At 35.3% G+C, this 144,179-nt stretch overlaps 1 protein-coding gene and 1 non-coding gene across 2 annotated transcripts; one reads left to right on the top strand and one right to left on the bottom strand.

Moving 5' to 3' along the window:
* The first annotated feature begins 57,914 nt into the window (after positions 1-57,914).
* On the top strand, positions 57,915-119,329 carry LOC140758022 (lachesin). The gene is made up of 8 exons (XM_073093968.1): positions 57,915-58,136; positions 97,498-97,595; positions 98,071-98,278; positions 107,468-107,632; positions 109,730-109,858; positions 111,272-111,406; positions 117,485-117,637; positions 119,132-119,329. Exons 1-8 carry the CDS (start codon positions 58,058-58,060, stop codon positions 119,281-119,283), a joined length of 1,119 nt encoding a protein of 372 aa, XP_072950069.1. The 5' UTR covers positions 57,915-58,057; the 3' UTR covers positions 119,284-119,329.
* On the bottom strand, positions 60,517-60,588 carry TRNAQ-UUG (transfer RNA glutamine (anticodon UUG)). The gene has a single exon. It is a non-coding gene; the product is annotated as a tRNA-Gln (tRNA).
* Positions 119,330-144,179: the final 24,850 nt, after the last annotated feature.

The following is a 144,179-nucleotide window of genomic DNA, read 5'->3' as shown; positions in this document are numbered from 1 at the left end:
AAGCCTAATAGATAGACAGTTTAACAGATGTATGTAACATTTAAAAAAATAAAAAGAAAATGTATAACCTAATTATTTTATATTGGTGCGTTTACGGGACCATCCTTATGCAAGTTTGACTAGTACACGCCGACGTATATTGCTAAATTTGAAGTTTATTTAAGTGTGTGTTGTTTCAGTGTTTCGAACCAGAGTCTCGGGAATCCGGTGGCGGAACCAGGACATGATGCGGTTGGTAATAGCGCTCCGGATTCCTACATTCAAAATACATTCCCCGAAGATACTTTGGGGTGTGAGCAGTCGAAATACGATGTGTAGAACGCGTGTGGTACGAAAGCTTGTACGGAGTCTACCTTTTGTTGCAAAATCCACGCGCTATGCAAATAATAAGAACTTACAACTTAATTTTGTAAACTGAGATACAAGTTGGCTTAGTTGTTAAGATTTGATTTCGGAAATTAATTTCATTGGTTATTTTCAAAATCAATTTAAGTTACGTTACAATTTTTAGGAATCGAATTGCGGCCAATCCCTGCTATGAAACAAACTGTCGTTGTTATCTACTGTCCATTACAGTAATTGAGCATAGGTGCCCTCTCTAAGTGAGAGGGTTTAGTACATAGTTCGTAGGTCTGGCGGTATTTTTATACGATTGAAATAACAAACGAGCAATCCACTTGATAGTATATGGTAACTAGTGAACTGAACATGGACATTTATAATCAATCCTTGATAGGGTTAGAGTCCTATATGAGGTGGACGACTGATAGGTTGCTACTGCAGAGGACTAAGTTGGAACGCTTTGTATAAATATTTTTCCTTAAACACACACTTCAAGCCAGGACACAACAGAGAATAATTTGTTATTAGGCAAAACAAGGTACCACCCACCTCCTGAGTTGAACCTCGAAGGTTTTCTACAGTTCATTCATTAATGTTTCCGTAAAGAGTTGTTAAACAAAAACATTGAAGTGGTTAGTCTAGAATTTCATTAGTTGCAGAGGCATTATAAGAATGTAACTGTTAAAGGAAAAACCTCAATTGAGAGCTTGCAAGGGAAAATGCAGGGAATTTAAATACCCCTAGTTTAATGCAACGATTAAAATACTAGATACTGTGTGAATTAATTGGTGTTAGCATGCAAATGGAGAAACAAAGTTGAAAAATATTAACATGTTTTTAGTATTATGTACTTGAAGGTGGTAGATCTGTTGTTTTCTGCTTTGAAGGGCGCGGTAATACTCTTACATGAATAATTTTAACGTAGTCCTCAGTGGTAAAACTGACTTTGCAGTCAACCTCAAGTGGTACTGTAATTCTATCTGTGGTGGATTACAAATATTCATAGGCGGCAGTGGTGATTTACCATCAGAGGTCGTCATGTCCATTTCCTACTTTTTTTTATACAACTACTAGCTGACCCGGCAAACGTTGTGTTGTGTTAAATAAAAAAAATGTTAAGGGTGAACAACCCTTATCACTTAGGGGTATGAAAAATAGATAGTAGCCGATTCTCAGACATTCTAGTGAACTTGCATATAAAATTTTGGTGAAAATCTGTAAAGCCGTTTCGGAAGAGTATGGAACTAACATTGTGATACGAGAATTTTATATATATAAGATAAAGACTCTATTGGAGGCACATTATGCACTGGTATACGTATAGTGGGCAACCTCACTTTAAATAAATTTTGTATCAGATATCTTTAAGCTGATCGTCTAATAAGACTAAACAATTGACGTAACATGATATATCTAACCTATTTTCTCCAATTGTTATTTCATTGCGAAACTTCGATATTTATTCGAATTCATTCTGAGACTATCTATTTAACATTTTAGGTTCAAAGACTGAAACTGAGAAACTGTTATGTCTCTCAGTCAGAGGCTTTACCAACAAGTAATTTAAAATAAGATAAAAAAATGTTTATTTTTGATGTAAAAACGAAGTGTTAACCTCGCGTAGGGACACGTGGCCTGTTCGAAAATTCGTAAGACGGTAAAGCAAACTGCAAAAGTCAAGGTGTCATCTGGTGTCAGCATAGATAAAATATGTCATTTGTGTCAGTTTAATTTGTTTTCATTTATTAATTTTATTATTCAGGTTAGGTTTCCAAAGTTTTTACTTCTGCGGGCACTCCCGAAGTACAACCCGTTGATTTTTATTTTGACTTAACTCAAAATGCGTTTCGAAATAGATTAGCCTCTTATCTTATCTCTGATTCAAGAGCAAAGGAAATGAATGTGAAATTTGATTTGATGCCAATCTTCAAATTACCTGAATTAAGTCATTATGTACAGTAAATAAATAAATTAAAGATAACAATATCCATACAATTTGTGGGCAAGATTTAATTTAGAAGTAATCAAACTAACTGACCTGATGTTAGAATAATTAAGTTGTTAACTCTTAACTCGGCTCCGAAGTTAGTGCATATGTACCTAAAGTACAGGCTTTATTATAATTTTATATGGAGGTACATTTTCAAACATGACAAACAATTTCGAAAACAAATTATTTCCAATATTTACTATTAAATTTTACATATGAACTATTATATACCTACATATTATAAATACACAATATGTATTTAAAACATTAGATGAGTAATACGTTTTATAATTCGATCCAGACCATTCTCAATTTAAAACAGTTGTTTTATCAGAATAATGCAAGGAAATTAAATAATACACCCTAATATAGAATGTGATAAATTTCGGGAAAATGCAGGTATATAATTAACTCATTGGTAATGGCAACGATAGATACCTAAATGATACAAATTAGCAACTATAATGCGAAACTATAAACTTCCATGGAGTATATACAATACAACAAAATACGTTAAACTTTTATTATTATTTTTTATTATTTAAATTATTTCATCAGTCATAAACACATACGTGTTGCGTCCTCCAGTAAACATATTCATTTTATTACAATGCTTTTATTAGCTTGACCTGTGTGTATATATGTAACGGAATCTTTGAACTCGATTTTTACTCACTTTGAACGGTCCGATTAATTGAAAATTTTAAATACTTATCAAGAACTGATGACATTACATTATTTTAATAATTTTGTCCAGTTTTCCTCATCAGGATCGTCAGGATTAACGATTTTCCTTGTACGAATTTAGCGTGGTTTTTATTTTTATATAGGCTACTATAATTTATATAGGCATTCGATACACCTAACATACAACCCCTAACCAAGGAAATCGATTTTCAAAGTATAAAGTTCAAGAAAATTAAATTATATCAAAACAAAATACAATTTGCGAGATACGTATTAAGGTAATTAACAAGCTTGAATTTACAACGGCATGTACCCTAACAATAACCTTGAATTTCTGAATAAACAACTCTACACTAATTGTAACTATAGATGACATATTCACGTTTAAAAACAACACACTTCTTAATCAAGGAAACAATTTTATTAGTACTACGTACTAGTACGGGAGGAAAATTTAATAACATCAGAACGTGACGAATTCCACGTAAAACGCACGTAGGCAATTAACTCGCTTATATTTGCAACGGTACGTAAACGAAGCCCGCAGACGTAGCGATGTTCCGAATAAACAAGCTCTATATTCATCGTTGATTAAACTTCTATGCAATTGTCTATCGCCGTTCAATTGTTACTGTATTCATAGTCTGTATGGCGAATACTGTACCCTTAGTATGAGTTTTTACGTTTTTACAAAAATGACTGTTTTTGTATTTGTTTACGTATTTCGTATTCGTTTTGGTAAATACCTAAACAAATACAAAAACAGTAATTTTTGTAAAAACGTAAAAACTCATACTAAGGATACCGGTATTGATTTCAGGCTTTACAAAAACAGTAGATAAAAGGGCTAATTTAATGGACAGATGAATTGTATAGATTCATTAATAGGTAAAATTGGTATCTATTAGAAAAGCACACGACAAATTGTTCTAAAAATTTAAGAATATTATTTTTTAGGACTCGAATAAGATAGCTTTTAATTTTGTCTTACTTTGTCTTATACGAGATAAAGCATATAATTCAAGCCAATCGCCTCATAATTATATATATAAAAAAACTGGTTTTTTCTTAATTGCAACCATTTTAATAAACACTTTTGTAACTGTTGTTACACGAAAGTGTGTTCCAACCTAAAATTCCTTTCTATTTAGTTAAAAAATAATATGGACGCTGGCGAACACGTGTCGCTAATAAAAAATGAAAATTCCTTAAATGTCATTACATAAATCTCCCCAGAGTCTAATTACATGGATTCAGCTCTTTCCTTGCTCTTCTAGCCAAACTTATTGCGGCCATGTGTCACGCCGTTTTTATGAAAGCATTTCTTAAAATGGCCCGTTGGAATTACCTGCCAAATATTTAGAATTCACGAACGAACATTTTTAAAAGGCGGGAAGCAAGAACATAATTTTTCCCGCTTGATTGCGTTACTAAATAGGGAAAAGCCATAATTTATGCAAATAATCGCTTATATAGAAATAAGTTTTTAAATGTAAAATTTCATGCCTGGAAAAGTATGGAAATACCAACCGTCACACACAATTTTATATTAGCTTTGGCGTGCGGAGGCTGCGCAGCGAAGCGGTTCACTTGAACACAGACTGTGTGTTCAACTCGAGAGCTCTCATACTCGGAGAAAAATAAACTGAGCAAATACTGGCCGAGAGCAAGGGGGAAAAAAATATTACGAGTGCACAGTTTCAAATATAACTTCACCGAACACAAATTACAATAGAGCCAACATCAACACAAATTTAAAAAAAGAACTGGAAGACAATGCCGCGGTTAAATATGACGAAAGCGCACACACAAAAGGGCATTTGAGGCTTTCGCTTTATTATTGAAGCGTTGCCGGTGTATAAAATTCTGACCTTTTGTTATTTCTTTTTGATTTTTACTTGTGTTGAAATGTATTTTTTATACGTTATATAATATACGTATTAACAGCAATCCCAACAATTTAACATTTTGTATCCTTTTATTAAGATATTTTAGATATTTAGAAAATTTATTGCAATGACAGAAACGTTTTATGATCATTTTATTCGTTATGAATGACATTGATATGATGACATGGTTTATATTATTTCGTTTACATCTCTATCTATCGATTATCAAAGGACTGTGTTTTTTCTAAAATCAAATATTTTACCTATCGTCTACCATACGAGTAGTGGAATTCTCAACGTCAGTTCAGAATTTACCCCTCTGTAAAATGCATTACGACAAGTGCCAAGAAGAGTAGGTATAAGATTTCACTAAGGGTTGACAGATTAAGAGGGAAGGATACCTAATCCGTCAATTGACAGGGGAAAATGAAAGTCGAGCGAGTGTGAAACGACACCTGCTTCGGTACGAGTATATATTTTGTAAGCAAAATTCGATGGTCCAATATAAGGCATCTAGCTGTGTGTTATGTGTTCTTATGTATATTCCTCATATCAGAAGAAAATAATTATAAACAAAGTTTTATTTTTAAAATATAGAATAGTGAGTGAAAATTTTATAATAATTTGTAACAAATTGCCATTTAAAGTGATCTTTTTGAATAATAATATTTAATACGAATAGAACACAGTGAATCCCACTACAATAAAGTTAAGAGAGAAAATGACACTATTTTGGATTGCAGTTCTACGGAAACAAATTATAATGATCCATCAAAAAAATTGATACTAACAAACATACAAGCACACTTAGCTTCAGTTTCTTTGACAAACGAAAGAAAAAATATGGAAAAGAAAAGGAAAGAAAAAAATAGTTCATCGCTTGAGTCTTATCCGTTTTCGATCTGACAAGAGACCGAAGCAGCCAATTGGCAGAGTGGAGAAGCGCAGCAACAGAGTGGCTGTGAAACGACGCCCTCCTTTGTACGCTACACTTTTGTTAGTTCCGCGTTGGTGTAATTCAGTCTCTTTACTATGAAAATATTAGTTAATACTACTTGCTGGGGTGAAGCACTAGTTATTATATTTTTTACAGCTTTTAACGTTTTTTTGTAAATAATAAATTATATATTAAATAAATTATAAAATTATATATAATTTGTTTCAATAAAGTATATTTATGTAATTATATTATCTCGCTTACATAACATAGAAAACATGTGAGAGGAGCAAAATTATGCAATTTTGGATTGCATTTTTATTGAAACAATTTTTAAAGAATCATTAGAAAAATTGCAAAGTAACAAAATTATAAGTACACTTGGCTTCAGTTTCTTTGACGAAAGAAATAAAAACATCCGTTTATCCGTTTTTGATCGGACAAGGGAGCGAGGCAGCCAATTGGCAGAGTGGAGAAGCGCAGCAACAGAGTGGCTGTGAAACGACGCCCTCCTTTGTACGCTACGCTTTTGTTAGTTCCGCGTTGGTGAAATTCAGTCTCTTTACTGTGAAAATATTAGTTAATACTACTTGATGGGGTGAACATCAAGTCCTTATTATGTTTACTTTTAACGACAAATTCTTGTATTATAATTCCATGTTTGTGATTGATTTATAGAAAATGGTTCTAACGATTTGGATTTTTTGTTTTGTAGCAATATTCCAAAAATATATTATCACGTTGGACTTTTACTGACCGATTGAGGCAGCGCCAACATTTTCAGATTTATTAACGCAAAGTTTGGCGCTGCTATGTTCTGGGTTAAAGGGTGTAATGACAGATAGACTTTCATACAAGGCGTTACAATGACCTTAAGGGCAGCAACTGTAGCCGAACTCAGCTAAGACTCGAATCCTATTTGAGATCGATTTGTCAGATATCCACTATAAAGACTATTTACTAGAACGATAGCAATTAGCATGCTTTGCTACTTAATACTAGAAATGTATTATTTAAAAAATACAACAGCTTAAAATATACCCCATGTTAATCCCACAACTTAGACTAATCGAATGAAACTCATATATTAAAATTCTAGGAATTTGTTAGGATACAAAGCCAAAGAATGAGAAATACATAATTTCATACATTCGAGTACACTTGAAAAAAAATTACCCTCCGGACAACTCATATATGAAATAGTTACATTCGAAATTAAATAAACCCATACTGAGTAAACTAATAAAGCATATTTGACTACACTGAGTTTCAGTAAAATTAGTTTTGTTTAAGTAAGTTTAAAATGGGTTTTTCACAAACTAAAAAAGGAATGCAGAATGTCAGTGATATAGCTACCAATTGGCAGATTGAAGGGGGAAAGTAGTGTCTACAAAGGACGGTTCGTTCTTCGTTTGTGCTTTGTGTGTTCTTCATTTTGAAGAATTTATCTTTTATTTTACAAGGATTTAAGATTAAAGATAAATTCAATAAATATAAGCAGTGATAGCCTAGTGGTTAAGAAACTCGGCCTCTCGATCGAGGGGTCCGAGGTTCAAATCCCAGGCACGCCTGATTTTTCAAAGTTATGTGCGTATTAGAAATTAATTATCCCTTGCTAAATGGTGAAGAAAAACATCGTGAGGAAACCTGCGTACCTGAGAGATTTATATAAAAAAAAATCTAACAGGTATGTGAAGTCTACCAATACGTACTAGGCCAGCGCGGTGGACTATGGCCTAATCCTTCTCATTCTGAGAGGAGACCCGTGCCCAGCAGTTGGTTAGTAATGGGTTGATGATGATGATGATGTTACATATAGCGTCGTAATTATTTGTTTATAATATTTGTGTACAGGTATACGTATTAAGGTATATGTAAGAGCTTTAGCAAACATTTGATTTTTTTTGTTGTACAGAGCATGCTACAATTTATTGACTTTGAAAGGTATAGTGTGTAGACTTAGCTTTAGTGTACCTATATAGTCTTTACTCTTCATAATATAAAGATCTATACGTCAAATTTAACTATTTCACAAAAATATAAAGAGAAAAGTCGGTGATATCAAACTAGCCGTATTGTAGTGTCGATAGAGTTACTACAAACGTTTTTACTTTGTACATTTACTCTTTGCTCTTCATAAGGTCTAAACGTGAAATTTAACGATCTCACAACTGAAATATAAAGAGAAAAGTCAATCATATCGAACTAGCCGTTTCGTATTAGATAGATAGATAGCGTTACTCCAATCGTTTATATTTCGTATGTTATCGTAGGATATCGTTTTTCTGAGAATCTTTCAACGTTTCGTAATATCATACTATTATTTGATCCCTGTATACACAGATCAGCCTACGCACTGTTAAATTGTCTTCTGGTTATTTCCGTCCTGTTCAGTAAATTTCTGGAAAGAAGATTCCGCAATTCCAATAATTTTCGGAAGGGAATAAAGAATTTTTGGTACAAAATGAAATAATACATAAGCTCGCCATCTACGAGTACAATAATTGCTGGCATTTATAATTAATTCTATTAATTTGTTGGTATTCTGAACATAAGCACTTCTGAACATTGGCCGTGTGGTTCCGGCGGCGAATAGACCACCCCATGTCTGCCCGTGGGTGTCGTAGAAGCCGACTAAGGGTATCTACCGGGTAGATGGGCAGCAGCGTCCACTCGGGCATTTAACATCTTACTGCGACGGTCCCACTGGTCGCTGGGTCTGACACTGCCTGGCGTAATTCCCAAAGGTGTCACGCTTGGTGGTAAGATCTCTTCGTGGGATCTGCCTGGCTAGCTACCACCCTCAGGCCGGAGTCTACCGTTGATAACGACTCGTCGTGTTTCGGTAGTGCGCCTGGGAGCCAGTTCATCCCCTTAACCCCCCCTGCCCATCCTCTTGTGGTGTTTCCGACGGCGTAACCTTCGGGTCCGGTGGGTCTCTTTAAGCATCGTTGCTCTCGGAGGCGTGGTGCGTTGGCGCGGGGGCCAGGGAGACCCGGTGAAACGGTTGTCCGCTGGCCGCCCGCCGGTTAGTTGGGGACCCGAACCCGGGCAACACCGTCAACCTCTGGCCCGGGAGGCTGTCCCGCCAACCGGCGAAAAGTCCCGTTGCACGATTACCCTGCCGGAGTAAGAGACCGGAGTGGAGCCGGGTAGTCGTGCACGGGGGGGACCGGGGGCCCTTCCGTCCCCCGCGCCAGCATCCCACATTACCACTGTAAGCACGGCGCTACGAGACCCGCACTTTGTCCCGTGGAGTGTCGGCGGAGCACCGCAAATCCTTTCTAGCCCTTCATCTCTTTGGACCACCAATGAAAAGGCAGAAAAAAAAGGAAAAGTTATTCACAGCGGCGACCTCCTCCACACTTACTGTGGATATGTGCAACATCAGGGGGCTCCATTCCAATCTGGATGCTGTCCACCACCACCTTGAGACAGCAAAGCCGGCTTTCCTCTTTTTGACGGAGACGCAGATATCGCCCTCGGGCGATACATCGTACTTAGATTACCCCGGCTACAGTTTACAACATGCTTTTAGGCGTCGAGCCGGGGTATGTGTGTATGTTCGGGGTGATATCTGCTGCCGCCGTCTCAGCTGCCTTGAAGACAAGGACCTATCTTTGTTGTGGGTGCGCGCAGATATTGGGGGGCAGACCCATGTCTACGCGTGCCTATATAGGTCCTATAGCGGAGATGTCGAGACAACTCGATTATTCGAGCACGTCCAGTGGGCAATTGACAGGATGCTGCAGCAGTGTCCTTCGGCGGAGTTGGTGATTCTGGGTGACTTTAATGCCCACCATATTGAGTGGCTGGGCTCCCGAACCACTGACTTTGCCGGAAGAACTGCGTATGACTTCTCTTTGGCATATGGGCTCTCCCAGGTCGTACCCGGCCCTACAAGGGTACCTGATGTAGAGACCCATACTGCCTCTTTGCTGGATCTTCTGCTGACCAACCGTCCTGAAGACTACCAAGTAATGGTCAAGGCTCCTCTTGGATCTTCTGACCATTGCTTGGTAAGTTCTTCTGTGCCCTTGTCGCGTCCCATGGGGGCTCGACCCCCTGGGAAGCGACAAGTTTGGCACTACAGGTCAGCAGATTGGGACGGGTTACGGGAATTCCTGGCATCATACCCGTGGAGGCAGCTGTGTTTCGTCTCGAGTGATCCTAGCACGTGCGCTGACTCTGTGGCCGACGTGATTCGGCAGGGCATGGAATGCTTTATTCCAAACTCTGTCGTATCCGTCGGTGGGCGGAGTCAGCCCTGGTTTGATGGGTCTTGCGCTAAGACATCACGTCATAAGCAAGAGATCTACCAAGCCTGGGCGTCAGCGCACGCGTGCAAGGATCCGAAGACCGCCGAGCTTCGAACGGCTTTCAACGCTGCCTCCCGTTCAGCAAAGAAGCATATGGCTAAGGCGAAGTCTAGGCACATCGGCAGAATTGGCGAGCGGCTACTTGGTTACCCCTCCGGGAGTAGAGCCTTCTGGTCGCTGGCCAAAGCTGTCGAGGGTAATTTCTGTCAATCTTCACTACCGCCCCTGCGGAAACCAGATGATTCTCTGGCCCATACGGCAAAGGGGAAAGCCGACCTTCTGGGTACCCTCTTTGCCTCAAACTCGACTCTCGACGACCGAGGGGCCACACCGCCTACCATCCCGCGGTGTGAGAGCTCTATGCCTAACATACGGTTTACACAGAAAGCTGTCAGGCGAGCTCTATTGTCTCTTGATGTCAAGAAGTCGAGTGGGCCGGACGAAATCCCCGCGGTGGTGCTGAGGACGTGTGCTCCCGAGTTGACTCCCATCTTAACGCGCTTATTCTCGCTTTCCTACACCACAGGACAAGTACCGTCTTCGTGGAAGGTTGCTCTTGTACATCCGATCCCTAAAAAGGGTGATCGCAGTGACCCGGCCAACTACAGGCCTATAGCGATAACCTCCCTGCTCTCAAAGGTGATGGAGCGTGTTATAAACACACAGCTCCTGAGGTACCTCGAGGATCACCAGCTGATCAGCGATCATCAATATGGTTTTCGCAAGGGCCGTTCAGCTGGTGACCTTCTAGTCTATCTCACACACCGATGGGCGCAAGCCATTGAGAGCAATGGTGAGGCATTGGCGGTTAGCCTGGATATCGCGAAGGCCTTTGACCGGGTCTGGCATAGAGCCCTTCTCGCGAAGCTTCCATCTTACGGTCTTCCTGAGAGGTTATGCGCATGGGTAACCAGCTTTCTGTCGGAGCGGCACATCAAAGTCGTCGTCGACGGATGCTGCTCTGATACGAAACCTGTAAACGCTGGCGTGCCCCAGGGCTCAGTCCTATCTCCCACACTATTCATTCTGCATATCAATGATATGTTGCAACAAGTAGGCAACATACATTGCTATGCAGATGATAGTACGGGAGACGCTACGTATACAGGCCGCGCAAATACCTCTCGGACTCTCGTGGAAGAAAGCAGAATCCGACTTGTGTCTGAAATCGAGGACTCTCTGGAGCAGGTCTCGATATGGGGTCGACTTAACCTTGTTGAGTTTAACCCCACGAAGACACAAGTCTGCGCGTTTACCGCTAAAAAAACCCCATTCGTCATAGCGCCAAGGTTCCAAGGTATCCCGCTCACCATTGGTAGAAGTGTGGGGATCCTGGGAGTTGACATATCGTGTGACGTGCAGTACCGGGGTCATTTGGATGTTAAGGCGAAGTTGGCATCAAGAAAACTGGGCGTCTTGAACAGAGCGAAGCGGTACTTCAGCGCGGGGCAACTCCTTCTGCTTTATAAGGCGCAAGTGAGACCCCACATGGAGTACTGCTCACATCTCTGGGCAGGGGCGCCCCAATACCAACTTAACCCACTTGACTCCGTGCAGAAACGCGCGGTCCGAATCGTCAACGACCCGGTGATCTCCGATCGGTTAGAACCTTTGAGTTTGCGGAGGGACATAGGTTCCCTCTGTGTGTTCTACCGGCTTTACAATGGTGGGTGTTCCGAGGAACTATTTGACCTGGTGCCTACGTCACCATTCCTCCATCGCACCACTCGCCGAAGGATGAAGTTCCATCCACACCAACTGGACTCGTGGCGGTCCTCCACGGTTCGGTTTGCACGGACGTTCTTGCCGCGGACGTGTAAGATGTGGAATGAACTTCCTCCTGAGGTATTCCCGGAGCGCTATGACATGGGGCTCTTCAAAAAAGGTGCAAAAAGAGCTCTCATACAAAGCCGGCGATGCATTGGCGACTCCTCTGGTGTTGCAAATGTCCATAGGCGGCGTTGACTACTTTCCATCAGGTAGCACGTCTGCCTAATCGTTAGGTTAAACGATAAAAAAAAAAAAAAAAAAAAAAAAAGCAGTTTTGAATCAAATAGTTTAAAATGTTACATTGACGCTAATGTTATTTATTGCCCGCGACGAAACAGAGACGGTACATGCGTTTGGGGCGAGAGGATGTTTGTACAAACCTATGTTACCATTTATCTCCAAAACCACGGGTACCATTTTTATGCGGTTTTCAATGATGGGTTTCTATTTGATTGGTACATGTTCTTAGATAAGTGTTACGGTAACAACACACAAGGGGGCGCTGCATTAAACATGTTTTGTGCAAACCATTCTTAGCATTTATCTTCAAAACCACTAGTCGGATTTTTATGCAATTCTCAGTGATGGGTTTCGAATTTCGATTTGATTGGTACATGTTCTTAGATAGGTGTTACGGTAACATCTCACCGGTGGGCCGGTGGGCGCTTCAGTAAACATTTTTTGTGCAAACCATTGTTAGCATTTATCTCCAAAACCCCTAGTCGGATTTTAATGCGTTTTACGGTTATGGATTTTATATAAATAATTAATTAAATTAATCCGTTGGTATTCTGCAAATAAGCAAGTTTGAATAACATCGTTTTAAATCGTAGACCAACGCTTATATTATTTATTACTACTACAGATGATCCGTAAAACTAAAGCCAAATATAATAGAACCGACGAATAATTTTTCTCTTGAGCGAGCAAAAGGGATAAAGCAATCGAAATGTCGGTAACAATTCCTATTGTCACATTCAATCAAACCATTCAGATGTGTACTCACGAGAAGAGCAGTGAGAGTAGTGGTTTGAAATTCCCTCTCGATCTAGGGACCCCAAGTTCGAACAAGTTGGCACCTTTGATTTTTCGAAGTTATGTGCGTATTAAAAATATTATCACGTGAACGTGGTAGAAACCTTTGTGTTTCGACTACGGCGGCACCCTGCCACACCTATTTCTGCCAATTAACATCAGTGGTTAGCGCTGCTGTTTTCAGGTTTGAAGATTGTGGTAAGGGAGACATACTTTTTCAAGGCATTCCAGCTTAGTCCTCAAGAGTAGCGGCGCATCTGTGCCTGACCTCAGGTAGGAATATAATCCTATCTAGGGTTGATTACAGATGTCCATGGGCGACAGTAGCCACTCACCATCAGGTAGAAAGTATGATTGTCTGCTACTCTTATAAAAAAATGTTTTAAAATTAGCGTTCGGCAACTCGCTACCCATTCCTTGCGGCCCGTGGGTCTCTCTAGAACCTCTCTTTGTGGCCCGCAGACCTTCCTTCTCATTTTTTTGCCTTCAAACATTTCAAACTATTTATGTCTATTTTACGACCATTCTTTTTTCAAATTTCAGAGCCTACTTCCGAGTGCGGTCCGCCAACTACCTCGTATAGCTACTATGTGACCCGTATTTCCAAAAAGGTTGCCGACGGCTCCTTTAGATTAAAAGATAACATGTAATGAAACCGGAACGTCTGAGACTTCCTTGAAAAATGTTTTCATAGGTGTGTGAATTTTACCAACGGTGCAGCGTAATGGACTAGGACCTTAACTTTGAGGAACCTGTGCCCAGTAATATTAAGCAAGTCATTGATTATAATAACTGGATGAGAGGTTAACGACCTCCGGAAATCATCTATAGTCCGATTCATAATTAGGTGTCCAAAATGTAAACAAAGGTGTTGACCTATCAAGAAAATATGTGTCAAATGGCAGTTTCTTATTTTTGACAATATTAAATTAATACATAATAAAATAATAATCTAAATAAATTAAAATCAATTCACATTTTCCAATATTTATCTCATTCAATTTCATTTCATACAGTAATAATAATAAAAAAACAAGATTTATGAGAGAAAATTAAATTGTGATAATGGTCACACAATCGGCATCCAACACATTTTTTGTGCCGCCATTTTTAAGTTTCGTAGTTGATATTATTCATTTTTGTGATCGTGATCGAGCTCGAATTTATTCCGGTTTCATTAGCGTGTTTTTTTTTAATTGTGTGCATTTATAAAGATTTTGTTTTATGTTGAATTATTCATTTTTGTGATCGTGATCGAGCTCGAATTTATTCTGGTTTCATTAGCGTGTTTTTTTTTAATTGTGTACATTTATAAAGATTTTGTTTTATGTTGAATTTTGTGAAATTTTTCGTTTCTTGTTAATTTGTTAAGGTTTACAATACCTGTAATCAAATTTTGACAATGACATTTCTTTGTTTACATTTTGGACACCTAATTATGAATCAGACTATAGTAATAATTGGCCAAGTGCAAGTTGAACTCACACATGGACGGTTCCATACGTCAGAAATTTTCATTTTTTTATTATTTGTTATTATAGCAGCCATTAAAGTAAATTCGTTGTGAAAATTTGACATGTCTACCTATTACGATTTACCACTCCCATTTATGTTCAATTTTCTTTAAGTGTTAGTAATTGTTGTTATAGCGACCGCCGTCCTACATACTATATAAAAAACCATTTGTCTATCTACGAGTACTACGGTTCAGGAGATAGAGCCTTGTGACAAACGGACAGGGTACGGAACCCTAAAAACAGTAGAACAATTCAAATTTTGCATTCAATCTTAGACCGCGAAAATTGCTTCTCCGAGATGACCGCTTCTTTCACTGCGCGTGAAACGATGACCTGTTTATTTGATTTGGTCCCTTATTTCAACCGGCTTTCAGTATTTGTGGACATATTGACAGTTTATTTTTAGACAAATAGTATTGAAAGTAACCATTCTTGCACGTATACATATAAAATCCTAAGAAATATGGGAAAGTCACTTTGATTGTTTTTTTTTTTTTTTATTATTATTTTTTTTATAATATAGGCGTAGCAGACGAGCATGCAGTCCACGTGTAAGTGGCTAGTGCCGCCCATGGACATTTGTAATCAATCCCAGATAGGATTAGATATTCCTACCTGAGGTCGGCCACAGATGCGCCGCTACCCCTGAGGACTAAGCTGGAACGCCTCCAAAAAGTCTGTCTCCCTTACCACACCCTTCAAACCGGAACACAGCAGCACCTAACACTGCTGTTATTAGGTAGAAATAGGTGTGGCGGTGGTGCCGCCGGAGTCGAACCGCAAAGAGTTCTACCACCTTTTAACGCCTTTTTACGCTTTCACGCCTTATCTACCAAAGCGATTATTACGAAATATTGTACACACGTTGTGAAGGTTCCAGAAAAGGATATAGGGTAACTTTTATTTCGAAAAAAAAACACTGTTCCTGACGATAAGTAAAAAAAACTATTATCATCGATCAAAAGCGATTAAATCGAGCGCGAGCAAAGCCGTGGGTAAAAGCTAGTTAAAAATAAATTACGATGAATATTCAGTCTCCTAGACTCCTGTAGTAAAAATAGTTATACTTCAAAAGAATACACATTTAACTTAAGTACGTAGTCAACGATAAAACATTAACTAGGTAAATTATATTACCGCTCCTACTTCAGAAGTTGAGAGTTTATTTATAAAGGAAATAAATATGTATAAGTCAAAATTCTATTAAGAGTTAATGGGAGAGCAGAAAGCGATGCTGGTCCTTTGATTCATTTGTAAAAACACTTTGCGACCGCGAATAGCCTCAGAAAGTTTGTTTAAGTAAAAACCCAGAGTTCGTAGATAATAAAGTGAATTATTATAATGGCCTCCAAAATAGAACTTTTGTAAGACTGTCTAGTTACGGACTCATTTTCATATTTTCATGAGCTCCAACTAATCGTTTCGATTTGCTAGACAATTTTTTTGCAATGATTGGAGTTTAATTAAATGTAGTAGAACTATACTTGGATCGAGTGGAATATTACCACCACCACAAAGATTACTGCTTGCAGTAACAGCCTTCTGTAGCATTACCATGAGTTGGCATAGAAACGCCACTATAGAAATGGTAAATAGAAAACTATTGTCATTTTGCTAGTGAATAACATAACTACTATCGTTACGGTATTTCTTGACAACGTCTGTCAAATTAATGACCCATGGGACCGAATTTGTATGGCAATAGATCATAATGACATTCGCTAGCGATTTGATTTCGATAGGTTTTTTACGTATCGAGTTACGTCACTACAAATTTTAGTTCTACGAGTAACCACCAGAGGCGCTGTACAATTTTTCATACATTTATTTTACGCAGTCGCTAGCGAGTAATACTTTTGTAAACTCATGGTAGTCCTACTGATATGAAGAGTGTAGTGAGAGTGGTAAGACTAATCTGCTTATGTTTTACATTTTAAACTAGTTAATAAGGAACCTACAGCATATCCATAAAGTTCTTTTTTGTATAGTACCTTATTTTATTTTATTTGATTCTGTACATATGAGATAAAGACCACTTAACATTACATGGACATTACACTTTACACTGTACATTTGAACGATTAGTTGAATTAATATTATTTAATCCAAACTATAACTTACTAAAGTTTGCAATTTAGAATTCTCATCAACACCACGACTCTATATGATTGATTACTTAGATTTAAAATCCAAATTTATTTAGATATCTGACCGAGAATCAAACCTGGTACTCTTTGCATGTCCAACCACTTGTGTCCGTTGCACCCCACAATTCGTAGATACTTTAGTTTATAAGATCAAAAGTCACTAATATACCGTTAAAAAGACGGTTAGAGGCAGCTATCCAGTTAATAGGATAGCAGGAAGCGAAGTCCTTTGATTAATTTGTAAAAACACTTTGCAACCGCAAATGGCTTGTCGGGTTTATCGCAAGAGGCCGAGCTACTCGTAGTAAAGAATGAGGAGCCTTATTTTAATGGTATTTAAACTGCAGTCCATTAAAATGAATCTACGTGTAAAAAGATACCGTGGAATTACTTTTTTGGGTTTAAGTATAAACAGCCTACTTGATTTTTATTGTTTCCAAAATTAGTCCTCATATAAAATATAACATGTTAGTTAGTTATAAGTTAGTATTAGGTACCAGAATAAGACCTAATATAATAAAAGGATAATAAAATAAATCGTGAATGAAATATATAATTTCCTCAAAAAACTAGATTGCATTAATTTCAGTTAAGTTACGCCTTACCTGATATATGATACATTCTATGTATAACTAACTGCGTTTTAATATTTCGTAATAATAAAAATAAAAACTTTAAATTACGTGTGAAATGATTTTGTATTTATAAACACTTTTAAATAAAACTTATTTCAATACAATAAAACTTTATTTTTATTTAAACTTATATAAGAATAATACGATTTTACGTCTCTTATGTGATGTTAAGGACCAGAAATCGAGCTATTGGGTTTTCTTTTATAACGTAAGAAAATCTATAGAAAATCAATCTCAAAAACTACAAGCATAGTAATCTCATTTTAAATTTATTATTAAAATACATAATGTTAGAGGAAAAATACAATCATATTTAGTAAATTGATTTGTAACATACCGAATCCGATATCAAAAATAAACCGAACTATCTGGATCGGTGGACACCGGCTTGTTTGCGTTTAATTATTTCGCGTGATAGAAACAGATCTAACTCCATTACTACACAATGTGACGTTACCCACGCTTTGTTTATTCAAATATTGGTTATCATTCCCGTAAAATATACATGGTTACATAAATATAAATGGTTACGAAATTGAATCTAAAAGTTACTACAATGTTTTAAAAGAAACGTAACTTTAATATATTGCATTTCAAAGTTTTTTTAACACTATGAAATTATTATTTCGTTTATACTTAAGCTGTTTTTTTCTGTTAGTAGATTAAAGTTAAAAATTTACACTTATAACGGTATTAATAGACTTTCCAAAAGGTCTCGTCAAGAGTTGTCAAATTATCGTATATGTACCTATATTTTTAGGTACTTGACGATTACTCAACTATGTCTTATTATTCTAAGTAATACATTAATAAATTTGTAAAGTTTACTAAAGCACTAGAATGATGGAATGAGTTTTAATTTACTTAATTAGAAAGTACCTACGATAAACAGTACCAGTGGTGAGTAAAGGCTTGATAATGATACATTTAGTTCTAACCCTTTCATCTCTTTTACTCATATCCACACATAATTGTATACAGTACATCACACATAATTATGTACGGGTCAATTCTCTCAGCCGAGATAATTATTATTAACTTTCCTGTTACATAGTTTGTTATTGTGCACGACTATATTATGCCGTGTTAGGTATTCATGAAGCTACAACATTAGGATCTCACGTCAAGGTGAGATGTGGATATCTGTACATCTGTTATAATAATACAAGATTTTAAGAATTTTGTTCCATTCTCCTCATCATGATCGTCGGGTTTTCTGTTGCCAATTCACCGTGGTTTTACGTTTTTCAATTACGAGTATACGAAATATAAATTATTCTAGTCTTTTTATTTTAAGGCATAGATTAGTAAGGATACTTTGCCGCCTTGAAATTGAATGAAGCCACAAACGGCTTATTAGTAAGTTCTTTTTTTGAATTCTTGACAAATAAAAACATTTTTAGAGAAAATTTACGAATAAATAACTAATATTGCGTAATTTACACAATAAATAAGTAATTATTTCAAATATTTTAGGGACATTTTAGCACGGAGACGGGGCAAAACTTTTTTACGCAACTATTTAAATTCTCAAAACTGGGTACATTTTCTTGTTAGGAGTGAGTAATCTTTACTAATCTATGTTCTAAGGTCTTAACTTACTTCATTATATTTATCGAAAAGTTCTGTGATTAATGTCCGAAAGTATATAAATAATCAATAGAATAATTAACGTCGATCAAAATAACTCAGAATGACCTTCATATTTATAATATTCCGTATAGCGCTACGGATTTTATAAAGGAATCATACGAAACGATACGAAATATGTGAATTGGCATTTTATATATTAAAAAAAAAACACTTAGAAAATCTAGTGTAGGATTAGTAGAATTGTATTTAACTATATAATTGCGTACACAGATATTTTGTAGACAAATTATCTTACACAATATCTGTATCTACTGATTATGTAGTACAGAGTTCATGTAGAGAAATAATTAAGATCAGTCTAGTAGTTCAGTGAAGATTTAAAAAAATAAATCTACTGCAAGCAAATTAGATTTCAAATATCCACCTCCAATATCCTTTGTAGGGCATTTATTAATTTAGAATATCAAATACACACTTCAGACCTTCTGCCCTGCATTATATATTTTGGTCCGATAACGATATTTCCTCCTTAGTACCGTTATTCGTTTAACCCGAACCCAATATCTCGGGTCGACCGGTCCTACGATATTTCGTTTGTTTAGTTAAATATGACTGGATTTGTGATCCAGAGCAGTGATAACAAAGGCCAATTTCCTATCTTGTTTATTATTAAAACTTAAATTGGATACGTCATCATTTTCATACCTACGTACTAACATCACTCAGTAAAGGTTGTTATGTGTGTTTACTTATCTGTGTATTTATATACCTCTATGTATATAAAATATAATAGTATGTATTCTAGCATCGAATTGCATAAAAATAAACTGCCTGCTAAAGTATGTATAGGTATAAAAAACCCATGTCGATCGTTGGTGTGTATGGAATGCCTTACCATCAAAAATAATGATGTGAATTTTTAAAAGCAACCTTTTAATAAATGCTGTAAGAAGATATTACACTAAACGTAACTTAAAGAAAATGCATAATTATGGTATTTTATACGCTACGTATCATTATATTGTATATTTATTTTAAGTGTGAAGTAAAGTTATTGTTTAATAACAGACATACCCATACTATTTTATTTCTTTTTTAGGTACACAAGCAGTATTTATTTTGAATTCTCACACCAGAGGTCTCGTGATCAAGTTCATCTAAAAATATGTATTTAAATAGTTAACTTTAACGGTGAAAAGAAATATAATGAGGAAATCGATTCTCGTATGTAAAGTCTAGCAGTCTGTATTCGGCAACCAAGGTGGACTATGCACCAAAACCTTGACATTTTGACAGGAAACCCGTGTCCAGTAGGGCAACAGTAATGGCTAGATGATGAAACAGGTCCGTCAAGCAATAGAGTACGAAACACAATAATCGTACGTGCGTGCTTATTACGTTGGCTCGTGTTTTGTCCTACATACAAATAGGTTGACCCCGAGGGACTCGCAAACCCACAGCCGGACCTTTTAGCTCCGAATCAAAACTGATTATTATTTAATTGTCTTTTATACAATACTATTTATAAAATTATTTTATTAAGGATATGTAAACTGTTAATTATTTTTCTTTCAATTTTAAGTTTTACATAAAGTTTAATTCATATTTTGATTTTTTTTAAAGATACACTCGTCAATGCGTAATGTGAAATATAAACTGAACAAGTTTACGAAAAGCTTGCGTTTAAAGTAATAACTAAAAATAAAGAAAAAATATTGAGACATACATATATACTCGTATAGTCGTCGCATCGTCAAGACGAAATATTTTTTTTATAATATAAGAGTAGTAGACGAGTATGCAGTCCACCTGATGGTAAGTGGCTACTGCCGCCCATGGACATCTGTAATCAACCCCAGATAGGATTAGATATTCCTACCTAAGGTCGTCTACAGATGCGCCGCTACCCCTGAGGACTAAGCTGGAACGCCTCGGAAAAGTCTGTCTCCCTTACCACACCCTTCAAACCGGAACACAGCAGCGCCTAACACTGCTGTTATTAGGCAGAAATAGGTGTGGTGGTGGTGCCGCCGGAGTCGAACCACAAAGGGTTCTACCACCTTACAGAAAATAGAGTAACGTAACTATGATTTTATTACGCATATGGCAGCCAAAATATCGTATTCCAAGCACGCACTGATTTTTACAAGTCTGAAAGTTTCCCGCCATGTCATCAAAGGCGTAAGAATGTTTTCATTGATAGCCTACATTATTGTTATATTCATATCGCGTTCTACTCGATCAATGTGGTAGGTCGCGGTAATATATGGCGTGCGACAAACGCCGAGCTGCGAACCGTACATCTAATCTGTGACACGTCCTGCTTACCATCAGTTTTTACGTTTTGACAAATATGACTGTTTTGTTATTCGTTTACGTATTGGCCCATACAATTTCCAAGTTCTGATATAATCCGCTAGGGGCGCTAATTGGAAAAAGTATGGGCAAATACGTAAACAAATACCAAAACAGTCATATTTGTTGACACGTAAAAACTCATGGTAAGGGTACTCATGGTAGAATTTTTCTCATTGAACTGTTTGTATATGCGATTATAAAAATAAAGCATAAACTTCACAATGCTGTACATAGGGTTTAGATGATAAAGTTCTTGAGAAATGGTGGTAGGAACTTATGTTATTGTGCACATATCCCTCTTGAGACTTAATGGTTAAAAGGTTGACATAATAATTTTCTAATTAATTTGTCTAAAAATATCAGATTCTGTCATGTCGTTATTCTAATACAAGCCTAGATTTTCACACGTCGTTTCAATGCTAGGTAGAGATAACACACGATTAAATAACACTATTATGGGAATTAAAGAAACAAACTCAGGCGTTATCTTATACATATACCCTATAGGCAAGAGAGTTATGGATATAAAACACATAACAAGAAGATATCACTGCTCTATAGTCGTCACAATTTAATAGTCCCATTTTGACACATGCCATCTCAATGCCATTAATGTCTTAAACTAACTTTTTAGTAGGCAGATTACGACCACGTGACGGTTAGAGCTTGCGGCTTCAAAGTATTCAGAAGGAACCATAATCGATTAACTTTCAAATAATCGAAACTTAAAATGACCAATAACTAATTATTTATCCCTTTTTCATCATAATAATAATCAAGACTTTGTTTCTTAGTGAATGATAAAACAAAAAAAATATATAGTTTACGAGCGATGCTTTATTAAATCTTCTAAAAAATATTAAATTTTTAAATTACACTAGAATTTATTTTCTTTCATTGTATATTTCTTTTCATTGTATCATTGTATATTCTTTTTATTGTATATTTAGATGATTTAGAAAAATATAGAATAAATATTAAGTAATTTATACGATACGATGAGCGGTTGCAATCGATTTGTCGTAAAAATCGGTTTCTTTGGTTATCGATTTGTATGTGTCAAAATGGGCCTATTAAATTGTGACGACTATAGTGGGATCATAGTTTACTACTACAGACAAAGGAATAACAGTATTACAGGAATATCAGTAGCAAAGTAAGCTATCGATTCGAATGTGTTAAGCCGGAGATAGCAATTGGTTTCGACCGGTCTTTAGTTGTTCCCAAACAAAGCCACTAACAACTATCCTTTGTAGTTTGATGAACATTGCTGTTGACATACAAGATAGCTATAAGACGAATGGAAATACTGTTAAAATAAAGTTCTTGTAGTGTATATGTTATTTTTAATGTCGAATAATTCTATTTACTCTTATGGTTTATATGAGATCTTGTCTGAAGTATGGATTTAGCAGAAATAAACATGAACGCAGAAAACTGTTATTAACCTTTACTGAGTTCAATAATAATAGTAAAGCAAGGCCGTACACATTTTCAGAGTTCAACTCCAGAGGTATGACCACATTTACCCATTATTCGTCATCAACCCATTATGGTCCCACTGCTGGGTACGGGTCTTCTCTCAGAATGAGAAGGACTAATAGCCTACCGCGCTGGCCAAGTGCGTATTGGTGAACTTCATATACCTTTGAGATATATAAATCTCTCAGGTATGCAGGTTTCCTCTCTATGTTGACCGTTTTTCTGCACCGTTTTAAGCAAGTGATAATTAATTTCTAATTTCACATTCAAACCCACACTAATAAGCGCTTTTGTATTCTTGTTAAACGGGAAATATGCTTATATAAGAAGTTCCAACATAATCTTTAGGAGTTGATACGCATCTGTGATTCATATAGAACTCAGATAGGTACAAAACAAATACAAATACTATCTGGCTGATTACAAATGTCTACAACAGTTGTTACTTACAAACAGATGGACTGCATACTACTACTATAATACAAATAAATCTTTTTTTTTTATTTTATAAGAGTAGCAGACGAGCATGCAGTCCACCTGATGGTAAGTGGCTACTGCCGCCCATGGACATCTGTAATCAACCCCAGATAGGATTAGATATTTCTACCTGAGGTCGGCCACAGATGCGCCGCTACTCCTGAGGACTAAGCTGGAACGCCTCGGAAAAGTCTGTCTCCCTTACCACACCCTTCAAACCGGAACACAGCAGCGCTTAACACTGCTGTTATTAGGTAGCAATAGGTGTGGCGGTGGTGCCGTCGGAGTCGAACCACAAAGGGTTCTACCACCTTCAAATCTTATTCTAGAAAACTGCATAAAACAGAAATCATATATTATTAATATTAATGAAAGTAGAAACTATGTTGATACGTGATACATTTAACAATGTTTTAAATACAGACGTCAGTAACATCTAACACGCGTACATAGTCGTTAATTATGAATGCAATAAATCTAGCTGTAATGGACCCTAGTTTCTTATGACCGTAATATATGCCAACAGGGCAATAACAGTATAATCTTAGACCAGCTGAAGTAGGGCGATTAATGAGATTTTTTAAAGCGAGAATTTGCATTATTTACAACTCTATAAAATACGTATAATATATTTGTAAGATTGTATACTGAAAAAAAAATTAAATTGTGTTTTATATTAACAAGATTTAAGGGCAAAAAATATTCTTTGAAAAAAGAACACAATTTAGTAATAATAAAATGTTTATAATATCACACACGTCATGACACAAAATCAATTTGAAAACTTAATCGTATTGTTGTAAATGTTGACCTACTTATAGTACAGTAAACTTATAGTATATAGTAGTAAGTAAAATAACATACCTAAGATTCATGTAATAGTAATAAATAAATTGGCACATGACCAGTGCGGTCCACCGCACTTTGGTCTGAACTCCTCACTGAGAGGAGAACCAGCAGTGGGACAGTAATGGGTTGACGACGAATTAATTGAATGTAACTAGTAACGTAACTAAATAGTTTATAAATAAATTATTTCACCTTTCGTAACGTTACACATTGTAATATCGAAATTTGAATTTGTACAAAGTTGTACTTATCTGTAACTATTAATTTTGATCCTTTAGATAATAGTGATAGTCGATATCATGTTTCAGTGGAATGGAAATATTCATTTAATGCTATCTGTTAGTTATCTATACAGTACATTAGTATATTTTTAGATAGCCATCGAATTTCTCCAATAACATTATAGCCACTCCAGTTTATAAAACTTGACATAGATTTTAAATTTTCTTAACGTAACATTTTATTTAAATGGGTAACTTACTACTTAAATTTTACACCTGAATCAAATCTAATGAAAATAGTTTTATTGTTTAAAAAAGTCTTCAAAGCATCAAAAGTATCAAACCAACCTTTACTTTAATTATGTGAATTTCTTTACATGGTCAATTAATGTAATACCATGTTATAAAGATAATTATTAACCAGTGTGCTTAAAAGTAGAGTCTATGGTATTCTTACAATTTCGACGTATCAAATGACACCTCGTATATTAAAATCCTTCAATGGGTTTGCGGGCCGCAAATTAATGAATGAGCATTATATAGGTAAACATTTGATAACGCTTGATAAACATTACCCTCCGTAGTCACGTAAAAATCGCTTCATAAACGTAAAGTTATAGGTATTTCCGTCCGTTTTCCGTATAAGTATGTCTACTCGTACATTTGTCTAATATAATTCGCCAAGTACGAGTCAAACTCGCACATGGAGGCTTCCGTACCAAATGTTCATTACTTTTTACTTATTTTTATTCGTTTTATTTTTTTCAACAATACTTAATTATATAGATAGATAGATTGATTATTTATTTCAAGAACTTAAGCAACAACAACAAATATATATATATATATATATATATATATATATATATATATATATATCACACAACAATAGATGGCATTGGGGTGATGATGAATGATACGTAAACAACGTATAATAAACGACAGACGGACAGACGGACAGATAGCGAAGTCTTATTAATAGGGTTCCCTTTTTACCCTTTGGGTACGGAACCCTAAAAAAGCAAAATTTAATTTACTTAGATTTTAAACGATTATTAAATTGCCTAGTTGATTTCAAGGAAAGTTGAAATCAGCTCGTACTATGAAATCATTATTACTTATGATGACAATAAATAATTGCAAAAGTGGACTCCGTGGTTTGATTGTTGCGGCGACGCTACGATCCAGCCATACATAATGCATTCCAACTTTGTCACGGCTTCCAAACGAAAACCGCAAATATCGTTCTGAACACCGTTAAAATATAAATAAACAGATATTGAAATACCAACAAGTTCTCAAATTGTTTCGGTTGTAAATGAAAATAAAGTGCTAAATAATTCGGTCGCGTCATGCGTCACTCTACATATCAGAATTCTTATCAGATTTTTTTAAATGTTGTTCAAAGGTCTAACGAGCATGAAGTCCACCTAAATAATACGTGGCTACTGGTGCCTATGGATATTTGTAAGCAGTCCCAGATAGCATTATTCTACCCGAGGTCGAATAAAACGCTACCTGTAATAATTACATAGTAAAGTCTCGCAAAGATAAGTGGTAAGATAGAGAGAGACACTCTTATCAAACAATACGGTAATGACTAGGCGAAATAGGTATGGTGATGTATTCGAAGTGACAAACCACAAAGATTTCGATATACGATTGACATTCGCTCATGGCCTGCAGTGACCGAACCGTCTCCTAGTTTATACCTTTTAGTATTTACTCGTATAAGCATAAGAGATATTATATTTTTAACTTACTTGATACTCCTTGTGCGTGAACAAACTATAGTATTTTCGAGCGATTAGGGTCAGGCTCTAGGGATTACCAAACAAAAATGGAGCCACGAGTATTCAACTGTGTGATATTATGGTAACAATATGACAACTAGTGGACAACAAAAGGCATTCTGATAACCTTTTTATTTTCCCTTTGTGGCAGCTTTAGGCGGAATAGCGGTCGCAGGGTTAGATGAACGGTCCAGTGTAGCATATTAACCCTTTATATCCCAAGTGGATTTAAGACAGTGTGAAGAAGATAGGAGTCGAGTCTTCTAAGAAAAAAAAAAGTGTATAAGTATTAAGATTAATGTAAAGTTTAGTCGCAAACTTTTGTGGACACTTTACTAAAATTTTATATTTTATTTGTGTTAAATTTCACATTCGGAAAAAGACGCATACAGAAGCACGAAAGTATACCTATAATGAGTTGAAGACGATGCATCATTTGCAATGCAATTTTTAACCGAAATTTTAAATTGAGCTAGATATTTTTAAATCTAGTAATATTTGCATATAATTTGAATACTCCTATACCACTGGACTTGTTCTTCAATTAGAATGCGACGATTAAATATTCATTTAGTGCACCAATGCGGTAACCACTTATGCAAGGATTTGAATCGAATAAGATCTTAAATGGGTCATCTGATTCTACTTTAGATAACAAGTAGGTACGAGTATGTACGAAATGGTAATGATTTTGTGTACGAATAGGTATTGATATTTTTTTTTTATGGTTAATGATATTTTTAAGAAATAAAATAAATTAAGATATATTACAAACTAACTCTGGACTGCATCTTGTTACAGCCATAATCGTCGTCGACGTAAACCCCAAAAAGTACTGTCCCAATACTGGGCATGGGTCTCTTTTCAGGGTGAGACGAGATTAGGCCATAGTCTACTTCATTGTCCTAATGCAAATTGGTAGTCTAAACTTTGAGAACTTTTAAAGAATGCCTAGGAATATAGGTTTTCACATTTTTTCCTACATCATTAAAGCAAATAAAAAATAATTTTAATAAGATCATAACTTTAATAAATATAGTTCAAAAAACTAAAACACGCTTTTATGATAAAATCAACTAAAAAGTAGAAAATAATTTTCAATCTAAGAATCAATTAAGAAACAGTAAATGGTATAATTGTGAAAAAAGCGTGGGGTGCTCCATTTATCAGGTTCGAAAATCGCCCCACACTTTTTCCACAGAGTAGTAAATTAACTCGCGATGAAAAAAAACTATATCAGTAGGACTACCATGAGTTTACAAAAGTATTACTCGCTAGCGACTGCGTAAAATAAATGTATGAAAAATTGTACAGCGCTTCTGGTGGTTACTCGTAGAACTAAAATCCGTAGTGACGTAACTCGATACGTAAAAAACCTATCGAAATCAAATCGCTAGCGAATGTCATTATGATCTATTGCCATACAAATTCGGTCCCATGAGTCATTAATTTGACAGACGTTGTCAAGAAATACCGTAACGATAGTAGTTATATTCACTAGCAAAATGACAATAGTTTTCTATTTACCATTTCTATAGTGGCGTTTCTATGCCAACTCATGGTAATGCTACAGTTTAATATAGCATGTTAGATTCTCGAAGTTAGAACCAGCCTGTTTCTTCCTCCGCAATTTCCAATAACAGCACCACTCGGAGTTCATATAACGTCGGCTGCAAATACTGTTCATTCTACACTCTGCCTACAACATAAAAGGTTTCCTAAATTGGTTCTCCCAAGCGCAATAAGTGTGCTATAATACGTATGAGGTATATCGTGTGTTTATTTTAAGTTTGTCTTCAAGAATATAACTGATATTTGAATAAAGGATATGAAATCTACTTTGTACTTAATAAGTGCAATTTAATAGAATGACATCTTCAACAGTGTCATAGGTTACGACAAGTTTTGAAAACCCGCCGAGAGTTTTATAGATAAGGAATCATCTCAATGAATTAATTTTAAACTTTCGGCAGCCTCCTTATGACGACCTCGATCAATATAATTTTTATATTAGTTTCGGAAAACGCGCCCCCGAGACGATTGCGCTTCTTACACGTCTGCTATGATAGTTCGCAGCTACGACGCTTATCATCATCAACCTATGTCTATTGCACCATTGGTAATCGCAAACCTTTCACAATGATCTCATATGAGTTCCCATGCCTTTTATAAACATTATTGAGAACTCAAGAGTTATAAGCCATGTAGGTTGTACCACTATTTATTTTTTTATTACACGCGTATATTCGAATAGACAACGAAATTTGTGATTGGAAATTCGGACGTCCACTAACTGATTTATGTGACTACCACTGAATTATGACGTCAGTAGCATTATACAATATTTCACTGTATTAAAATACTTGCGTATTTTTTTAAGTACATTAAAAACAAATTTTCAATATTTTACTCATTCTCATTAAGATCACTATTACTAAGAAAGTAACTACCCACTATTAAAAGCCTGTTCATCAATTTTATAGACCCTAAATTTCAGCGCGCAGGAAACTGCCTGAAATCATGCAACAATAAACCTTAGCTGCCCCGTGACACTGTGACAAAGAAGCCTTATAATAAACGGTGGCGACGCGATGCTTTTATTCGAAATCTTTCGTAGAATCCTTGAAATTTGACCTGCCGACCCAGAAATGATAGAACACTTGAAAACATTCTCAAATATTCTCATTTAAAAACATATTTGTAATAATTTTGAGCATACAACGATATTGCTTACGTACCTATGCAAGTACATTTTACACACATCTTCCTACATCTACTAAAGATATATAAATATATTAACAGTTCTTTCTTGCATGTAAAATAGAATAAATTGTTTAAATATAATATAACTTCTTACTATACATATCAGCGATAATATAGCCAGTGATATAGCCTATTTTCACACTTAATAATTCAAAAGCGTTTATTAAATTACAAATTTAATTTTCAATCAAACATAAGTAATCTCTGTAAACCAATTTGTTTAATATATTTCGTACTCATCGTACATTAATATCAGTAATTACAGTATTATCCTGAATTCATATAAGTATAGCAGGCATAATAATAATTTGTTAATTCACATACACATTGTCGCATCCATTTTGAAGCTAAATTTACTTCGACAATATAACTTTTCCTAAAGTGTTCCGTATTTGCGACAACACGAAACGTTTTATGGCGAAATGACATACACTTTTTCCGCGAAACAATAGAACATGGTGGGATTCTTAACAAAACGTTCACCTTGTTGATCCATTCTTATGATAATTCGCCCCCTGTCGCACGACCTTCTGTCCGCGCCCTGATAATATGCAAATTGAAACCGGCTATAGACTGACCTGAAAGCACTTCCTCATTAAATTTACTCCGTCTTAGATATGATAGGTAATCTAGGAACAGGTTTTCAACGATTTATAAAACAAGGGAAATACTTACAGCGAGGGAAGTTCACAACTGAATGCAGTTGATGATTTACGTCTGTACCCTTACCATGAGTTTTTACGTTTCGACAAATATGACTGTTTTGGTATTTGTTTACGTATTTGCCCATATTATATCCGAACTTGGAAATTGCATGGGCCAATACGTAAACAAATACCAAAACAGCCATATTTGTCGAAACGTAAAAACTCATGGTAAGGGTACTGATTGAGCCTAAGGTGCATTGCTAAGAGATGGGTCAGAGACTTATTTTGGAAGTTCAATACGCGAGCTATGTTGCATACGTTGTATATTATATTTGACAATACATCATACAGGAAAAATCCTACTGGTTACTTACATTTTAAATTACCACGGACTGTTCATTATTACGTCGTATTTTAATATATTTTGAAGTATGTAGGTACAGTATTACAAATTTACATATGAATACATATACATACACATACATATAAATATGTGACCTATATAACATCAAAAATAAATTACGTAGATGTAATAAACTACACAACTAATCTCTGTTATTCATTGAACTAATTTATTATTTTGAAGCTAACATATTACGTTTTAATTCCTCTGCAGACAGCTACACTAATGGGATTTCACGTATACATTTTCATTTACACATTTATTTTATTGTCCACTAAAACTTTAAATTTAAAAATATCTCATAAAAATTGGAGTGTTATTCAAAGGTAATTTACGTACCAGACAAGTCTATTCAAAACCAATGCAACGATTTATGTTTTTTCTTGCAACAAAATATAATAAGCTTAATAGTGAGTTTCATCAGTATTTACTACAAGCGAGCTTCATTGGAAATCTTTCATCAGCCTCAAATAGAACAGTTTCTACCTGAAGCCGATAAGAGATGCGCTGTCACTCCTGAGGACTAAAATAATCGCCTCATATATAAGTGATTCAGTCCTCCAATCTACTAGTGCTACTACTAGCGGCAGAATTTGTCCTTGACTTCAAGCTACAGTCACATTTAATAATACTAAATTTCTGTTACTCCTTTCTTGACTATCAGACTTTCCGTAAAAGCACAGAAGCAAATATCTGAGTTCAAAGGCATTGAGATTCGATCGCAATGTTGCTGACTGTCATGTACTCGCATCCCCAATAACGCCAGCCTTGTCGGGCAAGTGGCAAGCACTTTGTTGGAATTGCTTTCATATTTGGTACCAGTAAGAATACAGTGAACCTTAATATATATCATTATTACTTCATCGAATATTAATCCATCCAATTATATTTTGTTGTACCTTACGGTTGGTTACAATGTTAAATGTGTTGGTTATTATAATTATCTGTTAACGTATTCCAGAAATAATGTAGTTAAAGAAGAAGTACAATAAAATTATAAACTTGATGTTGTTCATCTGATGGTAAATGGCTATTGCCGCACATAGACATCAAACCAAGATAAGATTAGAGTCCTACATGAGGTCGATAACATATTCCTTTAAGGATTAAGTTAACGTCTGGATGTTAGAATAGATATACTATGTAAATCACTTTTTATTGTCATTGAATATGCTAATCTCCGAAAACATTTAACCAATTTTGTTCAATATTGATGCGTATAAACTCCCATGACGGATGTTAATTACTATATTTGAATATGATCCATTCAAATCGTTTCCGATAACGGAAGTGGTAACATATGACGTGCGACTAAGTGGAGTTCATAAATCAAGCCCGTGACATGTCCTGTCGGGTCGGACGTCGCATGTCCATTAAACTATATTACACTCTTGTGTATACCCAATCCCTCTTTACGCTTTACTGAAGTAGCTATTCAGTTTTGATGACATGTTACAAACTAAACCGTTTTATTTAGCGAAAGTTTAAATCTAGCGATATGGTCTGTTTTGGGTTGGGTGACGTATCTGTTGTAATTTATGATACTCGTGTGAATATGCTATCATTAACGCATTATTAGATAAATGCAAAGCACATGTTTACACTCATGTAGGTACTCATCGTATTACAGCACATAAGTATGCTAAGTTATCTCATATATCCAATAAAGGCAAAATTACTTGCAAATGTAATGACGATACTCTATAGTCCATAGAGTCGTTTAATACATATTGATTTTATAATATAACAACATGATTATAAATGTAGGATTAAACTAATTTGCCTATTCATATGTAATGCATATGTTATCACAAACACTATAATAATAATATGTAAGAACATTAAACACAAAAGTACATAAATTCTTAAAATTAGTAAACTAAAGTTAAGTATAACATAATTGCATTTTCAGATTTAAACATCACTATAAAATGAGTTCTATCGTATTAAGAATGTGGTTTAAGTCTAGCCGTAGGAATTAATTGTATGTTAATGTAATTCAAGCCGTGCCTAGACCATGCTGAACTGATTAAAACTGGCCTCACTGCATTTGTGTAGATATAAAACGATAATACTTGCTAATCTCGTTTCAAAGTGCATGAAAATACCCGGATGTGTTAGGAAATTCAATATTTGCCGGCGATAGTTGAATAGTGGCTTCGAGTCAGTATTATGACGTAGACTTTGAGCATTATGCTACGATTATTATTATCGTGCCTAATTTTGATGGTGGTAGAAACGATGTTCCAAAACGTAGTTTACGAGTAAACTTGTTTATCTGTAAACTGTAACCAGTGTGACAGTTGATGGGTAGTAAGCAGTTTAAAAAATATTCGTTCATTTATTCGTATCTAACAACTGTCGATTGTTCCTAAACACAGTTCCAATTAATTTTTGCTTGTACTCTGAACAAAAAAAAATCTAATTTCACTCCTATTTATATTAATATTGTTCCCTGCATTCATCTACCTCTGAAGTCCGCAAAATTTTTCGTTGCTCACCGGCTCTTTGGGTTTACCAAAACTATGTAGTTTATCTACTAACAGATTTTCTTTCTCTCTCTTGGAATCTACCTGCTGCCTGTTCAGGTCTTCTTTAAGTCATCACTTCGTTTGATTTAATATCATGCATAATATGTTGTCTCCATTTGAAGAGTTGTTAATTTACTCACTTATTATTCGGATAGTAACATAACCAAGTATCCAACTTCTCCACTTGTACCTATAAAATAATAGAAATAAAATATTCTCTTTGACCTTATTCATCCGAATATAATAGATCTAAGAACAAAGAATGCTTAGTACGGATTAAGGACATAGAAAAAGAGGAATCCTAAAGCCCTATGATCTAAAAACGTAAGCTTATCTTCCAGTTATGTTACCGCAATATCTTTTATATACGCCTGAAAGAATGTATAAGAATATTTTGATAATATTTATTTCTATTTCGTACAAAACGTTGAACGTTTACGTTAACGTCCTCTTTCATTATAATATTTAATATAATTATACAATAATATAATTATAGATGTTAGGTTATTCTCTCTCATGACTAACAAGATGAGTTATGAGTTATTAGTTATTATACGATCTAAATAAATGTATATAAGTAATATGTTAATACATAGAAACCATATCATTATCTTTCCATACAAAATTTGTAATAAACTTTTATCATATTTTTTGACAATTCCACTCTTATTAATTCGTGAAGACTTTAATGTAATGCTGCATCTAGTAACCTCGAATTTACTTCAAGCTTTCTCCAGATATCGACATTGAACTGTTCGTTTGTTCTTAAAATAACCTGTGTTTCTTTCCTCTATCTTTATCTTAGAGTTCAGTCCAAATAAATATAACGTCATTTTAATATGGGTACTTCGTATAGATAAAGAAAAGATTTATTATTTTTTCGTGTGATGTAATTAAACATATGGATATAAACAGTAAAGTATATATAACTGACCTTGGATGGACGAAGGCCAAGCCCCGTTGTAACGATGCTGTTTACCCTTTATTTTTCCCGTGAGAAAATTACGGCTAGTGTGAAGAGTGATGTACACTGAGCAAGGGAATTATATACCTACAAGCTTAAATAATATATGTAAACAAGAAAAAATATTCTATTTGTGTTAAAAAGTTTCGTTCCCTATTTAACGTTGTGATAATTGTTTCGTTAATTTGAGAGTGCGTTTTTCTAATTGTACTATTTAATATACAGATATCATTAGGTATACTAATTATCTTGAATATAAAAATATTAAATACATAAATAATTACCTAAATGCGTTGAAACATTTTTATTAAATATCATAAATAACATTTTTAGCAGTAGAAACTAAAGCCAACATACTTATATCCGCAAAATCAAAAAAAGTACGAGATAAAGAGCAGAATCACACCTTAAACGTAATAGGCATTTCAAAACATCCTAACGCTACGAACGTACAATAAAAGACTGTAACATCCATGCTAACAGTATCATAATAATATACATTTAGTACAATATGACACCGAGTGAAGAAAAAACATTTGATAACCTTTTTTATTTTCCCTCCGGCCTTGCGCGGAATAGCGGTCACCCTACGCCCTAACAAAGTTGCTCTGTAACACATTAGCCCCTTATTTTTCCCACGAGAGTATTGGGGTCAGTGTGGAGATCTGAATCCTGAGTGACGGGGACTAGTTTTGTTAGAATTACTTATGAAGAAAAAATATGTTTTTTTACAAAGTTTACCATTGTCATACTTCAGCCCTTGTAAGCCTAGCTCTACTACCTACTTACTAGATAAGCCTACTATAAAAAATAGGGTTCTATCATAGTCATTGAGATAACCTACATGTGATAAAACATACAATTCACTGTTTACCGTTGGATAGATGGCAAGATGATATTTGTTTTTATAGGCGATTCCTTGCTTCTTTTCTATTTTTTTTTATATGATATAGGAGTAGCAGACGAGCATGAAGCCCACCTGTACCCTTACCATGAGTTTTTACGAGTCAACAAATATGACTGTTTTGGTATTTGTTTACGTATTGGCCCATACTATTTCCAATCAGCGCCTCTAGCGGATTGTGTCGGAACTTGGAAATAGTATGGGCCAATACGTAAACCAGTACCAAAAAAGTCATATTTGTCGACACGTAAAAACTCATGGTAAGTGGCTATTGCCGCCCATGGACATCTGTAATCAACCCCAGATAGGATTAGATATTCCTACTTGAGGTCGGTCATAGATGCGCCGCTACCCCTGAGGACTAAGCTGGAACGCCTCGGAAAAGTCTGTCTCCCTTATCACACCATTCAAACCGGAACACAGCAGCGCCTAACACTGCTGTTATTGGGTAGAAATAGGTGCGGCGGTGGTGCCGCCGGAGTCGGACCACAAAGGGTTCTGCCACCTCCTAATTGGAAGATATGGAGACATTGACCACTCCGAATTTATAGTGCAAACCATTAGTGTACTTCAAATATTTTGCTTACACATACTTTTATGTACAACATTTCTACACATATCATTGTACGACATTAAGTCCAAAATGATAAAACAAGCAGTTAAAACAAAAGTGCCAACAGAATATTGCATTCGAGTAACTAGTAAATTGCTTTTTGAAAGTTTTTCCGCATTCAAAGAGTCTTTACATTCGTACATTACATATACATGAAGTTGAAAGAAAATTAAATGTTATCAAGATTTGTCATTAGCGCCGCTTGTTTTTTAACCCGATATTAATGTGGGAATAGTCACTGCAGCCCAATTCGATTTACGCAGTAGATAACTAGGTACCTACTTAACTAGATGATGGCTGTACCTAGGTACAGCCATCATCACCTGAAACCAACTACAATCAATTAGGTTACGATAAAGTTTTTCATTTTAAATGAGATACCATATTAATGCGGTCTAACCAAGTTTGACAAATTCTAGTTGGCGAAATGGCCAAAATTTGATAGGCAGTAATTGAACGGATTGATTATTAAAAACGAATTTAATTATAGTATTTGTCCTTGACGATTCGATTTGCGCAATAAGTCTTAAAATATACGTTCAAGATGTGGAACGAACTTCCTTCTAAGGCGTTCACTAAACACCATGACATGAGAATCTTAAAAACATCCTGTAGATTTTTCTCCTTGCATCACTAGATGATGACGTATCTAAAGCTTGCCAAACCTTCAATATTGTGATACGTAGGTAGATAAATATATACTATATAAGTACATACTCCTACATGTCGATAGGTAACAGGTAACTATTATTGTTATGAAGTAAGCCTGTAAAATACCGACTCCTTTTATACTCAGAATATTATTTACCAGATAAAATATAACAATAACACAATGTGCATATTATATGGTAATAAATTTCCTTCATATAAAAGCAAATAATAAAAGGCAATGAAAACGTCGGAACAATCACTATTGTCACATTCAATCAAACCATTCGAACATTGTGTGCTTGGGACATCATAAAACCGGGTAGCCAGTAACAATTCCGAGATCCGTCCAGTAAAAACAGTGGGATCTCATCCAATTTTGCATTCAATCTACGACCGCGAGAATTGCTTCTTCCGAGATGACCCGCCACTTCCACTGCGCATAAAGCGATGACCTAATCCCGTTTATTTGATTTGGGTTTCTGAGTTAAACCAACTTTTTATGTAAAAATAGGGTTAGTATCAACCAAACCTGTTTATGTGAGTATGAGTGTGCGTGTATTTGTTTTGCAAGCATTGAATTTTTTTTTCTAAGTGAACCTTCAAATGACCAAGCACTCCAGCTGATGATCAGAACTCAATTATTCGTCCAATCTGAAGCCGTTTTAAGAATCTTTGGCACTTTCGAGGACTAAGATGGTGCCTTATAAAAAAGTTATCGGCCATACCCTTTTACCAAAATGCACTGCTTCACACTCAAAATATTTGTGGTTATTTTGTTCCACAGGGAAGATATCTCTCTCATATCTCCATGGAAACACTAGTTTTAACTACCTTTGCAGTTTACTTTAATAATATTAAATAATAAATTACTATTTCTTTAAATGATCATGTTTTTCGCCAAAATGTATAGTTTGAATGATATAAAATACGTGCGAATAAATGAAAATTTATAAGTGAAGTTCCATTAGCGTTTCTGGTTGTAAGGGAATTAAACATAATCTGCGGTTCAGAACGGGTTTCATTGATTAAAACATACAGAGTTTTAAACATCATCTACTCTATAGATATTTTACTTTATAGTTATTTTATACAATTAAATAGATATTTTAGGGCTATCATTATTAATTTGCTTAACTTGACTAACTTAGGTAATTCTCATTTTACGTGAAAATATTATTACAATTGATAATTTTAATAATTGATTCTTATAGTAATTTAATTCTTATAGTAATTGTAAGTTTTTTTTAATTGGAACACATGAATAAAGTTCGGTATTTTCAGAAAACAACGTGGTTCACCGCAACATTCATTAAGTAAAATCCTCCAAAACCTCTTACATACAAAAACCTCTTTGCGATAAATAAAAACTAAATTTCGAAAAAGTACGCCTTAATTGGGTATGACGAATTTTTCCAACAACACTATACTGATTTTTCAATAAATATTATTTCATATCCACAAATAAATATTCATATTGCGTAATTTATTAAGTTACCCCCTTTACGTCCCCGGATTGAACCAGCGTGGTGGAGAGGTTGATTTGGAGCATTAAATCAAGTTGTCAGGAAAGCTTCATGCGCAAACAATGGTGACATACAAAGTCACAAATTAACAGTCTCATTCCATAACTATTTCTATCAAAGCGCTTATCTTCACCAGTTTGTGGTGAGACAATCTGTTAAAAGTCCAAACCGTAAAGCGCTTGTGCTTGACACGAGTTGCTTTGATTTGCCTAATTTTACGTCCCGTTGAATAAGACACGGCACGTTTTAATAGAGAACAAAGGAGACCGGCTTCCCAAAACTTAACTAGCAATCTGAATTTTGAAGTTAAGCATTTATTTAAATCACGACCAAGTCGAATTAAAAGGCACTTAGCTTGTTTTTATGAGTAAATAGGATCAAGTTATGAAGAGTTAGGGCTATGTTTACACTCGATACGGCGTAGCATCATGGTACGTTGCGACGTGTAAAGTTGCGATGTCGCGTCGTGAAAGTCTGCGACCGACGCGACGGCACGACGCCCTGTCATGACATTTTATGATCAAAATTGACGATGCAATGTGTTGTATTTTCTCAAATTATTGTACAAAATCAGTTTTTTTCTGTATTTCCTTGTCCTTTTTTCTGAACGACAAAGCATTAGAACGTATTTACATACTTATTTATGTCTTATCTTTGGGCATGCTCTGCGACCTAAACCGCTGGACATATTTCAACATATAAGGTGTTGCTGTATCCGTTTAAATTGTAAGAGCAACCGTAGCTATATTTTTTAACAGTCACAACATATCTTTTTTTCTAAAAAATCTCTACTCATCGTAGTGAAGTCGTAGATTTTCACGATACGACATCATACGAATGATACGAAACGACATCGTGTTTAAGTCTTACGAAAATACAGAAGGGCAGGATTTTAATTTGTAAGTACACTCACAAACAGCTTGTCAAGTTTATTGCAGTAATAAGCTAGAGTTCGTGGTGGAATGACGCGAGGCTTACTATAATGGCTTTGAAAGTACTTCCTTTGTCCATTATAATGGAGTTTTTCTGTTTGCTATTTTACATTTTATGAACGTGATCTTAAATCATTGTATGAGTCTTATTTATTTAAATTACATTAAGGCGGTTGAACCCTTTATTGTGTCGACTCCGGAGGTACCATCCCCACAACTACTTCTGCCTAATAATGACAATGTTAAACGCCGCTGTGTTCTAGTTTGGAGGGTGTGGTAAGGAAGATGACAAGTTCGAACTTAGTACTCAAGACTAACAATCACCTCAAGTAAGATAATAATCTTATCTCGGGTTTATAACAGATGTCCAAGGGTGATAGTTGCCACTCACCATCAGGTGGACTGAATTCTCATTTACTCCTTCCCTATTAACAGAAAATACATGAGATTACAAATGATTTGTATATTAAGTCGGCAATTAAACAAAACTTAAATGGCAACTTCACAAATTTTAAGACCTTAAATGGAATTAACATTGTACATTTTGGGCAAAAGATCTATCAAACTGATTAGCGAGAACCCAGAAAGCCAATCACTACGTATTATTTTCACGTAGGCTTAGCGAAGAATTATACAGAATCCCTATTACGTAATTGTATCGGAAATTTATCATGTACGCTGATTAACGTATTGTTAATGTATTATCTATTAATATGTTGGTGGTAGAACCCTTTGTGGTCCACTCCGGCGGCACTACCGGCACATTTACTTCTGCCTCATAACAGCAGCGTTAAGCGCTACTGTGTTCTGTTTTGAAGAGTTTTGAAGGGAGACATACTTTTCCGAGGCGTTTCAGCTAAGTCCTCTGAGATTGCGCCGCATCTGTGGCCGACTTCAGGTGGGAATATCTAATGTATCTGGAGCAGTTACAAATGTCCATGGGCGGCAGTAGCCACTTACCATCAGGTGGACTGCATGTTCGTCTGCTACTAATATACTATAAAAAAATAGATTATTAATAAGAAGTATATTAAATAAGGTCAGTCTATAGCCGGTTTCAATTTGCATATTATTAGGGTGCGGACAGAAGGTCGCGGGACACTAGAAGAATTATCATAAGAATGGATCAACAAGGTGAATGTTTTGTTAGAAGTCCCATCATGTCCTATTCTTTGGAAGAAAAATTTGTCATGGTATTAAATCAAATCGTTGCGTAAACTGGGTCATTACAATTAATTTACGTTATCTCGGGAATTATTTCAACAAAATGATGTTAGTAAGTCTAACGATCTGATAATACTATTTTTGGATTTAGTTTTAATGTGGTAGAATCCTTCGTGGTTCCACTCCGAGGTCACCATCACCACAACTAGATTTACCTTCTTACAATATCAAATGTTCTAGTTTAAGAGTTTCCACAACAAGAGTTGTGTGTAATAATACAACAAGAGTTGTTGTTGTATGTTTCATTGTTTATTATATGTTTAAATTTGTTGTTGTTGCTTAAGTTCTTGAAATAAATAATCTATCCTATCCTATCCTATCCTAATCCGCAGCACTAGTGCGCAGATTTAATTACTATGAACTAATAGTGAATTATCGAGGTATGCAACCCACTTCGATGTGAATTATCGAAGTGGGTTGCATCACTCAAAAGCTTCAAGATTAAACCGTTGACCACCTAAGTGAGGAATTTGGATTTCCGGTCAAGTTTTGTCGCTTATAATTTTTATGCGAGTATGAAAATACATGGTATGGAGTGCTTCATTCCAAACTCTGTCGTGTCCGTCGGCGGACGGAGTCAGCCCTGGTTTGGGGGGTCTTGTGCTAAAGCGCTAAGCCTTAAGCAGGAGGCCTTCCAAACCTGGGCATCATCACACGCTAGCAAGGACCCAAAAACCCCCGAGCTCCGAACCGCGTTTAATGCTGCCTCCCGTTCAGTGAAGAAGCATATGGCCAAGGCGAAGTCTAAGCACATCGGCAGAATTGGCGAGCGGCTACTTGGTTACCCCTCCGGGAGTCGAGCCTTCTGGTCGCTGGCCAAAGCTGTCGAGGGTAATTTCTGTCGGTCTTCACTACCGCCCCTGCGGAAACCAGATGACTCTCTGGCCCATACGGCAAAGGGGAAAGCCGATCTTCTTGGTACCCTCTTTGCCTCAAACTCGACTCTCGATGACAGAGGGGCCACACCGCCTACCATCCCGCGGTGTGAGAGCTCTATGCCGGATATTCGCTTAACGCAGAAGGCTGTCAGGCGAGCTCTATTGTCCCTCGATGTCAAGAAGTCGAGTGGGCCGGACGAAGTCCCCGCGTTGGTTCTCAGGACGAGTGCTCCCGAGTTGACTCCCGTCTTAACGCGCCTATTCTCGCTTTCCTACACCACTGGACAAGTACCGTCTTCCTGGAAGGTTGCCCTTGTACACCCGATTCCCAAAAAGGGTGACGGCAGTGACCCGGCCAACTATAGGCCTATAGCGATAACCTCCTTGCTCTCAAAAGCTATGGAGCGTGTTATAAACACGCAGCTCCTTAGGTACCTTGAGGACCACCAGCTGATCAGCGATCACCAATATGGTTTTCGCAAGGGCCGGTCAGCTGGTGATCTTCTAGTATACCTCACTCACAGATGGGCACAGGCTATTGAGAGCAACGGGGAGGCATTGGCTGTAAGCCTAGATATCCCTAAGGCCTTTGACCGGGTCTGGCATAGGGCCCTTCTCGCGAAGTTACCATCTTACGGTCTTCCCGAGAGGTTATGCACATGGACAGCCAGCTTTCTGTCTGAGCGGCATATTAAGGTCGTAGTTGACGGGTGCTGCTCAGACACGAAGCCCATTAATGCTGGCGTGCCCCAAGGGTCTGTACTATCTCCCACGCTTTTTATTCTGCATATCAATGATATGCTGCTACAAACCGGTAGCATTCATTGCTATGCAGATGATAGCACGGGAGATGCTGTGTACGCAGGCCGTGCGAACACCTCTCGGACACTCGTGGAAGAAAGCAGAATCCGACTTGTGTCTGAAATCGAGAACTCTCTGGAGCGGGTCTCGGAATGGGGTCGTCTTAACCTTGTTGAGTTCAACCCCACGAAGACACAAGTCTGCGCGTTTACCGCTAAAAAAACCCCATTCGTCATAGCGCCTAAGTTCCAAAGGACCCAGCTCACCATTAGTAAAAGTGTAGGGATCCTGGGAGTTGACATCTCGTGTGACGTGCAGTATCGGAGTCATTTGGAAGTTAAAGCCAAGTTGGCATCAAAGAAACTGGGCGTCCTGAACAGAGCCAAGGAGTACTTCACTGCGGGGCAACTCCTTTTGCTTTATAAAGCACAAGTGAGGCCCCACATGGAGTACTGCTCGCATCTCTGGGCAGGGGCGCCTCAATATCAGCTTAACCCACTTGACTCCGTACAGAAACGCGCGGTGCGAATCGTCAATGACCCAGTGATCTCTGATCGGTTAGAACCCTTAAGCCTGCGGAGGGACCTAACCTAATAGGTTCCCTGTGTGTGTTCTACCGGCTTTACAATGGTGTGTGTTCTGGAACTGTTCGATCTGGTGCCTACATCACCCTTCCTTCATCGCATCACCCGCCGAAGGATGAGGTTCCATCCACATCAGCTTGACCCGTGGCGGTCCTCCACGGTTCGGTTTGCACGGTCATTTTTACCGCGTACGTGCAAAATGTGGAATGAACTTCCTCCTGAGGTATTCCCTCAGGACTATGACATGGGGCTCTTCAAGAGGGGTGTAAAAAGAGCTCTCCTTCAAAGCCGGCGATGCATTGGCGACTCCTCTGGTGTTGCAAATGTCCATAGGCGACGGTGACTGCTTTCCATCAGGTAGCCCGTCTGCCTTATCGTTAGGTTAAATATATAAAAACAAAAAAAAAAAAACATGCAGTTCTACTATAAGCCTGTACGTGTAAAAGGTTTTTTATTATTAACCTACTTCTCAACACAGACAGGTCTCCTTCCAAGCAAGTCGACTTTAGGCTGTAATCGGTGGTATCCACTTTACCAGGTGGCATACATGTCAAGTGCGGATTGGTAGACTTCACACAATATTTTTTTTTATAATATAGGAGTAGCAGACAAGCATGCAGTCCACCTAATGGTAAGTGGCTACTGCCCATGGACTTCTGTAATCAACCCCAGATAGGATGAGATATTCCTACCTGAGGTCGTCCACAGATGCGCCGCTACCCCTGAGGACTAAGCTGGATCGCCTCGGAAAAGTATGTCTCCCTTACCACACCCTTCAAAACAGAACACAGCAGCGCCTAACACTGCTGTTATTAGGCAGAAATAGGTGTGTAAAATTCAATTACTTAGTAAATCTCGGATGAACATTACAGAAAATCTTAGTCACGGCGTCATGGGACTGTTTATTGTTGCATGATTTGGGGCAATTTCCTGCGTGGTGAAATTTAAAGCCCATAAAATTGATATAAACAACCACTTAATTGCTTTCCTTGCTTTATTTAATGTAAATAAGTAGAAACATGATTTTAGTTAAAATATGCTTATATAAAAATATTTTAGTGGCTATTATGTTTATTATTTTAATAGGAACTTGCCACCTTGAAGTAACTAAAAGTACAATATAATTTATTAATATTTGTTACTAGAATACACATCGTTTTTATTAATCAATAATTTAAAATGGTTAAATTTTTTTTTGCCTTCAGAAGCGCCAAGCCAATTGTTACGAGTATGAAAAGCATGTTGTACTACTGTTGTAATGCTATGCCCTTTACAACTTTGGTTTCAACGATACGATAATGTGTTCCAATTTAGTCCATAGCTTGTGTTACTCACCTTACCACCGTCTTACCCACATCTGTGGCTAACTTTTGATAGGACTGTCTATCATTGATTTCAGTTGTCCATGGAAGGCAGTGGCCAGTTACTATCAGGTTAACTGCATGTTCATTTGCTACTTATCCTTACTAATCCTTACTTCCTTACTAATATTATAAATCCGAAAGTAACTCTGTCTGTCTGTCTGGTTGTCTCTTCTATACGCCTAAACCACTGAACCGATTTTAATGATTTTTTTACAAAGATAGTCTAAGACCCGAGAAAGGACATAGAATAGTTTTTATCCCGGAAATGCCACGGGAACTAGGGATGGCGATCTAAGATCGATTAATCGGAGAATCGATCTTTTGGACCCAAAACATCGATTATTTTAATCGATATTAGTAAGGATTGAATTGTAAACTATGCATTTGATCAAGTGATGATCTTTAGCAAAGTTGTTGTCCATGGCCCACAAAGGTTTCAGAGTTGGTACCACCAATTTCGCCAGATGGCGCCACTATCATTCCAATGAAAGTACGAATTTTCAGTTTTATGTATGTGAGTACGTCATATTATTTTCTTTTAAACGCGGGCGAAGCCGCGGGCATAAACTAGTCTTTTATAAAAAAAAATCAGATTGTATTAGCAATTATCGAACAACAACCTATCTAAGGTTAGCCTCGAAGCAAAGATAGAAATTTGAAGGTTGCTACCTACCAGCAATAGTCAATTTTGGTCCTTGATAGGTATAAATTTATAGATTGAATATGTATGTATGAATAACCAATCGATTTATTTACATCAAAATAGTGTAAATTCGAAGTACTTTTAAATGTAGATTCTGATATTCTTTTAGATAACTTAAACTGAAAATAATTACATTGTTTTAACATTCATTAGGTATTCAGCAGCTGTCTCTTTAATTTTATCTCTCACAAATGAAGTAAGTGGCGAGATGAAATACTTTCAAAGTCAATGAAACTGCAAAATAACTTAAATTACAATTTAAATTGAATAAAAACTACCGAAGTAGAAACTAGATTTGTTTAATCAAATAATAATGGAAGTAAAAATATTACTATTAGTTTTTACTAAGTACAAAAGGCAGTCTAGAACTAAGATTAATATTATCTATTTATTTCCACTGAATTTTGTTTAGGTGAAGTACAGACTTAAGTTTAGGTTAAGAGTTAATAAGTTGGTAGAAACTGTGTAGACTTTAGATTCTAGATTGAATCTTAAATCAATATTAATCTGATGCTACAATATACGTATAAGCGCACACGTCTTACGTAATGTTGTTTGACCGACAAAGTCCTTGTGACCATTGTTTCGTGGCCAAGGCCTGCTTTGTACAATGGCTTACGAAACAATCAGCCGGCGGCGCCGCGGCCGCTGCCAGTGATTTGTGCACAGTTTCCTGATTATTCATGCAGTTTCATAGATGATTACCTACTCGATAATAGGAAAATTCTTAATATTAACTTATTTTAAATCAAAAAGTACATAAAGTAAGGGTTCACAATCAAATACTTCCTTGTACAATTTTGCGATTTAAGTAATGCGACATTTTGGGCTCAATAGCTTCATAAAGACGTTTTCAAATACTGACAGTGCAATTTAAAAATATAGTCATACTATTATTGAAAATATTCAGAGATAATATTAATTGTTTTTCAGTTAGTGTTAAAACTAATGATATGTTATTATGAATAATTTTTAGGCGCATATCCTATGCCCGTGACTTTAAATAATAGTCACTAATCACTGTTCCTGTAACATATAAGATTCTATTAAATATTAATCGAATGCTACAAAATACAAGACATATAGTATTTATAGAGGTCTTACGTAATGTTGTTTGACCGACAAATTCCTTGTGACCATTGTTCCGTGGCCAAGGCCTGCTTTGTACAATGGCTTACGAAACAATCTGCCGGCGGCGCCGCGGCCGCTGCCAGTGATTTGTGCACAGTTTCCTGTTTATTCATGCAGTTCCAGAGATGATTACCTACTCGATAATAGCAAAATAGTTAATATTAAGTTATTCTAAATAAAATGAGTACTTGACGTCAGAGTAAAATGACACAAATAGTTCTGTGTACAATTTTGTACTCTAACTAATGCGACATTTTTGGCTTAATAGTTACATAAAGATGATTAAAAAAAAACACTCCAATTTAAAAATACAATCGAAATGTCATTAAAAATATTCGGAGGTAATATTAATCGTTTTTCCGACGATGTTTCCAGTTAGTGTTAAAACGCATGATATAGGTATTAATATGAATAATTTTTGTACGCATGTCCAATGCCCGTAACTTTAAATAATATTCACTTTTTACTCTTATAGTGTTACTGTAATATATAAGATTCTATGAAATATTAATCTAATGCTACAAAATGCAAAACATATACATACATATAGTATTTATGGACGTCTTACGTAATGTTGTTTGACCGACAAATTCCTTGTGACTATTGTTCCGTGGCCAAGGCCTGCTTTGTACAATGGCTTACGAAACAATCTGCCGGCGGCGCCGCGGCCGCTGCCAGTGATTTGTGCACAGTTTCCTGTTTATTCATGCAGTTCCAGAGACGATTACCTACTCCCGTTGCTCATGAATATATTTGAATAATTTCCCGCTGAGGTGTAAATGATGCAAGTTTTTGCATTTAAAAACTTTGCTAATCGCTTTACTAACTGGCGTTGTTTTATTGTGCTTTGCGCTGCTCGTGTTTTTCTTGGGAAAATATTGTTAGTTATTATGTGCATAATACTGAAATTAAAACATTTATTACAGTTAGAAAACGTTCTTTAAATTCTATATTTTGATGGACATTTTCTTTGTGACGTAAGCTATAATTGCGTAAAGAAAATACCGAATACATTTCAGATAATAAGCAAATCAAATCCATTTTCCCAATAAACCTAGTAATATAATCGTTATCTTAATGAATTATACCACAATAGACTCAAAACTATGCATATTCATAGTCTGTAATAATTATTATCGATACTCTACAGATCATATTCAAATTACGTTAGTGATAAGACGAAATCGAACATTCAATATCAAAATTATATCATAATATTGTTATGAGTTACGTGTCTATTACAAATAGGTACCTAAGATTAGGTAGCTATTTGCACATTTTGGTACAATTTGTGTTTGTTAGGTCCAAGAATTATATCTCTTAGCACTGTTATTATTATATTATATTGAAAACAGTAAATAAGTAATGGCAATAAACTTTTATTTACATAAACACATTACGTTGTAGAAGTCAATAATATTTTGCTGTCAAAAAACCTTTTTAACATATTCTAATTTTTCTTTTCTGAGGAATAAACCTCAATCGTAAATTTCCCTTATATTTATTTTACCCAGTTCTTATTTTATGTTTAGCATAATTTTATATTAAGATTCCATTAAAGTTTTATTACAACAGCGACCACTAAACATGACGTAAATTGCATTTCTATTTGCTACCTCTATAATATTACCCAGAACAATTATCTTTATACCCGTATAATGTTTTATGGTTATTTTCCGTGCATACTGTGCTGTAATTTTTTTTATAATATAGGACTAGCAGACGAGCATGCAGTCCACCTGATGGTAAGTGGCTACTGCTGCCCATGGACATCTGTAATCAACCCCAGATAGGATTAGATATTCCTATCTGAGGTCGGCCACAGATGCGCCGCTACCCCTGAGGACTAAGCTGGAACGCCTCGGAATAGTATGTCTCCCTTACCACACCCTTCAAAACGGAACACAGCAGCGCCTAACACTACTGTTATTAGGCAGAAATAGGTGTGGCGGTGGTGCCGCCGAGTCGAACCACAAAGGGTTCTACCACCTTCAAAATATAATATTAATTTTCTTTTTAATTGCCCATTTAGTTTTAGGTTGTAATGTCAGTATTGTTCGACCGGAGAGATGCCACATTGATTTTTCAAAGTTACAAAGACAAACTCGTTAGGAAACCTGCATACCTGAGAAATCTAAAAAACTTTTACAAAGGTATGTGAAGTCTACCAATTCGCATTTTGGCAGCGCAGTGGACTATGGCCTAATCTTTCTAATTATGAGAGGAAACCCGTGCCCAGCAGTGGACAGTAATGGGTTGATGATAATTATATGCACTGCATGCTCATTTTTTACTTCATTTCATAAAAAAAGTTTCATAATCTCTCGTCTAACCAGTAGGTTTGTAGGTTAAAGCTAGACGACCTGCAAGCAAATACTCACACTGACCTCATGGCTACCATACTATTAGCTAAGTTAAATAGCAGGTCGTGTTGTGAAGTTTTAGAGATGTTTAATGGGATTTTTTTCAAAATAATATTTGTGTTTAACCCTCCAACTAAGTAGGAATATAACATTACGAAAGACAATGCAGTCTTGCATAGAAACATTAGGAAAACTATGACTATGAGGTAAAATAAATTATTACAAAAACAAAAAACCTGACTGCTTACCAATATACATATAGCCATTCATACCCCCAATATGGATCAGAGTTTTGAATATAGAAAATGTTGAGAATTTTATTACTTAAATAATTAAAAGAAAATATATTCTATATTATTACAAAATGTTTGTTTTGTTCCTCCGGGGAATAGAACCCGGAACCCAGTTTAATTCCCTTCAGGGCATTAACAGATACGGTTGGCAGCACGTGCTCCCCAGTGTCCCCTAAGAGATTGCAATGCTGTCTGCGTATCGCGGCTCTGATTAGCCTCAAATATGATTGATAATATTAGAGTAGCATACGAGCAAGCAGTCCACCTGATGGTAAGTGCCTACTGCCGCCCATGGACATCTGTAATCAACCCCACATAAGATCACAGTCGTTCTCGAGGTCGACCAAAGATGCGCCGCTACCCCGGGGACTAAGCTGGAATGCCTCGAAAAATTATATCTCCCTTACCACACCCTGCAAACCACAACACAACAGCGTTTAACACTGTTATAAGGCAGAAAAAGGTGTGGCTGCGGTGCCGCCAGAGTTGAACGACTGATTGTTATAACACCTTTAAAATGATCACTTGATAAAATAATACACTTGATACAATGATCATTATTTTATAAGTGATGGAGGTAGTCAACGAAGTATAGAAAATCCTCCTTGTATTAAGTGGTCACTCAAACGGATCCGAATTAGACCATCTAAAATTGGTCGCACGAGCGTTAAGTGCTAAGCCTAAGGATTAATTTTAGACACATCGTACACACAAGACGAGTACACTAATTTACTTTATACTATTATTTTAGAAACGATTCACCCCGGAACACAAAATTGCGATCCACTGCTGCTTTTCTTATTTAATTTATTTACTCTTTATTGACCATGTTAAAAACGATGTGGTGCAAAAGGCGGACTTAATGCTAAATAGCATTTTCTCCCAGTCAACCTTAGGGTTGTGCAGAAAAATTAACATTGCTTTTTTGGAACAATGCTATCAATGAATTAGTACCTTTAGTTCTCAACGCGCATTTAATAACAGATGAACTGGATGCCCATTTGGTATTTCATTAAAACTTAAATTATATCATGTTACATCGACGCTTGGCACTTCCGTCCCCAACTAAAAATACACTCGTCTCCCCAAACGCACCAAACAACTTCAAAAGTATGCTCATTTAATATAAGCACATCGAATAAGCATTTCTGATCTCCAAGGCAGTGGAGATTTCGTCCGATAATGACACTCGTATTCGCTCCTTAGTGCCGCTATTCGTTTAACTCGACCACCCCAATATCTCGGGTCAAGTGGCCTTAGGGCGCGTGATATCACGTTTTGTTCATATTCGGTTAAAAACGATCGGGCTTGTGATCCAGTGGTACGATAACAGAATTGCCGTTTCCTTATCTTGCGTTGAAAATGAATTTGGCAACGCCGAGTTACGCCGTGGAATAAACATGGGCTTCCATTTTGCGCTGATTCCGATAAAGGATTAAACCAAGTCGCGCGTGGCGTACTTACGAATATGACGTCATTACAAATTGTAGCGAATTTCAGAGCAACGAAACATGACAAATACTTATATACTTAACTCGTTTTGTTTAAAAGTAATCGAGTTTTTATTAGTCTCTTTCACTTATCTTTCGAAACTTCACAGCGTAATTTTAATAAAATTCAAATAACAATAATCATTTTTAAGCAACAATACATCACGTAATCTTATATTATATAATTATAATTTTTAAATTTACAATTTTTTTATCTGGTAATTTTATTACAATAAACATACGTTGATAAGTAAAGCATATTTTTACTTACCATAATATATACGTGGTACGCCAATTTTTTAATCGTAAAAAAGTGATTTTATAACATTTTTTACAATAACTTTCCAGACTATTATAGCGTAAAAAAACAGATATAATTGTCAGGAATAAACTTTATTAATTACGAACCTAAAAGCTTTACCACAAACTTTAAGGTCCCAAGTTTACGGTTACAAATCGGTAATATTCTGCATTGAGTAGGGTTTTCAATACCGAAGAACTGATTGGACTAAATGAATTTGTTGACTGCGGTATCTTAGTAATTGTAACATCGGGAATTTAGTGGCAGACGAATCCGATTGTGTACATATTAAATGTAAGTTTGTCGTCGAAATTAAAGCAATAGACTTGGAAACACGACGTAATCTCGTACGTGCGTGCTTATTAGATTGGCTCGTGTAAATTTGCTCCACGTCTAAATGAGTTCATCCCGGGAGACTCACAAACCAGCCGGGGCCTTTGGCTCCAATGAAAAACAGATTTTTATTTACTTGCAGTAGGTTTGTTGTGTTGGGGAAATGGTTCAGTGGTGTCTTTATTAACAGGAAAACTATGTATTACTTAAATACTACAAAATAACTAGTTAGACTAGTTTCCTCGCGGTTTCCCCGATTATTTTTAAATGGAACTATAAAAATATGGTGGACTAATTCAATAAAATTATCTTTTTTTATTTTTACGATTAAAACGACACTTTTTAGTATAACACTACATATGGAGACATATAGTCTGACAAATGAAAGTTTAGAAAACTTTGTTCGGTTTAGAGTTCAGCTTATTCATTTTAAACAGATTACATTATAAATTGGATACTTACTAAACATATTATTATTAAAAAAAGAAAACGAAGACTTTATTCAGAACGATAGAATGAAATGTTAATATTATTCAAGCAATGCCTGAACCACGGTAAACTAGTTAAAACTATTATCCTTGGCGCTATATTGCGGATAGAACCTTAATATTTCGCTAATATCGTTTCATGTTCCCATTAACTTACGAATATGCAAATGTTGGGTATTATAAATTCATATTAACGTCAAAAATCAAATGTTCAGTTATATTTAATATATTAATTTATACTTTCTTCATATTTGTAAGTATAAACGGTTTTTTTAATCACGCACCTCCGCACGTAACATTTTATTGTATACAGCGAAGATCTTGAAGAAATGTGTCGAGCACGTTTGCTTTATCTACTCGCAATCCTATAAATCTTTGCTAAATATAAATCCGAGATGAAATACCTGTTCGCTTCTTTGTAACGTTTTCTCGTTTTAACATATTAACTTATTTCTAGATATTATTATTATTTTTTTTTATAATATAAGAGTAGCAGACGAGCATGCAGTCCAGCTGATGGGAAGTGGCTACTGCCGCCCATGGACATCTGTAATCAACCCCAGATAGGATTAGATATTCCTACCTGAGGTCGGCCACAGATGCGCCGCTACCCCTTCGGACTAAGCTGGAACGCCTCGGAAAAGTCTGCTATTATTAGTGCTAATCTAATGGTTTGATTCGGCCTCTAAACCTAGTGGTAGAAGGTTCAAATAGCAATTTTTTCCTAGTTATGTCCATATAAGAAAATAATTTTCAATTGTTTTAACTTTGAAGTAAAATATCGTGAAGAAACTGACGCTCTTGAGAGTTCCTTAAAAACAAATAATTTCACAGGTGTGAGACAGTCTACAGATTCACACTTGACTGGCGTAGCGGCGGCTGAAATACCTGTATAGTAATGAGTAAACTATAGTCGATTAGTTGGTATTTTTGCTACTTTTACCAGAATAATACCTACCCATTCCATAATAAAACTAAAACATGTATAATGTATATTTTAACACGACTTTACTACCATTGTCTACACGAATATACCACGAATCCTTATAAAACTATAATATATATCGAGACGTTAACGGAATTCATTCAGACAAAATTACAATAGGATTGAACATAGCCCGGTGGAGAATCTAATCAACCGCAACACGTAAACAGCAAACTATTGAATATACATCGACCAGTCCAGTGGTCCCGTAATATGTACAGTAGCAGTAACATTCATTTCACATTGTTAACTACCGAATATACGCGATTAGTGTACACAAAATAGTGTTTAATGTATTGAAATAGACTTGTATAAAGCTCTAGGGACCAACCTATTGATTGCACTCTGTTTCATGTAACATTATGATTTATCATTATACGTAAAATCATTGATCTATCACTATTCAACTACCGGGTAGTACTACGGTACATGAGTCTTCTAGGTATCAATATTAGCCATAGGCCCGTGCCAGACATAGCACAAACATTTGAACACATATTTGAACACATGTTTGAACACAGTGAAGCACGATCATATGAGTATTTGTTCAAAGCTTGCTTCAAATATTTTTACATTGCTTTTTGGTGTCGGTTTTTCCAGCGCAGATCTAAGCGTTTAAACTTTAAATATGTGCGGAACCTTCTACACATGCGTGACGGTTAAAAAATTTAAACAAATAAGTGTTCAAATGTGTGAGCAAAGTCTTTGGTCAAATATTTGTATATGTCTGGCACGGGCCAAAGAGTCAATATTCAAGTTTGTGACAGTGACTCAATGACTTCATATCGATATCTATTGTGAAAAAATTGTTATAAGTTCATTTGTGTGTCTTTCTGTCCGTCCATCCGAATCCGTCCTTCTGAATCTACTGAACAAATTATTTGAAATTTCGTGCGCGTATACATTTCTGCGACACCGACTTTTAACTCTATAAGTATTTTTGTTTGTATGTACGTCCATAGTTTTCAATTAACTGTTTATCCTATTATGGGTAATCGTTAAAGTAATATTAATTTATTATCACACGAATTCAACTGTACAAATATCACTCATACCTACTTCTATCACAAATGAGCATTCCAGTTTAGATTATGACGATAACAGATTGATTTGCTAAAATGACAATCCACTGTTAAATTAACTATGTATGAAAACAACGTGACATGATATGAAATAATGTAGTTAGGTCAGAGTTTCCATCACGTGAAATAATTAAACGCAAACAAAGTGGCGTTCGTTGATCGAGATAGTTCGGTTTATTTTTGATGTCTCGTTACGAAATCGATTGAGAGACGGACGATGGACAGATGGGATATTTCCATGACTCTTGTACGAAGCCTTTGTTTCATACTTAATTCTAGTAACGTTAAGACATATAGTTTACAATAAATTGCATTATGTATATACAAGTTTATGATAATATGATATTTTTGTTGGTAAGAGCGAAGCTAAAATGAATGATGGATTAATTGTCATTATTTTATTTTCAATTATGAAACAAAGAAGCGACAATAAAACATTATAACAATAAAATAAATGTTGACAATGAAAATATTTAAAATGTAATTGGTTCACTTAATGTCTCTCATAATTTAATGAATAATAACACATCAGACAAATATTAGGACACACAGAATAGATGACATATTAAAAATAATAAGAAAAGTAGACAAACCAACTCAATTACCATAACAAATTGAATATAAGCATTAGACAGCGATATTTCCATATCTTTAAAAAGGTTTTATTCTGCGAATAACCTCGAGATATGACAGATTTTTATATCGACATTTACTCTGAGGAATACCCTCATTCATCCGTACTTTAATTAACCAAGTATTTGGCAGAATATTGTCGCCAACTGGCCATGGCTGCATAACTATTATATTTTATTACCTCTATTACGAGCCTACATAGAGCACTTGAGAGCGTTTCCGAGCTCAACGTGTTATTAAAGCTTCTGCTGCTATAATAACGACAACTGCTACTGTTTTCTATTAATAAATTAGTAAGCTAAATATTAAAGATAATAAGAATAAGAAGCAAGCTGGTACAAATAAGTTTTTTCCTATTAGAAAAGTAGCTAAAAAGCACGCATTCCGCTTAATAGTAATACGCTTATAATCAACTACAAGTAGGATTTGTTCTGCCTAAGGTAGACCACAGGTGAAACGACACTATGAACAAAGATCCAAATTTTTCAAAGCAGAACAAAATAATATCGGTTGATACTATTGTTCTTCAGCAAATACAGATGTTGTGGTGGTTAAAACTCGTTTAAAATTTTTATATTCTAATAATGTGAATTTTATATCGAATATGTTATTATTCCTGAAAAAAAGCATAAACATTTGCTTAGCTATATTATAAAGCACAGACCATACTGACATAGAATAGCTTCGCATTTAGATTGTTGTCTCGCCAGGAAGCGAACCTAGAACCCTGTACCACCGCTACACCACCCATATTGCCAACATTGTGCATAGAATAAAACCCTATTATTTAAAGGTACTGTGATCCCAAAAATCTTAGCCAATTTTTTTGGAAAGTATCGTGTTTGTTTGTATTCATTTAGGTTTATCTTTTGTCTCGTGAAAAACATCTAAGCCCTTTGTTTGTCGCGGTCCGGTGAGCTCAAGGCGGTTCTTATCAGCGGCTCATCCTTATATAATACTTCTACTCAGATATTATGTTTTTGCGAAGGCGACCTTTGTTCTAAAGAATAAATGGAGAAAATATAACGAGGAAGAATTTTTCAGATCTGTATTCGAATCTTCACTACGTCAATGAGAACAAAAAATACACTTATTATTATTACACTTAAAAGGAAACGATAATTTTCACATTATAAATAAATAAATAAACATTCAAAATCTCTCTATGTTTTGCCTACGAAATCTCAGACAAAGATTGCCTATTAAATTTTCAAGAAAAAAAAACTCTCAAAAGTCAAGAGAAAAATAAAATCTTTTGATGAAAAAATTGGATAGATTGATTATCATTAATGGGCTTTGATATAATTATAGACAGAGATATACTTATAATAACGCTAGCGTAACTTAACCAAAGCAACTTTCAGTTCTGTGTTAATAGCGCCGCTTTTGAACAGAAACTTTACTATTTTGGACAAAACTTGTTTTCTAAATGAGCGTTTAGTCGTTTGATATCGTAGCCTCATAAACGGAATAATAGGATTTTTGCTTTTGAGAAGGCATGAGTTAGTATCAAACAACTTTTAGAAAAGCATCAACGTTGAAAAGATCATTATTTTATTTTTACACTTTTTTGGGAATTTATAATTACTCTATGGATATTATTTATTACATTCTTATTCATTCGAAGCTATCATGTACTTGTATAAATTAACAACCTGACCCGGCAAACGTTGTGTTGCCATATAAATAAAAAAATGTTAAGGGTGAACAACCTTTATCAATTAGGGGTATGAAAAATAGATAGTAGCCGGCTCAGACCTACTGAATATGCAATATATGCATATAAAATTTGGTGAAAATCGGTGAAGCCGTTTGGGAGGAGTACGGTAACTAACATTGTGACACGAGAATTTTATAAGATTATTTCTCATTTTGACAATTACTCCTTAGTGATGTAGTCATAACTGAAATAGGCTACAAGTGGACTAAGTTCGAACGTTAAAGTATCTATGCCGAACCACAGATTAAATTTTGAAAACAAAAAAATCTTTTAAATTTTGCTTCAATGGTATCCAAAATCCAACCTCGCAAAATAAGTACCATAACTCTTTAAGAAAATTTGTTGTCTACAAATAAATTAAACACCAAACATGTTTCCTTTGTCAGTAATAACTAACTATCGCTTATAAAAATAGGTATACCTATAAATACCTGGATGAAACTCCTAATATGGAACAAAGGATCCTGTCTGCACAATATCTCCAACGGGATCGTAAGACTGATACACAAAGCCATAAAGCTTTTAAACTCCCACATTACTGTATTCTTTACCAAAATGGCAATCGTAAAGTGACCCATTATTTTTATGAAGGCACTTCGTCTTGATTTCCATAAGAAAACGAATGTAAATTAACGGACAACAGCATATTATTTATAAGGGTCCGCGTTGTCAAAATAACTGTGTATTTTTAGAAGTTAAGAGAAATAAATAGTATTAGTCATAAAAAAATATAGCTAGACATAGTTAAGATTATGATTAGTATAATCTTTAATATCTAATGCATATGCACTGATCTGCTATCTACATTTTTCGGGTTCTATCCGCGATCGGGTTGATATATCAATTGACCATAAGATCAATAACTTTGATCTAGAAGATTTATTTAAATTCGAAAGGTTGTTTATTGAAGTCAACATTTACCGATTTCAATGTGTCGACATTATATTTCTAACAGGTTTTGTATTGAAAAAAAAAAATTCAGAAAAAGTTATTATAAAATAAAATATAATGACACGTGCACCATAAAATCGCTTATAAAAACGTTGCACAAATTATTCCATCACGTAAAATAAAAATGAAACACATTTTTGAAAAGATGAAAAGACAATTTGCGAACTAACAAAATATCTGACGATTATTTTTCATGAAAGCTTTTCGTTGGAAAACAATAATGACGAAAATTTAACATTATTAATACTGACAGACACTATCCATAAAAGTTTAAACGAACCGTTTTCTATTACCGATAAATAAAACGTGTAGTACAGTAAACTGGGCACGTGTCACAATACATTTTACTTTGCGTGCGGTCATGCGAATCCCACTTTATCCCTGTAGGTAGTTTAGAATAATCTCTACTATTTTTGTTGTGACGGCACTAACCGTTTGTAGCTCGAAACCAATATTGCATACGAGATTGTTTAAAACATTATTTTGTGTGTTCCAGTGTACATTTTAGGCTTTTTTCTCTTTGGCAAATAGGAATGTTTGCACAAGTTTAGAATTTTTTTCAATTTGTGCAACGATTAGAAAGATTTCCATTGTCAAAAAAGTAACAGTACCAATTTGAACTTAAAATATTTAAATCTACATATTTGAAATTCAAATTGATATTAAGTGGGTAATCATTCAAAATGGGTCCCCAATCATATTTTTTATTGATAAGACCTGCTCGTTTAGCACCAAAAAATAGGTAAGAAAATCGATTGAGATACCAAAGAGGAAGAAGTACTGTATTGTTTTTTTTTCCTATTTATATAAATATAAATAATTATTATCATCACACTGTTTAACGCAAAATAATGATAAAAGGAAATACTCCTCTGAGAAGCAACTGAATATGGCAGATACATAAAATCATCAAAGCAAAGCGAGCGCAGTCGACCGATACATCCTCAACTCTGGAACACGGCAGCTGCCAAGCGCACTCTTCAAACAATAATCGTGACCGCTCTACAAACTAACGTCCAAATTTTAAACTACGCATTGTACTCCCTATCGGTGGAATTTTGGTAAAAAACTTGCTGAATACTTCAATGTTTCCTATATTACGTAAATAATATTAATGTAGGTACATACAAAATATTTTTTTTATTTAATTTAAATTTATGTCAGTCCTATTATATTTTCATAATTTATTATGATTTATATACTCATCAAACAGAACTTCAGCTTTGTATTTTAACTCGTACATTCGCGGTATAAAGGAAATACTCCTCTGAAAACTAACTGGACATGAAGTGAGCGCAGTCGACCGATACATCCTCAACTCTGGAACACGGCAGCTGCCAAGCGCACTCTTCAAACAACAATCGTGACCGCTCTACAAACTAACGGTCAAATTATAAACTACGTACTGTACCACCTATTGATATAATTGTTATAACTTACTGAATACTTCCATTTTTCCTATATTGCTTAAATCATTTTATTGAAAACACCAAAAAAGTTACATATATTATTACTTTATTTATGTCAGTCCTATTATATTTTCATAATTTATATACCTATCAAACAGAACATCACCTTTGTATTATACTCGTAACTCGTACATTCGCGGTATAAAGGAAATACTCTTCTGAAAACTAACTGGACATGGCAGGTATATGAAATCAACAAAGCAAAGCGAGCGCAGTCGACCGATTCATCCTCAACTCTGGAACACCGCAGCTGCCAAGCGCACTCTTCAAACAACAATCGTGAGCGCTCTACCAAGTAACATCCAAATTGTAAACTACGTAATGTACTTCCTGTCGGTAGAATTTGGGTAGCATACTTGCTGAATAATTTCATTTTTCCTATATTGCTTAAATAATTTTAATGTACATACAAAATATATATTTTTTTATTTAAATTAAATTTATGCCAGTCCTATTATATCTTTATAATATATCATGACTTATGCATCAAACAGAACATCACTTTTGTATTATAACTCGTACGTTCGCGGTATAAAGGAAATACACTTCTGAAAACTAACTGGACATGGCAGGTACATAAAATCATCAAAGCAAAGCGAGCGCAGTCGACCGATACATCCTCAACTCTGGAACACGGCAGCTGCCAAGCGCACTCTTCAAACAACAATCGTGACCGCTCTACAAACTAACGTTCAAATTATAAACTACGTATTGTACTACCTAATGGTATAATTTGGTAACAAACTTGTTTGATACTTCAAATTTGCGTAAATTGTTATATTACGAGCATATTTATTGTAAATATGAAATAAATTATGATGTTACTTTATCTATGTCCGTTAAGTATAGCTTAGCCAAATTTATGTTTATAAAAGCACATTACATTATTGTTCGAACAACTATCAATCTGTGGTATATAAATACCATGTATATTACAATATAGACGACATTTAATTAAAGTCCTTATGCAGTCAATAATTTTGAATTACTTCTACAATCAAAGACCTGATTGTAAACTTTGTAATTAGAAGTACCAAGTTATATTTAAATCTATGAAAGGAAACGAGCGCATGTGCACCCTCGGCAAAATTGGCGAACGTAAAGTCCGTGTAGCTTCGAACGTCGAGCTTTAGTCACGCCACAGGATCGTAGAGGGCAACACGTAGCGCTGCTACGGTGCTACGCGCTACGAACTTCGGCCGCTACGATAACGCACCGTTACACTATGATATTTATATAGTTATAAACAGTGAATATTTACACCGGTGGGGTGCAATGTGAATTATTGAATAATGTTGTTGGGAAAACTTTTGTTCTATATACACTTTGGACTTGTCTTCCACGTTGTAATTTGTTTTAAGGACACTGTTGGTGAGTACAATTACTATTACTTCATTAGGAAATTGTTTTTAGAATCGAGAAAAGCAATGCTTTGTTAAAAATACATATCAGTATTAAATAATAAAATTTGTGTTGGTGTTTACGTCATCAATTGTGACTTAACTTTAACAATAAAATATGAATGCATCTATCTTACAATTTACAACATAATATTAAACCAGGAAAATATTAATGATACTCTAAGCATATTAAAAAAATCTGGCATCCGTATTTTATAAAAGAAATGTAAATCTACTTCCGGTGGAAAACTTTTATGAAATCTTGACTACAAAGCAAATTCTTCTATTAAATCCGTAATTGACTCACATTTATTAAAACAAATGTAAGCATAAAAACTCTTGTAAAACGGTAGTAACGTTTACGGCTCCACTTGGGCGTTTTTGTTATGATAAAGTGCCCTGTAGGGAAAAGAGGAAAGAAGTTTTAGTTTTGTGATACTCGAAAGTATTATTCCGGTAACCTAAAATCTTAATACGGGTTCATAAGTAATGTAAACACGTTATATAAGTCTATTCTCTGTAAATATATCAAGATGACACACTGTGTGAATAAATTCATCCGAAATTAATTTAAAAAGTATGATTTTATTTCACTGTACAATTTTAATGAAAAATTACCTTATAAAATTAATTAATCTGATGACCTTAAATAAAATCACTATAACAAAATTACAGTAGCAATAGATAAGTTAACATAACTACCATAACTTTACTTATTAAAACTGTGTTAACTTCATTACGATATTAGGTTGACCGTTTTACTTAACAATACATATTATATTATTGTATTTAAAAACAAGAATAAATTAAATTGATTTCGTACCATTCAAAGCTAAAAATTTTTAATACCGAATAGGCGGTACCTTTGTCCAAACTGTCTATTGTGGAAAAGTATTGTGTATTTTTCCTTTTTCAAACCTAAGCAAAAACTAACATGTAATACTACAAAAAGATTTTTAAAATTAGAAACGCTTTGTGATGTATGAGACCATTGTTTCTATCTTTTATATATTTTTGTTTGTATTTGTTTTCGTATTTTTAGAATACAACTAGTGTCGGAACGCTTCGAAACATTTCTCATAAGGTCAAACGTATACCAATGCAGTAGGTAATTATGAAAAAATTATATTCATATTATGATGTTTTTTATAATAAATACTTGTAATAATGTACATATTCTCGTCTTTCCATTTTACTTGAAAGCCATTATAATCAGTTAGCTTTCTTAATACAATGTTGGTGAATTAAAATATATTCGTAATCAATACAAAATGAATAATAAGTGTAATTACCATACATTTATATATATATATATATATATATATATATATATATATTTCTTATGTGCGTGTGTATGTCACTGAACTCCTCCTAAACGACTGGACTGATTTTGATGAAATTTGTTGTGTGTGTTGAAGGGGACCTGAGAATGGTTTACATTTACAATTTAGTCTGTGGGAAAAGGTTCTTATATATAAAATTCTCGTGCCACAATGTTAGTTACTGTACTCTTCCGAAACGGCCTTACCGATTTTCAGCAAATTTTATATGTATATCCAGTAGGTTTGAGAATCGGCTACTATTTATTTTTCATACCCCTAAGTGATAAGGGTTGTTCACCCTTAACATATTATTATTTATATGGGAACACAACGTTTGCCGGGTCAGCTAGTATTCATATAATAACGTTGTTCAAAAAATAATTTATACCAATATTCAATTTACATTTATACTAACAAGTAGGTACATAATTTAACCTTCTTAAAGTAAATCTGCATATCATTTACAATTTTAGCTTTTATATTTTCATGTAATGTCACCATTTTGTAACATATTCACAATATAATTAAAACAAATACAATATACATGTTACTATTGTAATGGATCTTTATTACATAAAAGGAAATTATTTATATGTCATGTCAATATGTAATATTAGATTACATGTCATTTTTGTTACAGTAAATCAATAAATAAATTAACCATTTATTGTAAAATTTAATGTTACAATAAGATAATTAAATGTAGTTATGTTAATATGAAAAACAATTGACTATAATTTATATGTTTTGACATTGTTAGTTAATTTGATGCAATATATTGTAAGTGTGTAATAATAATTGATTGAAATTGATTTCATAAATGTTAAAATAAACATATATTTTAAATATTTTTTATTTAATTTATTGTTAGATTTACAGTAAATATTTATGATCAGTTTGTTTTTTTTTTAAGACTTTTGTTTAAAATAGGTTTTGTATATCAAGATAAAAAGATGGGATAATACTGGACAATTACAATTAAAATGCAAAACAAAAAAAAACATAAAATGAAACACTCTATACAGTTCAAGGTTCCACCGAGATTCGAACTCAGATCGCTGGATTCAAAGTCCAGAGTGCTCACCATTACACCATAGAACCGACGAAGATACGTTCGAAATTTCTGTTCATAACCTGCTCGTAAATATATCAGTTGAGTTTGCTGAACCGATTCACATTTTTTTTTCATTTATGTATACAAAATGTGTTTTATACATGATTCTAGTTGTTATTATATACTTTACTTGTTATTACTGTTATTGTCAATAAACCAAAAGTGAGCTCTAATGTCATCGCCGGAAGAGTTACACTGCCCGCCAAGCTATTCATATGTAAGTTTCCGAGGAAATTATGAAAACTATCAAACATGTAGATTTCACCAAGGTGTTACTATGAAAAGAGAGAAAGAACGTTAATTCAGAATCCAAATTGAAATATCTGGTTTGACAAACTGAAATTCATACCAGTATTAATAAATAAATAAATAACTTATTGAACCTATAACAAAATAGAAGAAAGGCAGAGCTATTTCCAAATTTTGACTTTTTAAAACTTATTCTTATCCTAAATTCTAATTTATACATCAAGTTCCAGAGAGATTTAATCTTGGACTTACAGTGTAACTATCGGTGACTTATTGACCAAAGCCTTAGTTGAAAAAAACATAAAATCAATTTTATATACCTAAATATTTTTGCATACAGGACTGTAACATAATTATATCACTTTATTTAATGAAAAACTAGTTACCTATTTAAATTATTCTATAAAGTATTGATATCAATGCACACTGCCCTATACAGGGTTGATTGTTAGCAAATATATTTAGGTAGCACTTTGAAGTGTGTTATCTACACACGTTGACAAATATACGTATCAATCGATGTTTATTTTGTACAAAGAGACCGCGTATAATTATTCTTAATTGTTGTTTGATCTCGTAAATCAATAGGCACGCAATTCGAGCCCGAAAAGAAAAATATACGATATATTTTTAATGTAAATATACTAACGATTGAATCGACCAGTTCCTGGAGCTGATAATTAACTGTTTACAAACTTTTCAGCCGTGTAATTACATTGCCTATATATAGGAAATTACGAACTCGCCCTTTTTAAGGTTCCGTACTTAATGGGTAAAAACGGAGCCCTATTACTAAGCCTCCGCTCTCTGCCCGTCTGTCACAGGGTTTTAACTCTTGAACCATAATAGATAGACACTTGAAATTTTACAGAGTAGGTATCTATAACGGCAGACGCCATAAAAGCAAATACTAAAAATTAGAAAGCTGGAAAATAAATGGGGATCGCCTTATAAGAAACCGCTATTTTTGTAGCATTTTTCGCTTTATCTATTGAACCGTAATACGTAGACAGTCTGCTATGATTAATAAATACTGAAAATAAATTTAAAGTTTAGTGGTACGGAACCAGTGTTTGAGTTCGACTCACAATTAAACAATTATTTATTTTTCGACGTTGATAACAAATTGTAGTCCACGTGATGGTAATCAAAACTGTCTCCCAAGCCGCAACCTTATTTTGATTTTTCTATATTTACGAGTAGATCTACATTCGATTCACCGTTATCATGTCGACAGGTATTGTTATCATAATTTTGAACTGTCTCATTTTTAAACATTATAGAATAAATATTTATTAATATGGATTGATTAGGCAGTGACCGCCTAGTGGTTAAGAAACTCGGCCTCTCGGAGTCCGAGGTTCAAATCCCAAGCATACACCTCTGACTTTACAAAATCATGTGCGTATTAGAAATTAATTATCACTTGCTTTAACGGCGAAGAAGAACATCGTGAGGATACCTAAGAGATTTATATTAAAAAAAGGCCTCAAAGGTATGTAAAGTCTACCAATACGCACTTGGTTAGCGTGGTGGACTATGGCGTAATCTTTTTCATTCAGAGACAAGACCTGCGCCCAGCAGTCTGACAGTAATGGGTTGATGACAATGACGATATTAATATTGTAATCGTTGATATCACCGTGCGATGGAAATATGTTGATGACAGTTAATATACATATTTTTATCATATACGTCTTATAGACACTCACGACGATACGTGTCGGACAAACTTAATGTGAACGGGCCTTAACTACAAGTTCTCCTATCCCGACGCCTTCAATTAGCAGTTTATAGACGAATGTAATTGTTTTGACGTCTAATATCAATTATATTAGACCAGAATACGAAGTTGGAAATGGAACTGTTCTCGAGTATTCCCTTAACACTGTCACGTGACTTTAATGAAACACTGCAGGCTAATTTGTCCTATTTCCAATTAGCTTGACCCAGTGCGCTTTGAAAACTTCTCGGAACGTAAGAAAGCCAAAACTTTAACTAAGTTAACTACAATGAACTCGAGTTTTTGTATGGGATTTAACCTTATTTTAAATAGACTCGTTGCTGAGAAAGGTGAAAGTTTTTTTTTGATTTAATGAACTATTGCCATCGTTAATATTACTAGAAAATTAATTGTCGTTAAAAAATAAAATTGATCAATTAAGTGTCAGGTTAATTATTAACTTATTTGTGAATAATATAGTTAGAAAAACTAAAAATCATCCTGACGGTCCTAATGAGGAAAATGGGATACAAATATTTAAATTATGTATTGTCATCCGTTCTTGATACTTGTTCACAATTTTGAACTATTTGACCGTTCAAAGTGGGTAAAAATCGAGTTCAAAGATTCCGTTACATACATATATACAAGTCAAGCTAATAAAAGGGTGGCAAAAGAGAGTTTCTTAGAATAGTGAAGTGTTGTTATACACATATTGCCGTATCAATAAATACACCAAAATTTCGAATTTCCAAAAATTTTGTATTAAACTTCATTAAATAAATGTATATTTATACAAGACCCGACAGTCAGCGAAAGGTAAAACTGTCGGGCTGACCTAATGTAAACTGGCCACAAGTCGCGTAACCCCGTACGGTGTCAGCGTAAACTTTTAAACACGATTTTCAAACTTGCGGTCCATCCAAACATCCAACAAACAGCCCAACTCCATCTTTGATGAACATCTAAAATAGCCGCAGATATTTTTATTTTTCCTCTTTTTGAACACAGCTTTAACAAAAATAATAGCAGGAAACTCTTTTTATGTAATGTTTGAAGATGTAAGATATTAAAAGAATTGCTGATATTCTATCTTCCCGTGCCCTAGAAGCGGTAAATGTTTGCTACGAATTGTCACCGGATAAACCAAAATATACTGTGGAAGAACCTCTCTAACTCATTGTTAACTTCTGAGGATCGTCTATTAATAAACGATATGTCTAATTTTTGTTGCGTAAGTTAGAACGCTTTGTATACGAATACATACATACATAGCCTGCTCGAAACCAATCACAGAAAGTTCTACAATCTGAAATATCCGAAATTTAAAGGCTTATTCATTGAAATGTAAACCGACTAGGAACTTTGCAGTGCAACTGTTGACGAACAACTGGCGAAACTGGGCCCGCCACATCGACATTGTTGAAGCGGAAATCAAACTAAGATTTAGACTAGAGGAGAACTTCGTTTTATATACGTGAAATATATGTATCAACTACCTATGCTAGGAAAAGCTGACGACGTTTTATTTGTTTACGTCTAAGGCTATAAAACAAAGAATACACCTGATTGTATCACGTTCTCTTTCACTCCCGTATTTTGAACTCGGAATTATTAACTAAATTCGGAATAAGGATTTTACGTCGGTACGTCGATTAGGTTCTTCTAACTTTGCAGATATTTATTGTTACTCAATCTTAACCAAATCAATTAATTTTTAATAATAATAATAATAAACGTTTATTGCCATAATAACACAGTTACAGAAAGAATAAATGTACATTTTACAGTAATATTAATATGACAAAAGGAATTCGGCTCAGCATTGCTGTCTCAGAATCAGGGATTCGAGTAGCGCTGTTTTTCAGCCGCTCCTATAATCCCTGTGGTGTTAGGTGGGATAAGAAGATAGTCAGCCGTCAGTGGGGCATCTCCTGGGTTTTAAAATCCAAGCGTGTATGTGTGTGTGTGTGTGTGTGTGTGTGTGTGTGTGTGTGAGTGTGTATGTACGTATTTGGAGGTTAAATAATGTGTTTAATTAGCATTAAAGAACTTTTTTATTGGTAGATATTGCATGCAGGCAGGTTTCAAATTTTCACCAGCAAGTTGTCTTTTTAACAAAGCAGATTTATATTTGTGTTTAAAGCATTCCGTTCTCATAGTGAAGTTTTTGATAACATTATCTCGTCAACTAATAAGCCTAAATACTTAATTTGTGATGCTCTTTCTAGTTTTGGGGAAAACGCCACAAAAGTTGTTGTTACTGCAGGTAAGGAACAAAACATTTCAGCATACTTTTCTCTCGTTTGTTATCCAGTTACCTTTTTTTGCAAAACTATTGACGACTTTTAATTTTATTTATAAAAAAATATGATTAAAGTCGATTTCCGACCACTGTCAAAACAAAAGGAACTAAAATTCTAAGCACTTTTAACAATCATCTACTACAGTAGGTATAACCGTATTATGTTATTTTCCGTTAAACTAAAAAACATTGCACACAAGTGTGGTATAAAAGCTATCAGCTAATTGAATGAAGCTTTGTAATCCCACTCAAAGCGTCACACGTCAATTCTATTAACGCTGCGAAAGTTTTTACAAACTACGCCGCGAAACTTTGTCAGCGATACGGAACTAGTTGCAGTTCTAGCTACGGGATTGAATTTTATTTACACAACAATAAATAAGCATTAATATATTATGTAATTGGAAATAAACGAGGCGGAAGTCCTTTTCATTTTTATTAGATATTATATAAAATATTTGGTAAAAAAAATGATTAAAAGGTTCTAGTTTTTGAGGTACTAGACACTTTTGAGATTTGACTTTCGATTTTGACTGACATGAAATATTGTCTTCTCTTAATTTTCATAATTAAAAGATCCGATGCTCGGCATATGTTCCCCTAACTGGGGATACGTTTATAGTTTAATTCATTGATTTATTTTAATGTCGATTTGTGGCCAATCCGTAAACCGGGAGTTTTGAATCCCCTCAACAAAAGGCATCCGCTAATTGAATGAAGCTTTGTAATCCCATTCAAAGCGTCACACGTCAATTCTATTAACGCTGCGAAAGTTTTTACAAACTGCGCCGCGAAACTTTGTCAGCGATACGGAACTGTTGCTAGTTACAGTTCTAGCTACGGGATTGAATTTTGTTTAACCAACAACAAATGAGCCATAATATAATTTTATTGTCAGTGAAAGTGGCGGAAAATCGTTAGGTAAATGAAATAAAAAAATTAAAACTTACTATTGTTTTTAAGGTGGAAAATTTAGATACAACTGATTTATTGGAACCTACTATGATTCCTGTTTTATAACAGTGTGAAGTGTCATCGTATACTATTTCGAACGGAAAACAGAAGAGCTAGGGATAGTTAAGCTTGTGTAGCCGATTTTATACAGCATTTTAATTATATTTGGGATGGTCAGCGAGGATAACAGTGATTAGTTAGAATGAAGTGGACAGCATGTTAACACTTTTGAAGGTAGAATCCTCTGAGGGTTTACTCCGGCGGCACCATCGCCGCCATTTCTGATTCATAATAGCAGTGTTAAACGCTGTTGTGTTCTGGTTTGAAGGGTGTGGTAAGGGAAATATACTTTTCCAAGGCGTTCCAGCTTAGTCCTCAGGTAGGAATATTTAATCCTATCTGGGGTTGATTACAGATGTCCATGGGCGGCAGTAGCCACTTATCATCCAGCGCCATATCGCCATCAGGTGAACTGCGTGCTCGTCTGCTACTCCTATATTATAAAAAAAAAACTCCAATTAAATTAAATACAATTGATGGGTATTTCAATCCGTAACTCTGGAAACGCGGAACTTAAGTCATTGGCTTACTTTTATACGGATTAGTGGCCAATCCGTAAACCGAAAGTTTAGAAACCCCTAACAAAAGCCATCCGCTAATTGAATGAAGCTTTGTAATCCCACTCAAAGCGTCACATGTCGATTCTGTTAATGCTGTGAAAATTACAAAATAGACTAACTTTAGCGATACCAAAATTGATGCAAGTTAGAAAGCAAACAGATTTTATATTGGACAAATAATGTAAAAGATACTTAAGTATAAATTAACGACTTAGTCCTTAAGCTGTGATAGCTCAGTTTTATCAGTTTTGCTTCATATGTCGGAAATCTCGGAAGTTCGAATCCTAGGCACTAGTATCTGATTGATTATTAGAAAACTTTTTGGTACTAAAAAGCAAATTATTTCACTCTCAATAACACTTTGGTTATCAAACTTACAATTAACCATTAGACAATAATTAAAGATGACCAACGTACCTTTGGAATATTTTTGTATGCAAATATAATGAAAAAACTAACATAAAAAAATCTGGAATTAATTACAATTGTTCAACTGTATACTACATACAATAGTCCCAGTTGATTATCGTAACACGAAAGCCGGATCCAAGCCGGCTTAGTACCGTCAAGTGAGGCTAGATCACTTAAACTGACCGCTTAGTGGTTATACAAGTCGTATAGCTAATTATTTATTATTGCAGTGAGAATTATTTTTGTGTTCTCTTTAAACAGAAACTAACGTAATGATCTTTTGGGCAATAAATGTATCAGTTACAGTTAAGGTCTGCCTAATGTTCTAAACGCTGTACACTTTTTTTTTCACGAACCATCGAAGGTACCCGATGCCGTAGGAGCCACACAGGGTTATGTGGGACTCTTACCGCACTTAAACCCCCCCGGTGACCGTCCTCGGCGCTGCGTAGAGGACTCCGGGATCTCCAAAGGAACACAACTGGAGTCCTCTTAGTGCGTTACCCCGTCGTGCTCCGTCCGCCGCACCGTCTGGTGCGTACGACGGTATGCGACCACACATACCGCCGTCCTTCCCGGGGTCGCTTACCGGGCGGTTCGAGCTCCCACTCTTGCCGCCCACAACCCCAGAAGCCCCCTTTTAGACGTCTCTTACGATAGGCAGGGTATACCGTAGCCCTATTCCTATTCTTGTCCCGCAACTACAGGGATAAAACGCTGTATAAAAGGGATACGCAATAAAGGGATACAAAAGCTGTATAAAGGGGAACGCAGGGATAAAACCTACACACTACGCTATACTCGTACACGCTAAATAATATCCACTTGTGACCATTTAAAGTAGTTCACAAATTCGTTTATAAAATAAAATCTTGAAGGGCTCATACAAGTGATAATTATTTATGTTACATAGTTAATTATTCTCATAATTTTAAATGTCTGTAACATTTACCTATACTTTAAAATAACAGCGATATTACAATAAGCACGTAACAGTCCAGTACCCCTCCCAGGAGTTTTTACGTTTTTACGTTATGGGCCAATACGATTTCCTAGTTCTGACACAATCCGCTAGGGGCGCTGATTGGAATTTGTATGGGCAAATACGTAAACAAATACCAAAACAGTCATATTTGTCGAAACGTAAAATCTCCTGGTAAGGGTACAGGTGAATTTTATTTTAATCGAGTAAATTGAATCTAAGCTAGATCGGTATCAAGCGAGACTACTACTTACTTACACTAATTATTAGCTTATTCATAAATTAACGTCTTGCCATGTATCGTGTATTATTGCACAAGTGTCTATGACAACTCATTGGGTTATGCTGATTGTTAAGAGCTTATAAATGGTGGAAAAAAATAATTGTCTTAACGTTTATTTTAAAATAACGTCATAACGTAATATTTTATTGGAATAAATGAAATTAATTCTTGAAACTTGGTATCAATGTTTATAAAATTAGAATTAATAACAAATTACTGTTTAATAACAGTAGTGCGCTATTGTAACAGTAAGCGGGTAACAGTCCCGGTGTAGCACGAAGTCTAAGCCGGCTTAGCGGCGTCAAGTGAAGCCGGCTCACTTATACTGACTGTTTAGAGTTTATACATGACACACTGAGTTAATTAATCAGTCTTACTAATAATATTTGTCATTAGATCGTAGCGAAAATGTTTGCGACACTTTTCCTAAACCACATTTGTAATAATATTTATTACATTTATTGTAATATTATACAAATGTTACAAATGCAAGACACAATCCCTATTTTTTAGCGTTTGTGTAGCGAAATTTAATTAATAAGTATCATTTGCAATATTGGTATTTTTGGAAGCACACAATTCTAAAATATTATATATTCCAGGAATTATTAGACATGACTAAATTGTAATATAACAAAATTATTCCATAATAGAAACATAATGATAATTAAATTAATTACTAAACTGATAACCACTGAAAATAATGCAACTATTCGTTATACTCGTAGCACAAGAATTTATGTCATCTTATTGGGTTATATAGATTGTTAAGAGCTTATAAATAGCGCAAACATATAATTGTCCTAACATCGTATAATATTTTATATGAATAAATCCAATTTCTTCATGAATTAAACTTGGTACAAGTATCAATGTTTTTAAAATTAAAATTAATAACAAATTACTGTTTAATAACAGTAGTGCGCTACTGTAACGGTAAGCGGGTAACAGTCCCGGTGTAGCACGAAGCCTAAGCCGGCTTAGCGGCGTCAAGTGAAGCCGGCTCACTTATACTGACTGTTTAGAGCTTATACATGACACACAGAGTTAATTAATCAGTCTTACTAATAATATTTGTAGTAATATTTGTCATTAGAGCGTAGCGAAAATGTTTGCGACACTTTTCCTAAACCACAATTGTAATAATATTTATTACATTTATTGTAAAATTATGCAAATATTACAAATGCAGTACACAGTGGTGTAATAATAAATAAATCATAGATTAGTAAAGATTACTCACTCCTAATAAGAAAATGTAACCAGTTTTGACAATTGAAATTGTCACTGTCATCTATTTTCGTATTTGAAAAATATTAAAAAAATGTAGTTTTTTTAATATTTTTTATCATTTACGAATGAAACGATATTTCTCCGCACTTTTTCTTCGATTTAGTGCTTTTGCACCACTTAACTGTGTATGTCTGCATTTCCGCGTAAATTACACCATGATAGCCATTAACAGAACTGTCAACCGTTTAAGCCATTTAATGGCTCCCTTCAATTACAAGGCGATGAGATATCTATACTTATCTATGAAATAAATAATAATTTTACTTCATTTACAATATTTCGTTAGCGCTTGTCAAATTAAACGCGTACCAACAGGGGAGCTTAGTAAATAACAATCATTTGAAATATTGTTATTTTTGTAAGCACAGAATTCAAAATATCAATAAAATAAATTAAATACACACTTACTTATGTTTACTAATATTAGAATCGTTTTGATAACATAAATAACCTATCCAATCACTGCAGTGCTATCAATAAATTAAATCACAAGCAATAATAGCTTTTACAAAATACAGCTAACAAATTAACGTTTAAATGCATGACGTCAAAAACTTACATTTTAAACACAGGAACATTTATTTTGTTCCCGAACTGGCAATAAAACTAACAATAGACATTTAATACCCGGTCCCGAGACAAATATATATTGCTCCGTTAGGGATTCGAGACCTCAATTCGCGTCGAAAGTAACGCCATCGGGCATGTCTTTTTAGGGTTCCGTACTGAAAAGGTAAAAACGGAAGCCTATTACTAAGCCTCCGGTTTTTGTCTGTCTGTCACAGGACTCTATGTTTACTAATGACACATAGGTATAATGTAACAGACAAACACTTTAAATATTTACAGACTTTGCGTGCTGAGGTCGCTATAACAACAAATTCTAATAATAAAATAAAATTAAGTTAAAAATACAGGGAGATCCCCATACAAGAAACAAATATTATTTAGGTATTTATCTATTGAACTGTAATAGATATATAGGTATTAAATTTTCACAACGTACTTCTGTAGCTGCTATGAGAACAAATACTAAAAAATACTATAATCATAATTGTGACATGTGGTTATACTGAACGCATCGTAAACAAGTTCGGTACGCACTTGGCCAATTATTTCAAAAAGGAAGCGCACACAGATAGCACAGGTCTTGGGGCTTATACAGCTTATCTCTTTCAACCAGATTCCCGTGGGAAGCATTAAGAGAATAACTAAAGGAAGCGGAATACCCGTTCCACAAAAAGCTAGTCGGAGTTCTTCCACACGACTAATTAGCACTCGTTAGTTGCATCAACAAGCCAGTGTACACGCTTTACAAGCTGCAGTGTATTTTTCAAAAGCGAAAAAGTAACCCTTCAGCAACTAACCCCTAATGAGTTACATTACATAGAAAATACTTTTCCTCGTCCTGAAAGGAAAAATAGCGAAATCTACTCACATTTATTCATTCATTCACATGAATGTGCTTCACAAATTATGAATGCTTTGTGAAGGATTATTAATATGTTTTCCTGACTTTACTACCCCACGTCAATATTTACCAAATAATGCAGTATACGGCCAAACTACCTACGAGTATGAAATAAAAGCCGTTTCCTTCTCCGTGGAAGTAAACCACAGCTTTTCGTTTGAGTGTTCCAATTCTGACATAAGCTTCATTGATACGAGTATATCTCAATTGACCTATAATTTTTCCTCCAGCCTATTTCACATATGTTTTATATTCTTCATTTTAAGATCTATAGTTGACAGTGATGTAGTAAAATGTATACTTGCTTACCTATTAATTATTCAAAAACATTTAGAGATTGCTTGGAGTTTATTTGGAATATTAGACATTATTTTAAAAATTAATTATTACTTGCAGCAATGGTGAAAGAAAAGATTTAAAGTCAACTTGTACGTGTGAAAGAAGTTTTCAAAGGTGCGTGAAGTTTAGCTTTCTCACTGAAAGGAGACCCGTGCCCACCAGTGGGATAGTAATGGTTTCACAGATTGGATAGTATATTTGGTTATGGTTGGTCGGTTGGGGAGGTAATGTGCTTAACCATTTATATTTTTATAAAATCATATTGAAACCTGGACTTTCCATCTAGGTAAAATTCTCTAAAGGTAGTTAAATACTTCCGTACCCATTTTTACACGTTAGCCAAGGTAACAAAAAAGAATAAATCAGACTTTTGCTGTCCGGCCGCTCGCCAAAGTCTGTCGATTCGAGTTAGTTCGAAGCTGAACGGACTCCGCTGTCATACTACGAACTGACGTTCGGTACGTGACTCAATTCCCCTTTGTTTGAATAGATTCCGGATTTTAAGTCTGTAGAAACCAAGATTTTTTCGTATTCGTGTAGGAAGGTAGAACGATAGGACGTGTATGGTTCGCGGAAGGTACCACTGCCACCAAGCAGCTCCTATTAAGCACTGAAAAGTGTGATCACAAGAATACCACTGTACAAGCCGGACTTACTAACATAATATGAGGTGATCACTAACCAGCTCAGTCAACAGGACTGTAAAGTATCTGTAATAACATCTTAGTCCTCATGGATAGCGGCGCATCTGTGGCAGACCTCAAGTAGGAATATCTAATCCTATCTTGGGTTGATTACAGATGTCCATTAACGGCAGTAGCCACTTTACCTTAGGAGGCTGCTACTCCTATATTATAAAAAAAATCTTCAGGTAAAACCTGTTCTAGATGAAGTTATTTACAAATATAGATTGTGCGGTAATGAAGCTTACCGTCAGTGCTCGTTTGCTAATTCAATGTTATAAAAATCAAAGTATAAGTCTTGAACAACGAACAATTTAAACGAAAGGAGAACTTACTACTTTAGCACAGAAAACGATCTTATAAAATTTTATATCGATTATGACCGGATCTGTCTGATAATTGGCAATAACTGGTCGACGAGAGGCCCTTCCGATCACGTCCGCAAACTTCCGACCAGCCATTAAATTAAGAACAACCCAACTTCATTTATCTCGGCTTGTTACTTCTACGGGCGATAAGGTTTGGAAACACGGCTGGAAACTTCTCAAAACTTACAAACAACTTCGGCGCAAAGTTGTCGAATCACGCCGATCGTTCACAAATTTGTTAGGTACTAATAAGATATTTTAAAATAGCCTTTACGTCTCTTATCTCCGCAAGTTACTTTAGAGGATAACTTTGTTAGGCCGCGATACGCTCATCATCATCATCATCATCAACCCATTACTGTCCCACTGCTGGGCACGGGTCTCCTCTCAGAATGAGAAGGATTAGGCCATAGTCCACCGCGCTGGCCAAGTGCGTATTGGTAGACTTCACATACCCTTAAGATTTTTTTTTTTTTTTTATAAATCTCTTAGGTATGCAGGTTTCCTCACGATGTTTTCCTTCACCGTTTAAGCAAGTGATAATTAATTTCTAATACGCACATTAATTTGAAAATCAGAGGTGCGTGCCCTGGGTTTTGAACCTCGGACCCCTCGATCGAGAGGCCGCGTTTCTTAACCACTAAGCTATCACTGCTTGTCACTAGGCTATCACGCTCATAGCATATTTTAATGGCCTCTTGTAAACTTTCCTTATCATATAATTATGACTCCGTTCAAGCGACAATTGTAAGTGGTTATAACAAACAAATAAACTGCGTTTAAAGGTACCTTTTATAATGTTATTGTATAAAGTATTAGAATATCTGCATCTTCAATGAAAACCATCTTGAGGTTTGTTTCAGATGTTTATGTGATGCATGCGCTATTTTATTTCAGATTGACTATAAATAACCCGTATGTTATCAATCCTTATTTGTACTGTACGACTGTCCTAGGATATACATAGAGGTTTGATTCATAATAATTTAGTGCAAAGATCTTTGTACTAATTTTTTATTATAAAAATTCCAACCGACATTTTAATAAATGACTGCAAGCTACAAAATACAATAATAAACGACATCAATTGCGTTCCATACAAATTACATCCAGTAAAACAAATTAAAGTGAACGGCGTTCCCAAAGCAGTGCATGTTTCATTCTCGCTCCGAAGTCGTTTTTCATTTCAACACGGTTTACGGGGCGTCGTAGACTTTAATCTGCAGAAACGCATCGATCGCTTATACGAGGGGTATTTAAAGTAGAATAACTTCTTACAATGAGGTAGGGGTCGCGTGACGGGCCCCGTTTGAGAGCGCGAGGGGTCGGCGATACGCTGAATATTTATGCCGTAGCCTCATAGCTTTATGGCCTAACGCGGCACTTCATGGAATCTATATATTTTGGTGATTTCACATTTTTTTTGGATTGGTGTAATTAAATTATCGAAAAGTTGAAATTGACAAACTTTACAAACATGATATTCTAATTTTGGGGTATTTTATTATCTTTTAAAGTCCTGCATCTCGAGCGCATAAAATAAAGTAAGTACCTACCTTAAATTTTATGTATTCGGTAATTATACTTGTTAATAAATAAATTAATATAAATTAAAAAAGTACCAAAGTAGCAAATACGTACACGATTTTATAAAACAAACCCTTTTTTGTCAAGTTAATAAAATATTTATAATCCGCAGTCAGGCAAATGACAAGACGTGCTTAGAATCGCAAAATTAACCACGTATATATACATACGTAGAAATGAATTGCGTCACCGTAGCAAATTGTATGACTACATTTGCTAGCAACAACTTCACAGCGGACTAGCAGTTTGACGCGGACTATATCTATCTACTAATACTGATAAATTTGCTATTTAAAGAAACATTGAAGATTTATGACCCGATCTGTCGAAACAAGCAATATTTCACTTTTTGTACTAAATAAAAAATAACAGATACATTTTAAAAGCTATTTTGAGAAATTTTAATGTTCCTTTAGGGATTCACTTCGGGGACTCACTTTGGCGGGGTATTGTTGCGTCTGGAGAAATCATCTAGACATTCTAGACGAAGCATATTTAAACTAAAATGCCTATTAGTATGAATACATTTATTTGTTTGCATTGCACTATATGTAACCTTATAAATATACTGTTTAATAATACTTCAAGGGTAAAGTTACCTGTAAATATCTTCAAATGAAGATATTTTATCGTTTTGCTATATTCGGATGGTAAAATGTATTTATAAATTTAAAACATTTAGGTGTTTTTCACGTCCGTTATAAAGCTGACTCACTTCCCACGATCCCCACGATTCCCACAATCATATTAAATTCTATATGAAAATACTTATACGAATAAAAAAAAAAGTGTGTGTGTGTCAGCTACGACGCACGATTGGAGTTTACTCCTTACGAACGATAATTATGATATATATCGAATAGAAAAAAAGGGTAAATGAACGCATCTGCTAAAATGATAAGAGAAACAAACATATATCTGTAATTATTCGGATTATTTATATTACTTCAATAATGCGTATGACATAAAGTATGTTACAAAATAATATAAATAATAATAATAATAATAATTGTGTTCAATTTATACAAATCCAATTTTAGGATGATTGATTTCTTTCACTTTGAATTATAAGTTGTGGCAGAACTTCGTAATACGCAGGCGCGCAACACACACGTACAAACATACGCACACATTCAACTCTCAGACTGGAGGTAGTGAACTATACAGTGAGACTACGAAGTATCGCGCAAAGAGGAGACCCCGAGAATGAGATACGCTGTGTAATGTATTCCATCTCATTCTTTTACACGTTCAATCCTACAGATATATATGTTTGTCTCTTTCTACGTAACGCCTCAACTTTTCGTGTTACACTTGATTTTACTCCTCATAAAATTTCCGTACCGGGCCTTATAACTCAAATCGTTTCTTAAGGAGTAAACTCCAATAAACATCAAATTTTCAAGTAATTAAAAAAATAGACAATTACGATAACGTAAAATTCAAAACTTTAAAGTGGAGTAACTTGTTTCAATGAGGCAAATGTTTGCGTGACGACAACAAAGGCGCCGGCCGCCGATGCGATACGCAGTCTATTTGCGTCGTTACCTCGGAGTTACTGTTTATAACTAAGCAAGCAAGAAAGTAAGATTTTTACGAGCTTGCAATACACGATATTACTAATGATATCTTGATGTATTACTGTTATTGTATATTACATTACTATTTGAGTTTTGAAAATTGAATGCTTGCAGTCGTATGGATTTTATATAATATAACTATAAATATATATAACTCAAAGGTGACTGACTAACATAGTGATCTATCAACGCACAGCCCAAACCATTGCAAGGATCGGGCTGAAATTTGGCATGCAGGTAGATGTTATGACGTACGCATCTGCTAAGAAAGGATTTTGATCAATTCTACCCCCAAGGGGATAAAATAGGCGATGAAAATATAATAAGTATAACAAGTAATACAAGTTACAATATACAATTTAATAACATTTCCAATATAGATTATTATTTACAAAATATTGGTAAAATAAAACTTAATTATGTTTACTAATATCAGAATCGTTTTGACAACATAAATAACCTATCCAATCACTGCAGCACTGTATCAATAAATTTAATCGCAGGCAATATTAGCTTGTACAAAATACAGCTAACAAATTAACGTTTAAATGCATGACGTCAAAAACTTACATTTTAAACACAGCAACATTTATTTTGTTCCCGAATTGGCAATAAAACTAACAATAGACATTTAATACCCGGTCCCGAGACAAATATATATTGCTCCGTTAGGGATTCGAGACCTCAATTCGCGTCGAAAGTAACGCCATCGGGCATGTCTTTTTAGGGTTCCGTACTGAAAAGGTAAAAACGGAACCCTATTACTAAGCCTCCGCTTTTTGTCTGTCTGTCACAGGACTCTATGTTTACTAATAAGAAATAGGTATAACGTAACACAAACTCTTCAAATATTTACAGATTTTGCGTATAATACATGTGCTGAGGTCGCTATAACAACAAATTCTAATAATAAAAATAAAATTAAGTTAAAAATATAGGGAGATCCCTATACAAGAAACAAATATTATTTAGGTATTTATCTATTGATCTGTAATAGATATATAGGTATTAAATTTTCGCAATGTACTTTTGTAGCTGCTATGAGAACAAATACTAATACTATAATCATAATTGTGAGAATTTGGTTATACTGAACGCATCGTAAACAAGTTCGGTACGCACTTGGCCAATTATTTCAAAAAGGAAGCGCACACAGATAGCACAGGTCTTGGGGCTTATACAGCTTATCTCTTTCAACCAGATTCCCGTGGGAAGCATTAAGAGAATAACTAAAGGAAGCGGAATACCCGTTCCACAAAAAGCCGGTCGGAGTTCTTCCACACGACTAATTAGCACTCGTTAGTTGCATCAACAAGCCAGTGTACACGCTTTACAAGCTGCAGTGTATTTTTCAAAAGCGAAAAAGTAACCCTTCAGCAACTAACCCCTAATGAGTTACATTACATAGAAAATACTTTTCCTCGTCCTGAAAGGAAAAATAGCGAAATCTACTCACATTTATTCATTCATTCACATGAATGTGCTTCACAAATTATGAATGCTTTGTGAAGGATTATTAATATGTTTTCCTGACTTTACTGCCCCACGTCAATATTTACCAAATAATGCAGTATACGGCCAAACTACCTACGAGTATGAAATAAAAGCCGTTTCCTTCTCCGTGGAAGTAAACCACAGCTTTTCTTTTGAGTGTTCCAATTCTGACATAAGCTTCATTGATACGAGTATATCTCAGTTAATCAAGTTAGTTAAGAGTAGTTGATCGAGTATTTTGAAGGTGGTAGAACCCTCTGTGGTTCGACTCCAGCTGCACCACCGCCACACCTATTTCTACCTAATAACAGCAGTGTTAGGCGCTGCTGTGTTCCGGTTTGAAGGGTGTGGTAAGGGAGACAGACTTTTCCGAGGCGTTCCAGCTTAGTCCTCAGGGGTAGCGGCGCATCTGTGGCCAACCTCAGGTGGAATATGTAATCCTATCTGGAGTTGAATACAGATGTCCATGGGCGGCAGTAGCGACTTACCATCAGGTGGACTGCATGCTCGTCTGCTACCCTTATATTATAAAGAAAAAAAAAATCTCAATTGACCTATAATTTTTCCTCAATAAGCCTATTTCACATATGTTTTATATTCTTCATTTTAAGATCTATAGTTGACAGTGATGCAGTAAAATGTATACTTGTTTACCTATTAATTATTCAAAAACATTTAGCGATTGCTTGGAGTTTATTTGGAATATTAGACATTATTTTAGAAATTAATTATTACTTGCAGCAATGGTGAAAGAAAAGATTTAAAGTCAACTTGTACGTGTGAAAGAAGTTTTCAAAGGTGCGTGAAGTTTAGCTTTCTCACTGAAAGGAGACCCGTGCCCACCAGTGGGATAGTAATGGGTTCACAGACTGGATAGTATATTTGGTTATGGTTGGTCGGTTGGGGAGTTAATGTGCTTAACCATTTATATTTTTATAAAATCATATTGAAACCTGGACTTTCCATCTAGGTAAAATTCTCTAAAGGTAGTTAAATACTTCCGTACCCATTTTTACACGTTAGCCAAGGTAACAAAAAAGAATAAATCAGACTTTTGCTGTCCGGCCGCTCGCCAAAGTCTGTCGATTCGAGTTAGTTCGAAGCTGAACGGACTCCGCTGTCATACTACGAACTGACGTTCAGTACGTGACTCAATTCCCCTTTGTTTGAATAGATTCCGGATTTTAAGTCTGTAGAAACCAAGATTTTTTCGTATTCGTGTAGGAAGGTAGAACGATAGGACGTGTATGGTTCGCGGAAGGTACCACTGCCACCAAGCAGCTCCTATTAAGCACTGAAAAGTGTGATCACAAGAATACCACTGTAGAAGCCGGACTTACCAACATAATATGAGGTGATCACTAACCAGCTCAGTCAACAGGACTGTAAAGTATCTGTCATAACATCTTAGTCCTCAGGGATAGCGGCGCATCTGTGGCAGACCTCAAGTAGGAATATCTAATCCTATCTAGGGTTGATTACAGATGTCCATGAGCGGCAGTAGCCACTTTACCTTAGGAGGCTGCTACTTATATTATAAAAAAAATCTTCAGGTAAAACCTGTTCTAGATGAAGTTATTTACAAATATAGATTGTGCGGTAATGAAGCTTACCGTCAGTGCTCGTTTGCTAATTCAATGTTATAAAAATCAAAGTATAAGTATTGAACAACGAACAATTTAAACGAAAGGAGAACTTACTACTTTAGCGCAGAAAACGATCTTATAAAATTTTATATCGATTATGACCGGATCTGTCTGATAATTGGCAATAACTGGTCGACGAGAGGCCCTTCCGATCACGTCCGCAAACTTCCGACCAGCCATTAAATTAAGAACAACCCAACTTCATTTATCTCAGCTTGTTACTTCTACGGGCGATAAGGTTTGGAAACACGGCTGGAAATTTCTCAAAACTTACAAACAACTTCGGCACAAAGTTGTCGAATCACGCCGATCGTTCACAAATTTGTTAGGTACTAATAAGATATTTTAAAATAGCCTTTACGTCTCTTATCTCCGCAAGTTACTTTAGAGGATAACTTTGTTAGGCCGCGATACGCTCATAGCATATTTTAATGGCCTCTTGTAAACTTTCCTTATCATATAATTATGACTCCGTTCAAGCGACAATTGTAAGTGGTTATAACAAACAAATAAACTGCGTTTAATAGTACCTTTTATAATGTTATTGTATAAAGAATTAGAATATCTGCATCTTCAATGAAAACCATCTTGAGGTTTGTTTCAGATGTTAATGTGATGCATACGCTATTTTATTTCAGATTGACTATAAATAACCCGTATGTTATCAATCCTTATTTGTACTGCACAACTGTCCTAGGATATACTTAGAGGTTTGATTCATAATAATTTAGTGCAAAGATCATTGTACTATTTTTTTATTATGTAATATTAAATGCAAGCTATTAAATGTAATATTAAACGACATCAATTGCTTTCCATACAAATTACATCCAGTAAAACAAATTAAAGTGAACGGCATTCCCAAAGCAGTGCATGTTTCATTCTCGCTCCGAAGTCGTTTTTCATTTCAACACGGTTTACGGGGCGTCGTAGACTTTAATCTGCAGAAACGCATCGATCGCTTATACGAGGGGTATTTAAAGTAGAATAACTTCTTACAATGAGGTAGGGGTCGCGTGACGAGCCCCGTTTGAGAGCGCGAGGGGTCGGCGATACGCTGAATATTTATGCCGTAGCCTCATAGCTTTATGGCCTAACGCGGCACTTCGTGGAATCTATATATTTTGGTGACTTCACATTTTTTTTGGATTGGTGTAATTAAATTATCGAAAAGTTGAAATTGACAAACTTTACAAACATGATACTCTAATTTTGGGGTATTTTATTATCTTTTAAAGTCCTGCATTTCAAGCGCATAAAATAAAGTAAGTACCTACCTTAAATTTTATAAAAAAGTACCAAAGTAGCAAATACGTACACGATATTATAAAACAAACCCTTTTTTGTCAAGTTAATAAAATATTTATAATCAGCAGTCAGGCAAATGACAACACGTGCTTAGAATCGCAAAAAAACCACGTATGTATGCGCAGAAATGAATTGCGTCGCCGTAGCAAATTGTATGACTACATTTGCTGGCAACAACTTCACAGCGGACTAGCAGTTTGACGCGGACTATACCTATCTACTAATACTGATACATTTGCTATTTAAAGAAACATTGAAGATTTATGACCCGATCTGTCGAAACAAGCAATATTTCACTTTTTGTACTAAATAAAAGAATAACAAAGATACATTTTAAAAGCTATTTTGAGAAATTTTAATGTTCCTTTAGGGATTCACTTCGGGGACTCACTTTGGCGGGGTATTGTTGCGTCTGGAGAAATCATCTAGACATTCTAGACGAAGCACATTTAAACTAAAATGCCTATTAGTATGAATGAATTTATTTGTGTGCATTGCTCTATATATAACCTTATAAATATACTGTTTAATAATACTTCAATGGTAAAGTTCCCTGTAAATATCTTCAAATGAAGATATTTTATCGTTCTGCTATATTCGGATGGTAAAAAGTATTTATAAATCTAAAACATTTCGGTGTTTTTCACGTCCGTTATAAAGCTGACTCACTTCCCACGATCCCCACGATTCCCACGATCATATTAAATTTTATATGAAAATACTTATACGAATAAAAATAAACATCAAATTTTCAAGTAATTAAAAAAATAGACAATTACGATAACGTAAATTTCAAAACTTTAAAGTGGAGTAACTTGTTTCAATGAGGCAAATGTTTGCGTGACGACAACAAAGGCGCCGGCCGCCGATGCGATACGCAGTCTATTTGCGTCGTTACCTCGGAGTTACTGTTTATAACTAAGCAAGCAAGAAAGTTAGATTTTTACGAGCTTGCATACACGGTATATTACTATTGACACGTTGGTAATTTCTAAAAAGGCAAATTTAATATTAAAAAAAAATGTTTAAAAGAACAAATTACGAATGAAGATAAGCGAGTTCAAAGCCAAAATTTTGATAAAAACGCGTAAGCTACTCCTTTTTCGAAACTTAAAAATAGACAATTACGAACCCAATAAAGAAAATTTCAAAGCTTTAAAGAGGAGTAACTTGTTTCAATGAGGCAAATGTTTGCGTGACGACAACAAAGGCGCCGGCCGCCGATGCGATACGCAGTCTATTTGCGTCGTTACCTCGAAGTTAATGTTTATAACTAAGCAAGCAAGAAAGTAAGATTTTTACGAGCTTGCAATACACGGTATATTACTATTGACATGTTCGTAATTTATAAAAAGGCAAATTTAATATTATTAAAAATATTTACAAGAATGAGTTACAAACGAAGGTAAGCAAGTTCTAAGCTAAAATTTTAATAAAAACGCGTAAGCTATTCCTGTTTCGAAAATTAAAAATAGACAATTACGAACCCAATAAAGAAAATTTCAAAGCTTTAAAGTGGAGTAACTTGTTTCAATGAGGCAAATGTTTGCTTGTCGACAACAAAGGCGCCGGCCGCCGATGCGATACGCAGTCTATTTGCGTCGTTACCTCGAAGTTAATGTTTATAACTAAGCAAGCAAGAAAGTAAGATTTTTACGAGCTTGCAATACACGGTATATTACTATTGACACGTTCGTAATTTATAAAAAGGCAAATTTAATATTATAAAAAAATGTTGACAAGAATAATTTATTAATGAAAGTAAGCGAGTTCAAAGCTAAAATGAAAATAAAATTGTAATCTCCTCCTTTTTCGAAGATTAATAATAGACAATTACGAACCCAATAAAGAAAATTTCAAAGCTTTAAAGTGGAGTAACTTGTTTCAATGAGGCAAATGTTTGCGTGTCGACAACAAAGGCGTCGGCCGCCGATGCGATACGCAGTCTATTTGCGTCGTTACCTCAGAGTTACTGTTTATAACCAAGCAAGAAAGTAAGATTTTTACGAGCTTGCAATACACGATATTACTAATGATATCTTGATGTATTACTGTTAATGTATATTACATTACTATTTGAGTTTTGAAAATTGAATGCTTGCAGTTGTATGGATTTTATATTTATTTTTATGAAATGAATGTAGCAAAAACGGTGAGTACGGGCCACTCTATAGAAGTGGCCACCGCCGGCCATGGATAGTTGTTAACGACCACAGATAGAATATAAGTCCTACCTGAGGTCGGCCAAATAAGCGTTGCTATCTCTAAGAAGGAAGTTCCATTATGTAGTGTAAAACTCCTTCTTATGTACCCTAGCTTTAAAACCAGAACATAACGACGCACACCACCATTGTTCCTAGACGGACACCACAAAAAGCTCTACGACATTTTCTCCTATAAATGATGTACATAATCTAACAGAAATATTAATTAGCTTTGTCATGTTTATTTGATTTTCTAAAAGCCAGAAACCTACATCATTCATAGAATCCCGATACGAATCATCGTCTGAAAGCGTTGTCTTGTAGCCGCCGTTGTAAAGAGAAAATATTGCCCGTCAATATAATTTACAACCGTCACGAACAGAAATTGAAAACAGAGTTATAGCTCAGTAGTATTGTATCTTGATTCTCGATCTTCATAGACCCAGTTTGAAGCCAAAAACATTTAGTGAGCCTAAAACAATAATGAAGTAATGATGGTACATATTAGTTACGGACCGTGTTCCCCGGTTTCTTTTTACTTTGTGCGCGGAACTCTAATCATTTTTCTGAAATAAATGTAGCCTAAATTACTATCTATAACGTCAATTAACTGCCAGTGAAAATACCGTCACAATAGGCCCAGCCGTTTCAGAGATTAGTCGAAACAAACAAACAGACAGACAGACAGACAAAAATATTAAAATTTGATTTTTAAAGCATGTATTTATAAGAAGTATGTATTATTAAGAATATAAAGCACATCATCTTCATAATTTATTCTATAATCGTTTCCTAGACCATCAAAGTAAAGAGAAGAGCGGCGCTACTCTAAAACTATAACAACTACACATTCTTTTACCGCACAACATCTCACAACGCTAACTTGAACGCTAAAAGAACGCTACAGTTTTAACATGCAATAAAAACATTTTACATGCAATAGCTCACGGCGTTACAAAAACTTTCTCTTTGTCCCTAGCGATTTACGAGCGCGAAGTAAAACTTACGACGGAGTAATTGACTTTGAGCGGTCATCAACATATAAACTCGTGCCTAAGTAGTTTTTCAGTATTTTAGATTATCTGCAATGTTGTTTGCGTGAGCAATTTGTACGTAACTGCTTAAATATTTTTTTTAAATACAGACAATAGCAACTGAGTATTAAGTTTACTTGATGGTAAGTTACCACTGCTGCACATAGACATTTGTCTATGTGCAGCAGTGGTAACTTACCATCAACCCAAAAAAAATTAATAGTCCTGAGGTCATATGCGTGGCTACCCAAGAACACTAAATTGGAATGTCTTGGATAAATATCAAAAGTAAATAAATATTATCTTACTTAGAACACCCTTCAAACCATAACACAAAAGCGCTTAATACTGCTGTTATAAGACAGAATGGCAAGAAGATTCTTAAAACCAGAACAGTATAGCAAGAGCACCACAAAGGGCTTTATCGTCTTTATGAGACGAAATACACACAAACACATACATTCATGAAAATTTTGAATCCATTGTATATGTTTTTGTCTTAAGTTATCAAGAACTTGTGCTTTGATACTGATTATTTATTTAGTTAATCCCTAAACACACATTTATTGGATTATAGTAGTCATGTAAAAAAGTAATTAAGTTAATTACTTACAGTCAGATAGATTACTAGCAAAGGACTCCGCTCACATTGTACCCGGTACGGGGAGTTCCAACACCTTGTTAGTTTCAATTGTACTAGTTTAGTAGTACTGTCACACATTAATCAATCTTGTACAGCTGTTCTAAAGGATGTAGTTTTGGTTGCGTACTATGAAGAGTTCGAGTTCTAAAGGTTAACCTTAAGTATGATTTATATATGCTTATGGTAGATATATAGATATGGTATATATATATAATAAATATATGCTTATGGTTTTTAGTATTAAATTTTATGTTATTTCTAAAAATATGGAAAGCAGTGATAGCCTCGTGATTAAGAATCTCGGACTTTTGATCGAGGGGTCCGAGGTTTTCCAAGTTATGTGCGTATTAGAAATTTATTATCCCTTTCTTAAACGGTGAAGGAAAACATCGTGAGTGAACCTGCTTACCTAATATAATAATGGGTTGAAGATGATAATATTATTTCTGCTTAATGATAATAAAACCGGGAATGTTGGCTTCGCATACGAAGGGTTCTGTGCAACTATTTCAATAAAGTTATAGTTTTTATACTATGAAAAGTGTCCAAAAACATATACTTAGTACGGGTGGCCTCTTTAATTTTATGTCATTTATTGTGACACATGAAACCATTTCAATAATTTCCATCCATTATGGTTTAAGACTTAAAATAAGAAACGCCGAAAACTACCTTGTCTCCGTGGCTATTGTCTGTCTTGTTACTTGTGTCATTATTTCTTAAACTTTTTATAGTGTTTTATTTTTTTACTATAGCGGCTATAAAGTAACGGCTATAAAAATCTGTAAAAATTAAAGTGTCTACTTATTACAGTTCAAGAGTTCAGCCCTGTGGCAGAGGGTCGGTGAACAGAGCCATAGTAAAAGAGTTCCATTGGCACCCTTTAAACCCTTAAAAGGAACGATTAATGTCAAGTTGCTTACTTATTGCCTAGATTATCCTAAGCTCTCGCTAGTATGGCCCTTATGATACTCGTGGGACAAGAAGAGCCATCATAGTACTAAGAACCGAGTTATTTAACTTTTTTTAAATTTAAATAAGCACGGCATTACATTATTTAAATTTAATTTTAAAAGGCTTGAAACTTCTGCGCCGATTATAACTTTTGCTTATCAAATATTTATTCAAGTTTCTAAAGTAGATACTCTTATAACGGAAATCTTAATTCTCTCCGATATATTTTATTATTCATAATCTTATGTAGATCGGTACTTTATGAATAAATTAGCTTCGCTAACTATTTGTATGCAAACGGATCTGCATAAAACGGTCTGGAGTACGAACCGTGATAAGTCTGACAGTTAGATAGTAAAGTAAGTACTTTAAAAGTCTTCTGGACTTAAGTTTCTACGTACCTACGTAACTAGGGTTGGCGACTCTTACTAGTAAGAAAGAAAGAAAGAAAGAAAATTTTCAAAAAAATATAATTATCGTAAATCACAAGCTATTTATCGTCGATCGAAAAGTGAAATGAAAAGTACTTAAAATTCTACATATTATACGTCGCTATTGGTATTAATTTTTATGACGTGATATTCAACTTCACAACTGTCACATTACCATGTCATTGATGCAAAAGATTAGGCTACTACTACTAAGATTAAGAGACTAAAAATGCTAATCGGACCTAATAATAATTTTTTAAATGTATTTATATCGAGCACAAGATGTTATAAAAATATTTATATGTATTATATTTAACCAAAATAAAGGTTAACATCAGACAATAACATAATAGATACTAATAACATAACATTACTTAATCATTAAGCAGACTAACTAATACAAGTTGCTCCAACTTATTCCCCTGGAGGAATCTATAATCGAGTTCCAATACCTTATTGAATGGTAGCTTATTTCTACTATTATCTTATAGATTGGTAGAATATTATTAGCACGAATATACAAAGTAGTATTTTATAGCGTTACTTTAGCATTTAGACAAATAAAGATATCACTGTAAAACTATAATCATGAACTCTATTTTTTAATTAACGAAACAAAAATTATTATTTATGCGTTGTTGATATTAATTTTGGATTGGTGAACATATGATAACGTTTTTGAAACAATTCTTAAGTGTGTAAGTTTTCTTGTGTTGTTTTTCATCGCCGCTAGAGCAAATGCATATAAGTTCAAAAGTGCAGAGGCATTTGGACCCCAAACCCCTCGCATGTGAGGTCGCAATTCAAACAACTAGACGATTGTTTTTATACACCTTCAACAATAACTGACTATTAAGACTATTTTTATTCTAGTCTAGTAGTTGAAAACCCTACTTAAACCCCGATAGGTTCAAATATTATAAAAGATAAGTTCCTATACACGGTTATCGCCTACATTAAAAGTAATATAAACGTATTTAAATTACTTGGCTTGATTATGCCCTAGAGCCAAGATGACGCTCCTCTCAAGTAAATGCCTTCGTTAAGCACGTATTCAGCTTTATTATTTAGGTTGTTAGTAAGGAAATTTATAGCAGACTTTTATTGTTTAAACTGCTAATTGTACGTTACTGGAGTATTTTATTGCTTTAATTATGTATTAAAAATGTGTTCCTATTTATAAGTTGAGCTTTTAATAAGTCTTAAGCTTTCTTATTTCTTATTTGACGATCCGCGTGGCGGAGCGGTCACCATGCCGGTCTGACGCGCAGAGGGTCCCGGGTTCGATCCCCGGCCAGACAGATTTCTAAATGATGAATTTAGATTTCTGTTTCTGGGTCTGGGTGTTTGTGTATTTGTCTCTGTGTGTGTTCATAGCACCCACGATACAGGGAATCCTAGTGTGGGGCTGTGAGTGTAGAAAGCGTTTTTTTTTTTTTTTTTTTATTGGCTGTTCATTTTATTAATATAATGTAATTCGTTTTTATCTGTGGAACTTAATTCATTTCTATGAATTCAGATATTTTATCTGTAACTCGTATATAAAATTGAAGAGTATAATCTAATATATAAAATTCTCGTGTCACAGTTTTCGTTGCCATACTCCTCCGAAACGGCTTGACCGATTTTGATGATTTTTTTTGTGCTTATCCGGTATCTATGAGAATCGGCCAACATCTATTTTTCATCCCCCTAAATGATAAGGGTTGTTCACCCTTATCATTTTTCGGGTCAGCTAGTTACAGTATAAAATTAATATCATTAACAATAAAATATCTCGTAAAAAGATATCTAAAGTACAATAAATTAATTAAAAATTATGAATCTACTAAATTATAGTTATAATTAAACTTATACAATTAAATATAATTTGCAATTTACAAATAGACACAATTTATTACGGCCATAATATATTTATTATCTACTACTACAGGTTCAGTAAAAAATAAATTGCTCATTTCATAAATATGAAACTAAAATAATCTTTCTGTAATGCAAATTTAATTTAGTATTTTTCTGTTTTTAAATATTGCTTCAGAAATAGAGGATAACATGCCGAATGTGGTCAGATATATAAAGAAAGTCATGAGTAAAAAACAGTAGAAACATAATAGCAGAACACAAAAATATTCTCGCAAATACACGAAACAAAACGTTCGAGTACGCCGAAAAACAGGTCGCTGAAACAACCCGTGAAAACAAAAAAGGTTTTTTTATTCGGGGGTCACCATAGTATAGTAGTTGAGAAACAAGGACTTAACTTTTTTTTATAAGCTGCAGTATCAAATGAGCATGCAGTGCACCTGATGCTATGTGTCCACTACCACCCATGAACATTTGCAACCAACTTTATTTAGAACAGGGCTTCTATCTCAAACCGATCACAGATGAATTGCCACTCTGAGGACTAAGAATGTCGCTTCAAATATAGTTCAGCTACATCCTTCCACAAAAAGAACTGTTTTACGGTTAAAAGGTTCTTTTTTATAATATAGGAGTAGTAGACGAGCATGCAGTCCACCTGCGGGTAAGTGGCTGCTGCCGCCCATGGACATCTGTATACAACGGTAGATAGGATTAGATATTCCTACCTGAGGTCGGCCACAGATGCGCCGCTACCCTTGAGGACTAAGCTGGAACGCTTCGGAAAAGTCTGTCTCCCTTACCACACCCATCAAAACGGAACACAGCAGCGCCTAACGCTGCTGTTATTAGGTAGAAATAGGCGTGGTGGTGGTGCCGCCGGAGTCGAACCAAATTCGAAGGTGTTGCGGGGATAACCCCCAGTTAATTTATATTGCTTTATTTTTATTAACATCGACGACGTTCATTCTAGACCGCTGTTTTATATTTGTTGACAGAACAAAAATTAATTTCAAAATGTCGTTAAAATAAATATCTGGTTAAATTGATTTATAACAGCAGGACAGATTAACCGAAAGCAGGACGGTCCAGCCCAAAACGGGACATACGGACACCTTAGTTTTAGTTATATTTGTTACGGAACGGTATGCCGGTGGCGTTCAGATCTAATCAAACGCGCTTATCGGAACGAACTGCAAGACAGAACAAGATGGGAACTTCAGTTGACATAGCATTGCATGATACTTCAAATCTTTTTACACGTTTCTAAATAAAACTTTTATGTGCTTTTCTTGTTGCACGCGTATCTCACAAATAAATTAACTTTGTCTAGTGTATGAGTGCGTAAAACACGATAGGATGCAAGTGTCACACGTGCGTGTAGGACGCGCGTGCTATGGAATACCGCCCTTTATATCACTCGCCAACCAGAAGAACGTCGAAATTATCAAAAAGCATTGAGAAGAAATCTGAATTATCTGTTATGTCCTTAAACATTCTTAAAGCTAATTGAAGTGTTCGGACGTCCGTAGACCGGGCATATGGTCACCTTAGTTTTAGCACAGTACAAGATACTTATACTGTGGTTTTAGTTATATTTGTTACGGTACAGTATGGCGGTGGCGTTCAGATCTAATCAAATGCGCTTATCGGAACGAACTGCAAGACAGAACAAGACGGGAACTTCAGTTGACATATCTCGAGATAGTAATTTTCAATTTGTAGCTTTGTTGAGTCAGCATTACAATCGCTTAGTTTTAAAACTATTATTTTACGGATATTTTACTGGTTTTAAAATGAAAACGCTCTATGTCGATCCCCAATCAAAAAAGGTCGAAATGAACAAAACAGAGATTTTGAACCTGGTTGTTAGCTTAGTTTTTTTTATTTATGAACACGGTATAACAATTAATGTGTGTTTTATTAATCCTTACTAATATTATAAATCCGAAAGTAACTCTGTCTGTCTGTCTGTCTGGTTGTCTTTTCTTCACGCCTAAACCACTGAACCGATTTTAATGAAATTTTGTACAAAGATAGTCTGAGAGCCGAGAACGGACATAGGATAGTTTTTATCCCGGAAATCCCACGGGAACTAGGGATGGCGATCTAAGATCGATTAATCGAAGAATCGATCTTTTGGACCAAAATGTCGATTATTTTAATCGATATCCTTACTAATATAATAAATTCGAAAGTAACTCTGTCTGTCTGTATGTCTCTTCTTCACGCCTAAACCACTGAACCGATTTTAATGAAATTCTGTACAGAGATAGTCTGAGACCCTAGAATGGACATAGGATAGTTTTTATCCCAGATAGCGATCTTAGATCTATTAAACAGAGAATCGATCTTTTTGACCAAAAAAGTCGATTTTTTTAATCGGTCTCCAGTAATCCTACCTACGTTTGTGGGTCTTTTGGCATACTCTAAATAACCATGAGTTTAAAACTATCAATTCTTGCAATCGGAGATGGTTGCAACATTATATTTGTTTATATAGATTTATTGGGATTATATTAGGCGATTCTTTCCGAAAAAGATCGATTTTTGAATCGATTCGAATCGAAGTGCAATAAATCGATTCACAAAAAATCGAGGCCCTAAGAATCGATTCTCTCTTCGATCTTTTTTCCAGGATAGCGAAAAAAAAGGTTATCAGGATCAAACAAATTATGTATCCGTCAGCAAATCCTTACCTCCTTACTAATCCTTACTAATATTATAAACGTGGAAGTAACTCTGTCTGTCTGTCTCTTCTTCACGGCTAAACCACTGAGCCGATTTGAATGGAATTTTGTACAAAGATGTTCTGAGACCCGAGAAAGGACATAGGATAGTTTTTATCCCGGAAATCCCACGGGAACTACGGATGGGATGGCGATCTGAGATCGATGAATCGGGTATCGATCTTTTGAACCATAAAATCGATTATTTTAATCGATCTTCAGTAAAGGATCGATTCAGTGAATCGATCTTTCAACCCAGAAGATCGAAATTAGATTTCTTCATAATTTACCTACAGTTACTTTACTTATCCATGTTAGTCAATCATCTATCTATTTATATAAAAATGAATATTTGTCTATATAGGTACATTTTATAAAAACGGAAACTTTGCATTTGATCAAGTGATGATCTTTTGCAAAGTTGTTGTCCAAGAGCCCACGAAGGTTTGGGAGTTGGTAAGACCGACAGATGGCACCACTGTCATTCCAATGAAGGTATGTCATATTGTCATATTATATCTTTAAAATGCGGGCGAAGCCGCGGGCACCACTAGTCCTTACTAATATTATAAATCCGAAAGTAACTCTGTCTGTCTGTCTGTCTGGTTGTCTCTTCTTCACGCTCAAACCACTGACCCGATTTTAATGATTTTTTGTACAAAGATAGTCTGAGACCCAAGAAAGGACATAGGATAGTTTTTATCCCGGAAATCCCACGGGAAGTAGGGATGGCGATCTAAGATCGATTAGTCGGAGAATCGCTCTTTTGGACCCAAAACATCGATTATTTTAATCGATATTAGTAAGGATTGAATCGTAAACTACGCATTTGATCAAGTGATGATCTTTAGCAAAGTTGAAGGTACGAATTTTCAGTTTTATGTATGTTTATGTTTTATGTATGCGGGCGAAGCCGCGGGAAAAAACTAGTAACAAATAATTGATATAAAAAGACGGTTGTGTATGGATGTACATTTGAATTTTAGAAAAGCAACATACTTTTCGAAGCTATTTACATAGAAATTAAGTGACACTTAATCGGCTGACTTATTTACGAGACTACCACCTAACCCTCAGGAGTAGCAATTCACATTAGATCGGCTTCAGGTAGAACCCCTCTATATAGAGTTGATTACAATTAGCTTTGGATGACCACTTACTATCAGTTGTAATTCATCTTCGTTATATAATTTCTTCTTTTAGATACATCACAATGAACCCATTACTGTCCAACTATTGCTGGACTGTAATGGGTTCTGCTCCAGCTGCTGTTGGACATGGGTCTCCGTTCAGAATGAGAAGGATTAGGCCATAGTCCACCTCGCTGGCCTAGTGCGAATTGACTTCACCTACCTTTGTTTCACATAACATTTCTTTAAGATTTCCAGGTTTGTAGGTTTCCTCGCGATGCTTTCCTTCAACGTTTAGCAATTGATAATTAAATTGAAATACGCACATAACTTTGAAAAATCAAAGGTGCCTGGGATTTCAACCTCGGACCCTTCTATCAAGATGCTGAGTTTCTTAACCACTAGCCTATCACTGCTTTACCTTATAAATACATTATATGAAGTGTACTAAATTTGTATTCACCAACCACTTAGGCAGCGCGTACATAACTCAGCCCTTGAGTGTGAGAGGACACGGGTCTTCTGTACAGTGGAACTGTAATGGGTTGATGGTAATTAAACTGTCTTGGTATGTTATGCTAGTTGCCCTAACCCACGGTACTCGTATTATACTGTCATGTCACGTCACATAGCCAGGCGTTTGTATCGATGACATGCCGAAGCTAATCAAATAGACTAGCATACCGACGTATTGACAATTGAATGCAAATGCAAATCATTTTCTGTTTCCCTGTATTTATGAATTAATTGAATATCAATACTGGAGTTTACATTTCTTCGTTCTGAAATAATATATCCTCTTTATGGAATATAAGTAACAAACAAACAAAAACCCTTCTTACCTAGTTTCCTTATGACATAGTAAAATTACTCACTCCTAACAAGAAAATGTAACCAGTTTTGACAATTGAAATAGTCACTGTCATCCATTTTCGTGTTTGAAAAATATTAACAAAATGTAGTTCTTAGAGCATTTACGAATGAAACGATATTTCTCCACACTTTTTCTTCGATTTCGTGTTTTTGCACCACTTAACTACACATATCGGCATTGTTCCGCGTAACACACTAACGACACATTGTCAGCCATTTAAGCCACTTAATGGCTTCCTTCAATTACAAGGTGGTGGGGTATCTATACTTATCTTTGCCTTATGACGTGGATACCACGAACACACACAAAGATGAATATACAAACACTCAGACCCAGAACAGATAACTAAATTTATCATTCTGATATTTGTCTAGCCAGGGATCGAACCCGGAACCCTTAGCACGTCAGACCGATAAGGTGACCGATCCTCCATGAGAGTAATAAAGCATGCAGTCTACCTGAGTCTACTGTCGTCGATAACAAACGAAATCAAACCCAGATAGGATTGTCCTGCATAGTCAGCATAGTAGACCACAAGTGTGTTGCTAGCCCAGAGGACTAAGGTGGAATGGCTCGTGAAAGTACCTCTCCCTTCCCACACCCTTCTAGCCCGAGTACAGCAGCACTTCATACTGCTGTTATAAGGCAGAAATAAGATTGAACAGTTATGACCTATTATTACAACAAAAGAACTGTATTGCCTGCTACATTTACTATTTAGCATTTGTATCACTTTGTTTGTCTTAGTAAATAATAAAGAAATAAATATTTTACCGTCACACTAATTTAATGCAACATAAATCTTGTTCATAAAAATCTCATAAAGTATGAAAAAGGGATTCTGCTGCAGAACTTTATCCGAAATGGAACAATGAACGCCTAAACAATTTGGAAGATGGTTTTAGACACAAATTACCCAGACTTAGGAAAATTTAATATTTAACAGCTCGGTTAGGAATAGAATCCGGGACAAATCAAATTATACATAGGAGGAATAACACTGTCCCTGTAGTTCCGGGACTAGAATAGGGCTACGGTATCCCCTGCCTGTCGTAGGAGGCGACTAAAAGGGGGCTTCCGGGGTTGCGGACGGCAAGAGTCGGAGCTCGAACCGTCCAGCAAGCGACCCCGGGAAGGACGGCGGTATGTGTGGTCACATACCGTCGTAAACATACATGGTGTGGGAGGAGCGAAAACTGCTCCCCCAGGGTAGAGCCCGTTGGGCATCGCGCTTGGAGGGCTCCGGTTGTGTTCCGTTGGAGATCCCGGAGTTCTCCAACAAGCGTTGAGGACGGCCACCGGGGGGGTTTTAGTGCGGTAAAAATCCCACATAACCCGGCGTCGCTCCCACGTCGTCGTCGGGTACCTTTTGAAGGTTTCCCCCTCGAGAAAAAAAAAAAAAAAAAAGGAGGAATAACACACGAGTAGTAGGTTCGTTAATTATTTTCGTTCACCTCCCTTCAAACACCACCACCACCAACCACTACGCTATCACATCTTTTTATTATTTCCGTAGTGAAAACGTTTCATAGTCATATCTAGGTCAGCGTAGGTAACATTTTGAAAAGAGCAATTCATTTTTTCAAATAGCAAGGCTTAAACTACTTCAAACGGAGTGCCTGTTGAAGTTTTTTATAACGTCTATTTTTATATGGTAGGTATTTGATTAATAATTGTATGTTTAATGTTTACATTCAGAACTTCAGTAATCGCAATTCACAATCAATTATTTTGAATAAAACAACTGTTATTGTTATTTTTTAATAAATTACATATACTAATAATTTTAAACGATATAATATTTTAACTAAATACTAAAATGAACATTAAAATAAATTTGTATAATTCTATACAAGCCGTAATAAATAATGGGAATACTTCAGTAAACTTAACGATGTCCTTACCATAACAAGAACACAAGCACTCGCATAAAGCAGTTAAAAGTTTCTTTTAGAGACTCTAAGGAAAGTAATATTCTGTCATAAATTCTCCCAAGAGGCTCACCCCACTCCTTGAACCCATAAAAAGATAAAGATCGTATTTTGTAGCCTCTGCTATGCTGGTGTTTCGTCCTAAATCATCGACTTACCATCAGACGGGGATTTTAAGGCTTAAGAAATTGTAGGTACTGGAAAATATCGCCACACAAGCACAATAATACCAGTACGAATTTCCCGCTACTCTTTCTTTGTTAGGCAGCGAAATATAAAATGTTTTGATAGATCGTACGAGCAAAATCACCACAATATACGGCCATAAACGTTGCCCAAATATTTTATTGACAATCAATAACGTTTACCCATTGTTTATTTGTCTAATCTGTGTTTTTATTTGCTCGATCATCATGCGATTCTCGGTCTTAATTCCGTTGTTATACGTGTCGCTTTCGTATCCATTTTAAACTTCTACGTATGCATTGACCGTATTGCTATTTAAATGTGAGTGCCACTGGGAAAAGTATACAGAAGCGTTAGTCTTTATTACCTATAGTGTATTGACTTCAGGGCGTGTGCGGAAAAAAACGTTCATTATCGGCTTTCGCGCTCAAATAAAACAAGATGGCTCCCCAGGGCTCGTTCTCTTGGTTATTGCGACCCACAAGCAAATTTGCTCTAGGCACAATAAATGCTTAGGACTGTACGTGCGGGAACACACTGCTCCGGCCAAGATAACATTTATATTATACACAACCACACAGGCAAGATTAAACTGTGTGATACGTTTCCTTCTTTGTTATATGACATTTTCTCTTATTACTGTACATTTTATTTATGTATAGCGAATAATCACGGGGACAATTAATTAGGGGTTTTCAAAATAAAAGTAACGTTAACTATTTTAACGTAGAAAACTACATTATAACCAAAATAATGATTAGCTAATAATGATCATGACTATAATTTTTCCTGTCTCCATCTTGATATTGCAGTACACGCGTTGATACTTTCAAGATAACATTTTTATACTACAGTATTTATTAAAATCTCAGTAGAAGGCAGAAAGACATACAAAGAAAGTCTTTAATAATAACATAATTCAATCAAATGAGTACCTATATTATCAATTATTTTAGAACATACGTTAATCTAAACTTAGATTATGGGCACGAATAGACTTAGTAGTAGATACATATAACTGTGTAAATACTAAGCTATTAAACCCAGTGCAAACAGTAGTATTTGAAGAAAACTGTAACTAACTAAACTTGATATAATGAGTTTCAGAAGGTAAAACTGAACTGGAAGTAAATTTTAACAACACTAATTAATATAAGTATTAGGTAAATAATATTGTGATGTATTCGCAATAAGAATAGTGTATATCACAATTTCTGGCGAGATAAATAAGAAAGAAAGACGACTTTTACACTCACAGCCCCACACTAAGATTCCTTGTATCGAGGGTGTCATGGATATACATAGACAAATACACAAAAATCCAGACCCAGAAACAAAAATAGATATTTATCTTTATTCATAAAAATGTTGGCGAAACGTTCACCTTCGGTCTAACCAGCAGAAGGTCTGCCGGGTTCGATCCTCGGCAAAACGATCTAAACGTTAAACTTAGACTTCTATTTTGGGTCTGTTTGTTTATTTGTGTGTGTACGTGGCATCTACAGAAGAAACCTTAGTGTGGAGTTGTGTGTATATTCCCCTTATATATTTTTTTTTGTAGCATCCAAAACTACTATAAAAGTGGAATGAATTTATTTAAAATACGTATAACCATTAGCAAAACTCAGAATTCACATCAATAATGTATACCTCTGAATAATGATACGTAAAATGATGATTAAACTTAAATTAAACGAAAACATTTCTTCAAGTTGTAATTTTATGAAACAAGCAGTTACATCGGTGTTTGCTATGATATCATCCCGAATTTATTACTGAACCCGAATGGACCCATTTGTTAGGCAATGTTTACTTTTATTTTGTGAGCTCCAGATAATTAAAATCCTGTTTTTAATTAGGGGTTTCATTAATTTTCATGCATCATTTATTATGGCTGGAAACCTCGTGGAAAAAGGAAAAGTTTATATTGCTTGGATTATGTTTAAAACCAAAATCACTCAGGATAAACTAGAACGATGAGCATGTGAGTATCTAGTTTATTATGAAACCGCTGGAAAGGAAACTTTTCGTGTAAAAAGTTTACGTTATTATAATGGGACGTAGAGCTCCGGGTGTGTTTTTAGGTTCAGATTGCAAACAATACAGAATCGATTTTATTTATTGGCTATCGGTAACTACTTTAACTGAAATCAATTCCGAAAAAAAATGTATTTTTAATTCAATTCTGTAGTTAACAACAAATATTAATAATATTTTGGAAAATTTTAATGCATTTGTTGGGTATAATCACAAAATTTCGTTTTAATTAATCCAATTTTTTACTAAAGTTTATTGGGAGTTTAAAATTAATTTATGGCTTATAATCTCGACTAATACAATTAGGTATAAAAACCGTACATCACACATTATTAGCTTATTATAAATTAATTAGCACTGGCTTAAATTTAAGAAAACGCCACGAAGAAATAAGTTCTCAGGGGACTACCGATCCGCACTTAATACCTACCCTTATCTCTCTCTGATGCCTAGCACTGGGACAGTGAAGGATTGACGAAGACCTTGTAATGACCTAATACATATTATAACTATGTTCTACACGACTAGACGTAAAAAATAAAGCATTAGTATACATCATAGATTAGTAAAGATACTTCGCCGCCCTGAAATTGAATGAAGCCACAAATGGCTTATTTTAGTAAGTTCTTTTTTTGAATCCTTGACAAATAAAATCATTTTTAGAGAAAATTTACGAATAAATAACTAATTTACGCAATAATTACGTAATTGACGTAATAAATAAATAATTATTTCAAATATTTTAGGGACATTTTAGCTAGGAGACGTGGCAAAACTTTTTTACGCAACTATTTCAATTCTCAAAACTGGGTACATTTTCTTGTTAGGCGTGAGTAATGTTTACTAATCTATGGTATACATAACAATAAAAGTGAAAAGATTGTAACATAAATATTTCACAGCAATAATCAGTATAACCTCAATACAATTATTTACAGACATAAATCTGTAGAGCAAATAATTAAATTGATAGCTTTTAAAGTGACGGCTTAACGTTTTAACTTAGGCATTGAGGTTTAGTATTTCAGGCTTAATATTCTATTTAGCGAACATTTAGCGCGTTAAGCGCTGTTCCGGTCAATTATTCGGTTACCCAATTCTGTTTAGCGAGCTACAATGTAAATTCGGATATCTCGACAAGTATTGTAAACAAAATAATGTGTTTACTTAATTCTCTTGTATTTCTCGTAAACAAAATATTAGAGTTGATACTTTCTTAAGCTTACAAATTATTTGTTTATAGCTTTATTATATTCATACAAGCAATTTGGCGTGGTTTCAAACTAGGGGTCGGAGGGTTCGAGTCTCAAGCTGATTTTATGTTTCTGATTTTCCAAAGTTATGTATCTACGTTTAAGAAATTGATTATGATTTCCTTAAACGGTGAAGTGAAAAAATTCTCAATGAACTTTCAAGTCTACCAATCAACTCTTGGACAGCGCAGTGGGCTATGAACGATATATTGAGCCCTTGGGCTTGAACCCCACTCACTGTGATTGGAGGAACATCTCAGCTCTATCTGACCCAGTAGAGGGATAGTAAAGGATTAACGACATTCGTTCTAAAGTATTGTTTTCTTTACAGAGGTTCCAAGATTCGAAGATAGCCTAAACAACCTGACTGTGTCCCTGGGCAGAGAAGCAGTCTTCACTTGTGTCGTCAATGACCTCGGATCTTATAGGGTTGGTACAAGCTTCATTTTCTTATTGTTTGATTTAAAATATTTGTTTATTTGTATGCTTTGTGGTGTGTACACTTCAAATACACACATTACAATAATTTGATACAATATATACTCATAGCATCCACTTACCATGTTGGATTGGATGTTTGTTTTTTTTTTATAATATAGGAGTAGCAGACGAGCATGCAGTCCACCTGATAGTAAGTGGCTACTGCCGCCCATGGACATATGTAATCAACCCCAGATAGGATTAGATATTCCTACCTGTGGTCGGCCACATGCGAACTCGTCTGAAAAGTATGTCTACCTTAACACCCCTTCAAACCAGGACACAGCAGCTCTTAACGCTGCTGTTGCCGGCGATTGTTCCGCCGGAGTCGAATCACAATCGGTTTTACCACCTATCAACTACTTTCACATTATAAAAAAAGACGATTCCATAAGCCATGACTTAATTCCTTACTCAACAACAGGTGGCGTGGCTACGCGTGGACACGCAGACGATCCTGACGATCGCCACACACGTGATCACGAAGAACCACCGGATAGCAGTGAACCACAGCGACCGTCGGGTATGGTTCCTCCACATCCACGACGTGCGCCAGTCAGACCGCGGCTGGTACATGTGCCAGCTGAACACAGACCCTATGAAGAGTCAAACTGCTTATTTAGATGTTGTTGGTGAGTTTTGAATGATTACATTTGATTTAACACCCACACACATGATCACGAAGAACCACCGGATAGCAGTGAACCACAGAACCGCCGGGTATGGTTCCTCCACATCCACGACGTGCGCCAGTCAGACCGCGGCTGGTACATGTGCCAGCTGAACACAGACCCTATGAAGAGTCAAACTGCTTATTTAGATGTTGTTGGTGAGTTTTGCATGATTATATTTGATGTTGGTCACGCACGTGGTGACAACAAGAAACAAAATTGTTTCACGCTAGATATAGAAGGTAGTGGTAATAAGGTTTAGATCCAATTTATGGTCAATATATCATTAATCGTAACAAAATTAAAAAAATCAAAGTTTCAAGTGAAACTAAAAGGTCTAAACCATGAAAAATTTGATAATTTCAAACACCTACTACATGTGTAATAATATTATGATCATTTTCAATTCTTTTTATTTTATTACACGAACATAACTTTGTATTTGCCAAAACTCTACGACTCTACGACTCAACGTGTATCTATGGTGTTCGTAAATAGCTTCTTCGTTACTCTATTCCAGTATCTATTCTATCTTTTTCCTTAACGATAAGTAGCAGATGTTACTAAGGCACTTGTCTTATCCAAACGACGAGACAGTTGAGAGCGGAAATAATATTCAGAGATTGAACAAATAATATAAAAACACCATTGTGATATAACAATAAAAAATAATAAAAAACTTTAATGCACTTATTATTTTTTAAATGATAACATCGTTTATTTACCTAAAATAAACTTATTTTAAATAAAGTGAACCTATCAGCGTGGCTTTAAAAGAATAAGTGTAGGTTCTAGACCTTATTTTGATGACTGTATTAACCTTAGGTCATCTTCTCACTAGCACTAAAACAGAACAAGAATTTATGTTGAACATCGCAATATCCATAACATTAGAAATAATGCGATTAAATTTAACAAGTAATTAATTTAAAAAATCAAAAACCCGACTGCACCAAAAAGGCTGAAGTAGAATTTCCAAAAGCAGTGAAATAGGCATTTCATTATTTTTATCCAGAAAGCCAAATACAAAGTTTCATAGTTGGTGTCTGCTTCAAAAACAAAAGATGTTCAAACAATATTATCCTATTTTATCCTCGTAGTGTTCATTTACGCTATATAAAGAACCTTTGTGTAAAATTCCAGCACGCTTAAGTTTAGCGGTTTCCCTTTGCGTTGATCTCTGGCACAACAACTCACTCATTTAGTCAGACAGTCATCTCGATGTGTATATACGAGTATAAAGTTGCCATATAAATAAAAAAATGTTAAGGATGAACAACCCTTATCACTTAGGTGTAAAAAAAATAGATAGTGGCCGATTCTCAGACTTACTGAATATGTATATAAAATTTGGTGAAAATCGGTGAAACCGTTTCGGAGGAGTACGGTAACTAACACGAGAATTTTATATATAAGATATATTATATAACGTATGTGTAATCTCCTCTTAATTTCCTTTATTTTGACACCCTACTCGATAGATTTGGTTAACTTTTTTAAAACGTGTTACTATTTCGCGAAAAAAATCACCATTTACGGTCTATAAAATACATAACTTCAGTAAATCAAAGTTTCAGTCATTATTTTACCTCGTTAGAGGTAACATTTCATTATTTTTATCCAACAAGTCTGATACAAAATGTCATAGTGTTTGCTTCAAAATTGACGATTGTTCAAATGAACTTTTAACCCTTATTTTACCCTCTACGGGGTTGATTTTCGGGAGGGGGATAAATAAGTGCGTCCTTGTTCCTATCCAGAAAGCCAAATACAAAATTTTATAGTAGTTGCTTCAAAATTAAAGGATTTCAAAAAAACTGTTTTCACCTTTTTTACCCTCTTAAGGGTAGAATTTCCAAAAGGCCTTTCTTAGTACTTATTCAAGCTATATAGAGAACTTGTGTGCAAAATTTCAGAACGGTAAGGTTCTTGGTTTAGGCTGTACGTTGATTTCTGAAAAATGAAAAAGTCATTTAGTTAGTCAGTCAGTCAGTCACCTTACTGTTTTATATATATACAAATATGTTTTTATAATCTCCGTTTAATTTCCTTCCATTTGATACCCTACTCGATAGGTTCGGTTAACTTTTTTTTTAAAATGTGTTACTATTTCGCGCCAAAAATCCGCTATTTTGATTTTTTTTTACTAACACCTATCTAAGGACACTCGGGTCATTGAGACAAATATAATGACACTTTAACTGTTGAAATTCATCCAGCCGTTTTTAGATCGGATCAAATAAAGAAAGACAAACATACAAGATACGCGCGAAAAACATAACCCTTCCTTGGCAGTCGGGTAAAAAGGATAAAAAGTATTTCATAGTAGTAAACAAGTTTATCGCCTTTCATTTAATGGTTATTGTGCGACAAGTGTACAATTGATCTAACATTATACTTGGATAGTTTAAGTTTATCTTGATCGTAGGTCTTGGTGACCAGCGTGACGGAGCGGTCACCATATCGATACCCGGGTTCGATCTCCAGCCATACAGAAATCTAAATGATAAATTTAGGTTTTTGTTTCTGGGTCTGGGTGTTTGTGTATTTGTCTCCGTGTGTCCATAGCATCCACGATTCAGGTTCCACGATCCACGTTTCAATTAATTGAAGTTGTGTCTACTAAGCTACGAGTAATTTCGTCGTTACTCCTACTTGATATAATTTATTAATAATATTTTCTATGTGAAATTCTTATTAAACGTCACTAATAAAATCCTTTCAAATTACATTAACCATTTACAATGTCAATGAAATTCCTCAAATTATATTCCCGGAAAAGTGATATTGAATTATTGGTATTTAGCTTTTATTTAGACGCAATTTGAAATTACGATCCAATTTAAAAAAATGGATCTTCTTCGTTCTTCGTTATTCGTTCTTTAGAACCATCCATGATTTGGTGTATTTTTCCTATGAAAGTAAAGAAAGAAGAAAATAAGGCAAATTTAGTTATTTAAGGAGTCCCAACTTAAACCTCAGATCATTTTTCATCGGTCGACACGATAACAATATACCATCGCGGACACAAAATAACCGATATCAAGGAATATATGGAGCAAGAATAGCGTCTTTTCACTAACGGATACGAGACTGATATATCCCCGCCACGTATCAGCGAAGACAAGTCGATATTACGTGCACTCCTCACAGGACCATCTCGATAAAATCAAAAATGTATGACGTAACTACATATGGATCCATGTATTTATCTATAATACTAAAAGCATGTTAAACTAGACGCCCCGTGTGGCAAAACGGTCACCATACCGACCTAACACACAAAAGGTTAGAGTTCTATCCCCGACCTTTTGGTCGGAGATAAATATCTTAATTATTAATTAAGATTTCTTTTCTGAGTTTAGGCCTTTGTGTATATATGGCATCCACGGCACGGTAAAAATCAAAATATGGATCTATGGCTGTATAATAGGGTGTCCCGTCCTTGTATGAAAAAAAAAAATTTTTGAGCTAGACTATGAGCAGAGGTGTCAAAAGTTGCGTAATTTTACGCAGATTACGGATAAAGTAAAAAAAATACAATTGCATGTCATCTTGAGGGCTCTACCGAGCCTTGAAGTTTTAAAAAAAATCCATTTTAACAGACACCTAGAATAATAAAAAAAATCACGTTTAAGAAGTTTTTTTGTAATAAAATTAATAGAAAAAGACGATAAAACGATAAAAACAATATAGAGCTTATAATTAATGACAAATACTTGATATTGAAATTTATTTTTGTGTCCAAGATTTGGTATTTTTGCTCGATATTGTAACTTCGTCGTAGTTACACTTTATGACGCTGCTGTTACCTGTTACATCTTTATGTAGATTGCATGTGACAGGGAAAATATCGTATAAACAAAATCAGAGCTCTTAAGCCAGAACATGATCCTTGATAAAAATATGTTGAAGAACCGGCCATTTTTTGACCTGGCGCTCGAGACATACAATTATTTCGTTGTAATGTTATCTACTAGCAGAGAACTCGATTCTTTGCCATTTTAATATCCTGCGCTTAGTACCACTTTAATTTTAACCCGTTTTCATTATTCTTCGCAATACTAAGTCCCTAATGTAGTCATTATCATCATACAATGTACTGACAAAAGTGTTGTCACAAAATTATTCCTTTCGTCCATTGAAACCTCGAGAGAACTCAGATTTTTGTGTAAAATTGAGAGTACATACAATGTAATATGGTTCTACTTCGGCTCCTAGAAAATGTACAAATAATGCACAGAAAAAAAATCTTTCGATAAAGTAATCAATAACAGAACTCAGCTTTTTCAGTAAAAATCCAAAGTTAAAAGAAGAAGTCTTTCTCTTGAGAAGAAATAAAATCGGGCGTATATTTTAACGACGTATAATATAATAAGTAGTCAATGTAAAATCTCAGTATGGCATTAGTTATGAGTTGCTATTATATTAAAAGAAGTAGCCATCTCGAGTGGGACGTTTATCCCGGTCTAGACAACAGCGTCCAGTTGATTCAAATGGATATGTTTCACAAAGATAATTTTCATCTTTATATCTTCATTAACTACATTTTTTGGCAAATCAGGCAAAATATAAGCCACCGCAGTAAAACACTATTTACTATTCGCAACGAACTATGTAATTGTTTTCAAATACATGTGAAATATTTTCTTGAACCTAATGTGTAACCATAAAAGATTTCACCGCACCTACTCTTGATTTTAACACAAAAATCTGAGTTCTATCGTCGATTCTATTGTCGAAAGAAATGTTTTTATTTGTATGCGAAGGAAACATGCTTTTCACTATGTTGTTTGATAATAGCGACTACTTTCGATTACTGGTATAGCAAATAATAATAAAGACTAGATAAGCTTAAAGTTGCACTAAACTTAGGATATTTAAACCGCAATAAGTAAAGTTCTTTACTAGAGTTTATACCAAAATATTGTGTGGAGCTTCAGGTTATATAAACGTTGGTTCTTTAACATATTTAAAACGAGGACACGTGAAGAGAAATAAATGTATAACTGGTAGCAGAGGCCTCCTGAACTGTAAATATAGCTTCTTATAGAGATGGATTTATTATTGATAGGTATGTTGTAAAATCAAGCACAATTTCTGGGTAGAAAATACTTTTTTATTTTATGTTATTGTCATTGATTATAAACTAAATTTTGTACGGTTGATAGATGTTTGTTGCGTGTCTGTAAAAATGTAAAATTTATAAAACTTCAAAGTTAGGTAGAGCTCTCCAGATGACACGCAAATGTAGTTGGATGCCCCTATATAGTTGGTAGCTGCCGATCATCAAGTTCTCAGTATGGTTCTAACATAGTATAAATAGCAAATATTGTATAATAATTGCTTTTGCCACAAAGAAAACACTCGCAGGTCAAAACAAAAAACTTGTGAAAATGTGAGGATTTGCTGATTAAATCCTAACAAATGCGAAGTCGCTGGTAATGGGTTGTTGTAAGCAAAACAAAACGACTTGTTTGTGTTGACCCAATATAGAAAATAAAGTAATTAAATGTTTAAAATTAAGTTAAGGAACAGTAATAATGAACAGCGAAATTTCACCAAAAAATGTCAATTTCGCAAAACTTTGAAGCTCGGTAGAGCCCTAAAGATGTAGTTTTATAATTTTTTCATTATTTTTTTATTAATCTACGCTTAATTACGCAACTTTTGAGGGGTCTGCTGTTAAGAAAATCGAAAAAAAATATTTACGGGACACCCTACTGTATAAGCCTGACTTTTATTACTTAATGATATTATGATGGGGGTGGGGAAGGGGATATTGATAAAAACCTTCATTTTTAAAAAGCCCTCAATATGTATATCAGGGAACTGCAGAGGGCTCTCCTCTAGGGTACTACGGCATATCTTACCTTCAGTTCTGCGTAGACGATACTTAGTACACTGCTGGGCACGGGTCTCCTCTCATAATGAGAAGGGTGAGGCCATAGTCCAGCGCGCGGGCCAAGTGCGTGTTGGTAAACTTCACATAACTTTGAACGTTTTTCTTTAAATATCTCAGGTATGCAGGTCTCCTCACGAAGTTTTCCTTCACCGTTTAACAAGTGATAATTAATTTAGCTAGTACTCATCATCTATATATAATGCAAACCTATTTGCTATTCCTATAACTTAAAGATACTATGGCGTTTTAACGAGATCTACCCAAAGCAAAAGGCTTTGCTTTGGGTAGTTCTTACTATCTTTACTTGAAGTTTTCCACTGTAAATACTTAATTATGCTTGAACTAATGTTGAACAGAAAACTTCTTTAAAACAGGATGCTGGAGCCATTTCAGAAAGAAATTCTTGCGCCACGCTTAAAACATTTATTCTTTATACCCCCGAGAATGCAAGATGAAACGCGCGATACGGGGGAAATAGGGAATTCTCCTTTTTTGGAAGTACCTTAAAATAATGTCGTCGCAAATTATACTTATCCATTATAAATTTCCATGCTTAATTTTCGCAAAGTTCCTTATTCCATTTAAATTATAATTTCGTCGTCTTAGTTAAGTGTAAAAAACTGATACTGTGACAAAGATTTATGTCCTATACCATTATGATATTAATGGGCAAAACAAAATTAAATTAACGTATACTGACTCTAAAATGTGTTATTCCCATGTATCTGCTGTTGCGTGATCATCTTTCAACATTTTCCAACAAGCAGAATTCGTCCCGAATCAAAACTAAACACTTCAGGCTTTAGTTTGTGTATTACGACTTCGTACCGTATCGTCATTACTCACGGCAGTGATGACGATACAATCCACATTCATCCGATAACACCATATTTTTAAAACCTATTTCTTCCGCATAACAGCAGGGTTAAACGCTGCGGTGTTCTGGTTTGAAGGGTATCGTAAGGGAGACATACTTTTCCGTGGCGTTCCAGCTTAGCCCTCAGGGGTAGCGGCACATCTGTGGCCGACCTCAGGTAGGAATATCTAATCCTCTCTGGGGTTGTTTACAAATTTCCATGGGCGGCAGTAGCCACTTACCATCAGACTACATGTTCGTCTGCCAATCCTGTATTACAAAAAAATAATCGTAAATCTTTCACGTGGCCTTCGCGGACCTCACCTCGATGATCAGATTCCGCTAAACATCGCTCCACAATCATAACTTCACCTAGCATCTATATTTTATGAAATATTTATGAGGACAAGTACACTGTCTGCCTTTTTATGCAAATGAAGTGGCAAACGAGTGTGAGGTCCACTTAACAGTTAAGTGTCAGCTACAGGCCAAGGACGTTCCAAATAAAAGTATAACCCAAAGTAGGTATGTTCAAATTGTTCAATGTTGATGTAATTTATACACAAAGTTATGCTTATAGTTAATGTTTTAGAATCAAAGACTTGTGTTACTTCAATTAGATATATCATAATGTTAATACCACGATACTTAAGTTACAATCAATAAACTCAAACTTAAGCTTACCATTGATTGAACACTTTCATCCTATATATCTATATAAGTATATGTATCTCCCTTGTGTAATTTAGAACAGAGTGTTCAAATCAGAACATTAATCAGTTCTGTTAGTCTTATAGACAAACACACACAAAGATTTCCCTTTATTTTTCAACATTCAAATTCTTTTAAATCTAGTAATGCAAGTTCCGAGCAATCCACGCCCCGCGCCTGCAGTGATAGACATGTTTCAATTTCCGCACCACATGCGAAGAAGCGCAATAAGCACAGCACCCCATTGCACGAGAGCTCCGATGAACTCGTTTACGCTTATCTTGGATTCAACCCAATATTCTATAATAACATTCTATTCTTATTGAAAATGAGCCAACTTCTAATTGACATTCAAAGTTAGAGATAACACCAACATTCAGCTTCTGGCCGGAATCGAGACAATGAATACTCTGGATTTCTCTCGAAATAATCATCCCAATTACATAACATTACGCCTTATTATAACGGCTGTTATTATGGTATTATTCCAACGCGTGCTCCTAAAACAAAACTCATTAAACGTGGTAATTAGAGACATGAAAACCAAAAGGAAAATCTGTTCGTTCGTTACGAAAATTACTTTAAAGCTTGCACTAATTACTTAGGACACCATATTTATTTATCCGCATTCCCATTTTAACTGCATTTTACGAATAATTTAAATTGAAGTTACTGCCTGTACCACGCCCATTCTGTCAGTATATTTTAGTAAGACACACTTAACTGTGCCGGTTTTTATTAACTCAAGCTGTATTCTGAACTCGAATGCCAAATTTACTTTAAGTTTCGTAAAGTTTCAGTATTATGTTTAAGTCTGACAATTTTCTAATTGCGATTTGTCGGTCCTTGCGCTTATTGTCTTGACTCATTATGCGTGGAAATATATGATTATGGGCATACCATAGATTAGTAAAGATTACTCACTCCTAACAAAAAAATGTAACTAATTTTGACAATTGAAATTGTCACTGTCATCTATTTTTGTGTTTGAAAAATAATAAGAAAATGTAGTTTTTAGATAATTTACGAATGAAACAATATTTCTCCGCACTTTTTCTTCGATTTCGTGTTTTTGCACCACTTAACTGTGCTGTTGGCATTGTTCCGCGTAAATTACTCTATTATAGCCATTAAATGGCTGACAGAATTCTTAACTTTTTAAGCTATTTAAAGGCTTCCTTCAATTACAAGGCGGTGAGATATCTATACTTATCTATGTGGCATACAAGTAACGGTAACATTTATTCGTAATGTGTATATATCCGTACGTAAGGTATAAAACGTTTTTTATTTTACATTTGGTTTAAAGTTTACGTCATAAATGACTCAACGATAGATACAACCTTAAGGATGGTACAAAAGACAATATCGTTTTATTACGATTTTGTCTTGATGACCTTCACTACTTTCCAGGGAAAATCTTAACAGAAAACGCAATAAGTACTTATTAAATAATTTAAATATATAATACGACTAAGTGTGTAAAAAAAGGATGTCATAATAATCTTTGAAATCGGCGAAAAAAGCCCTTTAACTAGAATTACTCGTATGTTGATAATTCAATATATTCGAATCGATACTTCAGATCGTCTATGTACTTAACGATTCCTATATAATAATTTCACAAACTTACATCCTAACTTAAAGCAATGGTAAATAACCATACGTCCTCTTACAGTTCCTCCAGATATCTTGGACTATCCGACGAGCAGCGACCAAGTGGCGAGAGAAGGTGCCAATGTGACGTTACGGTGTGCGGCGCACGGCGTCCCCACCCCCACCGTGGTGTGGAGGAAGGAAGCCGGAGATCTACTCCCTACTTCTAATTTTAGTGATACACATAGTAAGTATTCATCTGTTTAAGTTTTACGTATAGAAACCAATGAAAGATTAGTTTAGTCGTATAATGTGATCATTCAAATCCCAAGTACATACTAGCGTATTAGAAATCCGTTATAAGACACCTAGAGGTACACATAGCTACGAGAATATACGTGCAAGTTGTAGAATATCCTTAGAGCTATCTCTCTATGTAGAAGTTTTTAAATTCAATTTCTTATATGCATAAAAACATAACGTTAACGTCGCTATTTACTCGTATTTTATGTGCCATACTTAATATTGTCAAAGCAACGCGAAACAGCTAGTTTGTCGAAGACAGCGTAAACATTTGTTAACTTGATGATAAGTAAAGTTTGGCATAAAATAATTTATATGCGAACACAGCATATTATGTTTTCCTTGCTTTAGCCAAAAAGTTTGAATGTGAAATCGATTCGAATCAAAATGTGAATCATCCAGACAAAATAATTGAGAATTGACAAGTCATATTTCTTGAAAAATAAAAAGAAATAAATTTCGATTTTCAAATCTGAAATCGATTTTGTATTTATCGATTTAAAAGTTCGTATTTTAAAAATATCGATTCATCTGTAAACCCAGCATACTTCTGTATTGTTACAAAGCAGTACAACTTTACGTAACTGTAAGTTTATTGAGAAATTAAGGATTAAAATTATATTAATAGCCATTCTATAAACTAAAGTCATACATTGTACGTGCAGTTAGTTTTACGAAACTCCCATCTAAGCGCACTCAGTTGGTAATAGTCGTATTGTAATACGGAAAGTTACTAGTCCTATTATATATTCGTTACCGGCATTGTAATAGTAATATTTGCTTATATCGCGTTTTAATACTGTAAATTATACTCGTTTAGTTACAATAAAATTCATTATATTTCTATAATAGTATTACTATTATAGTGCTATGTATTATAAATATATTTTTTTCCATTTTAATAATAATTGTTTTTAAGACATGGGTGTATATGAAACAAATTTGAGATACTATTTATTCCGGCAATTTATCGTCTTTAGGCAAAGCCCTTAGAATATTGGCTATCATTTGCAGATACTTTCTGTATTGTACTTTTTTTTTTTTTTTTTTTTTTTTATAATATAAGAGTAGCAGACGAGCATGCAGTCCACCTGATGGTAAGTGGCTACTGCCGCCCATGGACATCTGTAATCAACCCCAGATAGGATTAGATATTCCTACCTGAGGTCGGCCACAGATGCGCCGCTACCCCTGAGGACTAAGCTGGAACGCCTCGGAAAAGTCTGTCTCCCTTACCACACCCTTCAAACCGGAACACAGCAGCGCTTAACACTGCTGTTATTAGGTTGAAATAGGTGTGGCGGTGGTGCCGCCGGAGTCGAACCACAAAGGGTTCTACCACCTTCAAAACTTTTTATATATACAAAATTATTCCGTCCTTTTTTTCAAATATTTCATACAATATCAATTAACAATAAACAGCAGTAGAACTTTCTATCAAATGTGAAGGTAAAGGTAAGGTAAGGTTACTAAAATTCCACTAGTTTGACCATAAAGGCGTTCCACGCTGCAGTAATAGCATCAGGTTGGTACATCGGTCAGCATTAATTAGTTAAGTTTGAGAGATTCTCCTACTTGTACTACATACCATGTGTTACGTACCGTGGAGCTTTACTTCATTATTTTACATACATAGATCTTAACATAACGATATTTACACATGGCGGTGGCCTATTAACTTAGTTTTTACGGAAACCACGCAGTATGACAAACTTGACATGCTAACAAGTGTACGAAACTAAAACCAATATGGGCCGTTTTCTTGTCACGCGGGTAGAGAGAGAGAGAGAAAGAGACATATTCTCTTTAATCTCTCCGTGTCCCACGTTCATATGGCTTACATGTCAGGAAGAGTACAAAGCTATGCGAGTGAAATGCATGCGGGCCAGATTAACAAAAGGGGACAAACATGCATGACAGAAAAAAGTCCTTAAGAACCCGTTTACTTCTTATTGAACATCTTATTGAACCCGAGTTCCAACCATTAGCCTATCACAGCTAAATAATTGTAAATTTTGTATGAATTTACTTGTTCTAACAGATTCTTCGGTAAGCGGGGCGGTGCTACATCTAGTAAAAGTATCAAGACTCCACATGGGCGCGTACTTGTGCATAGCGAGCAACGGAGTACCGCCCTCTGTCAGCAAACGAGTCATGCTCGTCGTGCACTGTAAGTATACGTTATTGTTATATGTTGCAGTAAATATTGTATTACCAAACTGCTTTTATGTTTCCTGCGTATTTGGAGAACGAGTAACAGGAAAAAGAAATGTTACCTTTTGTATTTTAATATTTACTTATCTTGTGTATATGAATTTATTTGTAAAGTTTAAGGTATTGTTAAACGAAAGTATGTACGAAATGTTTAGACCTTAAGAGTTTCATCATCTGGGCAGTACCAGGAAATTAAAGGCCAATATTGTTATTGGCCCAGAAACCACTGCACACTATTAACTAAAGTAAATGCCTCCTTGAAATACAGTTATAATGATTTTTATATAGTGTCAAAAGAAATGTTCATAACATCGTTATTCAAGACTAAGATTATTACAAAACCATATTGCTTACAACTCATAATATCGTTGCAAATTAATACACAATAATTTCATTTCTTGTTATTGTAGGTCCGTTAAAACAAATCCTACAATAATAAACGCAACCATTATATCATATTGTGGCAACAGCTTTATTGTGTTAGGATTTGCTCCTGAAATAGAGTGAATATAATGTGGGATTACGTTCCGAGCAGGCCGCTCTACAAGAAAATAAAGTATTATGTGTATATTCGGCTTATTAAACTGTCACAGAATATTCTTAAGAATGATATTTTATAAGAATCTTTGCAAAGAAATGTATGGCTAAATAACAACTATATAAAACTAAATGTAATGGAGCAAAGATAAAAAAGTAATGAGAAACGTTTCTTACATTTTACTTCATTGCCTGAGCTAGTCAAAACCATCATACACATAAATTCATTGAGAATGTGAACGCGTAAACAATGCATTCACACGGTACTACTATCCACAATACATTTATCTACACTGAACTTTCTTCCACGTATCCGCATTACAGCGGATTCAGTATGCTCCAAGCCTCCTAATTCTTTCTGTTTCATGGCAATTGTCACGTCCTAAAGTTGTGGTATTTTTAACCAAACACACTATTTGTATGTTAATCAAGATAAATATTGAGCTACTTGAATCAAAATTGATCGTTTGAATTCGTATTTGTAGTAGATGGAGGATTCCGATACCCATTAGGTGTTCCTCCCCTATTAGGGGAATTGCTTTTTCCGTCTAAAATGTTTCGGATTTCTGGAATATTTATACGTTCTATCAATACTGTAACCTACTGAGTCCTAGTCTAAAGAATGTGTTGTACAGAAATACTGTAGAATTCCTTAAACGAATCTGTGGACCTGAAGTAGGTCTCCTGTCTCATTTTGAGTAAATTATAAAATTTTATGAGCAGCATTTACTTTTTATTAGCTGTTTGTTTTTTATACAAAAAATGTAGGTATAGGTATAGGCTTTTTAATACGATAAGCATGACTTTTTGTAATTGTAAACTTTCTTTGCAGTTCCACCAATCATGACAATACAAAATCAACTGGTTGGAGCTAAGGAAGGTGACACGGTTCATTTAGACTGCCATTCAGAAGCCTTTCCTAGATCTATTAACTATTGGACGATTAATGATCAAATCATATCACAAAGTAAGTATTATATTTTATTAAAACGTAATAAATTCCAATAATAAGTACTTCTAAGTAGTATATAGTTATAGGTGGCAGATCCCTTTGTGGTTTGATTCAGGCGGCACCACCGACACTACTATTTCTGCCTTACAACAGCAGTTTTAAGCGCTGCTGTGTTCTGATTTGAAGAGTGTAGTAAGGGAGACATACTTTTCAGAGGCGTTTAAGCTTAGTCCTCATGGGTAGTGGCGCATCTATGGTCGACCTCAAGTAGGAATATCTAATCCTATCTGGGGTTGATTACATATGACTATGGGCGGCAGTAGCCACTTACCATTAAGTGAACTGCATGATCGTCTGCTAGTCCTGTATTGTAAAATAAATGTTAATAGTCTTAGCAAGTAAGTATTTAAAAATCATTTAATATAAAAGAAACGAGCCTCAGTCAATCTTATTATAACTAATTATAGGTACCCATGAATGTTGATAAACTACGAAAATATATTATTTCCATCCAACCATCCATCATCCCTCGAAGTCGGTCGCTCGAAGCAAGCCTCCCCGATTTACGCATATTAAAAATATTTACTAAGAAGTTACTAGTATATTATTGTACCTACAGAAGAACTTCTATGAAAACTTTTGCAAGTTTAATTTTTCATGATTTAATAGCATATAATAAAGCCCCGTAAACAGTACCCTTACCATGAGCTTTTACGTTTTGACAAATATGACTGTTTTGGTATTTGTTTACGTATTTGCCCATACAATTTCCAATCAGCGCCCCTACCGGATTATATCAGAACTTGGAAATTGTATGGGCCAATACGTAAACAAATACCAAAACAGTCTTATTTTATAAAACGTAAAAACTCGTGGTAAGGGTACAGACATTGAAAGCTTCAGACGCAAACCTTGACAATAAAGTCATACTTTCTTTATATTATTTCGACAAGCACAGTGTCTATACGACTGTAGATACAAGTAAGCTCTACACTCATAGCCCCACACTAGGATTCCCTGTGTCGTGGGTGCCACAGACAAAGAAATAAAAATATAAAAAAAATCATCATTCAGATGTCTATATGGCCGGTGATCGAGCCCTGTACCCTTTCCATGAGTTTTCAAAACATCCCACAATTTTACTTTACGTTTACTCAATGCATTATTCTCTTCCATTTGCTTCAATAGATTGGGTAAACTTAAAAATAAGTAAGTGCTCAAGATTTTTTGTCCACCTCACATGTTCGCAAAAAAGAGAGACAAAACATAAAGCGCCATCTTGTCAATTTAGACATTTAATGTGTAAATTGATAAGATGCCGTATTACTGACATTATAGTTCTGATACAATCGGCTAGGGGCGGTTATTGGAAATTGTATGGGCCAATACGTAAACAAATACCAAAACAGTCATATTTGTCAAAACGTAAAAACTCATGGTAAGGGTACTGTACGCGTGCGACCAGTATGGTGACCGCCACGCGAGTTGGCAAAATGTATATTAATAAAAATATTATTACACGAAGGTTATTACCATCCATGAAACCTGACTGAAACGCTCTGCCTACCTATATGGTTGTTATGTAAATAAAGCCTAATGTACAAATATACCTAAAGAGAAGCAAAATTTTAATATGTTCTCTATTTATATGAGCCAACACAAATTGGTAACATAACAATTAAACTCCCAAAACTCATTTATTCCATGAAATTGTGGATGTCCATTGATATTTTATTCGCATTGACAACGATTTGAATAGATTTCGATTTACACTAAATTAGACAATTAGAACGTTGAATTCATTCAACCTTATTGTGCTGGTTTATTCATTTGCATACAAATGTAGGGATTATACATTAATACTTCTAACAGTCTGTGCCAACATCAGATTGTTATCATGTAACTACTAACAGTTGTTGCCCCTAACAAGCTGGTTATGATGTAACTGAATGAAAAAAGTTCACAAAGATGTGTGAAGTGTACAAATTCGCACTTAGCCAGCGCGGTGGACCAAGTCCTATTGCCTTTCCCACTCAGACTGACACCCGTGCTCAACTGTGGGATAGAAATGGGTTGATGATGATGATGATGACGTACGACTTGACTTGATAATATAGTAATACAATATAGCAACGATTTAAGGACAGATTGGAAAAAAATGTGAAATAAGTTGGGAAATTACCCAACTCCAAATAAAAATAATGTTAGTGGCTACCCCTGAAATTAAATATTTATCAGACTTCAGATCACCTTATCAGACTTTTAATAATAGAACGGCAGATGGTTCCACAAACAAGTATGGAACTAAGATCAAATCCCAACAAATATTATAAATTGGTTCATATGAGCGTAGAATATTTTGAGTAATTTTTGCTCTATCGCAATACCACTAGGAAGTAATGCATAACATTATATAACTTCGAATTCGATTATGAAACGAAACGCTTACCATACTAAAACCCTCTTTGGCAAATGGGCATAAGACCATGAAATTAGGTCGCATTGGTTCTAGTGCACATTTGATGTTAGAGAGTGCTTATTAGTTTTATTAACCTAGGTGACCGCGCTCTCGACGCCTAAAGTGACTTACTCATTTACTATAACAGATATTTACATAAATTTATATTAATAACTTTATCGCTCACTAAACCTTTCTATTATTGAGAAACTTTATTTATAAACTAAGCAATGCATTATATTTCGGCATCACTAGATTATAAGACTTGAACTATTTTTGTGAGACCCATCTATGTATATATTAATCTAGGTCTACCACTCAAAAATATAAAGAAGCTTAGTTATATCGATGTATCATTCCATAACTAAAATAAATTTTATTGGACTGTATTCATGAATATATTAAAATGTTATGCTTTAATTATGTCTCTTTTTATACTATTTCTTCAAAAATATATATTCTGCAGCAACACAGGCCGACGTAATTCTATGTCTTTTGTTATACGAAGACTAATTAATGTGATGGAAGTCCGTTCCTTATTCAATTTCTGACATTAATTACGAGATGAAAAAGTACCTTCATTTATATTTATTAACTTGAATAAATATGATGTAGTTTTATACGGTTTCTTGCTTTTTATACGTAAATAGCTTTATACGCGACTGAAGTTATTACTTTTCTATCTAGATGTAGATGACGCAAAGTTATTTATTTGAGATCCTAAGAAGGTATAACATTATTCTACATTTGCAAACTTAATTCTTATTGGTTTAGGTTATAAGAATACACATAAATTCATAAACTAAGTAAGGTGAGAGTATGATCTATCTGTCCAAAGAAGCCTCCTGTCAGAAGCGTTTGCAGGTAGCCTCGGCGTGTTGTCCCTGTAGTTCCGGGACCAGAATAGGGCTACGGTATCCCCTGCTTGTCGTAAGAGGCGACTAAAAGGGGGCTTCCAGGGTTGCGGGCGGCAAGAGTGGGTAGCTCAAACCGCCCGGTCAGCGACCCCGGTAGGACGGCGGTATGTGTGGTCGCATACCGTCGTACGCATCAGACGGTGTGGCGAGCGCCAAGCTCACCTGGGCAAGGCCCGAAGGGTACGCGATAAAAGGACTCCGGTTGCGTTCCTCTGGTGATCTCGGAGCCCTCTACGCAGCACCGAGGACGGCCACCGGGGGGGTTTTAGTGCGGTAAAAATCCCACATAACTCTGTGTCGCTCCCACGGCACCGGGTACCTTTCGAAGGTTTCCCCCTCGAAAACAAAAAAAAACATGTAGATGCGGGACCGTTATTATTTATATGAGATCGCACGAGTGCATAGGATTCTACATTAGCAATCTTAATTCAAATTGGTTTAGATTATAAAATTACAGATAAATACACAAACTGTGTTAGTTTGGTCATAGTTTTGGTCTCTTTAATCTGTCCAACTGCCGACAATCTGTTTTACACTTTGGCAGACTATTATTATATGAGTTACGTGTAAGCGACAGCCCTACACGTTAAGGCTGCATCGCGCCAGCCCTACACCGTTCTCACGCTGCATCGTGCTTGCGCTGCATCGGGCCTTCGCGGAACGGCCAACGCTGACGAGGCGCGCAGGTGGCCGTCCCACGCGCGGGTGGCCGTCCCACGTACAGGTGGCCGTCCACCATGGAATCAGTTCACCTCCATCGCGGAAAGTGACTCGACCTATCCCATCAATTTATTTTTTTAATTTCATTTTTGTTAAAACTTGTGTAAAATTTGTGTTAAATTTAAATAAAAATTTAATTTGTTCGCGAAATAGACTGCAATTATTTCCTCGACGCCCAGCTCCCATAACTGGCGCAGTCGAAAGTTCCCGGTTTGTGCGTGTTTCGGACTATCGCAATTAAACGAGGAACCCATAAGTGGCGCAGAACCCATAACTGGCGCAATCGAAAGTTCCCGGTTTGTGCGTGTTTCGGACTATCGCTATTAAACGGGAAACCGAACCATTGAACGAGATCCGGACGTCGGGGAACCCTGCTCAGCTCGCTACATCCAAAAATCGATGTGCAAATACGAGATGAAGCTACTTCTGAACGCCATCAAATCATCGAGGGTAGTTTCCTTGCTACTATACCGAGAACCTGCAGCATCAGAACAACAGAATTCACTATCACCAACGTCAACGATAAACTCCGTGGACAGCATTTCGAAATACTTACATTCACAAATTCTGAATTATTAGCCTTGTCATCTTCAAGGAATCGAAAAGCTCATTTCAACATAACTGCAATAGATCTTAATAAACTACATGTCATTGAAGACCAAATATCAATGGAAACTTCACCAAAAGTAACCGACGCCACTTCGATGAGTACTTACCATACTACTCTTCCTCTGTACCTGTTAATCCTACTGGGTACAATTGCTCTCGCTATTGCGTACATAAGGCGATACCGGCGAAATAGAAAATCAGAAGACATATCAAAATCGAATGTTGAAATATCTCTTCAACCGTGTGCAACCTCAAGTGAGCATCACTCGTCGACAGCTACACGAGAGGACAAGAAGGCCGCAATATTTGCACTAAACGTAGGCAAATAGTTGCTCAGCTGGGGCGGGAGAAGTTACGTGTAAGCGACAGCCCTACACGTTAAGGCTGCATCGCGCCAGCCCTACACCGTTCTCACGCTGCATCGTGCTTGCGCTGCATCGGGCCTTCGCGGAACGGCCAACGCTGACGAGGCGCGCAGGTGGCCGTCCCACGCGCGGGTGGCCGTCCCACGTACAGGTGGCCGTCCACCATGGAATCAGTTCACCTCCATCGCGGAAAGTGACTCGACCTATCCCATCAATTTATTTTTTTAATTTCATTTTTGTTAAAACTTGTGTAAAATTTGTGTTAAATTTAAATAAAAATTTAATTTGTTCGCGAAATAGACTGCAATTATTTCCTCGACGCCCAGCTCCCATAACTTATGTGTGAATGTACCTTTTGAGAGAAAATAAATAAAAAAATGCCTACCAAAGACAAAAACATGTCAACTTTTAGTAGGTAACTACATAAACTGTTAAATGTATCTTCCATAGGCGTGATATTAGACTGATTGATTGGTATTATTTATATCTTGTAATAGTACCTAATATTTGCTTCTTATATAGGCAAACTGCAATAACTACTTTCACATTTATAGTTCCACGTGGTACCAATATTCCCAATGTTAAGCTGAGACTTAGAAAGTCTCAAATTCAACATTTAAGTCAGAAACAATCTCTGATACCTTACAGTGGTGTTATAGTCGTAGAACCGTTTGTGGTTCGATCTTACGAGGCGGTCCAACTTAATCCTCAGGGGTAGCATCGTATTTGCGACCTCAGGCAGAGCACCGATGTTACTTAGAGTTGATTACAGATTTTCATGGACGATAGCGATCCCCTATGATAAGATAGACTGTAGGCTCGTTTACTCTCTGCTATAGTTTTATGACGAGGCGCGACATACTATACAACTGTCTTTTTCGAGACAATATTTCCCTAATACAACTTGGAAACAACAATCAACAATATTATTGACATCAACGATGTTTCTTTCAGGGCAGTTGCACTGTATCGTCTCGTCTTTTTGAATTATTGTTCTAGATGTTCTTTTGTACCATTCTTCCAGCTGACAAAAGGTTTGAAATAACCGCCACAGAGAGAGGCTATGAAGTGGACATGAAGTTAAAAATAAAGAAAGTCGGCCGATCCACATTCGGCACGTACAGCTGCATATCGAAGAACTCCCTCGGCGATACGGACGGGACTATCAAATTATACTGTAAGTGTTGCTCCGCTATCGAAGTTCCTATGTAAAATTCCGTATATTGCCACTCAATACTTTCGATTTAAGAGACTCCCGACGGACATCTTGACCGTATTCGAGAGCGCTCGGAAGAAACAATTTGGTTGTGCAATATTTAAATTACCTACGTAATTTACATCGTGCTTACATCGTATGATTAGATTGAAGTAAATTAGATTGAAACTGAAAACCGAGCGCCGCCGCTAACATTAATTCAATGCTTTGAATAATTTGCCTAAGTGAAAGGAAATAGTCACGAACGTAGCGAACGGTGGCGTACAAACACACGTCAATAACAACTAGATAAATAGAATGAATTGGTAAACTCCTGGTAATGCACGTATTAGAAATCAAAAGCAACTTAATGGATAAGTCGTGTTATTACTATCGAACCTGAAAGTGAACGACCTCTTACATTTACGCACACCGAATCATTTTTCATCGCTTTGTGTGGACTAAATTTAACGCTTGAGCCTAAAAGCGATACCGTGTTTACTTTGGAATCCTTAAAGTCTAAAATAGTTTTAAAATATTTCGAATTCCATTTACTGGCAGTCTAACCAACTATTGAAATGACGGCAACTTGAATAAACCCGATAGCTGTAAAAAACCGTTAAATACGGTTCCGATATTTGTATTGGATCAGCGGTTTTTGAGTAATGGGCTCAAATAAACAAAATAAATCCATGAATAATCTTAATGTCTGCTTGTCTTAATGTTTCATTTTCATATTTTTTGTTTTAATTTTTTACAGTTTCATCGCACTTAACAGTCACACAAGTTTTATTTGTAACGTTTGAAATTTTGTAGTAAGTCTCAAATTTAAAGGTTGTTAAAATTAAAAATTATTTCCTACCGATTTACCAAAATACGCTTAGTTTAACCTTTACCACATTACCTCACTATTTTAATAAACGGAGCATATCGAATGTGAAATACTAGTTTTAAAATCCATTTTACTGACCTAATTTCTTATAAGTGGCTATAACACTCATTTATATTTTAGCACACTCCATAAATTAACTAATTTAAATCGCGTTCTTTTTTTAAGTATTGTTATTTTTCTGTACAAAGGAAAATTAATCGAAATGTAAAATTTTGGCTAATGAAACTTTTTACTCCACTACGGTATGTAACATTTTTGGAACTTATGTATGCCCTGCAAGCGAAATAGCTTAACGAATTTACGGATTTTAGCGAAATATTATGAAGAATATGAATTGGTAAAATTTTAGTATATTTGGTGTAATTGGATTCGTCCAGATTATTGGAGTGACATACATGTAGACTATACTTTTAATTTGTTGAGTGTTACCTTCAACTAACATCGATATTTTTAATACAGTAACAAAACACAATCAAATTTACGCCTTATATACGACACAAACAAGGCTAAGAAAAATAAAACCGTCAAAGTACTTTCCGTTTACACTATTTAAGTACGCTTTCTTAGGGAGTATTTTGTTACAGCACTTTCCGGGAAGTACGAGGAGATGCAGTACAACGAGGTGGGAGATTTTGAGGAAACACCAGATGTCAGTGAGTTGGAAGCTCTAAAACGTAGCGCCGGAGTTCGACTATCAACGGTCGCGGCTATGTTTCTTCTTGCCGCCATATTGTAAATCTACTTTGTATATACAAATATATTGTTACAGTAAACTTTTTAAACGCGTTTCATTTGATTTCTCTAGACACGGTTTTTTCTTTCTTTCGTAATTACAGTCCAATTAATCATTATAGAAAAATGGACGAGGACCGGAATTTTATAACAAGAAGATATGCTTGTTGTCTTCGCGAAAATTTAATTGAGGTCTATATAGGTGCCATCGTCTTGTAAATATACAAACTTTTGTAAGCATCTTATGCAGGGAGTTTCCGACGTAACATTAACAGAACCAAAACTAAATTTAACTAGCATAAAACTCTCTCAGCTCATCCAACTTAAGATGGTAAAACTGTTTGTTTTCCACAAATGACAACAAGTAAGAAGTAAGTAACTAAATAGGATGCGAATCAGATATTAAAAGAGTTTAAATGCAAAATCAGCTTGATAAGTAATTATACTTAGACATGATAGAAATATTAAACAGTTTTCATTTATTTACAATATACAAATAAAATATTAAATTAAACACTAATTAAAATAAAATAATTTAAACTGTATACTAATAAAAACTTATTAATTAGGAATATTTGTCTAGTATCAACAAGGTAAGGTTTATCAAAACGGCAGCATTCTCTTTTTCCATGACGGTGAAACTTGGACACTGCGAAGTCAAAAGGCAAAAAACGACGCCTTTGAAATATTGTGTTGGCAGAGAATGCTCCGTATTCTGAAGACAGCAAAGATACAGATACAATGAAGTCTTGACATCACTGAGCAGGACTAAAAGGCAGCGCTGAAGAGCGTCAACACTCGTGGTTGTTTCTCCTCGTCGAAAAAATATAAATAAATAATATGAGTTGCGTTTCTTGTTATGAGAAAGACGTAGCAATCAAAGTTTTTTTACTCGACGGAGAGTAAAGTAGTAAACGAAATTAATTATCACTTCTGTAACGGTGTAGATAAACATCGTAGGGAAACTTGCATGCTTAAAAGTTATTTAAAAATTCAAAAGCGTATGTGAAGTCTAGGAACCCGCATTGGCCTAGACCTCAATGACTCCGAGAGGAAACCCAGCCACAGCGGTCGGATAGGAATGGGTTGACGATAAGGTAAGTTTATATTATAATCTGAACGTACCTAATATAAAATATTTGTCGACAAATAGTTACTTGTAATCAGTAAGATACTTGTAAGTGTAAATACAACATATTTTACATATTACGTGCAAGATGTGTTCCTATGTGGTTTTCCCGGAGAGCTCTGAAATGACGCTCTATGCAAAAATAACTCTTCTTCAAAACCGGCGATGCTTTAGCGACTCTCGATACTGCTTTTCATCAGGTACCCCTTATTATTGCTAGGTGTAATCAGAAATATATATATATATATATAGGTGTTTTAAGTACTCACAGTGCTATTGACATTGACATTGAAATAAATACTCTTAAAATAAATGTTTTGACTTCGCAATACAAATTTTGGTAAGGACATTTCGTCCTACAAATTAATACCGAATAACAAGTTAATTAAATTAAATTACACGAACGTCGTAAGAAGCACTTGAAAGGAATTATCTGATTTCGTATGAAATAAATGAAATTAATGTGAATGAAATACTTATGAGTAATAACGGTATAATAACGAACAAAATACATTTTATTTACAGAAAATATCTTGAGGCAACGATCATAAATAAAAACGTAATCAGAGGAATGTTTACTCTTAAGACATGACCTAGACGTACAAGTACTTCTTTCATCTTTGTGAACTCGTCAGCTGCGAGGCGGAACTGTCACCATTCCGATCGGACGCGCTGATAGAGTCGGGTTCGATTACCGGTCAGAAAGATATCTAAATCATCATCATCATCATCAACCCATTATTGCCCCACTGCTGGGCACGGGTCTCCTCTCAGAATAAGAGCCATGAAGAAGGATTAGGCCATAGTCTTCCGCGCTGGCCAAGTGCGTATTGGTAGATTTCACATACCTTTGAGATTATTTTTTTATAAATTTCTTATATATGCAGGTTTCCTCACGATGTTTTTCCTTCACCGTTTTAGCAAGTGATAATTAATTTCTGATACGCACATAATTTCAGAAAATCAGAGATGCGTGCCTGGGATTTGAACCTCGGACCCCTCGATCGAGACGTCGAGTTTCTTAACCACTAGGCTATCACTGCTGTTATTTAAATGATGAATTATTTTTTTTGTTTTATTTGTTTATGTCTTATTATTGTCTTATTGTTTATGTATTAATTAATGTCTGCGTCATGGACGCATAATAACCTTAGCTCACGAATTCTATACAACTTAGTTTTCACATCACATAATGAGGAAATTCCCAAAACTTTTACCGCCAGAGTTGACATATTCGGGATCCGTTCGCGCCGTCTGTGACTGAAATTGGTTTACTTAAGAAAATCTAGAAGCATAAACTTTCAGCAAAAGTTCCGTATATCAGTATATAGCAGGATCGAATCCCAAGCACTCACCTATAATTTTTAAAAGCCATGTAGGTGTTAGAAATTCTTAATCACTTTAACGGTGAAGGAAAACATCGCAAATAAATGTATACGCCCAAAAGTTCTTTAAAAAAAGGTTTCAAAAGTGTGTGAACTCGCACTTGACCAGTTTGGTGGACTCTCTTACTCTTAGACAAGACCTGTGTCTAATAGTGGGACAATAATGGGTTGATGATGATGATGATGATTTAAATATCTTTCTGACCGGTAATCGACTATCGACTAATGACAACAGTGTTAAGCGCTGCTATGTTCTGGTTTGAAGTGTGTGGTAAAGGAGACATACTTTTCCAAGGCGTTCCAGCTTAGTCCTCAGGAGTAGCGGCGCATCTGTGGCCGACCTCAGTTGGGAATATCTAATCCTATCTGGGGTTGATTACAGATGTCCATGGGCGGCAGTAGCCACTTGCCATAAGGTGGACTGTATGCTCGTCTGCTACTGCTATATTATAAAAAAAAACTAAGAAAAAAAATAACCTCTCTGGGCCTAAATGCGGTAGAAAAGCTTTTATTAACCTTTTATTTATGAAAAGCTTTTATTATTTACGTACCCATTTTGGAAGCCGCGAGTCGAGCTAAATATAACATAATGATTATGTAAATGCGAAGGTAGTTACCCGCTTTATTTAATAATTTTATCTAAAACAATAAAGATAAACTTAATATTAATGTGCCCATTGAAATTACGAAGGTAGGTTTTAAACCTGACATCGCAATAGTTCCTTAATTATTTGTTTGCACGATTTTCATACCTAAGTATGTGATATAAATATTACTAAACTCAAGTACTTTAAGACTTACTGAGAAAAAGTTAAGCATATTGAAAACATTAAAGTACTTATTATCATAATTGCACCCTGTGGTAATGTTTAACATGTCCTCAAAAGGGTGGGACTACCAGAAAATTACAGTCACGGCAAGGTTAATGGTAAAAACATCGCGAGGAAACCTGCATACTAATCTCTGAAAAATAGTTCTCAAAGACGTGTGAAGTCCACCACTTTCTTATCTTAATGGAGAGGAGACCCGTACCCTGTAGTAGTAAAGTAATAGATTGATGATAAAGATCCAGCGACTGCTCACAACGTGTTTCCAAGACATACTCAAACGCCTAAAGCTTTTCTTTATCATATAGGAGATGCAGACGAGCATGCATCTGATGGTAATACTACTGCCACCCAGAGTAATTTGTTACGAACCCAAATAAGATTAAATTCCTACCTGACGCCAGCCACAAATGCGCCGCTACCCCTGCGGACTAAGTTGGAATTCCTTGGAAAAGTAAGTCTTCCTTACCACACCCTTCAAACCAGAACATAGCAGCCCCAAACACTGCTATTAGGCCAAAATAGCAAACATTTTGAATATAGCGTAAACATAACCTACAGGTATAGCTTTAAAAGTAGATAAGTACCCGACAACAGAATACGTGTTATACCTTGAAGACTACGTAATAAATGTAAAGAGGTCGTCACGTCTGAAGGGTCCGGATGCATTCCGACACAAGCGTCACCTTGAATCTGAACGGGGTTAATGTTCGTGATTTGGATATATTAAGCATAGTTTATTAGAAATTCTAACGGTAATAAAGAACATCTATATTGAATTCTCTTTTAGTAGTAATTCGTAGTTTAACGTATTTTTTTATCTTCGTAGGTTCACTAAGAAAAATACACAGATGAAAATAATCGTTGCTTTAACAGATACTGCGAAAAGTGTTTTAATGTAACCTCTATAAATTGCTTTACAAATAACCTTCCAACTTATTCATTACATTAACTAGTAGATAGACAGACGTACAAAATCCTATATATGATTCTTTACTTTCCTTTTTATTACAAGATTTTTGAAGTGAACATTTCTTAGCGGAGATGTGCACTTTTTGTGATAGGTAAAAATTTGAAACTCGCGTCAGGACACGTGACCTGATCGAAAATTCGTAAGATGGCTAAGCAAACTGCAAAATTCAAGATGTCATCCGGTGTTAGCATAGAAAAAATATGTCAATGGGTGTCAGTTTCATTTTTTATTTATTATATTTTATTATTCAGGTTAGGATTCGAAAGTTTTCAACCCTTTGATTTTTTAAATATACATTTATTCGCTATATACTCCACAATGTACACAAAAAGTAACATCATCATCATCGTCATCAACCCATTATTGTCCCACTGCTGGGCACAGGTCTCCTCTCGGAATGAGAAGAATTAGTCCATAGTTAACCGCTCTGGCCAAGTGCCAAGACATCACATACCATTGAAAACTTTTTTTTCAAGCTTTCTTCACGATGTTTTCCTTCACCGTTGAAGCAAGTGATAATTAATTGCTAATAAAAAGTAACAAATTATATGTACAATAATTAAGTAACAATAATTCACGCAACATACTCGAAGGCTAGGGCCTAGTAGGTTGCGTAAATACATATGTTGTAGTAGTTGGATTAGGCTAACCCTGTGTAATAAAATAATTCGCTACCAAGTGTTCCCCAAACACTAAATTTACTTGCGGTACGGCTACGCACTAATGTTCAAGTTTTGAAGTCATATTTCATGTGTACTGGCTGGCATTTTCACTTAGGTAGATGTATATAGTGTGTTGTCATTAACCTATTAATGTCCCACTACTGGGCACGTATCTTCTTACAGAAGATACAGAACTTACATACTTCTTACAGAAGAATAGAAGGGCTTAGGTCGTAACCTAACAGACTAGTTCTATAGTTCTAGGCTCCAAATATTTTTGTCTAAACCCCTCTGGTCTCTAGGTCCCTGCACGATATTCTCTTACACAATTGAAGCATGTTAATATTAATTTGAAAAAACAGAGATATGCCTAGGATAAGAATCTCGGAACCCCGACTTAATCTACCAAATTTGAAACCAACAAACGATCACCGCTGCTATATATATATAGATTTTTCTCACTCCATATGTATTCCGTAAGCAGAGAGTGGCAATATCAATGGCAATAAAAATGGTTCACGATGAGAACGTGGCTTGAACTGTATCCGCTGAGCTTGGCTACAGCCAGCGTAGACGTAAACGCTGAGTGAATAAGTCTGCACTGCAAAACGTGCTTTGCACCGCTTGCCGTACGTGATATCGTAGCCGTCTTGATTAGGGATTGACGACATGATACATGATTTTGGATTTGATAAGATCTACTTCTTACGAGTATACCGCATTTTAACTACTCTACGCTCTAGAAAAAACACATTTAACCGATAGTCCATCGCGCTTACAGTTTTAGATTGACAGACTTCATACACCTTTAAGAACTATTTTTTTAAACTTTCAGGTGTCTCGGTTTAAACACAGTTTTTCCTCTACAGTTAAAGCAAGAAAAAATCAACTTAAAAAAAAACAGAGAAACGCCTTGGATATTTATCTCGGCCTCAGACTAAATCTACCGAATTTCAAACCAATAAACTATCACTGCTGTTAAATTTAGACCGTACGTATCTTTAACTCACTCCATACGTATTCCGTTAGCAAAACGTGGCAATATCAATGGCAATAAAAATGGTTCACGGTGAGAACGTGGCTAGAGCTGTATCCGCTGAGCTTGGCTACAGCCAGCGTAGACGTAAACGCTGAGTGAATAAGTCTGCACTGCAAAACGTGCTTTGCACCGCTTGCCGTACGTGATAGTCGTAGCCGTCTTGATTAGGGATTGACGACCTACATGATACATGATTTTGAATTTGTAAATAGATACTTCTTAAACCCCATTTTAACTACTCTACGCTCTAGAAAAACAACATTTAACCTATAGTCCATCGCGCTTACAAATGCGGATTGGTAGACTTCATATATCATCAATATTCACAACTATTTTTTAAACCTCCAGGTGTCTTGTTTTGCGCACGATATTCCGAAGAGGAACGCCTTTGATATTTATCTCGGACTCAGACTAAATCTACCAAATTTCAAACCAACAAACTATCACCGCTGTTAAATATAGACCGAACGTATCTTTAACTCACTCCATGCGTATTCCGTTAGCAGAAAGGGGCAATATCAATGGCAATAAAAATGGTTCACGGTGGGAACGTGGCTTGAACTGTATCCGCTGAGCTTGGCTACAGCCAGCGTAGACGTAAACGCTGAGTGAATAAGTCTGCACAGCAAAACGTGCTTTGCACCGCTTGCCGTACGTGATAGTGTACCCACCTTTATCTTGATAAGGGATCTTTTTGACGATTCACACAACATATTACTATGGATCTGTATTTTAAAACATAATACGTATCCTTTAAATTGCTTTCAATCATAGCAACTTTACGCCCAAAAGAAATTTAAGCTGTATTCCATCACTTTTACAAATGTGGATTGGTAGACTTCACTTAACTATGAAAACTATTTTTGGCATGTTTCCGTACGCTATTTTGTTACACAGCTAAATCAAGTGAAAATGAATTTCGGAAAATTTGAGTTACAAGCCTACGACTTGAATCTCAGACTTCTAATCATAATCTACCAAATACAAAACTATCACCGCTGCGGAAAATTGTTAACATACATTCACACATACATTGCATATTCAAGCGCTGTACGCCCCAACTGTGTTATAATTTTTTTTCTTAAAATATAATAAATTTAATTTTATGTTATACCAATAAAATGCAACTCCTAACGAACCTTCTTAAGTAAGTAAACACCAACATTCACAAAGTTTATCTTCTTGAAAAACTTTACTTCATGCACAACTAACTTCACTAATCTTATTTTGAGTACGGAAGTAAGGAGTAGCAGTAAGTGATAAGTAGTTTTCGCATAGCGTACTCCAAGTCCTTAAGTCCTCTCAGCCTCCCGTAGAACATTCACAGAGAAGAGGGTAGTCCTTTTCTTTGCCAGTATTGTATTTATGTTTGTATGATGTACATTTTTTCTTCATAAAAACAGCAAGAGAACGTTAGACGGCTACTTAAATACATTTTATTGTCTCCATAGATAGCAACAAAGGATATATTATAAGTTGTTCCAATAAGTATTGTAATTCAAATTGGCAACATTTAAATTTCGCTCGTACTCTATAATGAAAGAGCAATGAACAAATACCTAAGGAACCATTTTTTATTACATTTTTTAAGCAAATAAATAAAAACATTGATAAAATAATTTTAGCAATTCAAACGGCTCTCCATCGCAAAATGCATTTCTTTCGAAGCCGCCAAAAGTTTAAAATTACTTCTAAGATCTGGCCTTAGTACCTTGTCGACATTCTTTATCAAAATTAAACCTTAAAACATTCAAAAAGTTTAACTGGCAATTACAACTTTACATACCTTCAATAACAAAGGCATAACAATGTATTTCACAGTCGTATATGATTGTTTGCTGCAAGACCGATGAGACATTAACCACAACAAAATCTGTCAGGATGATGTATCATCGCCAATATCATTATGCGATCGCACTGCAAATAGTAATGGATGTTATAAATGGTCCGAAATACGAGATCAACACATCACTCATGTTGGTAACGACAAATGAAATGATATTTTGATATTTAACCTGGCTCTACGTCATGCATGATGCAATGGAACGGAACGGTCACCAGACTATACGCAGTGTTCCGGATTCGATCTCGGACAGGTATATCTATTTATTTTTAGATAAACGAACCGCTTAACACACTTAGATTCTCTAAGTTGTGGATGATGTAAATGAAACAAAGAGGTTTACAAAACACTTAAATCTATCACAAATACCTCAACTCGATCATTTACAAATTGACCCGAGCGGGGATTGAATCGGTGACCTCTATGCTACTGGGGGCATCACATTTAATTGTATTTAATAAATAGATTATATTCTTTTAGTACTTGTAAAACTTATACGCGTTGATAAGATACACGAAAAACACTATTCTAAAAGGGATAGCAATATGTATACATTAAAATTTAAACCTTCTCACTGAGAGATTACCGTCGACCCAACAATTCCATTAAGTAATGGGACTTGCTACTGCCTCAAATAGTCCTGCTGATGCCAAGTTAACATATAGACATGTAAGCCGTTAATTTTTTAAAGTTTCGTTATTTTTGCGCCTATTTTTTCCAAAATAAAAGTAGTCCTTAAAACGTGAGCTAACTGTCAGTATCCTGCCCTGTCCTGTCAAAACCGGTAGCTGCTTTGGAGATAAACTGATACATACAGGCTAAAAATTTCACATATACTTTCATGTGCACTTATTAAAAAGTTACTAGCAGCGAAACCCGGCATTGCTCGGGTTAAAATACATCGCATGCTTAATTGTATAAAAATATTTAAAGATCCATTTCCTAAAGTTTTACAGATTATTTCGGAAATTTCTAGAAAGTTCTAGAACATTTCGGATCGAACTCATACAACTGTTGAATTTTGGGAGTTTCTAGATCAATCGAGAAAAAATTGGAACTTTCTAGACAACTCCGGATTTTTTTAAACGTTCTAGAACATTTCGGATTGATTACTACAGTTGTAGGCATTTTGAAAGTTTCTAGATCATTCCAGAAAATTTTTGAACATTCTAGACCATACCGAAAACTTTGTAAACTTTCTAGACCATTCATAAACCCTTTACAATATTCGAGATCAATTGTAACAATCGCACATATTTTGGAACTTTCTAGATCATTCCAGAAATTTTTAGAACTTTCTAGACCATACCGAATCGATTTTATCAGTTGCACACATTCTAGAATTCTATTTATTTATTTTTATTTATTTAATTTTTGAAACACCTTAAACTAAGGGTAACAAGGGAGGACTTAATGCCTAATGGCATTCTCTGCCAGTCAACCCTGGGCGATGGCGACATTATGTGGTAGGCACAAAAGTAAAATAAAATCTAATATATTATTATATGTACACATATATATAATTTTCTAGATAATTCCAAAAATTTTCAGAACTTTTTAGATTATTCTAGAAGCTCTCTAAAACATTCTAGATTGATTACAACCATCGCACACATTTTTGAACTTTCTAGATCATTCCAGAAATTTTTAGAACTTTCTGGAACATTTTGGATCAATTACAACAATTGCACGGCTTTTTTTTACTTTTTAGATTATTCCAGAAATTTTTAGAACCTTGTCGATCATTTCGGATTAATTTTAGCAATTGCACTGAGTTTGGAACTTTCTTAATCATTCTAAAAATTTTGTAGATCTTTCTAGATCAGTCCAAATATTTTCAGAACTTTATAGATCATTCTAGAAGTTCTCTAAAACTTCCTAGAACGATTACAACCATCGCACATGTTTTGGTACTGTCTAGATCATTTCAGAAATTGTTCGAACTTTCTTAAATATTCTAGAATGATTACATCAATTGCACACATTTTGGAACTTTCTTGATCATACCAGAAATTTTCATAACTTTCCAGTAGCTCATATGAGTTAGAGAAGGACAGATGTATTATTTCACATTTTCGCCACCATCAACCAATGACTTCCACCCACCCCGACCAAACTCCCTTACGCACAACAGGAGACCAAGGGGAATCTACCATCCCAACAGGAAGATGATCGGAGTTGCGGATGTTCGAGAAAAATGTGAATTTACGTACTAACATTAGCATTTTATATAATATATTTAGATTTAGATATATTTAGATTACTACGCTTAACAAACAGACAGTTCAATTTTATTTATTTGTGTATAAATTAAAATTTAAACCCTTTTCGCTAAGAGATTACCGTCGACCCGACAATCCCATTAAGTAATGGGACTATTTGGGGCTGTAGGCTTGCTGCCAAGTTAACATATAGACTGGTAAGCCCGTGATTGACTTATCTCGCATACTAAAGCGGATCATGCAAGATGTGTTGGAATAATACGAGTATAAGGACTAGTTTCTGAATGCAACTGTAATTTACATTATACTTACCAAATGCTACGCGTGCTACATACCAAATGATAATTACTTTTAAATTATACAGATCTTTTTTATACTTTTGCTTTTATGATTTTTATTATTTTTGGAGTTTTATAGGATTGTTAAGCAGTTTTATTTAGCCGATACAGTTGTTTCGCCTTAACTGTTTTTTCTTATAAATTATTAAAACATTAAAACCTTTTAAACTAGTCATATCTATTCCACATTGTATAAAACAAATGTCATAAAGATCTAAGCCTTCGTTAAGTTTAATTACGTTGGAATACGTTTATCATATTTATTAAAAAAACACTGGTTGAAAAAGGCTGTCAATAAAATTTACCAATATTACAATAGCAATATTAGATCACCTTATTGAAAGTCTAAAAGTACCTAGTCACAATGAAAAAATAACACATTATTTTTGATCTGTAGCGATAATACTAGCACCTATTCCACCATTTTCTTAGAAATAAACTCATAAAGATAAACTTCCAAGAATTGTTTAAAGGACCCATTGTTATTTAGATACAAAAAGGAAACATCTTCTTATGATGAAAATGAAACATGTTGTATTATATTTATTAACTCTTCATATTAAAACATTATATACTACATGGGATTTAATCTAGCGGTTGACTAGTATAGCGACTTATAAGCATTGCTTTTATACACGTAAAGTTTGTGAAACTGATTTCCTTCAAAGCAGTAATAAAAGTGTGTCATAATACAAAAGTCTTCTACAAAAGTTTATGAATCAATCAACGAAACGAAATAGATACAGGAATTCAAACCATTAATAAAAAAGTAAATTATGTTAATGTTAATTGATCCCTTATTACCATAAAATCGCAACTGTATTTCTATCCATAATTTTTCCGAATGAAGCACAGTTCGCCGCGCAATAAACGTAACGTTCCCATAAATATCATATACGGATATGCGCTACAATTTGACACATTGTAATTTAGCGTGTGGTACGCGGTACGGCGATCCTCATATTTCACGCTCACTTTAAAATTGCCTTTCGAAATAGATGTCTATACGTGTCCATACAGCAGATTTGTGGCGGTTTAGCAAGAAATGCTAGCTATTAACATTATTTCTTGGTAGGAAAGGTGCTTCATCATCAAAATATTTATCGTACCAATATTGCATTTTTTAAATATTTATTATATATTCGAGTGTTTCTTCTATAATTCTATTCATTGTAAGAAGAGAGCATGTAATCTACCTGGTTTTAAATGGTTACTGTCACCCGTGAACGTAATGAACCCCTGATAAGATTGAAATACTACATAAGGTCGGCTACAGATGCATCGCTACCCCTGGGGGACGCTAATACTCAAACGCCTCGTAAAAGTGTTTCCTTCTTACCACACACTACAAACCAGCGTTCAACATTGTTGTAAAGCAGAAGAAATAGTTATTTTGTGATGGCCCCAGAAATATTTCCTTTCTGACGTACTAAAGTATATTAATATTCTTAGCGACATTCGATAAAATCCAGTTTTTTAAAGCTCTGAGCTTCTAAGTTATAAAGGAAATGATGGAAGCATCATTATTGTGTTCGCGTGTCGCAACGAATGACGAGTTCCCCGACCGTGATTTCGTTTGCGTGTGAAGTTGGACTGTCAAATAATGTTTCAATTCTCATACCATCCGACTGAGGAAAATTGTGACGAAATAAAGACTTGTCTTATAGGAGATTTAGTATAGCGAATTGAATTAGTTTTTTAAGTAACTTGTTACGAACGACTTTTATTATTTTTACGAAAGAACAAGTATTGCGAAATTAAAAATGTTTATTACTTATAGTAATTAATATCTTCTTTACCAGTTATTTTATATTTAATTAATTAATACACATTAATTTAAAATTTTATTATAAGAATACAATAAGCAGTTTTGTTTCGGTTTTAAGAGGTTTTCACACTCGATCCTCATGGGTTGCTACCCATGCATCTGTACCCAACCTTATGTAGGACCCTTAACTTAGTTTTTTTTTTTTTTGTTGGCGAGGGGTAAACCTTCAAAAGGTACCCGACGCCGTGGGAGCGACGCCGGGTTATGTGGGACTTTTACCGCACACAAACCGCTGTCTTTCTCGGAGTCGCATGCTGGACGGTTTGGGCTCCCACTCTTGACGGCCGCAACCCCGGAAATCCCTCTTAGTCGCCCCTTACGACAGGCAGGGGATACTGTACCCTATTCTGTACCGTAGCCCTATTCTGGTCCCGGGACTGCCGGAACAATGTAGGACCCTTACCTTATCTGGTTGATTACATATGTCCATGGGCGGCAGTATCCACTTACCATCAGGTAGGCTGCATGGTCATTTGCCACTTCAATGTTATAAATAACTTTAGTGACATACACGTAACGGCATAGTAACCCTAAAAAGCCACACTATTTTTTTATTCAAATGCCAAGTATACTTAAAATTATAGTATTTTTGGCACACGCATGATAATACAGCACTAACACGTTTTACGAAACAATGCCAGTTAAAAGGGTTTTCAGCTATTTTTGCTAGTCAGGGTTTATAAGTACCAAGATAATAGCTTCTGGGGACATTTTGAGGTTGCTAATTATAATTGTAATTAATTATTCCAGCTAATGTAACTAAGTTATAAAAGTAATCGTGTATATATAAAATGGAGAATACCAGATTTCTTTACTTTACAAATTTGTATTTTGTAGAAAAATAAGGAAAGCTAAACGAATAATCTGTAACCAAATTTCTTCATAATTAGGTATTTCGATTATATAAACATGCTTCACTTTTTCACGCAAACACATTTTCTGAATTTGTTATATTAATGGATTGATGAATGTCACATGCGTTTGAGATATTTTCAAAATTCTCCTGATTATATATTTACTCATTATTTTGTCCTTCACCGAGCTATACCACAAAGAATTTTATCACCTTCAATCATCCTCCAATCATGTCATTGTAATTTGATAATAATTTTATAATAATCGCTTCTTCTAATAAAACTTACATACTGGGTATGCCATTAAAGGAAAAATATAAGTTTTGTTGTATCGTTAGCAGTTCAGAACAAAGTTCAGGGTAGACGATGAATATCCTTTGTTTTAAGTCGCCAGTCTAGCTCAAACTTTCGTACATTAGTGCGTGCCTACTATAATTCCATTAACCGTAGAAGGCTAAATAAAGTCGTACGTAAATTGTCACAATTTACTGAAATAACCCAAGGTTTGCTATTATTTTACGTGTCGGTATGAATTAATGCTAAAATTGTATTTACGAAAATGCGTAGTGTTACTTCGTCGATTTATTATTGTCTCACAGATTTCTATGAGTTTCCTTTCAAAGTAATAGAGGTTTAAGTCATAGAATATAACCTTTTTTTATAATATAGGAGTAGCAGACGAGCTTATAGTCCACCTGATGATAAGTGGCTACTGCCGCCCATGGACATCTGTAATCAACCCCAGATAGAATAAGATATTCCTACCTGAGGTCGGCCAGAGATGCGCCGCTACCCTTGAGGACGCCTCGGAAAAGTCTGTCTCACTTACCTTTCAAACCGGAACACAGCAGCGCCTAACACTGTTATTAGGTAGACATAGGTGTAGCAGTGGTACCGCCGGAGTCGAACCACAAAGGGTTATACCACCTTCAAAATCCTTGTTCAAATGCGAACTATTAGACTTCATATAGGTATATCTTTGTTTTTTTATTCTCCAAGAACTTTTTGGCATGAAGCTTAACTTGCAGTTTTCTTCTTCGTTGTTAAAACAAGTGACAAAAAAAGGTATTTTTTATGCACATATACTTGAAAATCACAGGACATGTTTAAGAATCAAACCTCAGACCCCTAGACTGCATGGTTATTTTAAAGCACTAGGCTTTTACTGACACACGTAAACAGTGTTACGAATGTATGTAACGTTAACTGTTACCTTTGATTCATTGAAAATTATCGTACATCGAATCAGATTGGATGAAATACCGTACAGGAAGGAATATTCAATATACTCGTAGTATTCTGCAAATCAATTAGGTTAATCAAAATGGACCATATACTGTTTATTTGCCACAACAAAAACAATTTGAATAGGATGGCCTATTCAATATGAGAATATTTCATTAATACCATAGTTACGTATGCGTCAAACATTGAGCCTTACGGTACCAAAGCTAAAAGAATAATCACATTTGAAAAAATTGTACTGTGAATTTCGTTATCAGATTATCCTTTAAGCAAGACTCATCCAGGAATAAGTAATCAAGACGTATCGAGACCAATGATTCGTGAGTACTGAACTTCAAATACCCTTCTGGTAGATTAAATTTATTTCCAATATAGATTATTCTGTAGCGGCACCTATATTTACGAAACCTTTCAGAAAATTCTTGAAGCGTTTTTTCTACTTTCACAAACACTGATCAGTGGACGTCGAAAGACGGATTTTCTCTAATTGGAAATTGAGTTTATTATCTGCGGATCATTGGTCTAATTCGAGGATATTCGGTCACCATTCTTAAGCTACATTATCCACGAGTAACATAGGCTATATTTTATATGAAATATATTTGATAAATAGATTTTGAGGCAGTACAAAGTTTGCCGGGTTAGCTAGTATTGGATAAATTGATTAAAAACGGTGATATTAATATAGTACCATCGAATTTATAATATTTGATGTTGGAGCCTGAAGGTACTAAATATAATATACGCAAAAATAATAAATAAAAATATAAACCAACACTTCGCAATTAAATATTATATGGATTTACATGCTTAACATTTATTTTACATTTCAAGAAAAATCTCCCGTACGTGTTTATTCTCACATATTAAATTTAATTACAAATATGACTTGCTCTAACGCCCTTACACAGAGAAAGCAGGTTACATATTATTTTCTTTTTAGTTCAGTAAATAGAAAATCATTTTGTATAACGTTCTTAATAGTTATACTAAAATTATCTGCACTTAGAATTATTTCACACTAAACATTGGATCACTAAAAATACTTCAAACAAAAAAAAACTTCAGAAGAAATTGAACTTGTAAGGTATTATAAATCTTTGTATCTATCACTACAAAGATTTTTTTGAGATTGAAGTACACTTAATGGTAAATAGTCAGTGCTGTTATAAACACCTGTAACCAACTCCATATAGGACAGTAATCGTACCTGTACCCTTAGTATGAGTTTTTACGTTTTTACAAAAGTGACTATTTTGGGATTTAATTACGTATTTCCCCATACATTTCCAATCAGCGCCCCTAACGGATTGTATCAGAACTGATTGGAAATATAAGGTAAATACGTAAACAAAAACAAAAGCAGTCAACCTAATGCATGCATGGTTGACAGCGTCACTTAGCGATTAACCGACGTAGAGTCAACTTACCCTGATGATGCTCCGTTTTGGAGCGAAACACGTGTTGGTGGTGGTATGTAGGGTGGTGTATATTTTTAATTTTTGCATCTGCATGCATCCTTTGAGGGAGGGAGGGTGGTACATACTGCATGGTTTAAAATATATACCATCATACATATTTGTAGCGGATTGTTGCGAAGTAGTTTTAATCTTAAATTAATAGCATGGATTTCCGCGAAGTAACGCCTGATACAATTAACTATCATACTACTGTACTGAAGCCGATCACAGATGCGTTGTCACTCATGAGCCCTACAATGGTCGTCTCATATGTATGACAATATCTAAACAGATCGATTACCTATGTAAATAAATTATGTATAACATGGCACAAATGACCAGTTCAACCAAAACTTAAGGTTCAAGAAAAGATTACGTGTTTTTATTGAATGCCTATTTTGTAGGCATTACGAAGACGATAATGGAAACGAAGCGTAAAGGCTTTATTGTGTGTTAGCGTCTTGCTGTGAAATAATACCTAAACAATGCGAGTGCCTTAAGCTTTTCTCGAATTTTAGTGTTCAGCCATATATTTACAGTTTGAAGTGATTTATACTTATGCGCGACTTACATGTTTCTTATCGTTTAGTAACAATTAGTATGATAAAGAATTAAGTCCCAAATTGTTACTATCATATCTAAATTCAATTAGTTAAATCCTATAATAAAGTGTTTTTAGAACTTTATTACAACACCAAATGCTGACCTCCTTACTAAATCAGCTGGTTAATAATTAATGTCCAGCGCTGAATTTTTACTTTTTTTCATATTGAAAAAATCTGTTGACTACAGATATCCATGGGCGGCAGTAGCCACTTACCATCAGGTGGACTGCATGCTCGTCTGCTACTCCTATCTTATATAAAAAAATGGAACATAACTTTGATACGTTATATATGTTTACATTTTCAAAATGATACATAAATTGAAGTTAGTAATTTGCTATAAAATTTTATGAATTAAAAAAACCCGACTTCTTAAAATATAACTTTATGTCACTTGTACAATTTCAACTAATACAATGTTATATCATATGTTTAAATTCGTCAAGCCTTTTGGGTCGTTGGACGTGCTAAATAATGAGATATAGGTACATACTCGAATAACATAATCGCAAATTCGCAGTCAGGTAAAAAAGGTAGTAAACACAAATAGCGCCATAAACTATTGTAAATTATTGCAAAGAAGCAATTCTTCTTAGCTGTAATAATGCAAATGTTCTACTACACCTGCAACGTTTTGATATATGGAGAAGGCTTACTGTTTCTATTGCTGCTATAATTTAGCTTAATGTCGCAAGAAATATTTTCTACGAAAATTTTACAAAAATAAATATAACGTTACAAAATTTTCAATTCTACAAATATTTTTAGTTACATCTTCAAATTAAATACACTATTTCACATTTAATTTATCGGATTACATGACGCACATTGCAAGGTATCTTTTGAATTGTCTCAACTTAAAAGAAACAAACCCAAACCAAGGTCAAGTAAAGTGGTAACTGCCGCCCGGATACTGACTGATAGACATCTGTTACTATCCGCAAGGTTGATACGAATAAGCTGGAATATTGATATTTATAATACTACCTTACCACTAGCTTGAACTAGAATACACCATTGTTATAAGTGTGATCTAATGTGGATACTTGTGTTCAAATCCAAATCACTTTTTACAACTTCTAAATAGTATTAAGACACTCTGAGGGAAACTTAAAAATGTCAGTGAATCAAAAGCAAAACGCTATTTTAGATTAAGCAACCCCAAATTCAATCGATTTTGAACCTAGTCAGGGACGGTAGAATTTTTGGAGAGCGCGCTGATTAGTCGGTGTGGATTAATCGCCTAGCTTAGTCAGAAGTGTGGTTTTATACCGGGCTGTCTAATAACCAATTGTCTAATGCTATGTCTTTGTGAAGTATACCCGAAATCACAAGGAAAATTTGTCGACGACATATAAGTACCTAAAACGTCACATAAGATTCCAAATAGAAAAGATTTTTATCCGTTTTAAATCGAATTATCGTATAAAAAATATGGTATATTGACTTTGATATTGTATGGAACGTATGTGTTATGTTACTACATTTTAAGAAATTATCAGTTTTCAAGCTCCAATTTCCGATCTTTTTACTCAACCAAAACTTTATTAAAATTATTATTTACCTTGTAGTAATATAAATAATCTACAATCCAGAAAAATATAAACAGAGTATTTAGTTACATTTTTGCTAAAAAGCTTTTTTTCATAGGTGGGTACTTATTTCAACCCTTATGTTATTTATTACTAACTTGTCTCCTGTAAAACATTAATATTATGCCGTTGCTCGTGTTTTAAATCTTATTTTATAGCGCACCACTACTTGTGGTGAAAGCAAGTGATTTATGGCGTGGCTTGTAGCAACCAACAGCGAGTAATGGCCGTGATCAAGACATGTCTAAATTTATAATATCTTTAGCGTAGATAAACTTGATAGATGTGGCGATGTTTTAATAAAAAAATGGTTTGGTTATATTTGCATTTGAAAGACATCTTTTGTGATTGAAACATCATTGCTATCGGTAGATACCTGTACCCTTAGTATGAGGCGATATAGTACCCAATAAGCTCCCCTAGCGGACTGTATCCAAACTGATTGGAAATGTGAAAACAAACAAACAAATACAAAAACAGTAATTTTTGTAAAAACGTAAAAAATCATAATAAGGGTACTGCTATCAGTTTTAAATATATGTATCTAGTAGTGGCATAGTCGAGGTCATAGAAAAAAAGATCGGCTAGTCTCTACAGTTTTTCTCACCTATCATAAGGGTGAGGTCCGGAATGAATAGTATGTGTTTGTCAGCAAAAAAACAAAAAACGCCTATATACGACTGTGCTTGAGGATTAACATATAACTTACTATATGTATCTTGTAATTGAGTTTGCGTTATATTTTTATGGGAAGATTATAGATTATATAAAAAAAAAAGATTATAGATTGTATTTTATTATTCAGAACGTTCGTAAACGAAGAGCCACGTAAGATGTATTTTTTATAACGTGCTCAAGGCCGCTCTATATTGACACTTTAAAAAATATATTGTAAGCTGCAACATTGTCTCGTAAGCTGATCAAAGGAATTCATTGATTTTCAAGGCGTTTTAATGGCTGAGGTAGGTACTCTGTGGTTAAGGAGAAAATTGTTAGTAATCCCTAAAAGTAGCTAGACATATTATTTTCTTCCACCACATTTTTGGTCGGCAAACAGTAAATTTATTTACTTTGGAAGAAAATATTTTTCAAAAGTTTCGATTCGAATGAACAGAACTACTAAAATATTATTTACCTTAATTAGGTACATTAAAAATGAACTTTCCAATGAACCTATGATACGAGTAACTTGCTTGCTACGTTCGATTATGTTTCATCAATACTTCCTTTTTTGTAAAACAGGCAGTCATTAATCTAAATTTCACAATTTATCGTGGTAATCTCTACAACAATGTTAAATAGTTTTATTTGCTTAATTGAATACAAAACAAAGTTAACACTTCAACTGCGTAAGGCAAGATTGCATCAACTTTTTTGTCCATTTATTCCAGCAAAATTTCAACCCGTAAATGTCATAATTGATATTGGCACTGTTGTTCCATTACTTCTGCGAAATAATGTTCTATACCCTAGAGTATATGTTACGGAGTCTTCTAATCAGTATCTTAGTAAGCAATCTTTTTTCGACAATTTCGAAGGACCCGACCTTGAATAGGGCAGACCCTTGGTGAATAATGACTTCAACTTATCGGGGTTTTTACTTTGATACGTTGGCTCGCTGAGTCATGCGATAGCTATCTTAATGAGTAATATTTACTTCTTGCCGAGTGCCGAGTGACAATTGTAGGTAACTTTATAAATAATTGTGCGACCGAAAAGTTAAAATAATTTATCGTCATTAAGTCACTTCTGTTCCACTATTGGACATGATCTCTCTGAAGATCTCTCTCTGATCTAAAACGGGAAGAGCTTATATAATAGTTCACTACGCTAGTCAACTACAAATTTATAGGTGTTTGAATAAATTTCAATCGTCCGAGAAGCTACACCTATTTCTAGCGTAAAACAGATCTTGCGTTTCGGTGGAAGAATGTAGATGCCGGCAGACAAACTTATCAGACTTAAGAGATCTTAAGAGTAGCAATGCATCTGTGATCGGCTTCAAATAGAACGCTTGTTCTCATCAGCAACCCATTACTGTCCCACTGCTGGGCACGGGTCTCCTCTCTCCTCTAATGAGAAGGATTAGGCCATAGTCCACCGCGCTGGATAAGTGTGTATTGGTAGACTTCACATACCTTTGAGATTTTTTTTATAAATCTCTCAAGTGTGCAGGTTTCCTCACGATGTTTTCCTTCACCGTTTAGCAAGTGATAATTAATTTCCAATAAGCACATAACTTTGAAATAATCAGAGGTGCCTGGGATTTGAACCTCGATCGAGAGGCCGAGTTTCTTAACCACTAGGCTATAACTGAACGCTTGTTCTATATGGGATTAATTGTAGATGTCTATGGGTGGTTGTGAGCAGTTACCATCGTTTCGACTATGATATGCTTTTTATCTACCTTTAGAGAAAATATAAAAAAAACACTTCGAAAATGACGAAGAACTCTGACACTTGTCCTAATAAGAAGTATTGTGCGGAGCAGAAAACCTTAGAGCAAAAAATATTTTCTAATTCTCTTACGCATTATCTATGTACGTTGCGTTAGGCGACCCATCGCGGTGTCACGTTGACCTAAATCTAATATTTCTGCCTTTATAAACAAAGAGTTTCGGTAACTTCACCCGAAAAGATTCGCCGAAACCCTTTTAAAGTGACATTGTTTCATAAAGCGTGTTAGTGCTGTCATATATCACGGGCGTACCCCGAACGTTCTATATTTCATGTTTGTCGCCCGGACAGCCTCGGCACCTGAGACCCAGTCGCGGGTTCGCGTCTCGAATGTAAATTTGTCACACGAAACGTCCGAACACGTGACGACTGTTATCTCCGTTATAGTACGTTGTTTTTATTATATAGGAGCAGCAGACGAGTATACGGTACATATGTTAAGTGGCTACTGCCGCCTATGGACATATTAACCCCATATGGATTAGATATTCATACTTGAGGTCGGTCACAGATTTTGAGGATTAAGCTGGAACGCCTAGGAAAATTATGTCCCCTCATCACACCCTTCAAACCAGAACACAGCAATTTTCAATACTGCTATTCATGATCATCATCATCATCATCATCAGCCCATTCCTGTCCCACTGCTGGGCACGGGTCTCGTCAATTCTCGTCTCAGAATGAAAAGGATTAGGCCCTAATAGCACTGTCCAAGTGCGGTAAATTTCACATACCTTTGCGATGTTTTTTATAAATCTCTTAAAAGTTCAGGTTTCCTCACGATGCTTCTCTACTGTTATTAGGCAGAAATTGTGGCGGTAGTGCTACTGAAGTCAAACAGAGGGTTAGAACCGGTAGACCTTCTAACACGTACAAGTTGTTCTTCCGACTCCCCAAATGTTACCCTCGCCTGTCAAAAATAGTAATACATCACAATCTTTTTGCGACACGCGAACACGTATGCGTTATATCCGTTTAACTCCAATAAGTTTTATTGATGGTATCACTTGCCGTAATGTATTACGTGTCACACCTTTAGGTTACTTATATATTGAATAGGAATAATCATATTTTTTTTGAACTGAAGAAGCAAAACAGTATGCAGTCCAGTAAAGTAAGATGATGGTAAGTGATCCCTTTTTTTTTTTTCTTCACGAGGGGGAAACCTTCAAAAGGTACCCGATGTCGTGGGAGCGACACAGGGTTATGTGGGACTCTTACCGCACTAAAACCCCCCCAGTGGCCGTCCTCGGCGCTGCGTAGAGGACTCCGGGATCTCCAAAGAAACGCAACCGGAGTCCTCTCAGCGCGTTGCCCCGTCGGGCTCCGCCCAGGAGAGCTTAACGCCTGCCTTAAGTGTTCCCTGCCGAGCATAGAAATCTGCAACCTTAAGCAACAAAACTCCATATTAAATAGAGATTCCACCTGATTTCCAGAATCATAAATCAGTTGCCACTCGTGATGACTAAAATTGTCGCCTCAAACGTCGCCTCTAAGTCGGTCGATATCTACCCTTCCACCGAAATGGAAGAAGAAATGTTTTTTTTATTTTATTTTTATATTATAATATAGGAGTAGCAGACGAGCGTGCAGTTCACCTGATGGTAAATGGCTACTGCCGCCCATGGAGATCTGTAATCAACCCGAGATAGGATTAGATATTCCTACTTGGGGTCGGCCACAGATGCGCCGCTATCCCTGAGGACTAAGCTGGAGCGCCTCGGAAAAGTCTGTCTCACTTACCACACCCTTCAAAATGGAACACAGAAGCGCCTAATACTGCTATTATTAGGCTGAAACAGGTACAAATTATAAATTGGGAAATAGGTAATTCACATTGGAAGTTTTGATTTTACCACTTTTCGATATTTTGTATAAGCCATTTACCTACCTAGTTCCTATTATGTATTTTACGATATTCTAAGAATACAACACTGATCTAACATGTATTTTTAGAATTATATATTCCAAAGTTCTTCAGCGTTAGAGGTGTACCATAATAGTAAAGGTAAAAAAGGTCGGCACGTAGGGTCCGGATGCATTCAGTCGAGCATCACTATTCACCTTGAATCAGGAACAGGATTAGTGTGTTCGTGACCTGAAACCCCTATCTTGCATGTTTTCTTAACAAAAGTTCCACAAGATAAGCGAATAGAGATTTTGACGCGTTTGGTATTTTTGAAGAACTGCAGAAACCTGATATTAAGGTATGGTAATACTTTTTTAAACATTTAAATAACAAACGAGCTGAATGCATGTCTGCCTAAGTAATTGATTACTGCCGCCCGTAAAGTACAGTTAAGATTAGATTATTTTCCGAGGTGGGCCACGGATTCGTTTCTTCCCACGCTTTTTTACTGAGTCTTCAGACTTCAGACTCAGTAAGAAAGCGTGGGATAGCGCTACAGCACTTAATATATCTGTTAGGTAGAAGCGAGTTTGGCGGTAGTGTCTTCGGAGTCGAACTACAAAGAATTGTAATACCAAACTCGTAAGTAAATTTGGTAACGTGGATCATTATAATTATGGAATAATTGGTTCCGTAACTTATTTCATAAACCAAATCCCTCCAAAATCACGCCTTTAGATTTAAAACCGTAGGTACCACTGCTGGGCACAAATCTCTCCCAACGACTTGAGATCTGTATCGCTGGACGTTGCTCCCATGACCTATACGTGTCAGATATATTCAATCCGCAACTAGACTTTCGTAAATAACTTAGCAAAGCACGTTAACCAGGACCAAATACTAAACATCCCGATGCACGGAAGCACCTTTAAAATTTACCGATAAGCAATCACCCATTCATCTCTCGACCCAGTGTTAGGTATCTTGTTTACTAAGGTGGTAGAACCCTTTGCGGTCCTGCGGACTGCACGCTCGTCTGCTACTCCTATATTATAAAAAAGAAAAAAATCTACGTCACTCTCACTGTACATAGGCATAGTTAAGGGAAAGTAAAAAAAGTTAAATGTAATATATTATTTGAATCTATCGTAAAAAAAAACAAGAAAAGACCTTGTCCCCATTTTAAGCACTAACTTTAATTAGGGTTTCAGTATTATGCTAAATAAGTTCCGTTAGGTACAAATAATTGTAATTCAACTATCGCAAAAGGTATATTTTATAACTCGTTAACAACACGATTTCAATTTCGTGTGGTTGCGATACGTGTTAAAAATACCAGCTAACCTCTGGTTATTTCACTAAATTGTAACAATTTACGCAACACTATTAGCCTCCGACACTTAATTAAATTATGTTGGGCACGCACTGTGCCTGTGGAAATTCTGAACTTGAAACTAAACCTATTATGGTCGGTCCAAACTTTTATTTTTACTTTTGGGGAGTAATAATAATATTTCGTAGAGGTTTGGCGGTCTAGCAATAGTTTAACTTTTATCGGTTCGGCATCAATCCTTAGCCTACACAAGGGTATTTGCATCGTAGGTGGATATCTTGGACATGCACTAAGTTTAGTACACAAACAACCAAACCAGAATAAACCCCACGTTCGCTTTTCACATTCGTCCTTACCTCTAATGTGCAAAATGGAGAATGCAATGCAAGGTATTCTCAGAACCACACAGGGAGTTTCAAACAAGTGCAAAAAGAGCTCTCATCCAAAGCCGGCCACCCTTTGGCGACTCCTGTGTTGTGGCTTTGCCAAGTATAGACGTGGCAAAGCCACTTTATAGAAACCAAAGTTTATAGAAACGACAGTGATTAATTTCGTCAGATTGTTCATTTAGCATATCTTTAGGCTTAACTCTAAAAACGAACTCTTAAACTCTTTTGAAGGTCGTAGAACCCTTTGTGGTTCGACTCCGGCGGCACCACCGTCACACCTATTTCTACCTAATAACAGCAGTGTTAGGCGCTGCTGTGTTCCGGTTTGAAGGGTGTGGTAAGGGAGACAGACTTTTCCGAAGCGTTCCAGCTTAGTCCTCAGGGGTAGCGGCGCATCTGTGGCCGACCTTAGGTAGGAATACCTAATCCAATCAGGGGTTGATTACATATGTCCATGGGCGGCAGTAGCCACTTACCATCAGGTGGACTGCATGCTCGTCTGCTACTCTTATATTATAAAAAAAAACGATACAAACTAGAAACAAAACAAAGCCGAATGAAGCTGGGAGAAAAGTAAGTGAAAATAAAAAATACATTACGCAGATACATTCCTATAAGCCCTATTAAATCTAAATAAATTAGGGCATATCATGAAATGAGAACGAATGAGACGTAGTTAATGATCTCGATTTTCAATTAGAGTAAATCCGTACTTCGCGACGGCGAACTGATCAATCTTTATAAAAAATAAAGTAATGGAAATTGAGTACCCTTGAGACGGTTATTGTTACTTTGACTGACATTAATATTTGACCTAACGTCCTTAATATTTATGTTTATTTAGACATCAAATGTACAAAAGTTTTAAGC

The sequence above is a fragment of the Epargyreus clarus genome, unplaced genomic scaffold (assembly GCF_041222505.1).
Source record: "Epargyreus clarus isolate Ecla_fem2 unplaced genomic scaffold, WU_Ecla_fem_2.2 ptg000005l, whole genome shotgun sequence".
Classification (NCBI taxonomy): Eukaryota; Metazoa; Arthropoda; class Insecta; order Lepidoptera; family Hesperiidae; genus Epargyreus; species Epargyreus clarus.
The sequence above is the reverse complement of the archived record's forward strand: the minus strand, read 5'-3'. Positions and strand labels throughout refer to the sequence as shown.

Bases quoted from the DNA above. Each gene is read 5' to 3' on its own strand.
- LOC140758022 (XM_073093968.1), top strand. From the start codon at position 58,058: ATGTTGTTGGGAAAACTTTTGTTCTATATACACTTTGGACTTGTCTTC. The intron at 58,137-97,497 runs GTGAGTACAATT...TTTTCTTTACAG, and splicing joins TTGTTTTAAGGACACTGTTG to AGGTTCCAAGATTCGAAGAT. The intron at 109,859-111,271 runs GTAAGTATACGT...CTTTCTTTGCAG, and splicing joins AGTCATGCTCGTCGTGCACT to TTCCACCAATCATGACAATA.